This window comes from Argiope bruennichi, chromosome X2, assembly GCF_947563725.1.
Source record: "Argiope bruennichi chromosome X2, qqArgBrue1.1, whole genome shotgun sequence".
Lineage (NCBI taxonomy): Eukaryota > Metazoa > Arthropoda > Arachnida > Araneae > Araneidae > Argiope > Argiope bruennichi.
This window is the reverse complement of record NC_079163.1, coordinates 23,094,445-23,238,623: the sequence shown is the minus strand read 5'-3', so window position 1 is coordinate 23,238,623 and position 144,179 is coordinate 23,094,445. Positions and strand designations below refer to the sequence as shown.

At 29.6% G+C, this 144,179-nt stretch overlaps 3 protein-coding genes and 1 long non-coding RNA gene across 5 annotated transcripts; 1 reads left to right on the top strand and 3 right to left on the bottom strand.

Annotated features, from left to right (window-relative positions):
* Positions 1 to 10,420: 10,420 nt before the first annotated feature.
* On the bottom strand, positions 10,421 to 19,697 carry LOC129960838 (uncharacterized). The gene is made up of 3 exons (XM_056074508.1): positions 19,037 to 19,697; positions 14,727 to 14,764; positions 10,421 to 14,008 (listed from the first exon to the last, which is right to left on the bottom strand). The coding sequence occupies exons 1-3, from the start codon at positions 19,325 to 19,327 to the stop codon at positions 13,807 to 13,809; spliced, it is 531 nt and encodes a 176-aa protein (XP_055930483.1). The 5' UTR covers positions 19,328 to 19,697; the 3' UTR covers positions 10,421 to 13,806.
* Positions 19,698 to 33,626: 13,929 nt separating this feature from the next.
* On the bottom strand, positions 33,627 to 46,158 carry LOC129960958 (uncharacterized). Its single transcript, XR_008783730.1, has 3 exons — positions 45,999 to 46,158; positions 43,591 to 43,723; positions 33,627 to 35,561 (listed from the first exon to the last, which is right to left on the bottom strand). It is a non-coding gene; the product is annotated as an uncharacterized LOC129960958 (long non-coding RNA).
* Positions 46,159 to 52,567: 6,409 nt separating this feature from the next.
* LOC129960924 (uncharacterized) lies at positions 52,568 to 90,617 on the bottom strand. The gene is made up of 4 exons (XM_056074668.1): positions 90,505 to 90,617; positions 88,579 to 88,717; positions 70,428 to 70,706; positions 52,568 to 52,740 (listed from the first exon to the last, which is right to left on the bottom strand). The coding sequence occupies exons 1-4, from the start codon at positions 90,519 to 90,521 to the stop codon at positions 52,723 to 52,725; spliced, it is 453 nt and encodes a 150-aa protein (XP_055930643.1). The 5' UTR covers positions 90,522 to 90,617; the 3' UTR covers positions 52,568 to 52,722.
* A 9,004-nt stretch (positions 90,618 to 99,621) lies between these two features.
* Positions 99,622 to 134,225, top strand: LOC129960049 (epsin-2-like). Of its 2 annotated transcripts, none has more exons than XM_056073091.1 (9): positions 99,622 to 99,845; positions 101,895 to 102,275; positions 117,921 to 118,148; positions 118,455 to 118,515; positions 119,595 to 119,884; positions 121,963 to 122,053; positions 127,449 to 127,577; positions 131,090 to 131,284; positions 132,686 to 134,225. In XM_056073091.1, the coding sequence occupies exons 2-9, from the start codon at positions 101,991 to 101,993 to the stop codon at positions 132,919 to 132,921; spliced, it is 1,515 nt and encodes a 504-aa protein (XP_055929066.1). In that variant the 5' UTR covers positions 99,622 to 99,845; positions 101,895 to 101,990; the 3' UTR covers positions 132,922 to 134,225. The 2 variants fall into 2 exon arrangements, with proteins under 2 accessions (XP_055929066.1, XP_055929067.1); XM_056073092.1 differs by lacking the exon at positions 99,622 to 99,845 and adding an exon at positions 100,107 to 100,230.
* The last annotated feature ends 9,954 nt before the right edge of the window (positions 134,226 to 144,179 follow it).

The following is a 144,179-nucleotide window of genomic DNA, read 5'->3' as shown; positions in this document are numbered from 1 at the left end:
TTTATTAAATATTTTCTATTCTCTAGCTTTGTCCAAGTGGAAGGTAGAAAAAGATAATGTAAAAATCAATGAGTTAGTGCTTCTTAAAGATGAAAACCTACCCCCTCAAAAATGGGCATTAGGTAGAATTATTGAGTGTTATCTGGGTGAAGATAAAAGGGTTAGAGTTGTAAAAGTTAAAACTCAATCTGGAGTTTATAAAAGAGCCATTTCAAAAATTTGTATTTTACCTATTGATGTGTAATCTTATATTAGTGTTCTTTATTGTGTGATTAATGTTATTACCTTGTAATGTGTAGTGTTTAAAATCTGAATTTCTGTGTTTTTATTCAGCATTGTGCATTGAATTGTGATATTCCATAGTTTTTCCTTGTGTGTGTGTGTGTTGACAACATTATGTCAAGGCGGGCGGTATGTTCCGACCTGTCACTGTGCTGCCCTCTTGCGGCAAAGGGAAAAACACTTCAGTGTATCGTGTAGCGTTAGCGAGTGTGTGTGCGGTAGCAGGGCAGCGCCTGCTAAGTAAGCAATGATGACCAGAATAAAAGGAAAAGGAGTCCAAATTTATTCTTGTGTTGTGATTTTTTAATAATATGAGAGCTATCGACATAAATTTAGTGCTTGTGTAATCACTTTAGTTATTGTTCAATTGTAGTCAGCTCAGACTGCAATAAAAAAAGCTAACAAATATTTTAAGGATTATTTTCGACACAATGTAATTATTCTAAATTACCGGTCTTTATTTTATATTGTTTAGAATATCTTTGTAAACATGAATGAATGCGAATGACTGAATACAAATGAATGAATACGAATGTAAATACGAATGATTTAGTATGCAGGTAGTACAGCTTTTAGTATGTTCATTCATTAAAATATTAGGGAGGACCTGTTTACATAGGGCCATTACGTACCTACGGCCATCATTCTTTAATTGATTAATATTTAGTTTTATCACTGAGTTGCATGATTGGCAACACTGATAGCGACTTTGCCACCCATTTTGAAATCTTGTCAGAGAAAGCTGTGACAAGTTATAAATGAAAATCTTCTTTAGATAATCTGAAATAAAATCTACTACTGCATATCAAACAACGGTAAATCAAGTACTTTTCTTAGAATTCTAGTGCATAAGTTTATTTGTAACATTAAGTATTAATTGAAATGTTAAATAAGACCTTTCTCTTTTTTTGGCTTTCCAGAAGAACACATTTGGTATGAAATAACATAGTCTTGTACCTAGCTCCACAGGGTTTCCTCGTACCAAGGATCATGGAATTAGGAACAATAGCAATTACATTCTTTATGTTGTTATTTTTGAAAGTTTTTTCATAATAAATAGAGTAAAAGTCTTAATTACCTAAACCATTTTGAAATGATCAATTTTTTTGCTGCTCAATGCTTTTTTAATGGAAAGGGTGTCTATATTAAAGAAACTTTAATGTGCGTTACTTTTAAAAAGTACGTTTGTTATTAATATTATTGCACATTATTAATTTATTTAAATAAATGTGAGAATGTATTAAAAAAGTCTTTTTTTATATTTTTAAAAACAAATATATAATTTTAAATAAGGTTTCAACATTTTAATCAAATTTTCAACCTCTATCCTACTTTTGTGCCGCAATTTCATAATTTATCAGTATTCCTCTTTAATTACATATTCATAATTATATATTTTGACGTCTAGAAATCCTGATGGAATAAAGAGTTCAAATCCTAATGCAGATAATGCAAATGCGGCTGCAGGAGCAGTTTTGAAAAAATCCAATTCCAGTTTGGGGCTACAGCACACAGTTTGGAATAAACAGAATAATACTGCATTGACTTTTTTTTTTTGGAAGTCAAATTCCGAAAATATGGAATTTAACTGTTATTTTAACCGATGGAACGTTAGTCCCTAAAGACGAAGAGAATGATCTAGTTCAGTATAATGGCACTGCCTCGTTGCAGAAGCCGTCGAAAATCAGACAAATGTATATTCCTGACAGATACTCCAGAACAGAAAGAAATTGAAGAATAACTCGCAATTAGAATGGCCAAAAAAAATGAAAATTCCTGAAAACTTGTGTTTCAGACAGAGGAATCTGAAGAACTATCAGATGTCGTAAATTCTTCTGATTTCACAGAAGATTCTGTTATAAATGATTCTACTGAAAAAGAGGATTTTTGTTTAACAGAAGAAAAAATATATGTTGAATATCTAAAAACAGTGCACATTCAAAGAGGTTTGTATTATGTATAAAGATGTTTATGAAATACAGAACGAAAATATTTTGTTTAAATTGCTCAAAAAAATCTATAGGTGCTTCAAAAGGACAATATATCAGCTGACGTTTGGAATGGATTTTTCAAATTACAACGTTGAATAACCTATAAAAATACTTGTAATCTACTAATAATTTAGTACAGTGTAAATTAAATAGTTATAATATCATAAATAAATTAGTACCTTATATTGTTGTTTTATAAAATTCATATACTGGGTGTGGCATAAATTCGCGCAAACTTCAAAAAATCATAATGAAAAAGTAATACTCGAAAAAAATTGCGGTTTGCAGGAATATGTTCAGAGAGCCTTTGGATTTTGTTATTTCCATTTAAAAATGTATTTAAAAATGACCGATAGATGGCGCTCACTCGTAATACCGAGACGGTTTATGCAAATCAGCACAGCTATAAAACACAAAGCTGGAATTGGATCTGTCATTCGACGCTAGTAACATGCTATCGTTATCGGATCGAGCAATAGTGATTAAACTGTTCTATAAGAATGGTGAATCCGTAACTAAAGCATTGCGACAGTTACGGATGATGAAAGGAATTAAGGCGAAGAAAAACCCAATTTCATTGAATGGGATATGGAGTTTAGTTCGCCGTTTCGAGGAAACGGGAAGATTAGAAGATCGTCCACGAAGTGGCAGACCATCCGTCAGCTCTGACCGCGTCCCTGTTGTCCAAAGGGTCATGAGAAATATGGCAGCCGAGACTTCAACGGAGAGTTGCAGTGCACGTGAAGCAGGTAAAGCAACAGGAATTCCGGAAAGGCCGATCTGACGCATTCTGAACGAAATCTTGAAACTGCATCCGTACAAGATAGAGGCATTTCACCAGTTCTTTCAAGCAGATTGCGAGAAAAGACAAGCCTTTGCAACATGGGTGCTCGCACAAATGGAACGTGACCCACAATGGTTACTGAACATCATGTGGACAGATGAAGCCCACTTTTCATTGCATGGTGACGTCAATACGCAAAACAGTCTATCTGGGCGACATCAAACCCTTTTGCGTTCACGACCAAACTACTACATTCTCTGCATGTGACTATTTGGTGCGGTTTCACAGCGTCCTTCATTCTAGGCCCTTTCTTTTTTGAAGAGCGCTGTCCTGTATCCGGTTGCAAAACCTGTTCCGTCACTGCAGAACGCTATCTTAGGCTTTTGCGAGACCACGTTATGCCTGCTTTGCAGCAAAGACGCCCGTTATCTTTCGTCACCTTCATGCAGGATGGTGCCCCACCCCATGTTGCTAGTTCCTCTAAGACGTTCCTCCTAGGCACATTCACTGAAGACAGAGTGATAAGCCGAGGATATAAGAATGATTGGCCCTCACGATCACCAGATCTTACTCCAGCGGACTTTTGGTCGTGGAGATACCTGAAGTCTCGCGTCTACCGGGGATCTCCTGCCACTTTGAGGGAACTGAAAGATGCCATTCAATTTGTCGTTGGTGGCATCGATGCCGACATATTTGTTACACGCAGCTGTAATGGGCGTAGTTACGCGCCTCATTTGCTTAATAACCTGAGGTGGTGGTCTTATTGAGTACCTTTTGCTTTAAAATAAAATGTACTATAATGTTACTGTGCTCTGTTTTCATGATTTGCATAAACCCTCTCGGTATGACGTGTGAGCGCCATCTATCGGTCATTTTTAAATACATTTTTTAATGGAAATAACAAAATCAAAAGGCTCTCTGAACATATTCCCGCAAACCGCAATTTTTTTCGAGCATTACTTTTTTTATAATGATTTTTTGAAGTTTGCGCGAATTTATGCCGCACCCGGTATATATGTTAGTTTTCTATTTATTATTGGTAAAATCTGGTTTTCAGAGAGTGGCCCTATTTATATCAGTTACTAGCCCTTGATACGAAGCTTGTATCTAGGAATCTTTGTGGAGTTTCTTAAAAAACACCTTTTATTAGACTGCATTATTTTAAGTATTTATAATAATTCCAATAGAAGGGAATTAGTATAACTATGTGAGCATATCGATTTCACAATTTTAAACAGGTCAGGAACTCAATAATTGTACGTTACAAAAAGTGGCCCTAGGTACACAGGTCTCCCCTAATGCTTTCATCTTAGAGCAATTCCTCTAAGTATTTTCGCATGCATATAATGATATTTTACACTAATGCATCTATTAATTAAGTTTCTTTTATTTTTTTCTGTGATAAATATTCAGTAAAGACAAGTAAAATTTCTTTTGGGTTGCGACACTAGATTTTAAGGAAAATATTATTTCGCGCGTCATGAACTATCGCCTCACTTCTTAACTGCAAGAGCTGATGGAACACCTTGATTACACTGTATTTCATTTAAGTAAGTCATTGTTGTTATAATTCCAGATACAATAAGAAAAAAAAAAGAAATGCGGTGAACTGTTAAGTTTTCTTATTTGTATTTTTACCACTTTCCTGTAATAATAAAATTGTATTTTATACATGATGCTTTCATGAGAAACATTAAGCTCTTTCTTCTTTTTCTTTTAATTAAAAGGGAGAGCAAATAAATCGCATAAATTGTGCCTATTAATATCATATCTTGGTTAACTATGGCCCTAACTTCTTTAAATATGTTCTTTATAAACAAACTTGAAGCAATTCTTTCTTTAACATTCCATATCCCCCCCCCTCGAAAGGGCCACCTCGAATAGGATGATCAGAAATTGCCGGGTCTCGGCTCTTTTGGTAGTACATTAATTTTGGTATATTGTTAACGGCCCCATCCCTGATTTTTAAAAAAAGTCTTGCCATTTTGTAAGGATCTTATTCATTCTGCTGTCATAATGCGATTTAAATCGCATAACGCCAGCACCCATGTTCTAGCCGTTTATTTATGTTCACTTTGTGCTTTAAAGAGCGAGAAAGGGGGAATCTTTGTGAATAATATTCCACAATCAAGGCATTTAATCTTAAGTTTTAGCAAGATGAATATTAATAGATTATCAAATACTATCTTGGTGAATACTACATTTTTTTAAAAAAAAATTACTTCATTTTGTATATTCACATCTTGTAAGTTAAGAAAAGCAGAAAAGTAGTACTCGAAAAATAATTTCTTTATGACAAATGAGATCGAATATTTTCCGTATGATATTTTTGATGTATTCAATTTATTTTGTGGATATTAAAAAGAGTAAAAACAAATTTTATAAAATATATTTGCTTAAGATGCATTGAAAGGGCATTAGACTCTTAAATAGAGTTATTAAATGCTAAAACCTGACAACTTTTCACATCCTTACAAATCAGGCGTCAGATCCCTTAAGTATCTTTTAAGATGAGTTATAGATTCTATAAAACTCACATTTGAGGAATTTCTAACACTAACAACGGAAATGGTATTTGGTATACTAAAAAGTAGAAATATTTCACCCTTATCAACAGATCTACATGAATTACCTTAACTCTAAGCTATTTCTTATTTAGCTATCCAATAACTTTGATTGCAGATCTACAATTTATTGAAAAAGATGATAATTTGTCAAGATAGCAAAAAAAAAATAATAAAATTATTGCAACTGATTTGGAGAAACTGGAAATGTGATTAGTTAAATTATTTACATACAAGAAAAAACGACAATTTACGAAAAATAATGTAAATGTAAATTATATATTTCCATTCAAGGATATAGATCTATATCCACATAAATAGACAACGTATAGAACTCATAAAATTTTAAGATTCAAATAGTTATGTAAGAGTGACACTAGTCAAGAATTTCGAATGGCATTTTTTAAAAGACGAATTAACCAATTGCGCTCATTACCAATGAATTAATGAAATTAATTCGTATATAATTACGTAAATAATATTTATATAGAATATGAGTTGTCATTTTGTATCTAGTATAAATACTCCATGTCTATTTGTGTTAATCTGAATCTATATTTTTATCTCCTTCACATTTTATAATTTGAGACAAAATTGTTACTGCGGTAATTTAGAAATATAATAATGGGTTGAAATATTATATTTAAAGACGGAAATATGTTAAGTCTTCATGGTCCCCGCCTACGTGTTGTGCAGCCCTCAAGTGCACAAATGTAAGAAACTATTAGCTTTCAAGTAGAACTTTAAATTCGCAGTATTACCAACGGGTAATCCAATGCTCCCTGATAGCGTAGAAAGAAAAATATATTTTAGCATCGCAGCCAAAATGTAGTACAAAACGTTTTTAACTATTGACTGAAAGATTTTTGTTCATTTATTTAATTAATAAAATACACTCATGTCCTAAATTAAGGTCACAAACATGTTTTTTTAAATAATTCAAAATTGCTATCAGTAAAGTTGCTAGAATTTGTATTTTATATATTTTGAAAAACGGGTAACACATTTTCAAACTTTGGTTTTTAAAAAAAGAAGTTGTTTAGCATTCGATTTTGCAAAACGACTGGAATTAGACCGTTTAAGAATCTGCGATTTTTGCCTGCAGTTTTGTGAATATTGCATTAAAACAAACGAATTAGCCTATTTGCAGTAAAAATGAGTATTCATAATCGTTTGGATGATTTCTTGAGATGAGAACCGATGGCAGGCTTGAAACTGGCCAGTCTCAAGCAAAGTGGCTCGATGGTTACAAGTACCTCCGAAAGTAGCATCCAAGTTGTAAAATCAGTTCCAGACAAGCAGTACTGTCACCAGGAATTCCAGCTAAGGCCGCCAAAGAGAAAATAACACCTGCAGAAGATCGCTACTTGGCAGTAAGCGCATGACGACAACGGCTCTTCATCTTGGTCGTGACATTGCTGTTGCATCTGGAATAAGAATTTTCAGGCAAACAGTATATAAACATCTAGCAGAGAGGGCCCTTTACTTTCGGCGTCCAGTCGTATGTGTTCTTTTGACTGCATCCAACAGGAAAGCCCATTTGTCATGGAGCCAAACACATAAGTCTTGGATACAACAGGAAAGGGGGCGTGTTCTTTTCAGTGACGAGTCGAGATTCACCTCACAAAAGTGATTCTGGTCGATTCTTCATCTGGAGAGAACGAGGAGCTTGCTATCATCCCTTCTTCGAAAGGAAAAAAAACAGATTTGGTGGCAAATGAATCCTTGTCTGGAACGGTTTAATGTTGGGCAGTCATATACCATTGCACGTCTTTGATACGGGTACTGTCTCCGCACATCGCTTTAAAGATTTGGTCCTGGAAGCCTGTGTGAGGGTGTTCTGGGATGCTATTGTCCCGGACCATTTTTATGGACGATAATAAGCGACCACACAGAGCTCAGATCGTTGATGATTTTCTTGAAGAAGATAATATTCATCGTAAGAAATTGGCCCTTGAGGTCTCCGGTTTTCAATCCTACTGAACGTGGAATGGAACGGTGTAGGATGAGTTGTTGCACATCGTAACCCCCGTCCCAAGACCCTCTTGGAGTAAAAGATGTACTTTGGGAAGAATGGGCTTTGTTGCCACAAACTTGTATTGACACCCTCATAAATAGTATGAGAGCGTATTGTGAGGCTTATATAGCAGTGCTCTTTGGTCACACTCCATATTAGACAGATTTTTCTCAAGATAAATGCTTTATCTTCGATTCACAATTTAACACATTTTATATACTCTGTTTCATAATTCACATTTAAAATCTTTTCCGTATTATTTCTCTTATTGTAATATATCTCTGTGCCAAATTTCATGCAATACAGTGAATAGTTCATCAGTTTTCACAGATTTTATGCTTGCAACCTTAACTTTTGACACGAGTGTGTAGAATTCTACTTCAAAAGGGAAAACAAAATCCTCTAGTGTAAAACCAGGCATACAACTAAGCTTGAGTGATATGTCTAAGCAGAGTTATTTTAATACTATATGTAAGTACACTAAATATAAATAATATTGATTTTATAAGTATTAAATTAACACTTTATGAAGAAATTTTGTTTCTGTCCCCTCATATATAGTTTTTATTCGTCAATTATCAACATATTCCATTATCCAAATCTAATCTGATAAAAATTTATCACAATAATTGGAGATCTATTATACTTTAAATAAATCAGTTAAAATAGAATTTTTTTAAAGAAATCTTTCAAAGAATTTTTTTAAGATAAAAGGGAGTTTTTTTTTTTTTTAAGTTTTAGAGGTTTTGTAAATGAAGAGTTGGATTTTTGGCCAGCATTAGCAAATGTGGAAACCAATCGGGTCAGAAAAATTCTTAGTATCGAGTAATAAAATAAATAAGCAAAAAACAATTGGTTTCAATAAAATACAATCGAAACTAAAAAAACACATATTTTTAATTAAAAAAAGGGAAATTCAGAGCATTGGTAATGAGATATTACAGGTTAATTATAAATGAGTATCCCAATTTTTCAGGGCTGTTAAAAGAAAATAAAACGAAGTACAGCCTTCTTGTTCATCAGAAATTTCAAATAACAGTTGAAAATTTAACAGTTATAAGTGTTCATTATAAATACACCAAAAATACGAGAGATATCAAACATACCTGATGTGTTGAAAGTCTGCAGATATGCATGTCTTAAATTTATCAACATCAGTTGGTAGAGGGAGAACAAACACTTGCAATTTGATATTGCCCAAGAAAAAAAATCAAGTAACGTCATACACATATATCCTTTCAAAGCTTCACACCAGATATGCAAAAAAAGTGTGGGACGTGTTATCATACTGTTTTAATATCCTTTGTACTTCTAGAGGGGCTCACACTGTACACTTACAACTGTATTAAATTGAAACTTTCAACTGTTGTTTTTGATTTCCGACGAACAACAAGGCTGTTCTTTATTTTTCCTCTTTTAACAGACATGCGATATTGAGATATTCATTTATAATCACCCTGCATTTTATTACACCTACTAATAGGATATTCTGAGCATTATTATAAATTAGATCAAGTTTGGAAAAAGAGCCTTTTAAATCCAAATAATGTACTTAACAACTTCAATAATCAAATTTCAATTACACGTATATTTTAAATAAACATTTTTTCTTCCGAAATTATTCAAACTTGACTTGAAATGTTAAATAATAATCATAAAATACTTCATAGGTATGTATTTAAGACGTCACTGTAATATTTTATAAATTATAATATTCTGGCTATAAATATTGGTAATAGCAGTGTTTTATCTGTGTGCAAATTAATAAAAAGTAAGATAAACATCTATACTGTATAAAATAAATAATTCATTTTTCCCCTTTTAACACATGATGATTTTTAAGTCTAGTATTTAAATTTGCAAATCATATCATTAAAAACTCTTTTTTAGTTCTACCTTTTAATGGTAAACTACTGTAACTACATTTCATGGCCTTGGTTACCAGATTAAGGTTTCGAGGTCAGTAGGTCAGTCACGAAATAATGTTTTCAGTATCTTTATAAACTGGGATATTTAACTACTTATTTTTTCCCTTAAAACCAATTTTACAATAACATCAATTATTTTTAAAAAATTCTCTGATAACAGTCACAAATTTGGTCAAAAATGGCTTTAGTTTTTGAAATACTTTTGATTTCATTGCATATTATTAAAAATGTAGTTAGCACTGCCCGTTTCATAGAGCCTCCCTCAACTCCCAAAAATATTCAAAAGATACTTCATATAAACATTTAGAAGAGCCATTTTTTTGAAAATATAATTTACAGTTCAGTAAACAGTTCTTCAAAATTTGTCTAGATGTCAGAATAGCACTGAGAAAAAAATTTCAAACTTTGAATGACTTATGAAAAATGTAATTCTAAATTTCCAAGAAATTAAATGGTAAAAACCATAATGCCATTGTTACCAAATTCTGAAATAAATATAAGCTTTAAGGATTTCTCAAATTAAGTAATAGATAATCATTTTTACAAAAAAACAAAAGGCACTAATAATTATTCTACTAAAAGCAAATGTCTTGTATATTAAACACAACTGCAGTTACTGAACGGAAAGTATACCTAAAAACTTCTCAAAACTTTTCGCATACAGTGTGAAATAAAGCACAAATTTTTCAAAATACTTTTATTAGATTCATCAAATCTAAAAAATAAAATATATTTAAAAAATTTTCACTATTTAAGCAATAAGTATCACTAAATATTTTTACATGTTTCTTCACTGTGAAAATATAACAATAAAAATGCATGAGAATTTAATTTCAAGAATGAATATTAACAAAGAAAACCAGATCACTGAAATTATAATTTATAAAAATTTATAAAACACAAAACAATCCCTAATAAAATATCTCAAGAGAGTGAAAAAAGGTATAAATTGAATTATATTTACTCATGCATTTGCTATGAAAACTACATAACAATAATCTACAATTCAACTAAATATCACCAACAAAATTGAACCAATAAATGCAGAAAAAAATTGAACAGCAAATAAATTTGTAAATTGGTAATAAATTTTCAGCAGATGTAACAATTTAATAAGTTTCTTTTTAGAGTAAGAAATTAGCTTTCAGAAAAATGACATGTAATTTTTTTCAAAACAGATGGTAAATATCATTAGACTACTGTGATCAAATAAACAGGAAGCAAAATGTTGATATCTGACTTCTGCATATATTATTTAAATTTATAAAATAACAAACAAAATTTAAAATTCAGAAGATCACCCCAATATCACAAACTTCTAAAAATGTATTACTATTATAAGCTAGTATTTACAGAAAATGAAAATTCAAAATTAACAATAGTTAAGTGCAGACCAGAAAAATATTCACTCACAGCTGACATGGCTTACAATGGGATTCAAAAGAATAACTTAAAATAGTGCAATAAAATTTAGTAACAATAAATTATTTTTCACCTTATATAAAATATTCAATTTGAAATGAGATAAATATTTATTTTCCTTTAATTAAATATCCTTCTTTAACAGTAAATTATAATACAGTAATGCCACTTAGTGCAATCATATTCGAATCTGAATTCTAATAGCCTTAACCTAATGAAAACACTATGAGTGAAAAATGAAAACAAATTTCAGTTAAGGCAGTTTTTGAAAACTTGCTGTGTGTGAAAAATATGTTAATATTCGATTCAAAATTTTTGTCAATAAAATTTTCGAATTTATTATCTCAGGATAGCATTTTATATTCCTTTAATCCTCTCAACTTTATAGCATTCTTCACAAACAATGCATCAAGCAATTCTCAGTTCTTTAAGGAAAGTATTAAATGTTAAAGGATGGCCAGCCAGTTGATGTAAACATTTTGCATTCACCTCTAATCTTATAAATCTAAAAAACTTAAAGATTTTCTTGACATCAAATACTTAACAAGATCAGAAGTAAATTTGAAAGACTGTTATATATAAGAATATTAATGTGTCTGTGTTTCAATATTCAAAGTATGAATTAGTGCTTTAAAAAATAACAAATTTAAACAATTGTATGAACATTAGAAGTGACATATGGCACTTAAAATTCTCATCACTGCAGGATTTCAATAACATGAGTGGATATTGCAGTTGCATTAAGTGATAGATACTGTAATAGAAGTACTATACATTCCTCTTTTTCTCAACTTAAAAAAAACTTTTATAATCCCTATATTATATATATATATATATATATACACACACACATATGTGTGTGTGTGCATGCAAGGAAACAAAATTAACTATTGTAGTATCAATTATTAGGAAGAAAAAACAAAATTTAAATAATACAATGAAATGCTTTAAATCAAGGCACTAGTCAGAAAAACGTTTATTTTTAAAAAAAATTACATTGAACAATCTGAAGTACAGACTCCCTAAGTTATCATAACATATAAATCAACAGACCTTTTGCAATTTTTGCAAATTCTGTTCTGATACAGATACTGGCAGTGAAATCTAAAATATAAAGCACTTTAAGATATTTTTAAACTGAATGTACAGGTCATAATCTGCACTTAGTATTGATTTTCTATAGAGAAATAAAACGAAATTTAAAGAATATTCTGAGTTGGTGATTTTGTACTCAGTGAATAAGCTGTAACCACTAAGGCATCTTGCAACAAACCAAATACCTATTTTAGAATCAACAACATTTACCGTTACAGCAGGACGGAGTTTGTAAATAAATTGGATTTCTTTGCAAGGCTGAATCACACAATGTAACCAATAATCCACTGCTTTGATCAAATATAACAATTGATCTCTGAATAAGCACTGCAAAAAAGTTCAATTAAAATATATTTTGCTCAATTTGCTTACATTAATAGAAAAATAAAATATTTAAAAAATAATATTTTACTACATTCGGCTCAAAGATATTCTTTAATATACCTGTTATTTACCTGTTATGTTGAAAGATAGGATAAACGAATAAATTTCAATGAAAAACTAAAAATATTTGTACCAAATGTAAACAATAATAAAAGAGGTAACATGAACCTACACCAAATTCAAATTTAAGAAAATACATTTTAATTGCTTGTACATTTTATATTGTCTTTTTTTTATCTATAAATTTCAAAAATTTATTAGCATTCTAGTGAATAAGTAGATTCTATTTTACTTGAGACTGTTAGTGTAATGACTATTCATTCTTACTATTATTTCCCCACTAAAAAAATCTCATACAATGATAATAGCGTAATTTAACTGGGACTTCAGTCTGGTAAAGCTTACTATGTAGCAGTATCATAAACATTTTATAGGTATGTAGACTATTTATAAAAGCTACATGGAATTCGAAAATTCAGCAATATTCAAAAACATGGCATAAGCTATATATATATATATATATATATATCTTTTAATTATTTTTCTTAATATTTGCTGAACTTTTTTCACAAGCAATAAATGTGTGGGAAAATGAAGTATGCGATGGAGTTATGTATAACAAAAGCAATTTCATTTCATTAAATAAATATGATAAACTTTTGTACCAATGAAAATAAAATTGCAATACATATTTTGAGATAAGATGACTTAACTAGAACTATCCATAACAATTTCAAAAATAAAATGTATTATGACACTGGCAATCTATTTCAATTTCAAAATAGAAAAAACAAACTCCTATTTTCTAATTTTTACACAGAAAAAGAAAGGGATAAGAGGTTTTAATCAGAGAGTCTGACCAGCAGCTTTTAACTCTGATTTAAAAGAATGAAAGACAGAATTATACAGAATAAAACAAAACGAATGTAATTTCAAAAGAATAAACCTACAAATTACATATCCTTTACTTTAATAAATGCTCTATATATAATACACTTTTCTTCTGAAGCTTAACACCATTTATAATGTATATAAATATATATCATGTATATAACAGTAAAGGAACTGTGCACACCTAACATAGGTTATAACAAAAAAAAATCTATCACATAATTCTAAAATTATTTAAAAAATTTACATGCAGTAATTTTGATTCAAATAAAAATATATCATAAATGTAATACTGTTATCATTTGAAATAACAATGAACAGAGCAGATCTATAACAAATACATTATAAATAAAAAAAATAAAAAAAAAAACTATAAGCTGCCATTCCATGTGCCAAATGCAATCAAATAATTAAATGCAAAAAAATACTACAATATATATCAAGAAACTTAAGTTTCAATTATATGATCATTTTGCCTTTGATTAATGAGAAGAACAGCTTCTTCATATGAAGGCGGTGGATTTTCAACATTCAAAGATCTTCCATCAAGATTCATATTAATATCATGGTCTGAAACTAACTGAGAAGCTTGCTGATTTCCTCCAATTACTGTATCATAAGATGGTGGCCTTGTTAAATTGCTGCAACTCCTAGTGAATAATAAAAGATAACATTAGTTATCTAATAAAAAAAGAAATCACAATGAACTTTTTCTCAAGAAATGTCTTAGATTTCATTTAAATTACTTCAAATCCTTTGTAGAGCATGTACATTAAAATTTTCTTAATTTCAAGACAACCATGCTTTCAAGTTATTCTTAGTACTAAATAAGAAATATTTAAGACCATATATCAGAATGAAATTCAGCTCAAACATATTATCTAATAGGTAAAATAAATAAATAACAGACTTTGGCAATTCTCAAAAGCGACTCAACAAATTTTTACAAAATATACTTCCTGATGAACAAGATATAAAGAAAAGATTATTTTTCTTATTCTGATTTATTATTTACTCTATTTTAATATATATATATATATATAAATTTAAACTGGAAAAAATAAAAACAAGTTATACTATAATGTATTTATTGCAGGAGGGGAAATAAAAAACTAAAACTTTCATGAAATCAAATGCTTACTAACTCTAAGTTAGAGATGTATCCATTTGCTTTAATTAATAACCTTTTTCTTAACTTTTCAAACTAAAGAAACTGCTTCAATGAAAAGTAATAAGTTCTAAGCAACAAATTACAGCAATTTTTCTAATAATATAGCCGAGATTAGTCAATGATTCATTAACTGTAAAATGAGCATTATTAAATAATGATATGATTGAAGACAGCAAAGAGCACATAAACTATATTACCTTGAACATGCAATTTCCAAAGATGGGTATTGAAATTCCTAAAAGTTGAAGAGAAAGAGGTATTAATTAATGATACTCTTAATACATAGAAATACATGTTTACCACATCACATGCCGGTTGGTTTCAACAGCCAACAAGCATCCATTATTTTTTTTTAATATTTAAGAAGACAGGCATATAGAAAAATGTGTGAAAATCTCTTCAACATATTTAAGCAATATGTGATAACTGGAGATATCAATCAGTTACAAAGTTCATATTTAATTGTAATACTTACAAGTACATCATTATAAATCATTTGAGAGTAAAGAAGAAAAAAATCATAGAGATTGAAGAAGGTATCAAATTTTGAAATAATAGAATCTTTAAAAAATGCTTTCACCATTACTCAATCAATTCAGAATTACCATTACTCAAGAATTCAGACATGACATGCCACAATTTCTTCATTCTAAATAAATCAAATAAGTAACATCTGACATTTGATTAATCTAGTTATACTAAAGGAAAACAATGAGTCAGTAAAATTCTTTTGAGACACATAAATTTTTTTAACATGCTCAACTAACCTTACACAGCAGATACAAAAACATAGACTAAAATATTTTTTTTTAATTTCCCTCTAGAATACTGAAACAAAAATACAAAATTATATGCAAGTGCTCATCAAGTATTGAAACAAATTGGTAAGATTTTAAAAAAAAAATTAAATACAGAGATGTGGAGGGGAGGGAGCAAAAAGAAAAAAACTAATTACCAGGAAGCCAGTTTAGGACTGAATGCCTTGTGGCTTCACAATAAGACAAAAACATTATTCTTCAGAGTATACACATCAGTCAATTTAGAAGTCACTTAATCATTATTATCTGCAATTTCTACAAAACAAGAGCACAACCTTTTTCTTTCCTTATTTCTCCTTTACATTGATTAATGAAATGGTACACAATTTTCACATTCAAATTATGGCTAAATATACGATGGAACTTTTATTTAAATTAGATCAAACTTTCAGTATTGGGAATTTGATAAATGATATGAGAAAAGAAAATAAGGATAACAATAAATAATTCATTGATATAATCAGAGAGGCCCATAGCTCTAATGTACAAATCTACACTATTAATATATTGAAGCAGTGATTTTCTTTTAATTATTAAAATCCAAACTTAGCTTGAACCTCATGAAAAATATTAGGAACTGAGAATTTTATATAAATCAGATTGCATATCTTTAGAAGTAATATATCCTCGATTCAAACAGAAATTAAATAAGTAAAAATTATAATTTGAGTTGATTTCTAATATTTCATTCAGCAGTCAATAAGTATAATAATAGAATAAAATCATTATGAACAATAAGCTATGTCCTTTTTCCCAAACAGTTTCTGAAGACCTTACAAATTTAAATTTTAGATTTTTGTACAGTTAGAATACATTTTGAATTCATAGCATTGGAAAATAAGAACAGTAAAAATAATGCATATTTAATATCAGTGTTTCCATTAGCAGCAAATTTTCTCAAGACAATAACATCTAAACTATGGTTGCCAATAAGCAGTGTATCCTTACTTTCAGTTAAATAATCAGGTAAATTAAACAAAAGTTTAAAAAATGATTGAATTTAAACACTAATAAATCAGTATTCTATTGAACAACACTTTATTTTATATGATAGTCTTTCAAACTGAGAGAGATTTTTTGTACCCCTAAAAAGTACAAATCATGCATCACATTATTCATCAATAATGCAACAATATATATATATATTGCTAACTTATGATATTATCCATAATAAGTAACCTAATTTAACAATTTTTCCTCAAAAATAAGCAGTTTTTATGTCAGCTAAAAAGACAAAAGTTAATGATTAAAAGCATTGTATGAAAATAAAATATGAGAATGCATGAGAGGAAGACATAACTTATCAGTACTTTATTTTTGAAGAAATGATAAACTTAATGGTTGAATAAGGAAAATTTTTATTTAATCAACTAACCATATTATTAAACTATCACGTCTAAATATTGTAATACATTTAATCCATTTGAGACGACACAATTTTTCTTAGGGGGGGGGATAGTGAACTGGAATGACAATTTTTGCACATATAGTGTGCAAACTGTCTTATATGAGTTAATCCAAAAGCTCCACAAGTTTTATAAATCCCCTAGAAGGATTTTGATTAGATAGCCAAGTAGAGATGCATTGTATGTTCTATTCTGAAGAAAAGTAACATATAGGGATTTGTCTTTTGGGATGCAAAGAGATAAATAAAATGAGATTTAGTCAAGAGGAAGAGTGTTCAAGCACCTCCCCCCCCAAAAAAATTAATGTTTATAAGGGGGGGGGGATATTTTTGCACATGATTTTTAGAAGGGAGGTGGAAATGTCATCATGAAAATTTTATTACACTGATAAAGATTTTCTTAACAGCTATTCAATAATTATCTATCATCTCTTAGCTTCTTTAAAAACTTAATATTTTGAGGGTTTTCAAGGTTAGAAAATGTTTAAATAAAGAAAAAATTAAGGTTGCCATTGGGAAAATAAAAAGGAAATATAAGAATAAAAGGAAAATAAGACGAAGGTGGTCAGTCCTTAACACAAATATGATTAACATGTTTTCAAAGGCATTTTGCAAATTAAATGACATATTTTGTTTGATTTTAACAGCTGTAGACTGCAAGTAATAAGAAATATGAGGATACTTTTTGATATACTTTGTTTAACCTTCAATGGAATGAAGAGAAATTATATTATTGAGATTAAACATCAATCGTATGATTATAATATTAAAAGTTCTAAGCATACAATCTTAAGAGTCACCTTTTTCCTTAAAAACTATTTTTCAGGCTGAAGTAGAGATAACTGATGACTATATATACTAGTGTAATATCAGAACACTTCAATGTTAAGTATGCTATTAATTTCAACAATCATATATTGGAAATCTTTGATTTTGAATAAAGATAATTAATTTGAAGGTAAAATTAGGAAAATATAGTTGATTAAATAATTAATACAGTTCATTTCCCAACATTCATCATGATATGAAGTATGGACCAGTTCATGGTCCAAGAAAGAATTTCAAATCCTACGCAAGTAACTTTAAATAAAACAAACTGCGAAAACAGTTCCAATATGCTCATATGTAATACATAAGCTTTTAGTGATTACAAGTAATGAATTAGACTTACATTTCAATAGCATCCATGCATTTAAAAAGAAACCTAGTATTTATTTCATGAATACACTGGGGAATTCCATAAAAATATTTGACAATTAAAAAGTTAAAAATAAATTTATATCCTTAATTTATAATTATTTTTCAGAAATTTATATATATATTGAGTAGTAACTGAAAACTTTTTTAATTTTTAAAGATTATAACTTCAAGACCATAGAAAAAGAATCAGTTTGAATTACCCAATCAGGAAAATTTCAGCATTCTTTTTAAATGCATTAATATAGCTGAATCTATTAAAAGAAGACTTCTTATATTGAGTTTTAATCAGAATCTCATTAAAGTCGTGTTGGGCCAATTTTATTCCGATATTCATAACTTCTTTTAGTAAAATGTTCAAAAGAAACAAACATTATTTGTAAAACTGATTCATGACATCATGTTGTTAGGATGTTAAATATAAAAAGAAAATTTTGGTATTTTCGACCCAATATTATACATTTCATCAATTTATTTGATCTATATAAGACCTCTGTCATAAAAAAGCAATTAATAATTAATTATTAGTCATAATTAATTAACTATTAGTAACTATCAAATAATTAACTATTTAGACTCAAATACACAGGGGAAGCTTTATTTCTTACAATATAGAAATCAAAACAAAGATGAATATTCAAGATTTCAATGTGGAAAAAATCAAGCAGAGATAATTTTTTCATAGGAACATTATAAAATGGATTAATAAATTGAACCAAAACCAATTAAAAATTTACCAAATCAAAAATATCAGTTATCAAGTAGAGGTAAACAAAGGTATTAAAATACATAAAAGTAATGAATACTCAAGGCCACAAGCAGATCTCAGCAAGGCAATGAATGTGAATTACCATGCAACTTAAGAAACTTTCGTACCCTTATACCTTTCTTAGACATATAAACTATTTAGCTCTAACATTAGTTGAAAACTTTCAATTTAATACATTACTATGTAATCAATAATCATAATTCAAACTGTTACTTAAAAATTACCAAAAATTTATATATGCATCATTAGTTCCATAAAAAAATAATACAAACATACACATTCTTTTCAGCAGAATTTAAATACATAAGAATAACTTACTCTTAATAAAGTTCTCTGCCTAGTTAAAAACATAATCATAGTTTCTCTTCGCAAGTACATAATTGTTTTCACAGCGACCATCAAACCAGAACTAATGAAGAGTGGACCTACGAGCCACATATGAGTTAGACTCGAAAACACACCATCAGTTTCATCTAATGCTAAAATTGTAATTACAGTACCAATCGAAAATAACAAAATTGAAAGCGTGAAATAACAATATGAAGCACTGCTACAAATAACAACTCGATCACTATCGTCATCCAGATTACGTCGATTTCTGTGCTCCATGTTAAATGTATCATATCAGGATACCGAATATTCAAAATTCATACTTAAAATAACACAATCAATTCCAATCAATTAAACCAAAATTTTCCAAGTTTAGAGATGACAGACCAGCTGTATCATCGTCGGGTCACATTAGAATCTCCATGTTACGAAATGCCCTATTTCTTCAGGTTATTATTGACAAAAAGTCAGCAAAACAAAGACGCTCAAGAATAAAATACTTTGTAGGTACATCTCTCATAGCGTTTCCAAACTCAAGCATTAATATATTCAAATACGTCAGAAATAAAGCATAAACATATCTTCATGTTTACACGCGAACGTTACTTTTAAATGACAAAACAAAACAAAACTTGTCTTGCGCAGTGGATTTCAGGTATTACAGTCGGTAGTGACGTATCGGATATTCAAATTAAGGTTTTATTTGGCAACACACTGACGGAATAGAACTGATATGATATTCATGGTAAATTTTATAAGTATATGCTTTAGTTAAATATATAATAGTCAAGAGCCTGAAATCATCCTATCCTGAAGCCCAGAATCTACAACCAACTTTCAACGATTCCAATTAATTTTCAGAGCTTGCACAATTTATTGTGTTGGTAAAATATTGTACGGTATCGCCACTGTATTGCTTGATATTCAGAATGCCGTAATCATTAATATCTTTATAATACGGATATCATTATAATATTATTGGGCATTTTGTGCTAATAGGGAGAATTTCAGTCATTTCCTATCATACAGAAGATGAATAAAATAATATCATTTGCATGGATAAATATCCTTATAGAATAATGGAATAGAATCGTGCTTTTCTATTTTATTTTTACCAGAGTCAAAATTACTTTTTATACTTACCTAAATTGTAAAAAAAAAAAACTGTGATGCTTTCAAAATGCGGAAACACAATGAAGAGCTTTATTTGTCAGTGTGAAAGTTAAAGAAAGATTAAAATTGTTCTATTTGCACTGGCTGCAATTTTCTGATAAATCTAATCATTTTCTTATATTTTCTTTTTTTTTCTTTCTTTTTTTTACAACTACTGTTTTAAGAAAAAGTTAAATGCACAAAATTGTTTCAGGATAAAAAAATTTCGAAGATTCATACTTTTATATTAAAATATATAGTTCATATTTTTTAAAGTAAACTATAAAACAAATCTATCTTATCTTTGACGATGCATGTTATTATATTATCAAATCTTTAGATTTGATAGAATTTTTAGAGTCCATTTATAACTGTAACACAACTGTAATTTTAAACTTTGATTCATATAAAGATATACTAATAGGAATCAAATGCATTTTTATGTTTACAATAATATTTTCATTGAGGATAAAAATAATTATCCCTCATTTCAGGTTTCCTAGAAAAAAGAATTAAGCAGTTTTAAATGATTATATAATTTTAACCTGTAGCCATAAAATTAATTGAAAATAATTTGAAGCTGTCAAGTCAATTTTCTTCTTCTAAAAAATACGAAGTCAAAAGGTTTGTGCATTCTTATAAATTCATTCTTTTATCGTTTTGATAAAAGCCTTCTATATTTTATAATAATTACCAAAACATAAGTCTTTATTCACAAAATCTTTTCCTCAACTTGAAGTCAAAGTGATGGAATTGAAATCATTAATTTGCTTACATTAACCACAAAATGGGTTACGCGTAGTGAGTTAATTTCATTGTTCCTTTTTATTACTTTCATTATTACTTTTCTTTTTATTACTTTTATTATTTTCTTTAAATAATAAAATTGTGTAAGCATTGTTTTCTTAGTCACAGATATTATGTTTTGCCATTTTCGTGCTTCGTCGTCTTTTTTGTCAAAATTTTACTAAACAGTGTTATATAAAGCGTCGAATGCTGCTTCCATTTAGTACGGAAGAAATTAATGAATTTGTATGGTCAATGAAAAATATGCTGTATATATTTTTTGAGAGTATAAACTTAATTACTTATTATTTAAATTATTATTTATTGTACAAGCGGAGAGCTTGTACAATAAATTTTTTACTTATTGATTTCTTTTCAACCTCTTTTTTTTTTTTTTCATATTTCTATGCAGTACAATAACGCGATGTGATGCTATTTTCCGACGCGAATTTGACGGCTTCATACTGCGGTGGCTAGGGAATTACAGCCATGAAGGTATTGTAATTTCTAGAGATGCATTCCGCCATAACTTTAATTTTTTAAAATGATATTGAGCAGTTTTATTATTAATGAAAATAATAATTACATTGTTGGCTTGGTGTAGGTACGTTTTAACAATGAAGATGTAAGGAAGCAATTGCTATTTTTTAATAAGTTTTAGTTGAAATTTTTTTTATTATATTTTCTGCAGTCGTTACTCTCGTATGTATATATAAATTTATGCAATTGCCGTAGAACAATAAAAAATCATTAAAGTATGGGAATAAAATCATTCACTTAAAAGGATTTTTTTATTATTGTTAATAAGAAAAAATATTAAACCCTATTTTTAAAATTAATTTTTGTTTATAATTTATTGTCTTCATTTTATTTATTTTCGCTATGGAAATAACTTAAATGCCTTCCCCCTTCTAACATGTCTGATATCATATTTTCGACACCATCTTTTTCCTTTCAAAAATCGTGAAGTATAAACAAATTCGTTTTGTTATTGCGCATACCCAGCAGCAGGAAATAGGATCTGAGTTGAAAGACAATACTTTGAAAAGTTTTCTCTATCTACAAGAAGAGACATATCACTTTCCTTCAGATTTTTTCTTGACTTTGGAAGTTCTGAAAGAAGCAATGCCTTGAATCGTTGATAAACTTAAATAATATGTGCAAAATTAACCCTTTGCACTCGGAAAAGTAATTCGATGCATAATTATTCACCTAATACATATTTGCTTATTGCTCTGAAAAATAAATACACACAATTGTTTTAAATCGAATTTCTTTGAAAAATTAATCTACATTTTCTTACCATTCTGTGGGCGTTTTTAAAAATCAAAATTGAAAAGTAAATAAATAAAACGTCTAAACGATGCACCGTCTTGAATGATATGTTGGAGACACCTCTCTAGTGCAAAGGTTAAAAGCACTAATGATCATATTTATACTCTCAAAAAAGTTGAAACATCATCTGCAGCGTTAGGTTTGGAATTATTGAACTTTTCAGGACCCATAATTGTCCAATGTCTTCGCTGACAAAGCATACATTGAACATTAGCTTTAAATTTTCTAGAAACGTGTCCCACCTTTAAACAGGGAAAGCAGGCCTTATTCTTCTTTAAAATATCTTGTTTTTCTTCCAAAGACATTTTTTGTGCTTAGAAACAGTCTTGAGAATTATGGACTTTTCCACAAAATAGACAAGATTTCAAAGATTTTGCTTGATAAACCAAATCATTAGCCGTGGGAGTAGGAATTTCGAATTTTCGATATTTTTGTACTCTGCCTCCGAGTTTCTGTGGAATTGAACCCTCTCTTCCCCTTCAACTTCCGTTCGGAGAAATAATAGCAATTGCGACAGTTTATCGCCATAAGAATTTCTTTCATCTACTTTATTTACCACTGGATTTCGTAGCCATACTCTCAATAAATTTTCAGGTATGCAAGATTCCTCTAGCGGGAAAAGCATAGCAGCATATTTTTCGGTAGTTACTCCAATAGACTAGTAAATATGACTCTAATTTATCATACAGTTGCATTATATTCAATTTTGAATTCATATTAACAGCATTTTTTACTACTAATGAAAGTAGTTCTCTTACATAGTATTCAACAAGAAGTTTTTCACGGCCAAATCTAGCCTTCAGGCTATCAACAACTTTAGCATAATTTTTTGCAGTTGGCGGATAAGTATCAACTATTTCCCGCGCTCTACTGCCTATTATTGTATTCTGTATGAGATATTGAAATTTTACTTCATCGCCGATGGTAACGTCCTCGTGAATTCTGTCAAATTGGCTCCAAAAGCTAAGCCAATCTTTAACTTCACCGCTAAACTTAATTAATCCTATTTCGGTTAATTAATTCTATTCTCTACATTAACTGATTCCGGCGCTTCGGATATAAAAGAAAGTTTTTCTAAACATGTTTTTACACGAATCCATGCAGCTTCTTATTTTTCACGATATTCTTCTATTTTTTCATACTCTTCTTCATATTCTTCAGATTTAGAAGCTACTAATGCTTTACATACGCTGTGATCAAATTCTGCCAAATTAGTAGCAATTCTTTCTAAAGAACAAAGTTTTATTTGAATATCATCACGATTTAGATTTTCTTCATTCAACGCCATTATTACTGCATTATAAGTTTCGTAAGATTCGTCCTGACTGGACTACGTCTTTTCATCAGATCTTCCATAAGCGAAACTGAAAGCAACGGAAAACGAAAGTTTAGTTTATTGACCTTTTTCTTCAATCACATCCGGGTCACCACAATTTTGCATGCTTTCCAGAAAACTACCCGTTTTCTTAAGCTTCAAACTATAGCTTGCAGAGCATTTTAAATTCTTAAAACTAAAATAATACTCCAAGCAATTTAGAATTCCATCAGCTTGTTTATTCTTTCAACATAACAGCGCATATTACAAACATTGCCAGCTTCCAGAAGGTTTACAATTTATCATCAACTATTATACAAAAAATAAACGAAATAATATTATGTTTATCGTTTGCTGTTACTTTTTAATAATATTTTAACAAAATAAAAATAATAGCAGTTATAAAATGTCTGAAAAGGAATCACCTGCTAAATGTCTATTAAGAGATTTAGATTATGATATTTACAGAACACACCATGGCAAGAGGAATCTGTTGAACCTCATATCTAATTGCAACGTTCAAATTAGATACAGTTTGCAGATTAGGTGCTCACACCTTAGATTTTAAGCATCCCCATAGCCATAGATCCACTGGATTGGCATCAAGAGTCCATGGAGGTCATGGAAATGTAAAGGGCGTGAGATAACTCTGCCATCAAATTATTCTGCTTCGCAACGTTTGACCGAATATCCCACATGACTTCTGTCAAAGCGCCATCATTTTTTCTTCGTGAAAAGAAGTGAAAACATATCGTTGGGAATATTGCCTACCAAGTACAAGCAGTTCTTCGAATTAATTTTACAAAACAACCAACGAACTTTACAACCAACAAAAAACTGAGTCCCCTCCACTCACAGAATGCATAATGACCAGCTGTTATTACCATTCCTCCGGACGAAGAATTCATTAGCAAAATCTAAACACCGTAGTTATTTATCACCTTCTTACAAAATCTAGACGACTTGCAATAAATACTTAAACATGTGGAGAACAGAGCGCACAATCTTGTGGACCGTAGAATTCGACAAATGCATAAAGTGTGAAACACCGTTTTCAGTTGCAAGACGAAATTCATTTAACGTCTCATGGACTTCTATAACAGCTTCGAGAAGAATGAGAGATCTTCCAACCCGATACCGATCGCATATGTAACCAGTTTCTTGAAATCAAGTCTTGTGCAGCTCTTACACATGGTCCTCGGTGTAGTCCGAGGTTTCTACAGTAAACAAGCAAGGTCTCTGAGGCATTTTGTCCATTCACGCCATAAATCTTTACAAATCCACCACATTGTTTCCTTCTAAGCGGCATGTTATTCAGAATGCAAGTAAGCAACATATGCGGCACGTATTTCACTGTGCTTTTCTTTCTACCTATAGAGACGATGTCAATCACGACGGTGTTTTATGCTGAACCTGGAAATCAGCGTATCCTTGTCTCTTCTTCTCGCTTCGAAAAAGACTCAGTAGGCAGGGATCAGAGTCAAAGACACTGAGATATGCGACTTCATTAGAAAAGAAAGTTGTGCTCTGGTGAGAGCCACAGTTTTTTCATTTCTTCCTAGTCTACATAGCGCCGGGGATATTCTTGTCACAGGTGTAGCTCTAACACTGTTTAAGATTTTTCACAAGATCACATTTCAATTAAAAAATAGAAATTTCCATTTGAAATTTTCGAAATTTTGTCACCTTAGCAACAGCTGTAAGTGTTTAATTACTGTTTTTATTATTATTGAGTAAGTGCATCTCAAAAAACCTTGAATTAAAATTTTCTTCGATTTCTGTGATCAGTCTGATAGTTAAGGGCTCATACATTGGGATAGTTTCTTTTTAATTAGCCCCTTGTAAATACGCGAATAATTTCTCAATATGTATACTTTTATAACCTTATGAATTTTTGTCAGCTACTGCTAAATCTCCAAAATGAGAAATATGTAAGAAATGAAAATATGAAAACATCTGAAAAAATTTATTTGAACTGTTTTATGAATATTTATTAATTGAACTGTAATTACTTCTTTCAAATGTTTAATTAATATTTAACCACTTAAAGACTGTATATAAGAAGATATAGATGTAATTTAAATTGATTATCATAAGATACAAATTTTAAAAAAGACTAGAATAAAATTGATCAAAATCAGCATCACACTGCATTTTAGAATTAAAAGTTACTTCACTCCTATGATTTTAACGCATGACCTCCATTGCTTCTACATATTATTCGCTGCAACTATTACTAACGGAATAACAGTTCTGAGTTTTAGTATTATATAATCAATCAGTCACTGCAATCAGTCTAAAATAATAATTGAAACTTCTCAACAAAGTTAGATTCTCCTTTCAGATGAAGATATAAGCTTGTTTCATAATATAAAATAAATTTGTATCTTATTTTATTTATTTATTGTATATGCCTGAATTTCGAAATTGCCTAAAAGAATTTAAATTGAAAATACTTTTGCTTTTTCTTTTTCTATGCATTGCTTAAGAAATTTCAGATGAAATCTATCATGTGGTGCCCTCTGTAATACAGTAAGAAAAGTGCAATAAGGAAGTTAATACAAATCACGCTATAACGGATGGGGGAGGGTGGAAGTCTGGGAATCAAGGTCTTCCTGAAAATGTATCTCCATAATTAACCGGATTGTTTCGTTTACGGAGACTAGATTTATAAGCTTTCTTTTTTCATTAATGATATTTGACTACAATTGCATTGCACCTCGACAGATCACAGCTTAGAACAGAGACGGAAAGAATATTTTTAGTATTTAACAAAGCGTCATTAACAAATTTTAAAACCGAAGAGAAGGAATTACCAATAAAATTATGAATTTATCGTCCATATATACTTGACATATTTTTTTCTTTTTCAATGTAAATAAAAGGAATGAATATGTAGAAAAATTCATAAATATGTTTTACAGTGCACGGATCGTTTTGATACAAATTTATTCTCATTAACAATAATTGTTTTATTTTCTTTGAAATGCATTATTGCTTACAAAGTATACTTAAACCATGGCTAATTTAGGCACTTTGCAGCCTCAGCCAAGGCATACATGTGCCAGTGTTTTTTTTTTTTTTTTTTTTTTTCAAAAACTGGTCAATTTAATTTAACATTTTGGTCGACAGAAGCACTGGACGATTTAGTGTTAAGGATATCTGATATTACATGAATTATACAATCCGTCATGTTTTATTCTTCAAAGAATAGTGTAGAAAAACGAGTATGCATTTTGGAGGTATTTTCTTTGAACAATTGGATCCAAAGCTTTACATAGATTTACAGTTAAGAGGCAATGCCACATATCATTGTTCATTTATCCAAGTAGTTTTGCGTCTAAGCTATTTCGTTTATCCGCCCACCAAAAGAGGTTCTGAGAGATAGTCGATCCTTTGACATATGTGCTCCGAAATTTGTCGCAGATTTATAAAACTGGTGATAAAGTCATATAACAAATTTCACCCGTTTAGTTCTTTGCTTGTTTTAAGCATTATCTTTTCATGCACATGGAAAGGCAGACAATTAGACATTCTGTCGGAGGTTTTGTTTAAAATCTTATTGCGATCTAAGGATTACATACCGTATTTCATCTGTCTAGTTCATTGCGTTTTTGAGCTATCGTGTAAGAGACAGACAGACAGACAGAAATAATTCCAATATTAGGATTTTGCATTAAAGGAGGCTAAAATGCGAAGATTCATCCTAATCTCGAAATTACACATTTTAATGATTACAATATTTTCTTTTTGTACACGAGAAAATAAAACTATAATGATAGACAACAACAAAACTTAGCTAATAGCATGTTATATACAGCAGCTCAGAGATAAATACTATCCAAAAATGAGCTTCAAAACTTATTCAAATTAATATTAATTGTCGAATACATAAATGTATAACTATAAATCTGTATCCTTGGCAATTGGAGACACACCCTTCTATTGAGTATCTAAATTGCATTCGCACAAAAAGTTAATGTCAAACATAATTATTGAAATTGTGAACATTCTGAGACAGAAGAATAAATATAGTACATTGTTGCAAGAAAACCATAATTCATGTTTATTAATCTTTCCAATTAAGAGGCTACCTTTACATACTAGTTTGATAGCAAGTTATTTTAATTCATATTTGATTATAACTATATTAAATTATAAACCGAATATTGTAACCAAAACGAGAATTTTTTTATTCAAATGGTGAAAACATATTAGTAAATGAATGGAATCTTAACAATGATTAAAAAAATATTTATGAAGAAATACAAATTCAAACCTTTTTGAGGTTGCATCGTGTAAAGTTTGATACCAATTCAATATCTGGAGATTTTACATAGAAATTCTTAGAGGAATATTTGGCGGCGAGAGGGGAATGTTGAATGAAAGATTAGATGACGTGTCAGTTTGCAGTGTCGGTTAAAAGTTAGTTCCACCACGGAATAATTTTCTGTTCCATTTATTTTCAACAATTCCTTTACATCAAACAAAAATATTATCTCTTATACCAAGATCTGCCTGTTGTTCCACCCTAATACTAATTTTTTTTTTTTTTTTTTTTGTTAAATTTGGATATAAGAGATATTTTTTCTAATAAAATAATTCACTATTTTTTAAAATTATTTTTCTTTGCAAAATAAAAATATGTTTAAAAATAAAAAGAATAAAGAGAGCAGTTAATTGTTCTAATTTAAAAAAATCATCACAATTATGGTTTATAAAATATATTGTTAGATTTTTGATGTCTAGTAGTAATTGCTAGAGATTATATGAACTTGTACAAGGAAAAATATTAGTGAAAAAACATATTTTCTAGCGTATAAACAATATCTGTCAAATTTAGTTTTAAAAAAATCGAAAAAGTAACATTTAAAAAAAATTAGAAAGGATCTTTTATATGAAGAAAGCTTTTTAAAAACTATCGAAATAATTGTTAAATTGGTTAATCGACCGCTCAAAATACTCATGTTATTTCTTAGTAATATCTTAGTTAAATGTATATTGAACGTTTGCGAGGAAAGTAAAAAAGATGTATCGTTTATTAAATAAATTATAAGTCAGCGGATGACCTAGAGTAACAAGATATAACGGAAAGGAAATTGGAAATCCGACGTTTCAGTGGGAGAAAAAGGGAAATATTATATCTTTAATTAAATATGTGGAAATTGCAAGTTACTTTCATCTCATTGTTTCTCTTGATCTCATCAATTTACCAGCCTACATATGGGAGTGCTTTCGAGAGGAAGAAATAAGATCTCATTTTCTGAATTCGATTTGCAAAATGGAATGTGAAATTGGAGTCATCACTTCCTATCAGTTTACATGACGTATATGAAAAACACGGTTGGAGATTTCTTCCCGTTATTACAATACTGATTTTAATACAACTATTTCATAAAAAATACATTTCCGTTCAGTAAATAAGGTGCAAGGAAGGAAAAATTATGGATAAAGCAAGTCGCAGGAGTAAGAATAGTTAGCAAAATCAGATTTGTTCCCCATAAAAAAATATCGAGCAAAATGAATCTTGTCGGGTTTATATTTTATACTTTGATTCAGAACGGACTCAGCATAAAGATAAGAATTTTTGAATAAAATGAATCTTGCATTTCTGAAACTAATTATTCATTGGCGTTCAAAGTTAAATTGCAAAAAAAAAAAAAAAAAAAAAAAAAAAAACATATGATATACCAAATAATAATGGATTTATTGCAATGGAATTTTGTAAATATTCGCCCAATATTATTAAATAGTTATTAATAAAATAATAAAATATAAAGGAGTAAAATTTTATACAGATATTCAGATTAGTTTAAAAACAGCAGAGCATAACACTTGATCTTTTCAGAACCGTCAGGCTTATAAAGAGTGTGGACAACCCGATAATATTAAGAAGTTGTGTATTAGGGGAATCTATTCACTATTTAATATTTGTAGCAAAAATTTAAATACAAGAAACGATTTAGCTGTAAAAAACTCTAAATTATAGTTTGTTTTTTTTATGCGAAGTATAGAGAAAGTATGGTAATCGTCGTTTTGACGAATCTCCACGTTCAATCTTCACTATTTTCAATAAACACTTTTTTGATATTATGTCTCTCTGTGAACTCAAAAACTCAAATGAGCTAGATGGATGAAATTTGGCGCATAGATTTTAGACCAAATTTGGAGATTTCATACAAATTTTGAACGAAATCCATTGGGAGGAAATCTGTTTGTCCGGCTGTTCGAATACAAGTGAACTGAATATCTTAAAAATTTAAAGAATGGGTATATAAAAGTTCATGCACAAGTTTATCATCTAAAATTTAAATTCTTGTCAAATTTTGAATCAAATCGGTTAAAAGGGCTGCTCGTTAGTAGGTCTGTTCTTTCACATATTCTGTTGTTCTGTTTGTATTCTGTCTGTTCTTTCACATGTTCTTTAACGTAATAACTCATAAACGCAATGACATAAATCAATGAAATTCAGTGTGTGATCTTATGACTTCATTTGTAGTTCAATGTTAAATTTTATTTTCAATCGGTCGGAAACACAGCGTCCAAGATACATATTTGCACGATAGATTCAATGAAAATGTTAGATTCACTCCAAAGATGTATATTTCGTAATAATTGAGAGCCATTGTTATATAAGGCATTTAAGACCTTACCCAAGGTCCACTATTTTATGCAAGGGGGGGGGGATGAGAGATAAGACTTTTATTGGAGTGTATACGAGAAAGTTTCGGGGTGAGTACTCCCGCTGGTTTTATTTTGATATTTACTCTATTAACGCTAAATAATAATAAAATAATATTGCATGATGATATTTTTCTGTAACGGAACTTTATCTTTATGATGAAAACGCGAAATAAATAAATGTATAATAAAATGAGTGAATCTATATGAGTGTAATTCATAAGGCGAAAATAGATACCAAATATTTCAAGAAAATTGCATCGGGAAAAAAAAGGACACACTGCATTTAGATAATTTTTACTATGGATAAACATACATGCAGCGAAATAATCCGAATTATTGTATGTGTTGCAAGTTGATGTTGTATATTGGAATGGATAAACACATAAGCTAAGTGATAATTTAAACATATTCCAGAAAGAAAATTATCGCTTAGACACCCAGGATAATCAATTTCATTCATTTAAGTCAAGAACAACTTTTCTTTTTTGAAATAACTATTACGAAACGAAAATCAAACAAGGACGTATTGAAAAGTTAGCGTCCCACTCAAATTTGGATTTCATATCTTCATCTCGTCTTAAAATGAGTGGGAGGAATCATGAAGATTCAGGAAAAGAAGATGATGGGGAAAAGATCAAAGGTTTCAGGACTTTTGTGAAATTCTGAGAAAAAATTGGAGGCGTTAAAGAATAGAGAGCAATTTTAATTAAGTAAGGATATTAATTAAAAAATGTGAAATTCTGCGAAAAAAATTGGAGGCGTTAAAGAATAGAGAGCAATTTTAATTAAGTAAGGGTATTAATTAAAAACCAAAATATTTAATAATTGCAGTTAAATGTAAAACAATGTGATGGAATAAAACACAGAAATATAATTAGACGTGGGAAAGAAAAGAAAAACTGCTTAGTACCCTATTTGTGGGAGAAAAAAAAAACAAAAACAAAAAAAAAAACATTGGAATGTTAAGTCATCATGAGACCAAAAAATTCTCTTCGTTTTGGTTGTTTAATTTTGTTAAAGGAAGTTTGTATTTCAAAACTGAAAACTAAAATATGAAAAAGGCAATGTGTTGTGAAATGACTCTTTAACTCAATAGGCATTATTACGCTCAGTTTCATTACGCAAGAAACAAGTTAAAAAATCAAGATAGTAGGATTTACATTTTTATTCTTTAATTCACAAAGTAAATTAAATTTTAACAGATAACACTATTGACTAAGTTCATTATATTAACATCAGGTATAACAGCAACTCTAGGGTTATTTTAAGATGGACCTTGTAATTTTGAGCCTCGTTTAGATGACAAGAGTGATGGATGGGCTGGCTCTCTTCAAGTTTCTGCACTTCGGAGCCCCCACAGCGTCAGTTATAGCGTGAATCTGGTCTAATATTTTTATTTATTAATGCAATAAACCTGCAATCGGGAATTTGACTTTAGATCAGCAAAATCAAATCTCCGTTGTGTTTTTCTTTTCTTTTTTTTTAAAAAAATGTATTAAATAAATTTTTGAAATTAAATCTATAAGAGCCATTAAACTTGCTTCAGTTATTGACCCTATAAAGGAAACTTGACAAAATATTGATCATTAAATTTAATATTAATCATTTTATTATTTCTCAGCAATTCTAACCATGTGTAGACTAAATTAAAAAAATTACATCTATTGATATTCTTAGCTAAAAAAGCAATGAAAATGCAAACGAGAATTTTGATTAAGAAACTAATCGCTGATACGAAACTCGAGAGTTCCATAAATATAAATCTTTCTTGAAATTTACGTTAAAGTTTTTGAAATAATATTTTTTATATATTTTCTTTTTTTTTAATCAAAATTTTTTGATGATTTTGATAAAAGAAAAGTCAAAAGAGATTTTATTGATCGATATAAAAATTACCTTTCCATTAAATTCAAGACTATTTAGTAATGGAATTACTATTTCCTCATAAGAGGAATAATTTCAAACAAACCGACGCACAGTTTTGAATTTTGAGTTTCGCTGTAACGAAATGCTATTTGACTTGAAATCTTTGAGTAAAACAGAAAATTATATTAATATAAAATTTAATGTGTTACAAAATTTATCATAAAATAATATTGATGGAACGTTATTCTTTAAAATTAGTTTATTAAATCTCTAAATATAAATTCAAATCCTTTGTATTGTTTATTAAACTCTGTTGGTACATTCACAATTTTCGACGATTTTAATAAATCTCAGAACAAGATTAAATACTTTTTTTCCTTTTTATTTCGTGCACATGCGTGTAGGAACAATAGATTTCATCTCAAAAGAGTCTATAGAACATATTTTAAAATTTTTCTTTCTATCTCATATATATGCATGTATGAGCGATAGAAATCATCTCAAAACAGTCTAGAGAACTATTTTAAAAGTTTTCTTTCTATCTCATACATATGCACATATGAGCAATAGATTTTATCTCAAAAGAGTCTGCAGAATATATTTTAAAATTTTTCTTTCTATCTCATACATATGCATATATGTGCACTAGATTTTAACTCAAAAGAGTCTATAGAACATATTTTAAAATTTTTCTTTCTATCTCATACATATGCATATATGAAAGATAAATTTCGTCTCAGAAGAATCTATAGAACTTATTTCAAAATTTTTCTTCCCATTTCATAAATATGTATAAACTAACGACATCATAGGAGAGCCTATAGAGCATATTTTTTTTTTTTTTAATTTCGTTAATGCTACTTATTTATATTTATTCTACTAAGAGTTTCATATATTCTCTTTAAAATTAGGCTATGAAAAAATATTTGATAATGGATTTAAAAAAAGAATATTATTTTAATATAAGATCTCGAGAGTGTAATGTCAAAAAATGGCTTGAATGAAATAGTTTTCTTTAACTGGTTTCTCTCGACTTCTTTTAAATTGTGTACTAAAATGAGAGACTTTAACTATAATGTACTGTACTGTATCCAAAATAATAAATTGGATACGTATGTATTTGGATAATACGTTTTGAATATTTAAAATATATTTTCATGTGTTTACTTTTGTAGATATTTTATTGTAACTTTTTTGCATAATATAAGCTTCCATTTCATCTAAGATAATCATAAAATAGAAATATTCGTTACATTTTTATCAAAATATTGATCTGAAATAATCTTATTAAAATAATATGTGCTTAATGTGTGTTATTGGAACTTTGGAAAGTGCTTACAATATGACTCACTTTTTAATTCATTTATAGAAATGATCAAAAATTTTCCATTGTGTTCAAAATTTATAAATAAAATGTAGGGAAAAGAAAACAGAACTAAATGAATTTCATCATTTTAATGAATTTATTTTTCACATCTGAAGCTTACACATTCAACACCAGCAAAAGGGATATTTTCGAACACACATTTCAATAAAGATGAGAGAGAAAGTTTTATACAAAGCTAGGTTCACAAAAAAGTGTCGATTAAACGTTTATTTATTAAAACGCTTCTTAAAAGTTGCAATTATCATATTTACAATTTATTTATTACATTTTAATTTTTATTTCCCAATTAAAAAACTCTATTATTACGAAACGAAAAAATGAAAACGTTTTAAAAGAAATAAACGGCTATAGACTAAAGTGTCCTGATCATGATCATTCGCTAATCTTAGTTCCCATTTAAATTCTATTGATTCTAATGATAATATGACTTATATGATATAGAGAATATGAACTTTAGAAAAATGTTGTAAGGCTCTCGCTTTTAATTATTTGCCGTTATAACGACAAACGATAATATATCTATATTTAATTTTTCAAGAATATAGAAAGCTTTACCTAGACTTAGATGCTGTTAAATTAACTATACTTAAGAGCTGGATTTTTCTACTTTAATGGTAACTATATGCACAAGTGTTATAATTCCCACCTTTTTTTATCATTTGCCGTCACAACGGCATGCGATTTCTATATCTAACTTTTCAAGAATATAGAAAGCTTTATCTAGATTTAAATGCTGTTAAATTAACTATACTAAAGAGCTGGATTTTTCTACTCTGATGGGAATTATATACACAAGTGTCTTAATTGAAGCCATTTTTTTTATCATTTGCCGTCACAACGACATACGATATCTATATCTAACTTTTCAAGAATGTAGAAAGCTTTATCTAGATTCAGATATTATTAAATTAACTATACTAAGAAGCCGGAGTTTTCTGCACTAATAAAGACTAAATACACAAATCAACACTAATGAAACAACATTTTTTTCTTTTTATTTAATGTTCTGTAGTTTTTTTTATAATTCATAATTAAACAGAGAAACTAAAATGTCAGTGGAAATACACGACTACAACCTGATCATGATCATTCACTAATCAATATATTCTTAGTCCACATTTGAGTTCTATTGAATCTAATGATAATATGATTTGAATGAAGTAGAGAACATGAATCCTTAGAAAATGTTTTAGTCCTTACACTTTTAATCATCTGCTGTTGCAACGACAAACAATAATAGATCTGCATCTAATTTTTCGAGAATATAGAAAGCTTTATCTAAATTTAGATGTTGTTAAATTAACTACTCTAAGAAACTGGAGCTTTTCTGCTCTAATAAGAACTGTGTACACAAATAATTGCTAATAATATGATATTTCCCCCTTCATTAACATAAAATGGAATTTAATCTCGAATGCTTTGATTCTGGCGTCGTTTATATTTCTGTCATAAAATCGAAAATAAAAAAAAAACCCACATGAATATCAAACAACATTAAATGTTTGAAAAAAATCTTGCTTTAAAGAATTTTTTAAATTTTTGCAAAATTTAAAAAGTAATTTTTTGAAGGAGATTGTTAACTCAATCGGCTGCCAACATAGACACATAAACAAAGAAAACAACTTTAGGTCTTTAAGAAACAAGCAAGATTAAAAAAACAGAACATGAATGGAACTTTAGATGTTAATTTCAAACTTTTTGTTGAGTATCATGCTTCTGTTTTTATACATTTTTAACTTTTGTAAAATGAGCACGAAATTCATACAATTTGTGAAAGTCATTTGAATTTTCAGCAAAGGACGTTTCATATCAGTTCTTATGAAGATAAGAAAAAAATTTGTTTCAATATGAGCGAAAATGAGCAAAGAAGCGTTTCTTAAAGTTTATTGAACACAGTGCGATCAGAAGCAATGGTTGCTGGACAGATTAGTTTTCCGGCTGAAGGAACGATGCAATGGGTGGCAGACGGAGGATGATTCCAATGGGGTCTAAAATCAAAAAGCAAATGTTAAAACACTCTATTTTTTAAGTAAAAAATAATTTTAAAAAACTATAACATTATAGTACCGAATGGCATAAGACCTTTAAAAACTCTCATTTTGATCGTGTTTAAAGATCAATAGTTCACAAATCAATGAAGATGAAAAGATGCCACTTTCAGCAAAAGAATGGAAATGAATTTTTTGATCATCACGGTAACAGAATTTGAACACTTTTAAAAAGTCACGCTTTTTATCATGTTTAAAGATTAATAGTTCACAAATCAATGAAGGAGTCACTTTTAGCAAAAAAATAAAAATTAATTGTTTGGTAAAAAAAAACAGAATTTATTGGTTGCGTTATTTACAATTTATGCCACTAGATGGTACTACAGTCGTCGGAGTAATATAGCCTACAAATGCTGAATGGATCGTCCTTCATTCAGGAACTCGGCTGTCAGATGAGTAATTTTACTTTTTCATAGAATTTAGCAATAATTCTATGTTACTCATGTTCTGTCATTTTATCAAAAACTTTTTTTTTTTTTTTTTTCATTTTACCGTACATTTACATCCAAAGTGTGCAACAAATTATAATTTTTTTTTTTTTCTTTCTTAAACAATGTACCAATGTGCATGATATTTTCTACTAAAACGTAAGTTAGTTAATCTGTAACAATCAGATCTAAGATATTGTTAACAGATGGGACAATCTTCTAGTTGCTAATATTACAATAACACAATTCGTTCTACTAAGAACACATTTTTATAGCTATTTCTCATGATTATATTATATTCATCTTATATCCATGATTAATTCGTGCTTTGTACTCTTCCTATAAAGAGCACATCACAATCATTTGTTTAAATGAATAAAGGAATATGTTCCACACATGTGCTCTGTTCACAAGTGTAGTAATATTCATTAGATCCAAAACTAATTATTCAGATAGTCAAAGTAGAATGAACAAATACAACAGTATAAATAATTGAAAGGAGTAATGGAAGAAAAGCTTATGAAACATATGTTTATATTGTGAGATTAGCACGCAGCTTGTGCTGTGACGTGGCAATGTAATATAAACATTCATGATTGCAATGTGCACAATCAGTGTAATATAAACATCTAGAGTCTTCTTGTTTAGACAAACAAAGCAAATCTGTAATTGTTGCAAAAAGACTGCTATTTCGCAACATAAAAATGTTTGAAATAATTAGATGTTCAATTCCTAGGAACTATAAATTTTTCAGATTGCCCCTCCTTCCAATCACCTAAACAATTATTTATTATATTCAGTGCTAAAGTGGGTTTTTCTACCTTCTTTCTTAGATCTGAAACTCTTCTCGATCTTTAAAGAAACAAAATTCAAAGCAGAAGTTTTATTCATCAGTGGATAGAAAACAGTACAAACGATACCTATGCGTAATGTGTATGATTTTTCAACTTCCGATTAAAAAAAAATCACTTCCGCTATTTTTCTTTCTCAGATCTCTTTGACCTCTGCAGAAATTAAACCTTTACAAATAAAATACTACAATTTCACCAAAAGGAATTGTGAAAGAGAGAAGCAATACACTATAAAATTGAGCAAATAATGTTAGAAAGGCGTATTATAATGAGAAAATTAATTCTCGTAATTAAATTCTTCTAACATTAATTAATCAGTTTGATTTAATGCAATATTTTCTGTTTCTACGAAGTTTCAGAAACAGATTGATAAAGATCGATTCGGTGACCTTTAAATACTTGAATGCGTTACCTAGCCACTAGACCTCATTCTTTATGAGAAACCAGGAGAAAATAAATTAATTTGAACAATATGACGCGCCCTGCCCCTTGGGAGTATGCAAGAGAATAATTGATAGCACAGTATATTTTTCACGCCATTTTCTGTCAAAATATCGCACGATATACTTAGGTGTGTTTGTAAATTTTAAAAATAAAAGCAACTGTCTTTCTATTATTGGAATGATAGATTTAAAAGGCAACTATTCTTTGAGTAAATAAGTTCTTTAAAATGTTTAATAAAATGATCGGCAGCTTCGATTCGATTTTGTTGAAAGATAAACAGGCTTTTATTTAAAATGTTGCATGCTAAGTGCGAAACAGGATAATTCAGCAAGTATTCTGATTATTTTAAATAATTATTATTATAGCTGAAATGATTAGTACAAAATAGAAGCTAATCTCGAGGACATCAATTTGGTATCTAATTGCATTATATATTTTGTGGTAAATGCGAAATTACCCTCGAAGATGTTTTAAGTCGCCTATGATTAACCTTACAAATACTGTTTATACAATATTGCAGAACCGCGAAACCCATTATTCTTTCGAATTCCTTCTTATCTGCAAGTATTTAAGAAATTATCTTTTACTGAAATCATATCTTTTAAGTAATCAAAGAGTTTCTACACTTTCCATGGAACAAATTCCTTGTAAACATTCCAAAGTTTTATCTGCAAATCTAATGACCTGTAACCTACATACTATTGCATTTTACAAGCTATCAAACTTGTTCAAATCTTGTGGTTACTTACCCAGGGATAAAATAAATTACACGCATTCGCTATCTATATTTCTTTTCATACTTATTATAAGCACAGTGACGTGCCGACATTTAATGGCGCCCGGGCCATACACCGAATGAACGCCCCCTTCCTTTCGCTTTTTATTTCTCAGTGAACTTTTATACCAGAGAGATCTACCAACAAAGCTTAAATAATTGTAAGACATTTTATAACTAATATTACATGATGTCAAGAATTAGACGCCTTCGACGAACAGCTAGTCTCCCAACAAATTACTTATATTAATTGAATTATGTCAACCAAATTTGATTTAGTTATTGAATGTATTTAATTTTTGGTGCACTGAAAGCATTAACTACAATTGCTACAAATAACCAATCAATAAATTAGACATAAAAAAACACGGACGAAAATTGTATTATTATTTTAACTACATTTTGATTCATGAAAAGGTGAAGATATTTCTAGTTTTGTAGTGAAAGTTTTGTATCTCATATGACTATTATAAAAGTTATATCAAATGATTTTTGAAAAAAAAAAAACGAAAAATAATTAAGATTATCCTTGGTCAATCGTTAAATTAAGTTACAGTAATTGCGTATTACTTAGATAATTATATATGTGTATTGAAACGAATCGTAATACACAGTTGAATAGCAAATTAACTGTTAATTTGTAACTATTTGTAATGCTTTTACCCTGAAACTAAACCAAATTACTCTCTCATGAAAGGTACAACTAAATATAGCTAGAAAATTGAAAAAAGTGATAAGAACCATCTAAATCACTCATCTTCAAACTTAACTCATCACATACCAAATACAATTTTGAAATATGAATTATCACCTGCGCATAATAACAGTACCAAAAATCAATTATATACTGTAAAGTATTTCGTTATATAGCATGAAAGAATAAAAAAATGAATTGTTACAAATTCTTTAACACTCAATACAAAAAAAAAAAAAAAAAATGCCATTTTACTAATGAGATGTATATTAAAACATCTATATATTAGAAGTTTTGAAAAATCTTCTAAGCAATTCATGTACATTTAATAAGCATCATTTAATAAATCTAATCCAGGAATGAAAACTGTTTTTTTTTTTTTCTTAAAATCATACACAGAAAGAAACTTTGTGTAAGATTTTAAGAAACACTTGAAAAGAGTTATTAAAATTTTAAGAATCTAGAAAATGAAAGTTAAAGAAAAAAATATTTACTTTCTTTTCAATGCAATTGATTGACATCTGAATACACTGCCCAGAGCATCTTCCCACTCTTTTTATGCCACTGGTCAGATGATAAGGTTCGAGTCTCGACGAATGGTAAGTATTTAATTCAGTCTTATTCAATACTTTTAAAAAAATCAAAGAAATACACGAATTTCGAATTCTCTGTTTTTTACATGTCTGAAGGGCGAAAGTCCGTCGAACAAATGGCAGTTGCCTATGACAGACAAGCGTCTTCGATTTGTAGTGCCTTTAGGCAGTCGTCTAAATATAACTAACAGTAAAGTCGACCATGACAAGCTGTCAAACTATTCAAAAAATTATCTTTTAAATCATACACAAACCCTGGCATTTCTTTTTTTAGTGAAAATATGAAATTCTTTATGATTTAAACAGGACCTAAACTACTATCTTTATGAATGCTCTATGTTCTGTCATAATATCATCCATACAAGCGAAAATCCAGAAATTTTCACTAATCACCTACATTGGATTTGAAAGCTGAAAAATCTGGAATTCTACCTGTACCCGAACCACAGGAGTAGCAATTCGATATGTAAGACGAAGGTAAATTGCATAATTAAACAAATGATAATGCGATTTCATGCGATTTCATTAAATGATTTCATTGTTTCATTAAACGATTTCATTAAACAAATGAAATGCGATTTCATTAAATGATTGCTTTGTAATGGATTTATTAAAAAGCGTCCTGGTAGGAAAAATACCTGGTTAGGAAAACTAACATTTAGATGTCCTTATACATCTTATATGCCCTTATATGCCCTAACATTTAGATTTAGATTAGATTAGATTGTTTATAGCCGGTGACGAATCTACAAAAAGTAGCATTAAATGTTTCAATGGTAGGAATAAAATAATTTTTAAAAAATAGGAATTAGAATCAAGCAATATAAAAGAAAACATTTATAGCTCTAAAGTCAATAGTCCAACGTAGGTAAATTTTAAAAAAATTGCTCCGACATTCTAAGGGAAATTGGCACGTTTCAAATTGAGATTATAGTATTAAGATTGTATTATTCGGTTATTTATGTCATGGACTACTCACCGTTTTCTATTTGGATACTCAAGTGCAAAACAGAAAGCGATGAATTATCTACATTACTGACGAAATCTTGAAAAGAATTTTTTTTAGATAAAAGATATTATTGCAACACACGCTTTGAGGAATAAAAGGAATAATTTCTATTGAAAATTTTGTTTTTCAATTCTTTGGAAATCTATAAATATTTAAAAGCATTAATTAAGCCGAAACTTATTTGTTTATAATTATTATTTGTATATAAAGTAGTTATTAAAAAGTTATTAGAAACATTGAAATGTAAATTTAAATCTATAAATAAAGACAATTACGCGAAGTTTAATCCTTATCTAAACAACTTTTTTTGATAGATAATTATCGATACTTCGAATACGGAACGGTTGCTAAATAACCTTTATTCTCAGAAATAAGTTTTAAATATTAGTAATAGTTCTTAGAAGGAAGCAGTTTTATTTACGATAAATTAACTTTAATATTTTTTTTATTTCAATTTGCCTTGCGGCTTCACTTCAAAGCAATTTTGGCATTTAAATTTTTCTGATTGCTATCTTTGTCTTGAAAATTTTTATCATTTTATCTGGTGGCATTTCTCTTTAATTACAGATCCATGCTAAGAAATAATCTATAAATTTTACATATTTATCAAATAAAATATAACCCAGAGCATTTTTAGAAAGAATCACCATAGCGTTTCGGTCAAACAAAATTAAAATCTGTAGAACAAATTCGCAACAAACTATCAAACTAAAAAATTAATTTCATCAAAATTTGAGATATACATTTATTAGTGTGCTCAAAATTAGGATTTTTTTTTATTTTAATTATTTTCTAATTTTTATCTTTATTTATAATTAATTTTTATAAATATAATGGAATATTAAATTAATTTTTTGAAATTAACAACTAGGAACAACAAAAGAGATGAACTAACAAAACTAACAAAAAAGATGTAATTAGTACAAATAGATCTTAAAACAACGTGCACCCTTAAATGAATTTTTCAGGCTTATTAGACTGTATACCTTTTTTTAACAACAGCCTGGCATTTACGTTGATGAAATTCTAAAAGCGGCTATTTTCTTCTATTATCTGTTATAGTATTAATTACTGTATCAAAACTGACAAAGGCCACAGTCAAACAAATCTCAAATTCAAAAATACTTACTTTATTTCAAAAACTTTCATTCGCTGTACTGCAAATGTACTGCACATAATAGTGTAACATTTGATGGAAAATAATCTAGATTATTAAAGCAAGGTAAAATAAAAATAAAAGATACAATAATAAAAATGTTTTTAAAAAATCAATAATTAAGAAAAAGCAAGAAATTTTGAACTGGAAATAGGAATTAATTTAAGAAAGGAAAGATAATAATTCTGAGACTGATCGATAAAAATTTTGAGAAAAAAAAGTATTCATAAAAATATTTAAAGACAATTAAATACGTTTATATTACAGGATGCAAAAGTTCTAGATGAGCTAAAAACTGTAAAATGCTTCTTTTTCCCTTCAGAAAAAAATATAAGACATATGTGACATAATCGAATACACACACAGAGAGAGAGAGAAGTTATGCGTCTGAGCAATATATTTTTAATATAAATATAAAAAAAATAAAATGCTGCAGAAAGATTGAACATTGAATTATAATTATTTTATGCTAAATAATAAGCCAATGATTAATTGATTGATTGGGATAAATTAATTCAAATATTAATTGAATTGAATTAATTGATTCAGTGATTAATTAATTAATTGATCATCTCAGATAAATTTAATCTTTCTTTATGAATGCTGTAAGAATACCAAAATAATTGTCCACATAATTAGTTTTTGGAGTCGACGTATGTGAACAGTATGTTACAAAATTTTTCATACTAACGGCGCATTTAAAGGGAATAAGATTTTAAGGGATATAAGATTCTAAGCATGTTAGTATATGCACATATTCCTCCTCTTCAATCTGGTGCTCAACTTTACTTTCTTTGGATGGATAGAGGAACGGCTTGGGTGAATGATTTTATTGATTAATGCAATTATAGTTCTTTACACAGTTAGAAAAAAGTTATTGAAAATCTTAAAATTAATTTCAAAAAAATAATTTCGATAATTTCGAACGGTTAGTAGATTTTTTTTAATTATTATTTTGTTTGTTTTAATCAAATTTCATTAACCTATTTGTATGGAAAGTTGGAATGCCTTTAGTCTAATAACTTTATCAATCAAGTCAACTAAGATTGAAAATATGATAATTTTTTTAATCATACCAATCAATTATTTAAATTTAATATGATATAATATATATAATTATTTCTATGATTGTAAGTTCTTATTGGGCTTCGTTTATATTTCTAGAAGACTACTTATATCCTTTTGATAAAAAGTATAAGTCTTGCAATATCCAGAATATAGATTTTCTTTGATAATTTCAAAAGTAACCAATTCCATCAAAATTTTCTCGAAATTATAGATATGCAACTTCATTGTATTATGATATGTAACTGTAAAATATATGTAACTACATTGTGTGTACAGAGGATAAGAAATGCCAAATATCAGGGAAAAAACGTTATATCAACATTGTGCTTATTACACATTTTTATCGAACTGGACTTGGCGCATACTTGTGAAGATGGAATTTTGTAGTCCATTTTTGACTCATTTCTTGATGTGCTAGAGGTATAAAATTTTGTATATTTATATGTTCTCGAAGACAATACACTATTTTAATAATTTTAGAACTAATTTATCAGTTAATGGATTAATTAAACTGATTTTGTACTAATGTTATACTTAATATTGAATTTGAAAAAGATTTATTTCAAGATTATAATTTATAATAAAAAAACATTATGTAATGTATAAAAGTATGAATTAATAAAAATAAATTTACTTTTAAGTATAGTATAAAAGTGTTTATATAAAACAGTTTTTATTCTTTTACACTTTGATCGATTTAAAACAGTCTAATTTTTCTTTAGATGTTAAAAGTCTTTCTTGTGCATTTAATGCAAACTCAGTAGCAGCTTGTTTGTCCCGCGATAACCTCTGAGTTCAATAAATCGTTTCAACCGTTCTATAAAATCATATTTTTTGGAAATAATTTTAGCCTACACATCAACTAAGAACATCGCTTTTAAAACAATTGTATGGGGCTTTCTTTTTCTCAAAAAAAAAAGGGGGGGGACGGGGCTCACGGAGAATATTTACCTGACACTGCAAAGGATTGATATCTATTTTTTCTTCGTGCCTTCCTGTTTTGCTTTCTCCTCCAATTGAGTCTTCGACTGAGTGTGCTTCAAGTGTGGAGGACGCATGTTGGGATATATGCCTGCAGTTCGTCCTTTAAAAAACAGAAAGGTTAAAACAATATCACATTTAGAAAATTGAGAAATAATGATTATTTGCGTTGAGGGTATCGTTGTTTTCTTGTACAAAATGAGAGAAAATATCAATTCAATACAATTATAAAATTGTATTGTACTGTTAAAATTGATTGTATTGATGAATAAAAAATTGTTTTTGAAAGAAGTTTTTTTTTAAATAATAATAATGTTATTTGATTTGTGAAGTGACTGTTTCACATATAATTCAAAAATGTTTGCAGAATAATATGAGTGAGATGCACCTATATTATGTTCCTCCCGAAATTTTTAAATGATCGAGAGATTTGAGTAGTTTCTCATTTGGTGTGAAAAGAGATATAGATGACACCTATTTTTAAAAAAATTCTACCATATAATCAGTTTCTAAAAGAATGATTAAAATAACGAATATTTTTTCATTTATCACTCATGGTAATTCAACTTTTCTGTTTCAGGCATAATGTGAACCAGGTTTCGCTGCAATAAATATTCAATCTATCAATTACCAATTTGGCCTATCAGTTACCTAACCGTTCATAATAAAGCTTCTAACGTATAAACAGCTTTAGAATGGTTAAAAAAACAAATATTGTCTTAGTGAATTCCGCAGGAGAATCCAACTTTTCTGTTGAATGTGAACCAATTTTCGCTGCAATAAATATCCAGCCTCTCAATGCATGAACTCCGATAAGGAAACTTCTGCTAAAGTTTAAACACAAGACTCTCATTCTGAACTTGCTCCACCAAGACATCCAGAACTCCTCAGGCAGTGTTTAAACCAATTCGTTCAATATTCGTTTCAATTTCCGCTTGTATTCAATATAGATTCAGCATCTGATGCCGAAAATCTATTTTCTGATGATATCTATTTTAAGAAAATTACGAATGCTATATTTTACGATGCACTCTCATACACAAGTTTAAATTATTTTTGTGCTGATGACTGCTTATGTTCTGGTTCAAAATTAGTGATATTTTTACAGCAGAACCCCCTTCTACTAAATATTTATTCAATTTTCATTTAATTTAATTAAAATTAAATTTTAATGAATATTTATAAGTTTTAATTTCCAATCATTATTTGTATTGAACCAAATGCCTAAAACTGTTAACATTTGTTAAACAAATTGTCTGTCATAACTTGATTGTAAAAATTATAGATTGTGCTGAATTAAATCGCATCAGTTTTATTTTAAACAACTTTATTACTTCGAATTTTTCTCAATGAGATATTCAAATTCTTCACTTTTTTAAAGAATTGTTAATAAATATTTAATAAACGAAACACAAAGATTTAAAAGTTAGCTATTAAATATTGGAGCTTATACGAAATCTTTCATTAAAGATACCATTCAGGAAATAAATTTGGGAACATGTAATGCGAGTACTTCATTTTTTTATATAAAATCTCTATCCTCATACGAACAAAATATTTCGATTTTAATTGCGAAAATGTTTCTTTTTAGAAGTAACTACACTGAAGAAATTAAATAAACATATTAAATTGCTGATAATATTAAGATCTTAAAGAAGAAATAACAAAATGTAAAAAAGTTTTTTTTAAAAGCCAGAAAAATTTATAGATATTCATTCTTTTTATGAATACAGTGTATAGATATTTCTCACAAGATAATGTTTAGTTTTTATAATAAACAGCACCAGTGCTTTACCAGAACAATATAATACTTAATTATTGATTAGGACTGACAGACAGATTTTCAAAACGTAAGATCCTACTTTGACCATATTGCGCCAAAATAAAAAGTATAAATTAATAAGTGAGCTAAATGTAATTACTATCAGTTAAAAGTACGTCACTAAAACGTCATTAGATGTCATCTATTAATTCAGCTAATCGAGACATTTTGCTTCCGCACTTAAAATGACATCCGCCAAATAATGGATACCCAGTTCACAAACAACTACTTCCTACACCTGTTGCAGGAAACGTGGTCGAAACGCCTGGCTTTTATCAGGAAACGATTGCCCCACACAACCTGTTAGCAAATATCCTGGATGGAACTTAATGTCGTGCTTGATGAAAACATTTTTGTAATGTATCAGGTATCTACCATATGTGGCGTCGTGGAATTGGTAACATGTACCGTCGTGGTGTTGGGCAATGTGGCTTCTCAGTGCGCAGCATAGCTGGCTGTATTGATCGATTTGTTTAGATAGAGATCTGGGGAGATTTCCGTATACAAACCGTGGATTATGAAAATAAACGTTTTTAATGAAGTAAATGAAACTTACCTCCTCCCAGCATGGGCTGTGCTGGTCGGGGGACGCCCTGAACGGCGGCACTCATTCCAAAGACAAACACGATGAAGCCGTATGAAAAACCGGATTTCGAGAGAAATGGGAGCTTGTCTGAGCTTTTCCAGGTTTCGGAACAGAATGATGCGCGGTTGCTCGTTTTTAGCAAGAGGTGAGAGGGTTTCCGAAAATCGATCGATAAGAATCGACTCAGGTGGCGCACTTTTCTTCAGCGATATGTATATATATATATATATATATATATATATATATATATATATCGATGATTTTTGAGGCTGAAATTCTCAAAATATTTACAAGATAGAGGACTGAATCCCAAAGTAAAAGACAATCTTTGATGTATCGCCTTCTATGAAATGAATGATGTGTTTATAGTATTTCTGTTTTTTGGAAAGTAGTCAATAATGAACATCAGAAGTGATGTGGAAGATATCCAAATCAATCAAGTTAAATCTTTTAAATATAAATTTCATATTCAAATGTGTTCTGGAATGATGATTTATGATCAGTTTATGATTGCTGGAAGAATACTGAAACTTTAATACATATCTGAATTAAATTAAATTTAGTTTAATTTGCAATAAAATATTTAAAATTGATGCAACTATATTTAATCTGAGGATTCTAGTGATGCGAGTAAAATCTTTGATTCCCAGGAATGGAAGAACATTTCACAGAGAGAAAAAAACATACACCTCTGACCTAAAACTTGTTATAAAATCTAACTTAATTAACAACCTATTAACAAATCTGTCATTCACAATAAATTATGGATTTGTCAAAATAAATCTTTAATTTAAGGATACTTGCAAGAATAATGAGATTATTAGTGAAATTGGATATGATTTAAATCTAGTTTGTTTAATATAAAGTATTATTTATATAAAGAATTAAAAAAGATATTTTTGACAGACGAGGATTCCAACAAATAGAATGGATCGTAATTCTGTGAAGTGGAGGAATTAATACTATATTCAACAAAAGAGTAAATACACAAAAAAACACATTGCTTTTAAGATATAACAGACGCCTATGAAATCAGCTCTTGAAGTGATACTTGATGAATTTTTCTGTTACTTGATTATTCAATTAATGACAGTATATTTTGTATAAAGATTTTTTCCTATAAATTTTAATGTACAGTCCTTCCCTTAGCAATCTGAAAAAATTAAATATATAAATAAAATCTGCACAATTTTTATGCACATTCAATGAATCAGTACAAGAAAAAGAATATTAAATTTTGTCTGTTTTAATTCAGGATATCTGGAGTAAGTAGACATATATTATTCAGGTTTTCTTTCAATAACCGTGAGGAAATATAAATCAATTATTTAAATATTCACCAATTCCGAAAAATTCATTAATAAATCTTAATTTACTACACCTAGATGAATTTTGACTTCTCCGTTGAAGTTTATAAAAACAATTTAAATTTTGTTTATAGATTCAGGTTGAAAGTTTCAGATCATTATTTCGTGGTCTAACTATCTTTCATATGCTTCGAGCCATAAAACATGCCAGTATCAAAATTGATTGGTTTTGCTATGTGACGCATGAACCAAACGGCTATGCTAAGCCAGAATCGGAGCTGAAATTTAGTATTTTCAAGTATTAGTCAATTGTAATCTCAAAATTTTATTTTATTTTATTTCAAAGAAAAGTCAAATCTTCGGTTGATTCTTTCGCATGTTTATGTGAAAGAACATGTGAAAATAACTGATGTTGTTATATTCATATTCAATATAACTAATGTTCAAAATGTTCGACGTTCAAATAACTAATAAGTTCTGTAGATACAATACTAAGATTTTGAGCAAAACACACTGTTGAAATTTCCATTGCAAAAAGTAATGAATATATAAAGTATAAATGGTAATTTAATATACAATATTACGGCTAACGGTTATTTTTCTTATGATTAAAAGTTACTTTCAATAGAAAACGTTATTTTTAAAAAATATTTCAATGAACTCTAATGAAAAAAAAAAAGCATTAGTGTTTTATAAATGTTATTAGTTCATTCAGAAAAATTCTTAAGTTAGAAACAAAGCTGCGTTACTATAGTCAATTGTAATGTTATTAAATTAGTTGACATGTTGCCTAATATTGTAAAAAATTAATAGCGCATAATCAGGAAGTAGCATCAAGTTTATGCAGAATTTATTAAGAAACCTGCAATAATCATAAGTTACGGATTCCCATCGTCTCTACACGATAGAATTGGACAAAAATCCGTTCGCATTTACAGTACACCAACTATTAAATTATCAACTCCCTAACAATAGATAAACCCGAATACATATATCAATACTCGCCATTTTAAATATGATTTGCAAAATTGCGAAATTTATTTTAAAAGACATACCGTAAGGATATTTTTCCAAGATTTCACACATTCCTATTTTAAATAGTTGATAGCAAATATGAAAGATAAGAGTTTAAGGTAACGAAAAAAGTTTATTAATTTTACTGTCTATCCTATCTGAAGAAAATAAGTTATTACATCCAGAATTACATTATGGACTGCTCTTCCAGTGCGTGAGCTGGAGATCAAATTGACTGGATTCCGCATTAGTCACACTGGCTTAACGCACTATCTTTTATTAGGTGATTGAGTTCCTTTTTGCTTCAGATGCCAAATGATTTTAACGGTTCGTCACCTTTTAATTGCATGCCCTGATTTTAATCATCATCGTTTACTATTTTTTAATGTTCCAACAAGGACATGCAAATGCTTGTGGGGGAACGTCCCCACAAAAATATCTTTAAATCTTTAAAAGCAATTGATATTTATTATCTTATTTAATGTTTCATCTTGTTGCCATTTTTTACATCTGGTTTATATAATTAAGAGACACTTCCATGTAATTTTTTTAATCAGTTTCTACTTTTACAGAAAGATATTTTTTATATTATAACCATATGTCTGGCGCAGTATAGTTAGATCTGGTTCTTGCGCCATTAAATCCCACAATCCATTCATCCATCCTGAAGAAGATAAGTAAATCTGCTTTCTTATGGTATGATTATAAATCATGTTATAAGCAAATCATTCAGTTAACCCATTCGTGCAGAATAACGAGCTACACTCGTGATGCATTACTGATACCAAAATACGTAATAAAGAGTCAGATTCTTGGCTGTGGCGCAATAGCAAAGTGATATTCGCGTGATGTGTGTGTGGCGATTGATTTTATACGCTTCTGTTTTTCTATATAATTATATAATTATAGAATAATTTATCTTATGCCAGGTGTGAATAAATGCATCAATAATTTAGAAGATTATAATGATACAAATGCTTTATAACTTATCACATTCAAATAAATTATTAGGTAAAAATGGTCATTTAAAAAAACTAATTAAGATCTATTGATATACATACTTCTGTTTGTTTCCTAAAGAAGTTTTTTGTGTTTATGTGCAATGTGAATTAACAGTTAATTAATAAATATTATTTTCCTTATAATACATAGAAAAAATGAGAAATATATATCTCCATCTATATACATTCTTCTAATTAGGTTTCAAGTTTTTTTTTTTGTTGTTGTTGTTGTTGTTGTTGTTTTACTACTTCGCTATACTGTCATAAAATTATTCAACATATCTTGTCCATATTTATATAAAATGAATACCGCGCGAATGAGTTAAAGATCAGAAAATATTCCTATGCTAAAATTGCAATCCATCTCGATTCACACTCTTTCTATATCTTTTAGGATGTAAAATTTGTAAATTTTAATTTAAAATTATTATATAATGATTTGCAAATCCTACAGCTGGATGACCAGAGCTGAATTTCCATTCTAACTCGTCTTAAATTCGAACCTTAACAAAAGGTTTTTTAATCCAAACTTTATATTTTAACAGAACCTCGCATCTAAATGGTTTCTTAAAGTCATAGTTCAAAAGTATTTAAAACCCTAAAATACGAAATTATAAACATTCTTTACCCTAGAATGCTAGACAGGCGCTTTAACCAACTAAGCCTCGGCGCTTCAAAATAACCCCCGGGGGGCACCTCGAAATGAGGATGAGATGTTTCCGGTATGGTGGTTGGATCTCGTCACCCTGATGGGTACATAAATAGTTGGGGGATCTGGTTCCTCCCATCGATGACGAAAAGGGTTGTACCGTGGCCGGTGATGGCCCTTTAGGATTCAACCACAGTTCCCGCCAATGTTGCTGTTGCGGCGGTCCGGTCATTCAATATTCTTTATCCGTGTGCCTTCGGACGGGTCGGAGAATCAATGATATGACTTACCCTAGAATTCTAATTAACTCTAGAATGAAAACGTTTGTAAAATGGATTTCAAAAGCTCTAAAAATAGTTTTTAAACCTTTTTATGCTTAAAATCGAGACTGCAGAATTTCTGTTCCTGTCAAAGTGATGCACATTCTGTAAAAAGATCTATCAAGCAAAATTACGTTCGATTTTAAACTAGTTTTCAATCCTATTCAAAAGAAGTGGACCTTAGAAGTACTCTGAGATTAATATTAAAGTACAGATATTAATCGAATTCACGATCTGGACTAAGAATTAAGAATTTTGTTACATATCAAATTCGAGGATAATTTGTCTAAGATGTCAATTGATGCAAAGATTCAGTGAAATCTCTATCCATTCTCCAATTTTTTTCTTGGTTATTTTAATAAGGAATAAAAAACATTAATTCATTATGATCATATATTTATTTCTATCCTTTAAACACTTAACTGTTTTATTTTCTTTATTATCTAATAAGATGACACCTTCTATTTTGGGAATATTCTCTTATTTTGACTCAAATGGAAATCCATTGAATACTTGATTTATCTATATATTCGAAGTAATTTTGATATTGAATTATAATCCTTATGAATGGTTTATTTTTTGCTTACAATCATCAAAATTCGATAAATCGATGCAGGTATGGCATACGAGCAAAACAGTTAAGCGGTTAAGCTTCTTTTTCTCTTTAGATTTTTCATTATCACACTTTGATGAATAATGCGATTGGTTTGAAAAATAATGATATTGAAAATATTTCATTGTTTCTTGAAGGTTCTTTTTGTTTATAACTGAATATAACTAATACTTTAATTTTTCATAAGCAAAATAAAACACTAAGGCGTTATTGACGGTTAAGAAAGGCGTTGTGTAAAATCAACACCAATACATCGAAGAACTTATGCATTCACACCAAGTTTAGAAAGCCATTTCCTCGTTTCAAAATATGCCGCTTAATTCCTATAAAGGGTATGCATTTGGGAGTTTCAGCATTTTAAACAATTATGAATTTGCCTTGAGATGAAAAATAAACACGATTCGAAGGTTTTTCACCATGGACAATTAAAAATTACGAAACAGGATCACTCACTGCCTAAAATCCGAAAGAACTAAATCTTTTATAATTAGAGTTTTTTAACTTGCACATGGAGGGCGCAGAATTCGATGGGAGGGATTTAGCTTCATAGAATCGCTCTGAAACTTTAATATTTTAAATTCCAAATATTTGGCTAAAATTAAAATAGACGATTTATATTCATCTTTTCTATAAAGCTACAAATATTTTTTAGCATATTTTTGTAACTAAGAAAACAAGCAATTTATTTTTCATTGCTACATTTTTTTTTTCTTTTTTAAATTTTTAGCATATATAGCAAAAGAAGATCGTAATGATAATTTCTACATTTAAACATTTCCAGAAATGGAAAAAACTGCACAGCATATTCAAATTTATTATTTCGTATATTATTTTCAAATGAAAATTTTCATTGTAGGCAGCATTCATAAGTAAAGGATTATAAAAACGAAACATTCAAGCCATCTCCACATAATAGAGCCGTTAAATATGCAATGATGAGCTTTTATTATAAAAATATATTCATATCAATCATCAGCTTTCCCTGACAATAGCTTTGAAGAGTCAAGGAAATTCTGGTGAAAGCTTATAAGCCAGTTAACAGCGACGCTACACGAGCAATTGCTTTTGTATTGTGGTCATGTTACTCGGCTGCGAACCACAAGGTCCCAAATTCTATCCTCGCCCATACCAATTCGCCACAAAATTACATCTTTACAATGTTAGGGTTGAAACTAATCATTTATTGGTAATTAGTTCATTATTAATAATTTCAGAATTCCTTTCTTCAGCTATGAGAAAAAAAAAGACACTTCTTGCTTTTCTATCAAAATAGAAATTAGTAACCAAATACCATAGGAGTACTAAATTATTTACAATGATAATTTAAATCATAACAGTCGGGAAATAAAAAATTGAATAATTCTCATATTTCGTGACTTAATACAGTTTTATTTAGGATGTCAAGGTTTTATTTCTTCAAATATAAAATAGCAGTAATTAAAAAATTAAAAACTATTGTTGAAGTAAGAAATTTACTATATGTATCCTCAAATTTAAATGTAAAATAATTCAGAAATTTTTGTCATATATTTAAATAAGTATTTTGTACATCAGTTTTTTTTTTTTTTTCAGAACAATGTATTTAAGGAATTATTTTTAAAAAATCTGTTTTTCAGAATGAGATTATTTGATAAATCATTTTTATTGCAAAATAATTCGAAACAAAATATATTAAAACATCAAAACTTGAATATTGCAATTTAAATCCCGTTAAAAAAAACATTTGCAAACATAAAATTGAGTTAATGACTTATTGTTCATGATGACTCACTTTGTTGCCTCATTTTCCATCAATGACGTCGAAGTTCCTAAATTGAAAAAGAAAGAAGAAATTTATTATAATGTAAGAAAAATATTCTTCCTTGACGGATATATGTAAATTGCAGTCAAGAGATTAAAGAATAGAAATGTATAAAGAAAAAAACTTGTAACACCGGTGATAACTTTCGGAAGTTGAAATATTATTTTCAACATACGGAATTACACCTTTATATAAAGAAATGTGTTACATAATGAAAATTATACAAAAGCAAATCGGGAAGAAAACATGTTCATTATACCATTTTTTAAAAACATTATTAGAAACAATGAGGATTTTTAAAATTAGAATGAAATCACTAGGAAAGTATTTCACGAAACAATCTTTTTTTTATTATTAATTTCTATTTGTTTTACCGTTTCTTTTAAATCTTTATTTATTTCTGCAATTATTAACATTAATACTCTATCGAAATTCCCACTAAAAGAAAATAGATTTTATTGTAATTCTCCATGCAGCACAGTTGTAATAACAATAACATTAGCAATTTAAAAAGAATTAATTTTAATCTTTTAAAGTTCTACTATTGGTTATTTTTATGTTGAGCAGTGCTAGTACAAAATAAATCTTGACTGCAGCTAGATGTATTTTCTAAAAATAGGTGTAATTCTAGATCTATATTCTTCATAAATTATTCAAGAATAACGGTTACTAAACATGTGGCTGCAATCGATTCGCAAGTGCTACTAAAATAAAACTTCACACACATTACTGAATTATTTAGTAAGTATTTGTAACTACTACGCAAATTTACCTAATTCTTCCAAATACATATTTGATTAATACTTATATTTTTATTAGTTTTTGTCTCATAGACTTAATGGATGGTATCAAATTTGTGTATGATCTCCGGTTTTTATGACTCACTGAAACTTCACAGGAAACTTTTGGGGATAGCTTTCAGTTATGTTCTTACACATCATTTCTTTTTTGAATTTGTTTAGTACTATCAACAATTTTCTTCAAATATAATCGAATATTAATCATATTATAACATAAATATTAAATCTTATATATTTAGCAAATTGAAAGCATGAATATATAAAGCATGATTATCAAGCTTATAAATTAAGCAAATTGAAAACATGAATATTAAGCAAATTTGTGTATATACATGCTTTAATGTGAATCACAATAAAGCATGTAAATAATGCAATTCAGAAAAGGGGGTTAAGAATATTTTAAAAAGAAAAGTTTTTTATAAACAGGAAGTTAGTAGCTTTCGAAAAAAAAAGTGTAATAATTAATCAATTTGTTCACGAAGTTTCAAAATCGAACGCATTTATCATTCCTTATTTTTAGAACCATTTGTGAGAATAGCAATATTAAACAACGATTTCACAATATTTATCGATTTTAATTTGTTTTGAGAAATTGCAATTTAAACTCAATTTGATTCGAGACGCATATTTTTAATTAAATGAAAGACAATGAGCTAAAATCGTGCAAAAAAAAAAAAAAAATGAAAAGAAACTTTTACATTAGTTACAATTTTTACAATTATGTAAGCGGAATTACAAAATAATTTTCTATTGTTTCTATTGTTTTCTATAGAAAATAATTGCTAAATTTCTATTGTTAGATATTTTGAATTTTATATGCTTATTTTAATGTTTGGAATTCATGTGACACATGAAAGGCGGCATTATTGAAGTTTATTTTCAAAATAATTCTTTCTCCATAACTGTTCTAAAGAATTTTAAGAATATCCGCTTTCTTGCAGTCAAGACTCTTATAATACCTCCCATTTTACCCTCAACCAATCATAGAAGCTAATCCTTCTAATTGACAAAGAAGACAAAGGTTAACAGGAATGAAAAGAGAAGTTATAAAAAGAACTGGCAGAAGATAAGAAAACGGCCAACGTTTATTCGTAAATAATTAATCGCACAAATAGCTTAATGTTGATCTTTTATAAGATACAGTTATATATTATGCAGACTGATTGGCAAAAGGATTGCTTGCTGTATAATAAACGAAATGTTTTGATGTAGAGAAGAAGCGACAGTTAGCGATATGTTGCACTAGAACTTTTCACAACATATCGGTGAACAACAAGAAAAGATTTTAAGAAAAGAAATGGAGTAATAAAAGATTAAGTTATTATTATTATTATTGATATTGCTGATCTCCTTGGGAAATAATTTGATTCCGATTTTTATTTTCTATCTTTCTTGTAGATAAGATTATTTGCATATATTTTTGCTATAATTTGTATCTTCTGTACAGATATAGTAGTACCGTTATTACATAAATAAAATATTAAATAAAGCTTGACATTGGATTGAATTATTTGCAATGCCAAATTAATTTTAAGCAATTGTCTGAATCGCATCACAAAACAATTGTTCGTATTATATATATGTAAAACGTGCTTTGAAAGAAAGAAGAATTTTAAGGGAATCGTCCAGTTTTTGTATTTTATCAAGAATTTTATATATTTTTGACTATATAACTTTTCTATATATATCTATAGCACAGGGACTATATATCTTTTGTTAAAATATTTAACTGGTAAGATCTAAATGTAATATATCATGTTAACACTTTTTCTCTAATTTCAAAGATGCAGCGGTTGCTTTAAAAATGATTCCATAATATACATTTGTAGAGATGCAACGTATTTTTCCTATTTTACTGTCCAATTATTTAAAAGAATTGGCGATTCTGTCCAGTTTAATGACGCTCAAATTCGGCAATTCTCCGTTATATAGATGAATTAGCCTAAAAAAAAGATCTTCATTAACTTGATCTTTTTTTTTTTTTTTTAATAATTGGCTGTTTCCTAGTATATGGTTTTTCATTTACTTTATTCATCTCCATATTATTTGGATTTTTTTTCTTATACATACGCCAATCCCAACCAAAGTTCCGGTTTGAAGCACAGAAAATTAGTAACTAAATTTTTAATCATTGCTGCTTCCAATGTGTTTTAAAATTTTAAATAATCAATATTTAAGTATTTTGTGTGCTTCTTCTAATAATACATTTTAAACTGTTATACCTGCTTATCGACATAATGTATTGATTCTTAATCTGTTTTCGATTATCAATTTTTTTCCCAATTTATCTTCCCTTCCTCCATATTCTTGCTCCCCACTGGCTCAGAACCATTGTCGTATGTCCTTAATGGATTTTTAAAAGTCAGAATCAGATGGAGTAAGTAATTATTCAAAAATTCCTCCCATAATATCTTTTTCTTATACACAAACTAATAAATGAATTGAACTGAATATTTTTTAAAAATTAAATTGGAGTGTTCTCCTTTCTATTTTATAATATATTTTCTTAGTCCATGCGTTTTGTAATTCATGTAAAGATAAGAATCGAAGAAGCAATTGGATCTGTTGCCTTTGACCGATTCACTCCAAAATCTGACACAGATCTACAGATTTAATGATAAGATCGTGTAATAAATTTCACTCTAATTTGTTACATTTCTGATTTATCCTAATCATACTGATTGGAAAAACTAACTTGCCACTGACGCCCGAAACTTGACTGAAATATAGGATTGTGGCATAACGATAATAAAACAAACATCATCTGGCTGATTTATTGGATTTTTGAGCTATATGTATATTCACAAATAGACATAACGCCATAGATTCTTGTTTTAGATACGGAGAGGACTAAACCGGGGAGATTTTTCAAAATCTCGAAGCCAAATTATTTTTATAATTGCAGTATTATTTTTCCTTTAAATTCTTGAAATTTTAAAAATTATCTAAAATGAAAGACATTATAAGCACATCCTGACTAATTCAAAGGTTAAAATGGAATTCTAGATGACATCGCCACAAAGCAAGCATATCGAAAATGAAAAACATTGTGGTGAAAGCTTATAAAGCTAGTTAACAACTACGCTACACGAACAATTGCTTTTGTATTGTGGTCATGTTACTGGGATTGCGAACCACTAGGTCCCAGGTTCTATCCTGGCTCATTCCGATCCACCACAACAAATTTATTTTAACCTAAAGTTGCAAAGTTTAAAGAATAGATACCTATGGTAGATCGCTGTTATATCAAAATGCAGTAAGTCAGAAACCGTGATACGTCATTTTGTCATAGCAAGCAGCACTCGTATACCACTTACAACAATTTGGAGCATACGTAGTTAACCTCTCAAGGACCGAATTATTTTTTTATTTGTCAAGTGTCAATACAAGTGTAGGACGAATTAATTCTGGTTATGTCCTTAAGAGGTTAACCATTACAAGCAACATTAATAAAATGTTCATCAAATTTGACGTACGATATTTTGATATTTATTACAATAATGATGAAATTCTTTTTGTATTTTCAGAAAAACTTACATTTATTTGATACTGTTAAAACTACATGCAATCAAAAAAATCATCAAAATATAGACATTTTATTACCTCATATCAATCTAAATATATCCAGCAAAATTCCAGAACTATATATGTAGTTTTTTTTTATTATTATTATTGAATTATTTAACAACTTTAGATACATGATTGCAGATTAAACAACGCTGCAACACCCACTCTTCAGATTCTCTACTAGAAAAGAACCTGATAAATATTGAATTTTACGACACAATTGATATTCAAATCTCTTAAGGTATTTATTTAAATAAATTTATGGATGCAATCCTTCAATTTGTGGCAAATTTTATTAATGAAGTATTCTTATAAATAAGAATGAAGGTTTTATATAAAAGGTACTTTTTATGTTTTATACCTGTACAATTTAAATCTTTTAAAATAACGGAAATAAAAGTGTGAATATTTTTGTACGTGTTGTAAATTTATGTTAGTGGCAGTATTGTGCATGGACTAAACTGTGATACATTTAACATTTTTTTATTGTTTAGATTAAAATTTATAAAATATTGATGTTCGTTTGCTCGTCTTTTATACACTCATTATGCAAGTATAATATTTTGTTCCTCAAAATTTTTGACAAGCAGTTAAAAAAAAAATCAACATTTTGAAAAACTGCAGACTGTTCTATGAATTTTAAATCATACTATTGGAGGAATAAAAATGTTAAATTGATATCTCCCGAAGTTGAATTTTTGTTTATAAATCATTTTTCGAAAACCTGAAGTGTTTTTAACAATCTAAATAGGAATGCGAAATTTTTTTATGAATGTTCAGAAATACATTCTAAAGTATGGAATAAATTCTAAATTGAAAAGTAATTTTAAAAAAATTTTCAATGTCTAAATTAATGTATTTTTCAGAATTTTTTCAACATTATAAAATAATAAATATCAGAAAAAGAAGGAAATCCATATTCATTTTATGTAGTTTTATTATGAGTTAACTGAGAAAAAAAATTGTAAAGAAATATGAATTTTTAAAAATCCTTAGGGATTGAAAAAAATTAAATTAAAAATTTCAATGTTAAAAACATTTTTAAAATCTATTCCATTTTTTTGTGGGATACTTATAAAGTATAAACTCACACAAAATGCAATTAAAATTAATTCTAAATATAGAAATAAATTGTTTAGATAATACTCTATCTCCTTACTAAACTCTTCTTAAACACTCATTAGTACATTATAAATAACTGTAATTCTATCGATCGTATAATTTACTTTCGTTCGATTCATAACAGAAGATGGAATAGAAATTTAAACATCTTCTTCAGAAAAAAAGATCTATACAAAAAGCAGATAAATTTAGATTGCCGTAACAGCAAATCCACAAACATACGCTAGCAACACACTCTATCTAGTCGATAATTATCCAAACGAGTATGTCAGCAACAAGATGGCGATCATTTATCTAAATGACTAATCCAATTTCATTGACGTAGCCTTTCCGGGAACGAAAGACTTGCAGGGGGAAAAGAGGGAGAAAAATGAGCCACCCACGCAATTCCACGAAATCGCCCACTCATGCTTCCACTCGGCACGTGACGGTTTTGATAGGCGGTTTTTCAGTGGTTGTGGGTTGGCTGGCGCTATTCATTCAAGATTTTTGCTGTAAAAAAGGAAGTGGTTTTAGCTAAGCCCCAAGCTGACATATTTTAAGTGCGTAAGAAATAGTTTTGTAGTGAAATAGGATAAGACGATAACATATGTTTGGTATTTCTAACATGGACTTACGTTTCAAAAATAAAAGGATTAAAAATGGATTTGATTGATTTGTGAGAATTTTTTGGCGCAAGAGCCACATTTGGCTAAGCTGCGCCATGCAAATGGTAGATTAAAAATGGAATAAAATAAGATAAAACCAAGTGTTATTCAGATTAAAAATTTTCATTCTTAATTTTCTTAAATTTAAATATGATTTTATTTATTTATTTATTTTATCTTAGCTGTGTATGAGACAATAAATTTGTATTGGCGGCAAGGCAAAATTGCGTTTTGTGAAACTATGTATTTTAATGATTTCAAAACATTTTTTTTTGTGTGTGTGTGTTTAAGAACAAAACATCAAATCAGAAAAATGATAAAATATTTTCAGAATTATACGTTGAATTTTGTGAAGAAAGAAAATCTGAAAATAACTTATGAAAATGTAAAAAATAACTACACATTCATTTTTATTAATTGTAATGGTTATTGATATTTGGTGGAGCTTTTAATGTTAATAATGTGTTAATTTTCCTCTTTGTTAGAAAAATCGCTGCATTTGTGAATCAAAAATGAAAGATAATTACTAAATCAAGGCTATTTGAACTCAATTATCTTTTATTATAATTATTATTATTATCCAGAAATTGCAGCTCGAAATTAATATTTGCAAATCCAACAAATCAAGTTTTGTATTTTTTTATTTGTTCGATTTATAATTTATTTATATTTGTTTCTCATATTTATTTATTATTTCAGAATTACCTTTTATTCAGTTTTAATGCCACAAGTGATATTTTAAACTCTTAGCACATGCCTGGAAAGTTTGAATTATCAACAGATTTCAGTAAAATATAATTCTACTACCCAATATAAATTCTGTCTGTGAGAAACAAGTTACGATAGGCAATTTGTAATATAAGATACAAAAATCAAATTAGAAGTCTAATATTAAAAAATAAATCCCTTCATACACCCTGCTGAAACTGATTCGTGCATTCACTCACAGAATTCTTTAATGTTATAATTAACCCTTAAAAGGGCCATTTTTTTAAGTCATATTATGTAAAAATATTTTTAGGCTTGAAATTAGAATAAGAAAAAGGATTCATTTAGCTTATTAGATAAATTTAATTTGATTAATTAATAATTAAGTATCAAATCAAGACACATCATTTTGTGTAAAATAAAGAACTAAAGCATCTAAGTTTCTGTCTTTCTAAAAAAAATTGTCAGAACTTATGTCAAGCTACATAAATTCATACGAAGATTGATAAATTTGATGGGAAGCATACTTCCCACGGCCCTAGAAAGGGTTAAATCTTTAATAACTGTTAATTTAAAGTTTTATTTAAAAGATAAAAATCACGAGATACACTTGAATACGTAACGCGTCATTCAGGTCCTATATTGATATCGAATCAGGAAACAAACTATGCCATCAAATTAGGAAATAAAAGAAATTTCTACAACCCGCTGAGTTAATTTTTAATAAATTAATGAAGATATTTATAAAAATTCAGGTTACTTCTTTGATATTTGACTGGAAGACTTACTGCACATTTAGATTTGTAAGATGTACAAGTAAAAATATTCTTAATAAATAGTTTGAGCAGATAAATTTTTCAAACTATAAATTTATTTTTAGTTAGTGTTTGAGTTTTTTTTTTATAATGTAACATCTCATTCGATGTAAAAATTATAAAATACCGTCTTCTTATAATTATAAGAAATTCAGAATTTCTATCTTTGCACATCTCCCACAGGAATCATACCAAATATGGAGGATAAGAAACTTCCTGTATTGTCGATGGTTCTCGTTTCCCTGGTGGGCAAAATAATGTTGTGTACTTGAGCTATCTGCAGCCCGAAAACAATACATACCTCCTACGGGAAGGGCTGTACCGTGATCGATGATGACCATCAGGACTTTAGTTCCCACCTCATTGCTATCATGATCACAGTCATTCAATTTTTTCCAAATATCTTTAGGTAGGTTGGATGTAATACCGGTGAGGTATTTAAGTACATATCCTCAGGATGGCACCTCAGATAGAGGGAGGGCAAGTCATCGGATAAGTAAGCGAGTTATCACTTCTTGGAAGGTATAGTATTGGTGTTGGCAACATTCCTATGACGAGTCATACCTTTTACATAAGGGTTTGGTGCATCAACCGATGACGGTTATTTTGTAATGGACCTTAATATCAGTGTTACTATTCGCAGTGGCCTGTCATTGAGATATACTGGATAGTCAAGATCTAATGCAGAGTGAATACTTTTATATTATCTTCATCTTTTTAATGATATACTTTTTTTTTTAATTCGAGGCCAGAATTTAAATACCTATGTCTTAGCAAACATTAAAATTTTTAACATGGTTACTGCTACTACTCCCGCCTGATATTCTGACAGTTCATCTAAGAAAATGACCGCTTCTTTGCAGTTCCTTAACTATAGTAGAAAAGAAGTCGTCTAATTAGATAGATGGTTAGGTACAATTAAACAGTAGATATAGACCTCACGCGAATTACGAAGTCGGCAACGTGTTAAAAGAGACAAAGTTTTTATATACTTTTGTAAATCTCTTGACAACGAAGTTATTAATTATTATTTACGCAGAAAAATATTAAAACACTTATTAAAATGTACCCTACATAAATAATTAAATTAATCCTGGGAATCCGAATTCTAGGAAGAATTCTTTTTTCCAAATTTATTAAATTTAGTCGCAAGTAGGATTAAAAATTTTTCTTATGTGCATATTTTTCAGCAGACAGCATTTTAAATTGGATTAACTTGAGCGCGAATTTAACATTTACTTGCGACTCAGGAAAGTAGGTTAATCTACTTAGCGAAATATTTCACAAAGGGGTCACATCTCATTATTTAATTAACATTTAAAAGCTTTTCCCGTCACACAGAAAGAAATTTAATATTCTAGAATATATGCTTTCGGCCATATAATAGAGAATTACTCTTAAAGTAATTAGTTTCAACGTAAGTTCTTAATTATGAATTCCTTTTAGTTACTCATAATTATGTTTCAGAACTGAGTTTTCTAAATGCAGATAATTATTTCTGATAAAACATTATTTCTAATCATTTAACAGAAGGCATGAAAAAAAATATATAACTCTCTAAAACTGATATAAGAAAGCTTTTAACATATTAAATTATTTATTTTTCATAGTGTTCTTAAAAATATTTTTTCATAAATGTTTATTTAAAAAATAAAAAATCAACATTTTAAACAGAAAAATGCCCCTCACAGGGTATTATTATCAAGATGAGACATTTTTCAAATATATTTGAAATTTGATTTGTTTTCAAAGAAAGTAGAATGTTTTACCTTTCTACAATAACACTGGAATACATTTATTTCTATTTAAAAACGTAATTTTTATTAGTTTAGAGGTGCTTTAGCTATTGTATTTACTGTTCATGTAGATTAAAATTTAATTCTTAATTTATGTTCATTAGATTTTGTTAAGTATTGATTCCTTTGTGAAAGCAAATGAATATCACTTCAGAAAAATGAAAATTTTTCTCGAATCGAACAAATTCAGTCAAAATATGAATTTTTTCTTTTTAAGTGGTATATGAAGAGATTCTATCATAAGAATTCGTTATTCTATTTAAATTCAAAGCTATTTTTCTTTCTTCCTTTTTTCTATTATGAATTTATTTAACAAACATCAACGAATAGCATTTTCTTTTGCTAGCTAAAGGAAATATAGTTTCAAATACATTATGTAAATGTGCAAATAAATAACTCTCTCAAGATAAGCCTATTTGACTTCACAAATCGATTTTACAAATAACTAAAGATTATACCTACACCTGAAGAAAGAAATATTTGATTAAATAAATTTGTTCGATAAGATAGGCTCATTGGATTCTTCATTCTCAAATTACTGAAATGGTCAAAATAGCACTTAAAATTTTTTTAAACACTTCCTCTATTAAAATCGCATGAATCGCTGGTCATTTCAAATTAATAGCGAAAATGCCCTGCCTTCACGGTTCTCTTACACTTACATAATATTGTACTGGCAATTTTTGAATTGGCGATATTAGCAAATTTTGGTGTCAGATGCGTCCTTTGAAATGCGATGCCACAAGGGTTGGCGAAACTTGGCTACGGAGTTTGCGGAAATTTCAATCCATCACTTCGCCAAATTACAGGGTGCGGCAAAAAAACTCGGACAAATTTATCAAATAATAGAATAGAAGTTAATTAATTTCTTTTTGATTTTTGTTCACTTCTTTTTGTCTACCCCTTCAATTATAACATATTTAATAATACATCTTTTAATTTATGTATTGTTTTTTGGCTTTTTTACAATGCGAAGCGAAAGATACGCTATTTTAGAGTCGTTTAAGCAAGGAAAACGACAGTGTGAAGTCGTTCATTTGCATAATATGCCTCAGCAAACAGTGTCTGATGCAAGCTATCGTTTCAAAGAGCTTGGCAATGATGGTCAAAGTCAAGGAAGGGAACAAAAATGCATGGTGAACACTTTCAATAGCCGTAAGGTTGTCAAAAAGCGAGTTCAATGAAATTCGAGAGTTTCCATGAGAAAGATCGCTCGTAAACTGGGAATAAGGGACTGATCAGTGCAACGAATGGCAGAAACAGAGCTTGGACTAAAACCTTACAAGTTCCAAAAAGTTCAGCTTCTCACTGAAGAAAACAAACTCGTGCGGCTCCAAAGATGCCGAAAACTTTTGAAACGGGCAGCATGTCAGAACCAAGAGAGATTCCGTTTCACTAATGAAAAGCTCTTTACCGTCAAAAGTTCGTAACTCTTAGAATTATAGGATCTGGTCTATAGACGCAGCAAGCACTTCAGCAACTGGTGAACATCGCAAAAATTCAAAGTCGGTCATGGTCTGAAGCGGAATTTGCGAAAGCTGCAAAACATCTCTGGTTTTTGTGGAGAGGGAGTTAAAAGAAATCAAAAAGTGTATCAACGGGACATTCTAAAAGCTGTTGTATTTCCGTGGGCCAAAACACACTTCCGCAATGTAAAATGGAAATTTCAACAGATTCCGCACCAGCTCACAAGGCTAAAAAGACAGAAGAGTGGTGCAAGACGCAATTTTCTGACGTGATATCATCTGGAAAATGCGCACAATACTCGCCGAATCTCAATCTCGTGAATACAGTGTATGGTCCATTTTAAAGTCTAGAGCTTGTACTAAAAGGCATAAAAGTTTGGACTCTCTAAAACAATGCTTCTGTGGGACTGGGATAGATTAAAGGAAGAAGACTTGCTGTCCATTGCTGAAAATTTCAATAAACGTTCGCGCCTCTGCATCACTGCCAAAGGCGGCCACTTTGAAACAAATTAAATTTATTTATTGTTAAAAATCTAATCTTATTATTATTTGTTATATTTTGTTGATTTATTTATTTTTAAGCAAGTTATATTAAAAATCGTTTGTCCGGGTTTTTCTGCCACACCTTGTACTAGTTTCAGAGATAACTGAGCTATCAAACTCGGCAAAACTTAGTGAACTCTGTGATATCTTAAATCCCTGCTATTATATAGTTAAAATTCCTGTTTTATTGTGATTGAATTTTAGATTATATATTCTTCTCACATTTGGATTTGTAAGTTTTTAATGTAAATTAAATTATTTTAATGAAAAAAATTGCATCATAATTTTCATCTCCTTTAACAAAAGAAAGACGGTACCCCGTGCTGCAATATTGAGTATTTTGTGTAAATTTTATCAACGTAGTGAAAAAAAAATCATGTATGCATTTTGTACATTTTCTCTTTAACAGATTTCGTCTAAAATTTGATACAAATCTATCATATAGTGTCAAAACTACATACCGAAATTTATGTATATTACTTATTGCATTTTTGAGTTATCACCACATACAAACAGACCAACCGAAAGCAGCCTTTACGGGGTCTAAATTTTTACACAGGTTTACAAGGCAAGAAATAAAATCCATATCGAATTGTAATCTTTTGGCTGGCTTCGCTTTTGAGTTAAAAGTGTTTGCTTTCACACGGACAGATAGACTTCATGTAGACGGAAATCTGTCAAAAAGTCGATAGAAATATACAATGTCGATGCAAACATCCATACTAAATTCCATCCATCAAGCATGCTGCATTTTTAATTCGTCATGTTCACTGAGAAAATTCCAAAAATAATTTTTTCGGAATCAGGGATGGGTGAAACGTAAAGATTCATCAAAATTTGAAGTCGAATTTTTTTTACGATTAAAATATTTTCCCTTCTACGTATATAGGAAAGTAAAAAAATTGCCTGTCAGTAATTTTTTTCCCAAATATGCAGAAAAATACAATGAAGCAAAATTTAACGGGAAGCAAAGGCATCGTCTGTGACATTAGCGAAGAAACGCATCAGGAAAGGTCTTTTTGTTTTGTTTTGTTTATTACATTATCGATCCTACCATACATGTAGTGTAAGAATTTAAACTTTTTCTAAACAAAGAATGTAATATATTGAAAATTAATTCGCTTTTTAGAAAATGCGATTTCGATTTTTAATCTTTCTGAAGTAAGATGCTTATTAGAGTCATCCAAATGTTTAAAATAGAAACTAATTATATCATACAGAATTTTTTATGCGTTTGTAAACAAAACACACTTTTGGTGACATTTTTTGGTGAAGAAAACGAGATAGCATTGATTTTCAAATGATCAAAAATGCTCAGAGGAAATAATTCAAATTATTCAACATCAGGCAAAAAAAAAAAAAAAAAGAAGTTTGACAAATCATGCATGAAATTATTCTGCTGCCCTTGATTTCACAAAAAATTCACGCAACTGTATTAAATTTCAGTCAATGTTCTAAATACTTTATCAAATGAAATTGAAAAAGAGTAATTTTAAGAGGTTTTGTTCATGAAACTCACTGATTTTGATATCCAAGGAATTGTACTAGAATAAACAGATACATCTCGGGCTTTACAGGGTTATTCAAAAAGGAGCAGATTTAAGAATTTATTTTTAACACTAAATTCAGATGCATACTATATATCAACAGACGATAATAATGTTTTAATTTTTGTATTCAGGTAATCCCAATAAAAGAGGTGTAGTTAAGTGCACAAGGAAATGCCAGTGTCTCAGGAAAAGTTTTGAGTGTTGCAATATGCAAAAACTAAATCCATTATTGCATTACTGCGTGCATTTAATTGTAAGTTCAACAAAGAGCCGCATTATCAGAAATAGATTTACAGTTCGTGCAAGATATTCAAAGAAAATTATTATATATGCAAACGGAAAAGCGCTGGTCGTCCACGCACGTTAGATGAAAATATTAAGCATATTCGAGAGGCCAGTATTGCATTGCAGAGTGCATTTAATTGTAAATTCGAAAAGCAGCCGCATTGTCAGAAATAGATTTACAATTCGCACAAGAAATTCAAAAACGATATACATATGCAAAGGGAATATCATTGGTCGTCCACGCACGTTAGATGAAAATACTGAGCGTATTCGAGAGGCTTTCGGGCATAACCATAAAAAAAAATGCAAGCAGAAGAGGCAAACAGCTTAGAATTTCGCAACCAGTGGTATAATGTAGGTTTAAAACCTATGCTTGATACTATAATGTAGGTTTAAAACCTATGCTTGATACTATAATGTAGGTTTAAAACCTATGCGTGATACTATAATGTAGGTTTAAAACCTATGCTTGATACTATAATGTAGGTTTAAAACCTATGCTTGATACTTTTCAAGATCTGAAGCCATTGTGTGTCATTCTGATCTTGCAATAAGTATTGATCAGTTATATCACGTGTGGCTAAAAATGGACTTCCGATCTGACGTTTGTCACATAACAAAACGAACTGAATCCAAAGAAACGTTGAATGGGGGGGGGGAATCCTCAATAATCATCGCATGTGTCTTTATCCATTGCCATTCATAAGAAATGAAATTTTAAGTTTGTTCCTCTTTTTTGAATAACAGTGTATTTTATTTCTGAGCAGATTAAAAACAGGTTTCATCTAATTCATTAGCTTAACGTTCTTATAGAAGAAGAGATAATAAAGCACGCTTCGATAAAATTCTTCACAAAATAATCATCTTCTGAATTTAATCCATCTTTTTTTTCTAGTTTAACTCAAAATAAAAGTAATAAAAAAATCAGGGAAATTTAAATCTTATGACTGATGACCAACAGCCAATTTAATAAAAAATGCCTCACTCATATAAACAAAATCGAGGACAATTTAATAAATGGTTCATTTATTGTTAAATGCGTGTATATGTTTTATGTAAAAAGAATGGCATGGGATTGTTCAAACTGAATGCATGTAGTTTTCCACTTCCATGTTCATCTCGAATCCAAATGATGGTAAACCTACAAAACATAATTGCTTTTTTTTACGAACGAAAAGGAAATGATCGATTTGCTTATTTAAGTATTTACAACATAGTCGTCTCGTGTAACGCTATATCCTTCTTACATTTATCAAAGGTTTCGAGAGTTCATAAAAATTGTGCAATATCGGGAATTGTGAATTAATATTATTCTTTTTTTACTCCAAATGGTCAAAAACGGATACATAAAAAAAACTTTTTTTTTTTTTTTTTTGCTTATTGGCGTTTTGTACATTTTGAAACTCCTAATCATTTCTAATGTATTCACATACAAATTCACGAAACTATTTGATGAGAATCATTAATCATTGTAATTCTGTTAAATTATTCTAGAAAATTAAAAGATATCAAGTCGACAAGGAAGAATATATGACCGACAGAAATGCAACATAGAAGTTGATAAAACGACGAACTTTACTATGCAGCTTCATTTAGAAAATTATTACCTCATCACTGAGAAATATGACGACTCAAAATTGAACAACTGCTCTTCCTAACAGCATATCCTAAGGACATAACCTTTAATCTGGCAAAGATGTAGATTAATTATTATAAAGCATTCAACTAAAGCGGTGGAAAAAGAGCTTTAGTAAGTAATATTTTCTGTTTGAAGCAGTCTAGTTATGCATTGCATTTCTTTTCTCTCAAAAATTTTCAAATCCTATCATAATTCAATGAACTATGATATGAACGGAATCGTAATTCAGTGAATTATGATATGAACGGAATCATAATTCAGTGAATTATGATATGAACGGAATCATACTTCAATGAATTATGATATGAACGGAATCATACTTCAATGAATTATGATATGAACGGAATCATACTTCAATGAATTATGATATGAACGGAATCATACTTCAATGAATTATGATATGAACGGAATCATACTTCAATGAATTATGATATGAACGTAATCATAATTCAATGAATTATGATATGAACGTAATCATAATTCAATGAATTATGATATGAACGGAATCATAATTCAATGAATTATGATATGAACGGAATCATAATTCAATGAATTATGATTCCGTTTTCTTAGTCGCTAGGTACAACTTGCCTCTCTTATTGTGTGAGAGGGCAGTAAGAGGATAGGATAAAGTAGTGTGGTAGAACGGCTCTAATATTGAATAATTTTTCACTTCAGTATTTCTGGTTTTCTAGGCGATCCTAGGTGTAATATCAAAAATAGTTATCCAATACGTTGGCTGCCACCATTGTCTTTTATCTCACGCTTGCAGTTCACGCTTGGTACCTAATTAGATAATCTCTTCTCAACAATGGTAAAGAGATCGAAGAGAAGGGGATCATCTAATTAGACAGAAGATCCATATCGCAGGTGTAACTCAAAACAGCGAATGTGTTAAAGTAAACAAGCGATTCGTTCTTCATCTCGTTGTCGATAATTATTTACTATTCTTTTACCTTACATCTGCCGCGTGTCATTGCGAAGCCAACCTAGAGTACGCTCCTTTTCGTTCAGAAGGGAAACTTACGAAATGATTCTTAATCCATTTTATTACTCACTAGCCGCCTTTGGCGACCAGCCGGTTCGCCAATCTTAATGTTCGTTAAAATTTTAATAATTAAATATTTTATGCAATTTCTACTTTAATAGCTTCTTCATCAAAATATTTTAAAACTTCAAATTTTGATTATCATATAATTCATTCATAATATTATAAAGGCCTTCAGTCATAACGTAATATGTATCTTTCTCATTTTCTGTTAGCACCCGTAGAATTTATGCTTTAAATTAAAGTGGAAAGAATTTATCTTCAATTAATATAATAATATTTTTTACTGAAACAAAGCATTTTTTTATAATCTGATTACTGAAAATAGAGTCACTTAGCGTTTAAACTTTATGGGCACTAAAGAATATCTTTTTTAATTTATGTAATATCTCAAGAGTTGGTCAACAAAATTTTCTTAGATTCATTATGAGCAGATCGATTAATTAACAATGTTTAAATTTAAATGCATCAAACACTAAGAAAATAAAACGAATCGTTTAAAATAAACGGTTGAAAACGGTAGAATTTATGCTTTAAATTAAAGTGGAAAGAAGTTATCTTCAATTAATATAATAATATTTTTTACTGAAACAAAGCATTTTTTTATAATCTGATTACTGAAAATAGAGTCACTCAGCGTTTAAACTTTATGGGCACTAAAGAATATCTTTTTTAATTTATGTAATATCTCAAGAGTTGGTCAACAAAATTTTCTTAGATTTATTATGAGCAGATCGATTCATTAACAGTGTTTAAATTTAAATGCATCGAACACTAAGAAAATAAAACGAATCGTTTAAAATAAACGGTTGAAAACAGGTTTTAAAAAAACTACTTAAAAAACGATGTACTTAAAACTGCAAGCATATACAAAAAAATATATAACTAACATAAATACAATTTACTTACAAAAGCATGCAACTAACCCAAAAATAATTTAAATCATCCATTGATAACGTTATCATAGCAACAATCAGAACAGAATGCGCATGCGTGAATTTTCTTCGCCGGTTACGTAACGGAAATACGTGATTTTTTCTACGCCAGTTGGGGTAACGCTATGCGGATTCGAAATTTTTAATTTCCTTTATTCTGTTTTATTTTAATTCAAAAGTACTTCAGAATGAATCTGAAAGATTGATTCATTAACAATGTTTAATTTTAAATGCATCAAACATTAAGAAAATAAACAGAACCGATTGAAATAATCCGCCGAAAAATTTTAACCCTAGCCTCATTACTGTTGGGAGAAAAAAAAACTGAAGCCTTTCTCGTTTGGCGCTGGGGATAATGGAAGATTTTTTTGGCGGAAAAGTTGGCGGTGGGGAAAATGGAAGATTTTTTTGGCGGGAAAGTTAGTTTTTAATTAATAATTAAAATTCTAATTAAAAATTCGAAAAAAGAAACCCCAGGTGCACATTCCCAACATCCAAGGTATACATGTACCAAATTTGGTAGCTGTATGTCAAACAGTCTGGCCTGTAGAGCGCCAACACACACACACACACACATTGAGCTTTATTATAAGTATAGATTTGCAATCGCAAATATGTAACATTATATATTTGTGTACATATACTATGGGTTCTATTATTTAATTAAGCTTTAGAATTTCACTCTCCGCTTCAATAAGGTAGCAATCCCATATTTAGCAATAACAATTATAATTTAGCAAAATTTCAAATGTAAAAAATAATCTGCAACTTACATTCAAAAGCTTCAATGAACACATCAGTCCTAAAAGACGATTCTTAGTAATTTTATCCTCATCGAAACAAGGGTTCTCATTTTTTCCTTGAAGAGCTCCTTTTAGCTGTTTTCCATCATTTGACAAAATTTCTTGAGGATCATATTTTTCAGCAAGTTCAGAAATATCGCTTTCACTTAAATGAAGTATAGACTCGTATGTAACAGAATGAAGTTTCTCGTCGTCGTCTTTAAAAATTTGCTTATACTTCTCCTCATAAAAACCTCCTTCTGGTCGAATCTAAAAGGTTAAAAAGATAAAACAGCAAATTCATAACATAAATGGAATTTTCAAAATTGTATTAAATACCCAAGTGTTTTTAGTTAATCACGTGGCATACATTAGTTTGTCAAACTATCAGTGGGATAATCTTTCTACTTACTATTTAGCAAGACCCTTCAAATAAAATGTAATAATTATTGAATAGTTTTACTTTCGTTTTTTTAAAATAAATTTAATACACTCCGATTTTAAAATAGTTTAGTTATTTAGTTTCAATAATATAGTTTAGTAAATAATAATTTTCTAATAATTTACTTATATATGTTTATTTAATTTTAATAGACAATTTATAATTTAGTGTTATAAATATTATAGGATATAGGAATATCTTTCCTCAAATTAACTGCTAGATGGCAGCACTGATACTGAATCAAAATTTAATTGATAATTAACTGTTAATTAAGTTCTAAAAATATCGAAAACACAGAAGAGCCCAAAATTCAAAACTAACACATCAGGAAATGAATGAAATATTAATTACAAAATTCCATCTTTAGAACAAATACGAAACAAATTAAATCAAAATATATAAAAATATTGATAGCCCTCTTTGGAGAAGATGAACAAAATTTGTTTTTTAAAAGCCTTCTTCTATGTTTCTATGAGATTTATATATATACTAGCCGCCTTTGGCGACCAGCCGGTTCGCCAATCTTAATGCTCGTTAATATTTTAATAATTAAATATTTTATGTAACTCCTATTTTAATAGCTTCTTCATCAAAATATTTTAAGGCTTCAAATTTTGATAGTCATTCATAATATTATAAAGGCCTTCAGCCATAACGTAATATGTATCTTTCTAATTTTCTGTTAGCTCCCATAAAATTTATACTTTAAGTTAAAGTGGAAATGGTTAAATTGCAATCAATATAAGAACATTTTTTACTGAAATGAAGCATTTTTTTTTAAAATATGAGTACTGAAAATAGAGTCGCTGAGTATTTAAACCTTATGGGCACTAAAGAATATCTTTCTTAATTTATGTAATATCTCAAGAAGTTTTCTACAAATTTTTCTCAGATTCATCATGAACAGATCAATTAATTAACAATGTTTAGTTTTAAATGCATGCAACTCTATGAAAACAAACAGAATCGTTTGAAATAATCGGTCGGAAACGTATTAAGGCTTCAAAACCAAGTCCGTATCCGTTGAAAATAAAGTTGTCAACAATCAGAACACAATGCGCATGCGTAAATTTTCAACGCCAATTATGGTAACGCAAATGCGTGAATTTTCTACGTCAGTTGGGGTAACGCTACGCAGATTAGAAATTTTTAATTTCCTTTATTCTGTTTTATTTTAGTTCAAAAGTACTTCAGAATGAATCTGAAAGATCTATTAATTAACAATGCTTAATTTTAAATGCATCAAACACTAAGAAAATAATCAGAATCGTTTGAAATAATCGGCCGAAAATATGTTAAGCCTATCCTCATTAGCGTGGGAGAAAAAAACTGAAGCTTACTCATTTGGCGGTGGGGAAATGAAGATTTTTTGGCGGGAAAGTTAGTTTTTAATGAATAATTAAAATTCTAATTCAAAAAAGGAACCCCAGGTGCACATTCCCGACCTCCAAGGTATGCATGTGCCAAATTTGGTAGCTGTAGATCGAACGCATGTAGAGCGCCAACACACACACACACACACACATTGAGCTTTATATAAGTATAGATATTTGGTTTGTCTTATATGTGTTTTCACCTCCGTTGTACAATTATTAATTTTTTTACATAAATTAAGGGTTTCAATTATATGAAATTATGATATGAAGCAGAAAAACTATGTTTTCTTCATTGTTACATGGAGCCTTTTAATAGCAATCTTTCATCGTGCTAAAATACCACTAGATATCACAGATAATTTCTTTGAATCAGAAAATTCAATAAAATCAAATGTTTTTCACAGAGCTTTAAAGGCAAACAATTGTAAATGGATGAACAGGGAATGCAGTGAAGGATTTAAACAAGAAAAGGTTGAAGCGACATTTATGGTGAAAGAAAATATTACGGAAGTTTAGAAATTCATTCTAAAATATAAATTCTGCTATTTCAGACGGTCAACACTTTTGGAAATCAATTTCAAATTGTTTTCTAGTTGGTTATTGCTTTCAATGACTCTGAATCATTCAAAAGCATACCGTTACGAATTTGTAATACCATTTTCTAGCCACGTTTGTCTCATCACTGCAAAGAAAGATTTACAAAGATTCTTAATGGATATCAGAACAATGATCCCGCCATTGGCAACATCTGGTGACATGGTGACATATTCCGCAACTTCGGTGGCATAAAAAATAGAGGTTTTGGAAAATGCAAGAATTATGGCCATTTCTCTATTAGGAACCGAGATCTGAAGATCCTCTTTGAGAATTCCATGTGACGTCATTCCTTAATAATTCCTGATGTCACCTATATAAACATGAGAGGCCGAAGCAATGACATTCTCTCTTCGGAACAAAGTTTGTAAAGTTGCTAGACGTCTGTCGTTGAGCTCTATAGCTGCAATTTAATGAGCGGTTTGATGTCTGATTTTAAGTGTCTACAACAGCGTTTTGTATTTATATCACTATTGTGCTTTTGTTATTTTTGTTTCGTGTTTCCTATATTATTCATGGAATAAAGTATCGTTTCCTATTAACAGTACAACGGACTTTTCTCACAGCACACCAACAGGACGATTTTTGCAAAAACAATATTTTTAAAAAGACAGATTAAAATAATCTAAAGATTAAATAAAGATTTTAGCAGCAATATAAATCCAAAATACGCCCATATAAATTCGAACATTCGGTCGGAAGCGATAGGACAAACCAGTGTAATAAAACTTGGGATGCGTTCAGTTGGATCCGCTACAACACCGGGGAAATTAAATATTAGGATTTATGAACAATATTACTTTTAATAGTTTTATTCATTTATTTATATTTTAATTATTTGAATTCAACATTGATTATATCGATGCGTGTGACAATAAAAATCCAAGAAATGTTGTATATGAGAATATAACATTCATTTTCGTTTAAAAGTTTTACAAAATACTGGAATGTATCAATTCAAGTTCGGTTTCAATTTGAGTTTAGTTTGATTTAGTTTACATGAGTTACATTAACCCTTGAATGATATTCGATGCCATTTATCAAATTGCTGAAAATTTGATATTTAAATCTGCACTGACGTTACAATTATTTAAAAGATAAAAATCATTTGGGTTCGCTCGTGAATCTAATATATGTTCTTTCTATTTTTATATGAATAAAAATAGTAATAAACGTCCAAAAGAAAATGTAGCGTTAATTAAGAGTTTAAATAAATTCGCAATTGAAATTAATGTCCAGGTTATAAGCAATGCGAATGAACTTGGGAATGTATCTCATAAGCTTTAACTGTAGGCAGATAATAAATACTACGCCCGAAGTAGAAACCCTAATTCCAAACTTCCATACCAGAGGGAGAATGTATAACCCTAGTCATTCCATTTAAGTGAGTTAAGTGGGGGGAAAAAACCATGCGATTACTTTTAATGATGATGATGATGTACGATGATTTTCATAACGAATCGTCTTTAGTTGAAAACCCGAGATTCGACTTTTAAGTTTTTGTCTACCTGTCACTAATAATGTAAAAACCATAATAATAAGTTTCATTAATTCCATTATTATTATTATTACTAATGATGCAAATAAATATACTTTCGATGGTAGTTTTTAAAATTATACCTTTTATTATCTATAAATTTACATTATAATCTACATTTTCAGCTTTAAACAATTTAAGAACTGCCATTGAAATTAATTCAAAAGTGTTTTTTTTAAAATCAGGATAATTTTTTTTTCTTTTCATTTTATTTTTTTATATATACAAGAGGGAAAAACATTATATCCTTCTAAAGTCTTATCAATTTGAACAATGCCATCATCTTCTCTTCAGTATATAGATAAAAATCTTGCAACTTAAACAAAAGAATCGCTGAAATGAAATAAAATGAGACACTCTTGAGATGTATAGGGCCGTAGAAAAATTTATCTTCAGATAAAACATTCCATTTTTAGATAGCGGTTAAATTACTTGAAAATCGTTTCGAAATGCCAGCCCACTGTATTAGTCTTACACTGCATTAAACACGAATACTTTCCGTCAGGTTTCACGATTTCTTCGTTTGTAAAGGGCAAATAAATTAGGCGCTTTTCATCATTTCCTTTTCTGAATAAGTTTCAAACCGAAAGAAAGTAAAAAGGAACTTCGAGAATAAATATTGCTACTCTCGGGATGAAATACGTTTAATTTACGCAATATTTATTGATACCAGAATTTCTTAAACATTTTAATCGGATGAAACTGGAATACAAATTCTTTTAAGTTCAAATCGCATTAAAGAATCCAATTTCAGGTAAATCCTACATTTAATACTTAAGTGGGCGAATTCATTTACTATATTTGATTTTAAATCGCTAGAAATATGTCCATTTCTATTTCACTGATTTAAAGTTTCGACTTACAGATTCATTCGAAAATTGTATTAAGTATATCTAACGCATTAATTTTAGGTTGAAATAAATGAATATGTTAAGGAAATATATTTACATTCAAAAAGTATTTTCATTTAATGACTAATTCACTTTCAGAGTTGCAGTAATTGATTTTTATTGCAGAACAAAATGGTTTAGTATAATATGCGTTAATCCCATGACCTATGAATTTACTTAACTTCCTAATTAGATGACGGATTAAATTATTTTAATTATTGTAATAACAAAGGACATTTGAGATATTTACTTCTGCTGATGGAATGAAGTAACTTTTGCATTTTAAATTACTAAATATTTTCTGTTAATTGGAAATTAAAAATTCAATAATTCGACGCGCGAGTCGGACTCGTCATTATATGCGGAGGGAATAACGATATTTATATACCTTCTATTTTGGTGCAAAAGAAGCTATTTTTGGGACAAAATAGCCTTTTTGCTTCAAACTTTGAAACTTGGTCAGATGACGAGGTCGAAACCCGGGGCAATCCCCTGCTTTTAACATTCCATTAGCAAGAAAACGTTTGACTCTCGACATTAGATTTAACTCTCTCACATACTCTGGATTCTTCCTTGGAATCGCACCTCGAGTCTTCGATCTCCCGGTAATGAAGCCAGGATTACCACAAAAGCATCATTGCCAGAAAAGTAGATAGAACAGTTAAATTTGAAAGAATATATTTTTTTAAATTATAATAATGTTGCGGAAAATCGTAAGGTAGGTTTTGGTGAATGAAATTCGACAAGCTGGATAAGGAAAAAATGGCGCTTTATGTCACCAGAAAATATGAAACACCGATAACAAAACACAGCCAAATACAAAATAAAGTGCTTACACAAAGATAAACACGTTTAGAAACATCACAAGTAGATAGCAAATCGCTGATTAGAAAACAGTAATAACGATCAGAATGCACAGCTAGAGAGCTCGTTCTGAGAATGTAAACTCTAGAGAGAGTTTTAGTCTTCGAGTGAATACTCTTTTTATATATTCTTCTGATAGGACGTGACATCGCATGGAATTCTCCAAAATAATCTCCGGATCTCTCTTAATAGAGATAGGACCATGATTCGTGAATTTTCCAGAGTCTCCTAATTCATCGCCAAGGTTGGAGGAGCACTGAATCATCTATTCGGCATCCATTAAAAATCCCTGTATATTTTTTCCAATGAAATTATCGGAGCAGGGAATCGATAATGCAGATTCTAAACAATATAAAAATAATTTGAATCCTTGAAAAAAAAACAGTACGAATCAAAATTCCACTTTTTATTATTTTTTAAATGAATCAGTTCGATAATGTAGATTTAAATATTGAATATAAGAGTAGTACTACATTCAGTGGTACCAGGCATGTTTTGAATTTGAGTATAAAATAATTGTATCTATCAAAATTTAAAATTCTATTATTTGAACTGGAGAACAGATAATTTAAAGAAGGAATTTTAGGATAATACTGTTATTCTCATCAATTCATTTATATTCAAAGGTCAAAATATTTTTATCAGTCCTCAGAGATCTTAGATGATTTCTAGTAGATAGCTAACAGGTTTTCTGTGTCAATTTATAGGAATGCAAGCATAAATTGTAAGTTCATGGTAACTCTTAAATTGATAAAAGGAAATTACTTTATTTCAAAACTTCCTTATTTAAAAAAAAAACAAAAAAAACAAGAAGAACATATTTTATATATTTTACCAACTATATAAGAACTACAGAATGCAGTGAGCTGCGTCTTTTCTGTTAACAGCGACACAAAAGAATTATTATGCTCAATGCCAACAAGTGTCGTTTTTGCTTATGATAATCTTTCAGATGAATACAGTAAGAAAAAATTACGTCCATCTACATGTATAAGGAGCACTTTAGGGATGCGAAATCACCTCAATTCCAAGCCTCTGTCATGTGGACGTAATACTGAAAGTCATAATTTTTTAAGGAAAATGAATAATTTCAATAAACACATATTAAATCTTTTATCAATATACTAAAACATACTATTATTATACATTTATAGAAGACTACTATGAATTTTTCCTCTACCAAACAGGGTCATTCTTTTGAGATGGAAATTTAATTAAATTTGAATATATTAAATTAGTATATTATCATCTAGAATATACACGAGTAGAAAATTTTAGATATTTAGTTTATCAGAAAATCAGTGAAAAATCTATCACAAATTATGTCTTTACAAAAATGAAACAGGCTAAATAAAAAGGTTTAAATAAAACTAAAAACAACCTTTTAAATTATTGGAAATGTCTCATCAACATTCTGCTTCTCTTATTGAAAGAATAACTGAGGGAAATCACATTTTTCTTCACTCCTGCACTCAGGATGCTTCCATATTACTCTTACCGGAAATTGTGCTGTTAATAGCATCCTGCTGATCGCCTATATTTGGCAAAGGATCCTATCGTTATTTGTACTTCCACCCACTGGAACTAGACACGGAAGGTCCCTTATCAGCTAGGGTGAAAATTGTTATTGCATTCAAAGAATAAAGTAGTTTCTCTCTCTTTCCTTTAAATAAACCAATTTCCGTTTCTTTAATTCACGCGGTAGTATGATTTTATTCAGATTCCAAACATGAAAAGCAGACGAAGAAGAATATTGAAAAAGAAATTGATTTGGGAATACACTGCGAGTAAATTATATGTATTCTGAAAGTAAAATACCTTTTCTAAAGAGCCTAGTTTTTTTTATGTTTATGCTATTTACTGAAGATTCTAATTTCTAAATCAGCCTGAATTAATTATTTCTGAAACTTTTTTTAGTAAAATATTATAAATTCTGTTTCTCATAAAACTGTGTCATTTCGTTTTTAAATATATACAGTATTCATATAAAATGAGAGATTTATAGTTAGATTTTAATTTCCAAATTCTTGAAAAAATAAACCAGATCTTCAAAATTAATAAATAAACAACGCGAGTATAGAAAGTGAAAACCCATATAGTAATTTTTGAGACAAAGGAAACGTAGTTAAAAAAATTCAGACTAATTTGATGAATCGGATAATTCCCTATCAGAAATAAGTTGAATGTTAGCTTCTTCATTTCGTTATACTATTTTTTTTCCAAACTTATTAAAGACAAATACTTAAAGAGTTTCAAAGTTTTAAGTGAAACTGTTGATTCGTCTTGAAACAGATTAATTTGAAATAGAAATACATACAATAAAAGATACGCATTGACAAAAATAAATAAAGACTGATATACTCATAAAACTTCTGTTGAATAACTTTCTCCATGTAGAATGGATAGGCAAACCGTATCGAGAAGATACGGTCTCCAATACTTTTTTTTATATAATGACAAAATGTTAATACAAAAAGTATGCACTTCCGTTGTTGAAGGCTTATGTTTATAACCTTTATATTAGCAGATTTACTGCGGGTTGTTATCGATCTTTGTATGCGAATCCATAATCTTTATACTATTAAATTATATTTAACTTTTATAAAAACTGATGATCGACAAAAAATAATGATTTGCTCATTTTTCTTGCAGTTAATTACGAAATGCGTTTAAATAGGCACCGTTTTGAAATTAAAAATACACTACTGTACTTTATCAATTTTATTGTTAAATGAAAGCCTGTACTTCAATGTACTTTTCAACTTAATTTCTACCAACATTAAGGAATTTATTGTATCACTTAGCATTTGGATTCTGTTCTCATAGAAATCTGCTGTGTGATTTGATAATTACTACAAGACAGCCGCTTTCAGGTCACCGTCGTCGAGGCGCTGGCTATCAAAATGCTTTTTTTTAAATGCAGAAACAAGTAGCAGTCACTTGACATTAGATCAGGACTGTACGGAGAATGATCAAGCTGTTTCCAGCCAAATGACGTAAGGGAAGTCGGTTATGATGAACAACGGGTGGACGGGCATTGCCATGTAACAAAATAATCCTCTTACTCTGCCAATGAATTTCAGCCGTTTTTGCATCTTTTACCTTCTGAAAACGAATAGCAGACCGTATTTCACAATCGAGTATTTTTCAAGTGACTGGGGCCTTTTAAAAGTCACAAGCAGACGTAAACACGGAACTCTTCCATAATGGTCCATATGGCTAACCAACAGATGCAGGTATTCAAAGCGCATGCGCAGAATGGCAACCGAATTTTAAAACAATATTTACTTAAAAAACTCGCTTCATGACTTGCATCTAGGAGCACACAAATGAGAAACACAAATCAAGAGGGTGTGGAATACAAAAATCTATTTTAAGCACTTTTTTCAGTATCGTCAATAGACCGATAATCTCTCGCCTATCTTTGCATATTTAACTTTATAATTTTTACTTAAAAAGGTTTATTGCATCTTTACTTGAGTATCTATAATTTGTGTAATCTGCATCTTTAAAAGTTTATTATAGGAAGTTATTGAGTTTCAGAAGTTTTCAGAAAGATAAAACTAAATAAGTGCTTCGAAATAAGATTTAGATTGGGAATATTTATATTCTATAAATGGATAAAATTCTAAAAATTGCCGACATTTATAATATGTTTTCTGTGCTATACTTCTTTTGCTAAAACTTATTTCAATATTATGACAAAACTTTGCGATGCGTTTTTATATTTAAAATGTACTTGTTGACCCACTACTGTCAGTTTATGTCAATCCATCTTGAACAAGATTAACAAGTTCATAAATATAATAGCAAAGTTGTTTGTTATAAAAATCCACATACATTATGTTTATAAATTTGAAATGTTGATATACAATATGATTTTTATCATTAACCTTCGTCATTCTGACCGCTAAAGTATATAGTTAGTGAACTGGTATTCTAAGGATGTTCTGATTAGAGGATTGAATAAAAATGGTGTCATAAACTTGGATTTTTTCCAGTATATTTGTTATGAGCTTAGTTTAGTTACATTAACATTTTGTTTTGAAGCAACGTGAGCACTATTTTGGGACAAATCGTGTAATTTTCAGAAATTTAGGACAACACCTGAGCTAGCAATGCCTCTACAAATTTCCACTTTACACCAGGGGAAAAATAGCCCAAGACTAAGCACACAAGACGCGCTTATACGGTAATTCTTCAGTAGAATCAGGTTTCGATCTTAGAACCCTCCATCGCCGAACCGAAACTTTACTCCCATGTCTCAGCGGCTTTGTGTTTGTTAAGAAAGTATTGCTATAAAAATTAAATTGCAAGATTTTACAACGAATGAATCTTTTAAAAGTTTTAGCCCCTAAAGTTTTTCAAACTAGTTTTAGAATTGTGACCATTAAATTAATATTCAATAAAATCACATTAAGGCAAAGGATACATTATCTATTAATTGCCATCACATTTGCCATGAATGAACAATCGATTTAAAAATATATTTCAAAATGGCACTTAAAAATTAAATGAAGGGAAAATTTTCCTCCTTAACTGGCGATTAAAAAAATACTTAAAAATTACTACATCTCTCTGTCGCTCTATAATTGACATTACAAGAGTATACATAATAAATAATAATGAACACGAAACAGTGCCACTTCAATTTGATCTATTTCAATCTAAATTTGGCATAAATTTACAATTATATTGTAAAAATGTCATACTAAGATTCGTTATTAAAGCTTGTTACGTTTTCCCGTTACTGCTTTTGCATGAATGCACATGAAAATATGTACAACAGATTTTCGTTCAAAATTTGATAGAAATCTACAAATTTGGGGGGAAAATCTATACACCAGAATATACCCATATATTCATCTTTTTCCATTTCTAAATAATCAACATTCACCAATTTAGAGATATTGTTTTTTAAAAAAAAATTTCAAAGTCAATAAGGTTTAAAACGTAAAAATTCATAAAATCCTCTATATCTATTTTGTTTTTTTAATATAACAGTTTTTGCTCATTGTATGCATCATATACGATGAAAACACTTACGAGAATTCAACAGAGAACTTACACTAAGTAAATTTGATTTTCATTTAGCTTTTCTGATTAAGTGATTCCTTATTAGATATGACTGTCGACACATGTTTTCCTCTCCAGCGCTAATAAATGCTTACATAATAAATTTCTCATTTCATTTCTTTTACGTCATTCTGTTGGCTATTTTTAACGCAATTTATCCTGGAATTCTAGATTCTAGACTCGGAGCTATTATCAGGAGTCACAGCGTCCGTTCAAAAGCTCATCAATCAAATCTGTGTCAGACGTGTCGAGATCTTAAATTCGCACCGTCAGAAGCCATATATTTCCATCTCGGGTTCGTAAAAATCTTCGCTGCATACCTATGGATTCTTAAACATATCAACGAGACGTTTGAATGTCGAACATTTTTCTTATCGCCAGAAAACAATTTGATTCTGCCTCAGCGTAATCTCTGAAGCATTTTAAGTGCCGGTTGCAACAAAATCAAATATTAATAAACACATATGAAGTAATCTCTTATGTACGATAAATATTTACCCCGCTAGATTAAAAGAAGTTATCTCTCCTGCAGGAACCCCAGGTTGAAATATTCTAGCTGACGTTATCTTTATCTCCAGGGAGTATATGAAAGATTTGTTTCTTTCTGAAATAACAAAGCTCTGAAAAACAACTTTAACGGCTATAGAACTTATGAAAAGTTTTATCGTTCAAATCAAAGAGCTGCGTTTTTGTTTTTTTCCGACAACAAATTAGGAAATAATTTAATACTTTTCTTATTTCTCGGAAATTTGCCATAATCAAATTATTTTCCTTTTGAGAATAAAATAGCGTAGTTTTAAGTTATATAATTTTAGAATTCCTTTAATTAACCGCTTTCATGTAGTATTTTATCTAAAATCCAAATTTCCTTTCGTCATTTTATTATTTTTATTTATAAACACTTTCCTTCATACTTACTTTAACCCAGAAATTGGAAATGGAGACTCACTTTCATACCTGCTCTATAACAAGACAGTTTTGAAAGCGTTGGCATATTTTATGAATGCAGAAATTAAACAAGAATTATCAACGTGATGACTAGAAACTTGCGTTAGAACTATTTTTGAACATGAAATCTCTATTCTTAACTGCTTGCGAAGGCAAGAAATTCCCAGATGCACGTGCAAAAAAAGTCATTGTAATTCGTACCGAGGCCACACAAAATATCCTATACCTTATAAAAATCGGAAAAAAGTTTTTATCTTCTAAAGGAATTAATTTTTGACCTAAGACTGTGTTCCGGCAAACAATCTCTGTCCAAGAGTGGAGGACATTTTTACTTCTATGACAATTGCCTGCTAACGTGTGCAGCACGTCTTTAGCGATTCTGTGACCAAAGAATTTCGCCATGTGTGGCACTGTGTTTTAAAAGCGCGCGCAAAATAAAGCGTAAGTGTTTTTAAAACACAAATCCTCTGAAAAACTAGTTACTACCTTCTTGATAAATATTTCTTGGCGGTAAAATAAAAAGCTATCAATATATATAAATTATATATATTACATACATATAATTAATATCTTTCGATTAAAGAAAGAAATCTAAAGATAACTGAAAGAATGATCAGTCTGCTTTAGAGGAAATTCACCTGAATGAATTATGAAGATCATAAAATCTATTGAACAATACTCTAAATTAATAATTATCTGTGTAACTTTCTGTAGCATCTTTAGCAACACTAATTCACCTGAGATTCTTTAATTTCACCACAGCATTACATATAAAACACGCATAAATTGCATGAAGAGCACGCACCATTGGATAATCAAGAGTTGAATAACATGTGTGTCGTACTATTCTTAAAATATTAATCATCCGTTAGTTACAATAATTTTCATTCTTAAATTATCAATATGTATCTTGCGGATAAAAAAAATTCCATATATGTTCATCTGGTTTTGAGATTTTTCCTTTTGTTGTTATAATATTTATTCCTAATGAAAATGTAACCAAATATTTTGTAAAAAAAAAAATCCAATTAGATGAAACTAAATGCGTTAAACTAATCTGGCGTTCACATCAATATTGTACTTAAACTCAGATTTCAGTAATCAATCAAAAAAAGTCAAAACCTTTCCTTACTCATCCTTTATGAACCGTCAATTATTCGATATGTAAAAAATTTCCACTCTCGGTCTATGTAAAAATAAAAAAATAAAAAATAAAAAAGACGTATAAAAGATCATCTGCATACTAATTATTTTTTTTACTATCTTTTAATTTTTTTAACTAGCCTCTGTATCCGCGGCTGCACCAAATTTTTTTTTGTTGTAAATATATATTATATATAAATAAAACGCTAAATAATGCAATTTTACGTTGTATTATTTTTAAATTCTTATATTCAACCCCTTAAGATGTTTTAGAATTCTCAACCCTAATTCGAATAATATCATTCCACAAACATTTTGGAAAATTGATTAAAACGTGTACAGAAATAAAATTTATCAATTAAACAGCTTTTTTTTTAGTATTAATATGGTGTAAAATTCCTTTTTGAACAATTATATAATCCAAGATTATGACAGAAAGGCATAAAATAATTGTGCTCCCATTTCATTCCCTTTAGGGGGCTGCAAAAATGTTTTAGAGCAGTTAATTCATCGCATTGCAAGGTACATGTGTTCGATTCTGACAAGATATGTGGAATTGTATAGCTATGATTCAAACAAGCAAACGGACATTTAATTTTATGTAAATAGATTCAGCATTTACTATTAATAATTAGAAACCTCATCACTCTCAATTTAGTAACTGAAACCTCTTTACTACGAGAGAAATGAAGAACGTGATAATTCTCTTCGAAAAGATAAAGCAAATCCTCCTTATCTGGAACATTGTGAGCTCGTGGCTCTGCTAAGCAGCAAGGTAAAAACAACCCCATTGATAAAGCTCTCGCTCTGGATAAAGCTATGTAAGGAAGCTTGCAGATGCCAGTAAATAAACTACGGATACACTTATCTCAGCATCTACCACAACCATAATCTTAAGACGTCCGTTCGTTGATAATGGAGATAAACAACCTTCCATCTCTTTCCGGAGGATAACAACCTATGTTGCTATACTGTATATCCCATTATTCAGCTTTTCAAGTAATCTCTTTCCGGTCATTACCTCAAGCTCTTGTAATCGATTGTTCAGCACCGTGAGCTTCTAGTTTGAAATGAATAATTAAATTTTTCAAAGTGAAAATAAATTAATATTTTTATCTAATAATTATTTAAATGGTAATTTATTATCACATAACTGATTTTTAAAGCATAATAAAAAGATATAATCTAATTTAGACGAATTTTTACTGTTTCATTACTTTACCCTTAGTAGTTAGCTATGTTCTTGCAAATTAAAAAAAAATATTAGAATCTATAAACTCAAAAAACGCTAGGGCAAATTCTTTATATATATCTTTTAATCAATTTTGTAAAATAATCGGAAAGTATTCATGAAATCATAATTAGAAATATGACAAAATATAAATGGATTCTTTTACTGCATATACCCGCACAAAATATACGTGTTTTTTAGAGAAAAAAATTTTATGTACTTTTATAGTAAAAAACTATTAGCCTTTTCATTGTATTTTATTTTTGTCATATGATTAAATAAATCAAAATAAACAATTCGAATAAGATTAGATATTTTCTATAAAAATTTTATCTCATACCGTAGGGAATGACAAGAAAAAACTAGCAATTATTTTGAAAGCATTGTTTTTAGCTGTCCTTTATGTATATACTTCTACCGAACGACTGTAGCATTTACGCATTTATATGATTTATATGACGAACACACGCATTTACATGATTTGCCTAGAAAAAAGGGTTGATTTTGAAATTCTAAAACTGATTTTGATTATTGTTATTAAAATCTTTTTGATTTTTAAGAAAGTTCTACCTTAAAGTCAAGGTGATCTCTCCCCACCGGGAAGGGCAACTCGAAATGAGGATGAGAAGCTTCCGACATGGTAGTTGGTTCTCGCCACCCTGGTAGCTACACGAAAAGGTAGAGGTCTGGCTCCTCCCATCGATGACGGGCGTACTTTCTTAGGAGAGGGTTGTACCGTGGCCAGTGATGGCTCTTAGGACTCAACCACAGTTACCGCCAGTGTTGCTATAGCGGCGATCCGGTTATTCAGGTGTTTTTTTTTTTTTTTTTTTTTTTTTTTTTTTTTATCCGTGTGTTTTTGAGGCGGGTCGGAGAGTCAGTGATACGACTTAAAGCCAACGTGAATTTTGATAGGTTATTTAATCATATAGGCAAATCCATAGATTAAATTATACGTCATTTAATCATTAAAGATACGTAATAATTTAAATTCATTTTCTTTTCTTGTTAGATTAATTACAAATTCATTTTTACACTCCTTTACTAGCAATAATTAGTTAGATTTAAAATTACAGCACACTCTCGTTTACAGGGTTGCGAAACATTCTCCAATCGTTAAAATGCTCGACAAACGGGGGAGGGGGACGAAATTCGCTGGAGAAATATTCAATTTTTATTTTGTAGGATTTCGTAAATTATTACCTTTTGCGCTTTATCGAGAGTTATCGGATGAAAAAAAAATTATACCTAGTGCGTTATATATTATTTATAGTGGATAAAGAAAAGTTAATATGGTATTCAAAGGCATTTTTATAGTAAATTTTCACATAAAAATTATTTTTATAATTATTCATAGAATTTTAATTTCGAAGAATTTTCGAAGCCCAAATGATTAAATAATATTGAAAAATTTGAGCCTGATGAATTTTGGTGTATATATTAATAACCAATTTAGAGAAAACAATGAAAATTTGTGCCTATTGATAAATTTTAGCATGTACATAAAATATTTAATAATTTATCATTTTAAATTTGAGAAAAGTGACAAATCATTTTTGAGTAGCTAAATATTTTAACATAAATAACTCATTCGTCATTTTGAAATCATCTAAAAATACAGAACATTTATTTATCTTAAGAAGAGCCAAAATTTAACACTTTATGACTCACTAAATTTACTCATATTACTTAAATTGTATGCGTTCTAGGCTTAATGTGATTTCAGAATTTTATAATTTGTGTTTGAAATTAAGAATCATCTTTAAAAATGAAAACTCAGAACTAATTTTAATATTTAAATTACCTCTGATAAAAATGAGCATTACTATAAATCTCAGTGGTCATTATTTTCTACCCCCGCCCATTTTTGTTGCGTTCGACGTTTACGCGAGTTACGTGTTTCGAGTCACCGCTTGTCTTTAAAAAGGGTAAAGAAGGGGAAGGAAATTAAAAAGAGAAGATAAGAAGGATTTTTGAGAAATTTAATTAAAAAAAATTCCATAGTTAATTGGTTAAGCAGACTGTGTAAGCTCGATTCAGCCTTGATATTCTGTGGTGCCAATATTTTGGCATTTCCTTGTCAATCCTGCATTATTTGCAAATCCACCAAATCTTGCTGTTACCTCAGCATCCATTAATCAATCAGATTAATCCAAAGCGTCCATCAACTGAGACGCAAGCTCAATGAATCATTAGTGAGTTGAGATCACAGAGGAAAAAATCTTTGAGTCAAGAAGAAAAGAAAAACATTGTAGGATCATCAAATATTCAAAACTGAGAGCAAAGAAGAAATTGATCAAAGATAAATGGAACGCATTCGCTTTTGGAAGCAGTAGAATTGTTTATATAGCTCTAACGTTATTTATCTTTAAAAGATATGAAAAGAATTTTCTAAAATTATTCTGATAAATAATTGAATTTCTTTCTCTAAGTGAAATACTTATGATATTTTAAAAGATTTTTTAACTTAAATTTTAATTTTTCTGCATTAATTTATGCTCAGTTTAAATATTTCTTATTTCTGAAATATAAACGAAAAATAACTTATTATGGAGCATATTTTATTTATTTAATAACTAATGTAATCATTATAAAAGATCTAATAGATCAGCTAAATTGATAAAACTCCTAATAAGTCAGCGGCAGCACCTTCCGTTCGAAACCATTTCAAAATTTTTTAAGATAAATGTTAAACAATGAAATCAAATTTTTGAGTCCCTTTTAAAAGACCATTTTTTCTTCTGCTTTTGATTCTATAATAAAGCATTTTGTTTGGAAGACTTCAATGGAGAAATTAAATAATTTATAATTTGAATAAATTGAATATGAGGCTATTTAAACAATTTAAACTGAATGTGAATCCACCATTTTGAAATATTGCCTTATGATAATATTTTAGTCAGTTGATTACAGATCAACATTAACTACCTTTCTTAACCTTTTCAACCCTAATGGTCATATACGTCCAGGAGATCAGACTTCACTCCCTAATGGATAAATAAATTTTACTTTTACACGAGTTATAGTAGAAAGAACCATTTTTGCATGGGTTTTAAAATTTTAACTATGCAAAAGTCGGGTCGAAAGGGTTAATAAGTGTAAAATTCTATTGACTATGTCAGTTCACATATGAACGTTACAGGGTTCTACTGCCGCAGTAAAAGGGCAGCGTTCTACAGTTCCTTTTAAATATTAAATTTTTATTACTCGCGATTCTAGTATCCTATAATAAAGCTTTTTCAGTAAATATTGATTGAATTTTGAATTAATAAAGCTTTTACAAAAACGTTCATTGAAATTTGGAATAATAAAGCTTTTAAACCAAACATTGATTGAATTCTGAATTATTGCTGTTACTGATTTGTGTTATTTAATGGCGCAAAACCCAGATTGAATTCTGTAAAAATAACGCTTATGCAACATATTGATTGATTGGATGAATATCAATGAAAACCGAAACAAAAATCAGTAACGCAATTAGGGAAAGCAGCACCTGTTGAATAAAATGACATTTCCCTTATAATAATCAATAACAACAGAAAGAAACAATATCCCTAGAATGATATTTCTTTTCACCCCATCGTCTCATCTTTTTTAAAAGTAACAAATGCGGTCTAATAGTTTACTTTCCTGATGCCATCCTTTTATCTTACATTCTTTTCACGTACACACCCTTTCATTACGCCATTCATAAGCATATGAGGGGGGGGGGATAATAACTTATTCGCTTACAAAGAAACATTTCATCGAAAATCCCCACTAGAGGAGCACCCCAATGAAATGAAAGATTTCCAGTATGGTGGTTGGTTCTAGCTTTTCTAATGAGTAAAGTTTAGACATGGAATCTTGTTACCTCCACTCCAATTACGGGACGTACTCCCTATGGTAAGGGTTGAACTTTTGTCGGTGATACGGTTAATCTAACGGAACATCGTTTATACCAGTGCTCAGGAAAACTATCAGAAAGATTTAAATGAAAATTCCATCAAGTGTCAAACAAATATTTTTCTAATATTCTCCTAATGATATTTATTATCTTACCTGCATAGTTAGCAATCCCTGAAGCATGCCACCAATAGCTAAAGGAGAAATCGCTATTCTATTTTCTGGAGAGACATCTTGGGCAAGGATATTCACATAGCATTCCAAAGCAATAAATATGCATATGAGAAAACTGAACCTGTTATAAACATTATTTGTTGAATTTCAGAGGATAGGACAGAACTATAATAACAAGTCATTCACAAAAAACAAATTTATCATGTTCAGTTTTAAAACTTTTTAATTTTATTGTTAAGAATTTTAATTGGGAAAAAATAGAGATATAAAAAGCATATCGAAAACTTTTATAATGCTTAAAAATCTTAATTACATATTAGAATTTGAAAAGAATTGAAATGTCGATATCCTATCTATTACTTTGTTCAAATTCGCTCACTAAAAATGCATTTATTCACTAAGATGATAATGAGCATTAATTAAGTTCATAGCTTCATTAATGTTAATTTAACTGCGACAATATCTTTAAAGGTACAGGAAACATAACATTCTCTGTATGTTCAATCTAAATTACCAGGGTTTAGACTCAGTTTTGTATTTTTAACATTTTGTGATGGAGAAAGACTTCTTGCATATTCTCGTTCAGTGAAAACTGTGATTCCATCTAATAAAGGATTAAATAAATGTGCTTTTAATGTAATTTTTTTTTCGTTTATAGATATAATCTACTGAATAATTAGAGTGGTGAGAAATCTATGAGACAAGGATTCGTGATAAAAGAATAGTCTGCCATTTCCTGTTCATCAAAGCGATCTTGGTACATCTATATAGCAATCATAAGAAGTCCGATAATTTCAATATATGTTGATAGGTAACCTGTTAGGAGATTCCAGGAGGAAAATGATCCAACGCTTCTTAGTTCAGAGGAAAATCCAAAAAGATTTCTAGCAGCCAGCGAGTAATCCGTTGCTAAGACGTAGATTGATCTACTAAAGCCCATAAACTTCTTCTCTTTATTTATATTACTAAATATTGATTCCTTATATTCTATGAAGTTACAATTATTTCCCAAATTAAATCAACATAAATAAGGTTAAAACAATATTTCACTGCCGTATTTATCCTCTGATCGACAAACAGAGGTCGGTGTTTCAGTGTTTAGGTTTTCTTCCAAAAAAAAAAGTGTCTTAAAAAAAAGGGGCTTGTTAACCACTTTCATTGGCAAAATATTTAGAGATATGTGTGCCAAAACAATCAACTATAACTCGCAAAGAGGCCACGCAAAGTATCCGATATTTTACATAAATCGTAAACAGATTTATATATCTTCCAAATGAATTAATTTTCGATCTAAGACTGTGATCCTTTAAACTATGCTCTGATTAACAATCTCAGTCGACAGGTCACGAAAACATTAATTACTTCAGTGATAATTGCCTGCCGATGTATTGAGCTCATAGTTGGCGATTTTGTGACCAAAGTATTTCGGCATGCGTGGCACGTCTTTCCATGGCGAGTGATTAAAGGAATATGCTTTATTTGACATTTCACTCTTCCAATTTCCACTTAATACCGCTGCAACTATCCCTATACCGATTAAGCCAAGCGCTTCATGGAACCTATTTTGCAATTAGAACAGAATCCGCGGTAGCTGATCAATCAATCTACCGAAAAGGCAATAGCTCAGAACATGATCTTTTATGGATACTTCCATTATATTTATGATAGTATACTGCTATTGCTCACCCAGCGAATATCACAAATAATGCTAATGCCCACTCAGATATTTAAAAATCAATGAATATTTTCATAATAATACTAATAATGTAAAAACGTTTATACTGTAATCCAAAAGACGTAATGCAGAATCTCTATTTCTGTTATTTTGAGGTTTTTAAAGTTTAAGAAAATATATAATGCTACGATAGGCAAAGTATTGATCTAAAATATTATAAATATAAAACTTACTGCTTTTTTAATTCCATATTTCGTATAATGCTTCACCCTTCTTAGAAGTCGAGTAATGATGTAAGAGACACAAAAGTAACTCCGTGTTTACTATTATGTTCATTGCAATTTTCAATAGATTGTATTTTTATTGAATTAAAGTCATACTAGAGCTTCATTACTGCTATTTATATTTTTTGGGGATGATAGCATGTATTGCTGTAAATCCCAAACGTTCAAGGTTCTAACTATTTCTAAATGGAAGTCCTAAGAAATCATTGCACTATATTATATATTCCATGCTAAAGCTTGATATAGTTAACATCATTAGATTGTATCGTAATAATATTAGTTACCTAGAATTATTTTCTTCTTAGTAAAAATAAAAACCATAAGGAATACCGCTATATGATATAAGAAACTGCTATAGAATTTTGTAAACATGAATGTCACTAACCCTCTAATTTTTTTTTTTCAAAATCAATCAAAATGATAATTTATTTTAATTAAGCATTACGTAAGAAAATTTCACATATTTTTTTTTATTTCAAATGCTGTTCTATTAAAGAGGATTTTCTAATCAACAGCAACTCTATGATTGAAATCGGAATTCATTATTATTACTTTGGAAAAACTCCGTTTATTAATTTTTGATTCGCAACCCACCAAAGTTTAAAAGAGTACCAAAAGAAAAGATCATGAATCAATTGTTTAATATTGTTGCACACAAATACCCAACCTTTGTTTATATTCGTGCATCTTCGCAACATTTGAAAACGGATCATAAATGTTAAAAAATACATATAATTCATTCCAGCTTTTATGTTTATAAAAATGAAAAGAAAGATCAACAGATAATAACATGTAGTAATAAACATTTGAACTTCTGCAAAAAATTTTTTAAATCTCTTACTTCCTGTTATCTTTTTGAAGCTCCTTACTATATCCGGGAAGTAATTCTGGATGTGAACTAATATCAGCCTTAGGTTTCGTAATGCTGACAGAATTTGTGATTCAATCAAATTCCGACGAGTGCATCCTTTTATAAAAGATTGTGGGATAACTCAATGTCATTGTAGTTTAGGAGGAGTAAATAGTATTCATACGTGTAATAAGCGTCAGAACCAAACTGATTCTAAATCATCATAATCACTCAGCATGCAAACTGAGTCATACATAAATTAAAATAAATTAATATTGAATATTAGTTACTAATAATAACAGAAATGTAAGTTTGGAATAATATTCAAAGCTCTCATTTCTTTCTTGCGAAACACACTTAGTATTACTTTTTCTGGAAATATTTACAAAGTATGAACGATAATTCAACTTTATTACGACCTTTTACTGTTGTTAAAAACCTTGTATTTTATGTAATTAATCTGGATATATCTTGATACATTTTTTTGCTCGTATTATCGATTGCGACTGAAGGGAAGCAATATATAATTTCATCAATTTACTACATTATCAAACATTGTTATCATAAATTGTTATTTATGTTTTACTGTCCACTTTACATGTGCAGTCATTTTGTACGAGACCCTTGAAATCGTTTGACAAGCAAGGCATAATCATCATATTTTTAAATTTCTGAAATAAAGCTGAATTATTTATCACCGTTATAAATGAAACAAACCACTTAGGATACTTAAGTATCTACTGTATATACTATACTGATTCTTAGGTGAAGCAAGATAACACTACATTTTCAACATAGATTATAGTAATCATCAAAGTAATTGTCATCTAATTAGAGAAAATTTCGACCCCAGTTAGCAAACTGTTCTTTATCAGTGTGCTTATACAACGTCATGATGTCCATTAGTTTCTTCTCTCTAGACAAAATTATATCTCTTATATAAACAATGAATAGATCTGTTTAAATAGATAGTATCATTAAATTAGAATCAGTGACTGTGACAAAACTATTTGACTAATAAAGATGCAAATGGAGATCAAACGTCTTCACTCTCTTCTTCGAAAAAAATACCCTTTGTTCAAAAGAAAAATTTTACAATAAGTAGATAATACAATAATTCTATCAAGTGCTCTTAATTCATATTCATTATATGTTGAAGAATACTTTAATAAAGGTAGGAAAGTGGTAAAATTAATATGCACTTTAGACTTTAATGTAAAGTCTAAAGTGCATAATTTCAAATGTAAAGAGAAAGAAACTGAGAGATAGTACTATTATGAAAATACACAAAGAAAGTATGATGTTCTCATAAAGTGTACATTAACCTAATATAAATAGTGAAGTTTTTGCAGATTTATTATTTTCATATTGTTTAATATGAAAATTTAATACCACTGACGATATTTACATATTAAATAATATTTTCTTTTTGGCTTTAAATGGATTACATAATATTACTTTTAGCTTTCCTTAGCTTTTCTTTGAGATAGATTATGTATGAAAATTCAATATGCAATTTGTACAGTTATATAATAAATCTGATGACTGTAACCATTCTTATATCAATCAAACAAAAGCGATAAAATGCATTCATTATGGATGTGATATTGAATTCCATAAGAATTTATTTTATTTCGGCAATACATATTATTATATGTCAAACCTCTAACCAAAATATTAATCAGTAGCAGTGACATGAGGAATGCGCAATAATATATAATAAGGCTATGAAATTGAAGTAGAAATATAATAAAGAATTTTGACGTTTATTTCTTTTCTGGTAATGATACCGCCTAGTGAATTACAAATGCAAAAAATCGAAATAAATAGCTGTAAAAAAGAAGACGCATTAAAAAAGCAGAGAGAAGTAAAATTAGAAAGTTTGCTGCAAACTTTGCAATAAGAATTTAAATTTTATAAAAATAATTCTCTTGATTCTTGATTTCTTAATTTGATTACTTGCCAAATCAAAGAAGTAAAGCTTCTCTCCGCGGATCCGACATTTCTGCTGTGGATCATGTAAGAAAATCTTTGAATTCACCAGGAAAATAATGAATTAAGAATCAATGAAAGAGAAGTATTGAAAGAGATAGCCGAATTAAATGTTGGATGCAGTTTTAATTAATTTTTATTTTAATTCGTAAAATTTTTCGTGAAAAATGACTATTTTTAAACATTTCTCAGAATTCAGTACATTAAGTCAGAAAGCAAAATAATTTCTTCAGAACGGCAATCGATTGTTCTCTTCGTTCTTCTTTCTTTTTTGCAATCATTAGGAACGATACTATGGGCAAATACGTCCGAAAAATCATCCAAGATAAAATTAAATATTTCAAAATTGAATTAATTTTTTGAATTTGGACTTCGAGGTCCATTTATTCACCATTGCGACTTCCTGAGTACCGAAATTCATGGCCGTAAGTATGATAGCCCTAGATACGCATATAAATATTTCCTTTCATTATGTGAATTGTGATCACTTGAGTGCACCTAAGTAAACGGGTATTCAAAAAATATTCCTGCTATAAAGATTATCTAAATTATTAAAATTTTCGCATAGTTCATTAAATTTAATATTCAAGGTAAATTTCAAAATTAACTTCCATCTTTATCAATGTTTCAGTTTGAATATTTCAATAATATTCAAAATACCAAACAGCGTCAACTTTGAAATGTTTTATCCACCTCATTGCCCACATTCGTCTTTTTATTTTTACTCTCTCGCACAAGTTCTGCTTGTTTCAGTATCCTGAGACGACCACTTTTCGACGATTCTATCTTACTAAGAGGTGAGACGCGGAAGGAGTTGCGTATTTCTGCAATCTACTTCATTGTTAAATGTAGAAATCTCTTCCTTTCATATTTCCTTTCACCCCCATTTTGTCGATTTTAAACAGTCCTTACGCAGGCGCAAAAGCTTGGAGGGTTTTAGAGTACGTTGGCAAACAAAACTAAATAAGAAGAAAGTATTGTCATCTTCATCATATTTGACCTTAAGAATTTAATGAATGTGCACGTTTCATTCTTCCTTGATTACAAAAAAATAAGAAGTCAATACATATGCTTAAGAACAAAATAACTCAAAAATCCATCAAGTTAGATAAATGAAATTTGGTAGACAGGTTTTATTTTCCAATATTTTTTATTTTTATTTTGCTCTGCAAAAATTTTATGCGTCTATGGGAACACCATTTGTCTTTTCGTACCTTTGTAGGTGAACAATTTAAAAGCACATAGAGATCGATTAATGAAAATATGTATATGGTTTAAGATCATAATTATAGATCGATATTAAATTTATACCAATACATCAAAAGTTTGTAAGTCTGTAGATCTGTAAATTCGACTGTAAGCGAATATAACAAAAAAAAAAAAAAAAAAAAAAAAAAAAACACGCAACAGCCTTTATAAATAAAATTTGGCCCCCAAATCGTAAATCTGTATCAAATTCTGGACCAATCGGTCAAAAGGAAGACTTCCGAAATGCATAAATGATTTTCTTCACTGTTCTATGAGACACAAAACAAGCCATGTTGTGAAAATATACGAGAGTGTCAAATTTATAGATTTCTATCAAATTTAGGAGGAAATCCATTCAAAGTCTACCTGGCTAGCTGTTCGAATACGAATGAACTCGATCACTAAAAAACGTAAAAAGATATGTAGATAATATTTAGTACATGGATTTAGTATCTTAAATGTAAATTATAATCAAATTTTGTACTAAATTTCTCAAAGGGTTGATTGTCTGTAGGTTTGTTCTTTCGCATGTATGTAATTGCAGTAACTCATAATCGCAATGAAATTCGGTATACATTCTTGTGACTATAACTGTAATTTCGGGTCGAATTTTGGTTTCAATCGGTCAGTAAAAAGCTTCCAAAATACAGGGTGGTCAAAAAAAAAAAAAAAACTTCCCCTATATATGAAACCTTAGCGGCCTATCCGCTCACTCAATCGAACCAAAATTTCACACATGGTTGTTTGAAGGTATGCGCTGGAGATTGTGATGATTCTAAGCAACGCAGAGCTCACGGTTACGGTTATAGTGAGAGAATTTCGAAATTTTCGAATGGCAACACCCACTTTTCCCTTGCGCAAATTGATCAGCGTATTGAAAAACTACAAATGGCGTTGGAACGATTAGCGTGTGACGAAAATTGCTGGCGTAAAGCATTTACAAAGAGCATTATAAAGGACTAATGACAACACAGAGGAGGAGTTCTGACGCACTTTGCATAATTCACAGGGTTAGACAGTAGAAGCACCACTCGCAGAACACCACGTGCAAAGCAGTGTGGGAAAAGTGTTTCGTCAGTCAGATGTTCGATTGTGCCAACAAGATGACGCTTACAAAGAACCAACGACGTGAATTGATAAAGCTGTTTTGGGAAAATGCTGCCGAAACAATGCGAATTTATCGGCGAAATCACAAGCTAAGACGAGGCCCATTTTCCGTAAGAAGTGTACGTGATGTGGTAAGAAAATTTGAAGAAACTAGATGAACTTACGATCGACCTCGATCCAGGCGACCATCTGTTCCAGTTGAAATTGTTGCGAAAGTGCATAACACGATTACTGCAGGTCCATCGCATACTGCAAAAAGTGTTGCTCGCAATTTGGATTTTCCGAAAACCACAGTTCTCGGGTTTCTGCGCTCTGTTCTGCGGATGTTTCCTTATCTGTTTCAGCGCGTTCAGGTGTTGAAGTCTGGAGATGAGGAACTGCGTGTGCACTTCGCAAATTTTTTCCTCGTTGGATATGATAATGAAAGATGGCCGCTGTGGATAATATGGACGGATGAGGCAGGCTTTTCATTAACTGGAAACGTTAACACCAAGAACCGTTTTCACTGGGCTGACAAAAACCCTCACGATGTAGCACCAGTGCCTTTACATCAAGCCAAAGTGACTGTGTTGTGCGGCATCGCTAGCACATTTGTTCTCTGTCCGTACTTCTTCGAAGAGGTCACTACCACAGGTTTGAAATCGTGATCTGTCGCAAGTGCTCGGTATAAATCAATGTTGCAGAATTACGTTATTCCTGAATTGCAGCAACGAAATGTCATTAGTGACATTGTATGGATGAAAGATGGGGCTTCTCCACACGTCGTCCAATGTGTTCGACCAGTGCTGCAACAACACTTTGGTGATAGTCATCTCTCGTAACTTTGCAGTTACGTGGCCACCGCAATCCCCCGACCTTACTCCTATGGATTTCTGCTTCTGGGGTTATCTGAAATCTAAGGTGTACACACCTGGTCCACAAGACATGTCAGAATTGTAAGATGCCAAAACACGTGAAGTTATGCAGATTCCTCCTTTCATGTTACGTTCGGCATTGTTGTCCACAATCTCCCGAATGCAATGCGTTATCGCCTGTGAAGGTGAACACGTTGAAGATTTGTAATTATAACTTTCCATTCGAATAAAATCTTTTTTCTCTTTCCTCTGTGTTGTCATTAGTCTTTTATAATGCTCTTCTTTGCAAATGCTTTACGCCAGCAATTTTCGTCACACACGCTAATTCCATTTGTGGTATTTCAATACGCTGATCAATTTGCGCAAGGAAAAGTGGGTGTTGCCATTCGAAAATTTCGAAATTCTCTCACTGTAACCGTAACCGTGAGCTCTGCGTTGCTTAGAATCATCACAATATCCAGCGCATACCTTCAAACAACCATGTGTGAAATTTTGGTTCGATTGAGTGAGCGGATAGGCCGCTAGGGTTTCATATATAGAAGTTTTTTTTACCACCTTGTACATAAGAAAGCAATAGATTCAGCAAAAATGCGATATTCATGCCGTAGATCAATATTTCACTAATAATTTTTCGAAAGTCAATCAAGGTATTCGTGGCTTTACCCAATATCCGCAATTTTATACAGAGGAAGCTGGATAAGACTTTTATTGTAGAGTATGAGAGAAACTTTCTGAAAGAACCATTCCCGCTGATTATATTTTAGATTCGGCATATGTTAGTAAAATGGTTAATTTCTTTAATTGTTTCTTTCACTAGGTATAAAAGTTGACACATGACGATATTAATCATTGCCAATCACTCATCGATTTCGCTGATGTAGTACGGAAATTTAGAGAGGAGATGCCAGCTCAGGTATCGCCTTCGTTTTCTGACCGTGGTTCAAAATTTCAACATCCGTCTCAAAATAGCCCAAATGTTGCTTTAAATCATGCTCAACCAAACCACCCAATCAGCTGCTCTTTTAAGAAAAGATGTTAGAAAGTGGCATGGTTATCCCGACAATAAAATGCGAAGAACGTGAAATCGAAAACTCAAATAAAGCTAGAAATTGATTCCAGGATTAAAAAATAAAAAATACAGGCAGAATGAATAAATAAACATATGTGAACTCCAAACATTAGCCATGAAATTGAGTTTTTATAGACACTCATTTTAATTTGCTAGAAAAAAGATTATGGTAGTTAAAAGTTCAAAACAATTCTTTGGAATTCATTTTAAAGTAAGCTAGGTGAACATGGAATTTATGTGGAAAACCCGAAAAATTTCGAGATAAATTTTAATAACTAATCTTTTTAATTCTTCAACCAAATTATAAATTTTGATTAGCAGTTAAATTATTACATACAGACACTCGAACATATGTGGCAGAAATTCTATTTTGTGTTCGTAGATACTTTCCAACCTTTTTTTGTTGGTTGATTGGTTTTCTTTGTAATTTTTCTAATTTTAACTTTAGCAGGAAACTTTATGTAATTATTTCCGAAAATTTCTCAGAACGAAAACTTACTCATTTCAAATAATTTTAAAATACTTACACTATCTTTAGACTAACCATGCTTCATGACAGAAAAAAATAAAACAACATAATAACAGCGAGCTCACTAGTAAGCTATCATACTCGTTTGAGATGGAATGAATATGATGATTAAAACTATTTCAACAGTTTATTTTCCGACTTCATTTATACAAGATATCCCTACGACGTTTGTTATTCTTAATATTGCTGGGTATCTTGTGCTATTAGAGAAATATCCGTATTCCTCTCAAAGGTAATCCCATATCAAGAATTAGAGTCTGAAAATAATAAGTAAAAAAGGATTTTTGTGAGAATCTCTTTCTTAACACTCTCTGACTGAAAAGGTTATTATTTATTTATTCTTAAGAATAAATAACTTATTTTATTTTCTTGCAAATTCTGTCTTGTAAAGATGCACTAATCTGCCTTTAGATGTCTTGTAAAGATCTAATAACGACTGAAGTAATAACTACTAATAACGAAACAGCATCTCCTTTGAACTGGATTCTAATTTTAGAAAGAAATTCATCATAAAAGGGATTTTATATCCCCTCTGGGAAACTGCATCGCAATGTTAACCTAAATCGCAAAAGATTCTCTTCAGTAATATTGTACAATATCTATATGCTACGAGAAAGTTCAAACAACTGAAATTAAAGAATAAACTTAAAAATAAAGAGCATGCTGTCCAAACGTGAAATTCACCATAAGATTGGCACAGCATGGTTCAGAGTTGGCTCTTGTGCCACTATATCCCTTCTTCTTCACATCCAAACTTGAATTCAAATGTAAGAAGAAAAACAGGTTCCTAAATTTATAGATAAATAAGCACAATTCAGTTGACTTAACAGAGTTTGAAGAGCAGCTCAGTAACAAAAATTTTACTTAAAAATTTATAATTTTATATTAAAGAATACTTAATTGATAATTTTTCAGACTTAAGTATTTCGTGTGTGTGTTTTGCTTCCTTGTACTTAGACAACGGAAATGACGAGGTTTCAAAGCAAGTCTTTGAAAAAGTTGCCGATGCTATCTTTATGGTGCTAATTTTTTTAAATATTGTACATCTAGCGAGAATTCAGAGCCTTCGAAGTGGATATGATCATTTAATTAACAATATGTCTGCAGAGAGGCATTATCATCCTTCTTCAGATATAGATTTAAAATTATATAGCAACTTTTTGAGCTTAGTTACTGAAAAACTATCGAAGCCTCTTTGTGAATGTGGTGTTTGTTAAACGATGTTTGAAATAATTTTTGAAAATTACATTAAAAAGAATTTTTACCTTCTCTATCATGTTTTCATTCTACATTTTATACCATTTAGCCACATTTTTTCTTTGTGTTGTGTAATTAATCTTTCAAGTCTCAGCTGTTTCGGATGTCAAACCTTTCTTCCAACATAACGATCTTGGTATTGGCAACACATCTAAGCTTCCAGCACTGCTGATATCTAATATCCAGCAATTGCTTCTCTACTGCGTGATTTTACGTTACGTATTTTTTCTTTATTTGTTTTTAATATAAGTTGTCTGGGTTGCCGCCTTAAATTATAAAGTGTAGGCCGGAAATGACTTTTTCATGATCTTCTAAATAGTGATATTTAACTTCAAATTTTATAATTAGAAACGATGAATTTGTATCCTACTACATAAATGTGAGGTGAGTGTCCTTAATGGTATGAACTTCGTTACGCATAATAGATTTTCATTCATGCCCTAATAGTTAACAATTATTCATCCTTCAGAAGGACTTTTTGAGCATACAGATCTTAATTTCTTTGCAATCTGCAATAAAGACGTTGAGGATTTTCCCAATTTCTTTTGACGTAATCGTTGTGTACTTTGTTATTGTCTTTCCTTGTTCATGTGTCAAAGTTGGATCGATCGTGCAATTTTTGTTTTGTTAGAATCGATGTATTTCGTGGTCATCTTTAAACGCTGTTGATATAGATAGAACGCTACGAGTCGATCAACAACAAAAATATTGGAATGCAAGCTGTTAGTTGCAAAATTTATTTTTAGAAGTGTTGACTGAACAAAGACAGGTAGATCGTAGTTTCATTTAATGGATTTGAATATAACAGTGAGCTTGATTTTTGGTATCCTTGAAAAATGTGATAATCTAAAAGAATTCTAGACTGACAACTTCTGACACATTGAATTGGCCTTCTTATTGTTTTTCTTTGAGTTGTCAATTGCAAGGTGCCTTATATTTAAAGTTATTTTGTAAAGAATTTATTTAGTTGCATTGTTATTCAGAATTCCTCTTTATAAGACTGTAAGACTTTGCATTTGTTGGATGAAAATACATTTTAATTTTTTTTTTTTTTCAATATCATAGAAAGCAATGCTGATATATATTTTTAATGTCTGCAAAAATCTTTAGATGTAAAAAATGTATCTTTAAAACATTTAAGCATGGAATGATTATAGTTTCAATGTTTTACAAATCCATGGCTTGTATATTTGTAATGTTGATTTAGAAAAGACAAATTTAACTTTATGTAACCTATTATGAATATATTGTCATAAAGGTATTTGGGCATTTTCATGTTTCTACAATTGCATATTGTTTGAATTCTAGGATTTTATAACTAGATGTTTAGGAGTTAATAAGATTTTATGCTTTTGAATAGCATTGCTAAAAATGTAAAACTCGCTGTCATTTGATTATAATTCAAGTTTGCATGAATCTTGATTTTTTTTTAATTACAAAATCTAAGTTTAAATATTTATACTTATAAAATTATATTATATAGCTTGTATACTTCTGTTTGAAAAGCAAAGCTATGCATAAGAAGTTATTAAATATTTGAACAGGAAAAAATTATTAGTTTACTTTTTAATATTGAAAACAACAATTTGCATAAATACTTCATATTTAAAGAAATCATTTAGAAATGTTTTTCTTTCATAAAATTATTAGATGCATTTTATTGTCATTTAGAACAATGCAACAATTTTGATTCACTTTTGCATTGTGCTTTTAAGTGTTTTTATTTAGATAATTTTTAGAAAATGGAATACTGTTTTGAAATTCATTCTTTATTTTCATAATTTATGTTTGTGACTATTGATGCTTTTATTGTAAGATTCTGTGAATAGTTTGTAAACTTGAATTTAACATGTATATTTCTTATTTACTTTAAAAGTAATATATTAATGAAAATACTTATCAGTTTTAATTAAGGTCATTAGATAACTTTTATTCATGTAAAAAATACTTTATTTAAAAAGTAAATAAGTATTCTTTATGGTTGTGTTAAAATTATGAACCATCCTGAAAGTTTAAGGTTCAACTATATTTAATTATTTACTATTAATTTATTTTCCTTGTTTATTCTGTTCTAAATAGTACATACTTTTGGCAAATTTATAATTCAGTACTGTCTATTTTAGTTTCAGAATTCTCTTTGTGCTTATATATTTTATATAATTTTTATAAAGTTTGCCTAACATTCATATTTTTCTATACCTTTATTTTTTACTAATTATGTATGCATGCCACATAATATTGAAGATGCTAATAAATTGGTTGACTATCCAGTTTCAATTGTTAGAAATAATGGAAGTAAATTTTAAAAATGTTTGTTTTTAATAATTTTGATGTACCTATATCATGGAAGAATTTCAAGTTTGTTACGTATATTTAGCTGATATTTAGTTAATGAGACTTGTATAATTAATTCTGTTCTTTTTTTTATTTTAGGTGCTGCTCATTTCTGTTGTTAACAACACCAGGAAGTGATGATTTTGTTCCTTTAAAAAATAATAAGGTGATATATAGCCTGCAATAATAATCTGAATGACCACCATGTTAAATGTTCAAGGATTACGGCGGAATGTCAAAAATGTTGTTCGAAATTATACAGATGCTCAGGTCAAAGTGAGAGAGGCAACATCTAATGACCCATGGGGACCATCTAGTACTCTCATGAGTGAGATAGCAGATTTGACTTATAATGTTGTTGCCTTCTCAGAAATAATGCAAATGATATGGAAACGGTTGAATGATCATGGTAAAAACTGGAGACATGTATATAAGGCTCTAGTCCTTCTGGAGTATCTAATTAAAACAGGGTCAGAAAAGGTAAGCTGTTTTTAGTACTTTATAAATATAATTCTGCTTCTCAGTTGAAGAAACTTATTTTGATAGCTATATAATTGTAAGTATCCAGTAATCATATGAATACTTTATGAATTGCATTTAATTAGCTATTCTTTTTTGGTTGTATATTCAAGGGCTGTTTATTATCTTCCAGATATTATATTTCAGATCTATTAAAATGATTATCTTTTACAATTTTTTGACATATTAAATGTTTTATTTGGTTTATGCTTGTGATTCACATTTGCTACTTAATGAGGTGCCACCTTCTCTATTAAAAAGAGAGTAGAGAAGGAGTCATGTAGTTGAAGTTCTGAACCACAGATATGAGGTAGGGAATGTATATATGAAACATATTCAAATAAATAGTCCCTAATTAAATGAAAAACCTTGAAGCTATTTTAAAAGCAACAAGCATGAATTATAACTTAAAAGAGGAATTTGTATATTGTAGAATTTCTGTGTTTCTACAATATAGTAATTGTATTATAACATTTCAGATTTCTTTTTATCATTACAGATAATCCTCATTTTTGAATCATTTAATGTAGATATATATTATGAATGCTGCCTTGGATAATACTTATTATGTTAGTCTTTCTAGTTATATTTATTTCATTTTGGAAAGAATATGCATATAACTTTTCCCCTCTTCAACGATTTTTTTAAACTTATTTCTCCGAATTGAAATTTTCTTGTAATTTAACATTTTACTATAATTATTATATATTTTAAACTAACTAGTTGCAATGATTGAATGACTAGGCCTAATGATTGAAAATCTTGCTAATTTTATATTTTGAGAAGTGCATTTGTTATACTTCTATGATGATAGATGTTTAATATAAGCATGCAGATGTAATTCTCTATTTCTTTAATTATTGATAATGAGACCATTTTTATTTTCTGTCAACAATTCTAATTATTTTACATTTGTATTCTTTCTTACCTTTGTACTTTAGATATCTAACAGTTCTTTAAAGATTTTATTCTCTACTAAAAGTTTAATCATTCTGTAACTAAATGAGTTTAGTCCTTTCTTTCTTACTTTGAGACAAAAGTTAGCTAGAAGGATTTATTAGGTTCATTTAAAAATAGATTTGAATTTTTTTAGCTTAAGAAAAATCTGCAAATACATAAAAATAGTCTAGTACCTTTAGTAAAAAAAGTTTCTTCTAGGAGGGGGGGAGATGAGTTTTTTTCTCTTCCTCAAAGATGATATCTGAAAAGTCCCTTGCGTTCCCCATTTGCATGTTTCCCCATTTTGGGGGGGGGGTAAAATATTGTATTTCAACAATCTGATGATAAATTAATAGTGGAAGATATTAAATCAGGAGAAAACTATAGCTAAAGTTTTATTCTTTTAATCACTTTAGCACGGATAGTATGACTTCTGAAGTTTTCCTCCTACTGAGATGTGAACTCTTGCTTCTAAGTGGGGAAAGTGAAGTCAAATAGAAGATTTTTTCATTTTTTCCTAAATTACTCAAAAACTGTTGTATTAAATCTCGTGAATGGTTACTCAAAAAGTTGTAGAGTATTTAAATCTTTGTAAAGTAAATACCAACTTTATTTTGTTACAAAAGCAGGAATACTAGCTGTTATTAAAATACAGATGATTTTTCAGTTTTCTGAAATATTGTCTCTTTATCATGTAAAAAGACAGTCAAATAAGTTGTTTAATTAAAGATTCTATCCAAAAATATATACCTTTATGTGTGTATATATACATGTGTGTGTGTGTGTGTGTGTGTAATGATATTTTGATTCTAATTTCAATTTCATTAATTTCCAAGGTTTTATCTTAATTTAGCCCATAGTAACTGCATTCTAAAATATTCTCTTATTTCGTGATCCAATTCCACTGTCTCTACTTAATTAATTCAAGAGAAGCTTTATAAAATTGCTGAATCGACTAAACGCCGACACTTTCACACGCTCGGCGCGAAGGGGTAAAAAACTGTCCAGTAAGCACATTCTTTTTAAAAGATCCCTGTGTTTCCCTTACTTGTGATTGACATGCGTCAGAAATCCCTATCAGAATCTTATTAATATATTAGCACTACGAAGAAATATTTTCCCTATCAAAATCTCAGGTTATATAAGACGAGGGATAATTTATATCCCCCTTCTTCCCCACTTCAGCTTTTGTGCTGTGCTGTGGCAGATGTTTTGTCCGCGTCTCTGCTTGTAAATAAATATGCTTTCCGGATGGATTAAAAAGAATTTAAAAATGTAAAAAGTCTCATCTATGTCTTCAAAACTGCATCCTGCTTCACATAAAATAATGTTATATATTGATGTACTAGAACACTAATGTGGTGTGGAACTTTGTAGTGGAAGTTCTTGATAGTTTGCACCATATTTAATTTAAAATTATTCAAAATTGTGTAATTAATATTAAACTAGTTGAAATCTAGCTTGTTAATGGAACTTTGAACTATCTTAAACCATTTCCATTCAGTTACAACAGTTTAATTTATGTAGAAAGGGGAAAGGGCAAATGTATAAAATTTCCACACAGCACTAATTTTTATAACATGAAGGATATTTCTAACAGTTTGTATGGTAACTGTTCCTGAAATTAAAGTAACATCAGCTGCCTATTCTTGGGTATTTACAAAGTGATTTCAGTAGATTCCTTTATGGTAGTCTATCTTTGTCTTGTATTCTGCTTTCTTGGAAGTCTAGTTCGCAGCTTATTTGTAGTTATGTCACTCTTCTTTTCTTCTTTATGACATAGTAAACACTAGAAAAGTCAATAACTTAATCCGAAATCTTGAATTATCTTTTCATGGATAGCTACAGAATGTTCATGTTTTCAGTGTCACAGTAACAAACAGATCGATTCCAAGTTTGATTTATTGTATATTGTGACTTCAAATTACGACTATTGTAGTGTAGACTGTTGTGCTAATATTTGCTTCAAATTAGTCTTTAATTACTACTTAATCAGTCAGTATTCGATGTGCAAATATGTTTTTAACTTGAAAAAATGCTGTTTTATTTATTATTTTAAAGTAAAATAGTAGTTATTGTTTATGTTTATCATTTAAATAAAATTATAGTTACAATGATTCGGATGCATTTGTTTTCTAGGGTTATTTATGTAAAATATTGCATGAAAGAAAATATTTTTTCCGCTCCCTATACTTATAAGACAGCTAAAATCATATGGCTAAACTTAATTGGTCATGTCATATCAATTTCTGATCTGCTATATTATATCCATAAAATTTATGTAATCGTATCATCATAAATAGTTGGCAAAACAAATCAATGGTTCAATTTAATACTTTCAAATCAAAACTAACAATGCATATTATTGTATTGAAATTTGTAAATAAAGTTTAATGAAGACACCAAAAATGCCTTTTTTTCTTGACTTAAGATATAAAGTCATGTCTTAAAAAATTTTTGTTATAATATTTCTGTAATTTTTCTTACCTGCTACATATTGTGAATCAAGTTCTTCAGCATCTAATTTTTCTTTACATTTTTAAAATAACATGTAGCACTTTATCATAAAAATATTTTAGATTTCATTGCAGGCAATTTTAAAAATATAGCACCATTTATTATTCTATTTAACCAAATAATTTCTTTCACAGTTTCTAAAAAAGTTGTATATTTAGCTTCTATGCCTGAAAAGACTGCGCATTATTGCTATGAACTAGATCTATGATGCATTTTATCGGTTTCCCAGCTGATATCGGTATATACTGTTAAAGCAGAACTTTTAGATTTACTTTAGTCTTGCATGTTCGGAAGCATTTATTCGTATTGAAATATTTGATGCAGGTGACTCTGCTCGGTATTTGATGGATTATTATTAAATTAAGACAAAAAGTTCAGAACAAATATAATATCTGGCATTGTTCTGGAAATTAAAAGCGATAAACTTCCCATGAAGTTTCTATAAGGTATATCAATATAAATTATTATTAAATTTACTGTGCTATTTTCTTCCTACTTGGTATATAAAGCTTTCTTCTATTTAACAGCATAATTCTTTTCATTATGAATTATTAAATTAGATGGGTTATTCTCTCAGGTTTTGTCTTGAAGTAGAATATAATCACTTTCCACATCCAAGTAATTACATAACCAACTTTTTATATCTACTAACATAACAATCTAACCAAAAGTAAAATAATTAGAGAAAAAGTTTTGGAAGTAATTGATACCTTTAGTTTGAAACCGTCAACTATTAATAGATAGCCCTGTATCTTTTAGTGTTTCCCATAATATCAAGTATAAATACCCATCTGTTTCCTAATACATTTTTGTTTTTGCATGTTGGAACTATCTTATAAACTTCATAGCTTTTTAAAGTTTCAAGCTAATTTTTTATCGCATTGCACCAATTTTTCTTTTCCAGTAAATTTTGATAATATTATTTGGGATTATGGTTGCTTCTAAATTAGCTTCACTTTTTATGTGTTCTCAATATCTGTTGAAAAATCATCCAGTTCAGTTTCAGTCACATTTGTTTCATTATCTTATGAAATTAATATGGGTGAAAGTTCAAAACCATTAGTAATGTAGAAAATACCTTTACTTTCACAATAGTTTCTAATGTCATTCTTTTTTATCCTTACTTTTGGCTCAAGATAGTTATAAACATCTGTCTTTTCTGGGATTTTACATTTCTGTCTGTTAACCTTACTCGTATCTACTTGCATTCAGATTTGTCTGAAAATTTAGGTATTGGAGTTTCATGATTAGAAAACTCCAAATCAGAAAAGGAATTGTTTATCTTAAATTTGTTTACTTAATTTTTCATTTGATAGCAGAATCTGCTCTCAATATATGTTAATTAAATTTATCAGTCTCTTTATAGAAACTCCTACTCCAGTTCAAGGCTGTTTTACCATGACCTGTAGTAAAAAAGTGCCTCTCTCGTTCCACTTTAAAATCTTCTTGAGGAAAGCAGAAGTGCTTTTGTTTTTATATTGGGCAGCAGATCTGTCTGAAAAATTAAATATTTTTGGGAGAATTTCAAATTTGACTATCAAGAAAAGTTTTAAGTATCTTTTGAAAGTGTACAAGCAACTGTATTGTTATTTAAGAAATAATTATGTGACTGACATGTTCAGCTTTGTTTTCCTGTTTGAAATACATAACAGAGGAATGGATTGTGACCTGCTGGCTTGCCTGTGATGACTCTGTGATTCATCTTGTAGGATTATGTTGTAATTTTCAGAAAAATCACAATGAACTTTTCTTTCAGATTTTCTTATGTTTAGATAAGAAAAAATCTCTGCTTCTTGGCAGTGAAATGATTCTGAACTAAAGAGAAAACTTGCTGCAGAACAAACCAATAAATTTTTCTGAATCTTTCTCTAAAATCTGTGTGTTACAATGTTCAACTGTAGCCCATTAGTGGGATTGTACTTTTTTGATTGAATTTTAAGTAAAGGATTCTTTCAAAATTGTATGTGTCTCAGTTCTATCTGGATTGTAAGTCTGTTTCCCCATGTTGCAACTCGTAGATGATGGATTACGAAGCATTTTTAGAAGGCACTGCTTGTAATTTTGCATTTTACCTTTTTTATATATATATATATATATTGAATTTAGTTTTTTCTGTCATTAGTTCCATGTTTTGGTGAGTAGCGCACAAATCAAGTGTACGCCACTTTGACCAGCTTGCTTGTTTAGGTCTCAAAAGGTTGCACAGTATAAGTCTGAAATTTTTGATTTACTTCCATCTTCTTCATTTAACTGTCATGAAATTTTTAATGTCCAAAATTGGCCTATTAATTTCATCATGCTCATAAAATAAACATAACAATTTCTACTATTTTCAATTGACAAGCTTTTCCCTGGTTTTATGTTTGGACCTTCCAAAAAGTATTTTTCTTTAAAAATTCTTTTTGATTGCCTGGCCATGTAGTTAGATGCATTAAATTCATGCTTTATCTTACTAATACTCCAATTTTCTGGTAAACATCTTAGAAGCATTAACTTTTTTATCCTACTTGTACAACTAGAAAACTTAATTTTCAAATTTTTAACACCTTCAAATTTCTCAGTATCATTATCACTTTCTGATGAACTCTTAGCAGCAGCAATAATTTATATTTCATACTTGAGATAATTTTGATGTGCTCTACTTCTTGCTTTTTTTTTTTTTTTTTTTTTTTTTTTAGCAACGGGAGATTTACCCATCTGTTCAAGAGATATATTAAATTGCTGAATTTGAAGTTTTTATCATTGTCCAAGATTTTTTTTCGAGTCAGATTGACCATCTTCAACATTTTCATTACTTAATAACTGTGCATTTTTTAATACAGTAATTTCCATCCAACATTTATCAAAATTTTGTGAGCCATTAGCTATTTGGGATACAATTCAGGCACCCATACTGTGACATTTCTCAGCTTTTCCTTGTCCCTAACATACCTATTTTCTTTAATGGATTACAACACTGAATTCTCAATGTATCAGTTTCCATATTTGAGAAAAACACACACAGTGTTAAACTATTGATCACTTGTTAAAAAATTAACCAGTAACATTAAACATGAATTTAAAAGATTTTTGCATTCACTTAATTGATCTTAGTCACTTTAAAACTTCGAAGAACATTTTCACTTACTGAAACACTAAAATAATAACAGTATTAAATAATAAGTAATTTTTATGTACTAATACATTAACGTATTGTAAGCAATCAACTTTGATTATATCCAATCAGGAATGGCTGTACTCGCTTCATATTACTGTGTTACAAGCATCAGTGAAACCAGCAAGGTGCCTACAACTTGTAACAAGTTTAAACAGACTGATATCTCTAACATAATTCTTGAAAATTGATATTATATTTATTTTGCCATTATAGCAATTTATTATAAATTATACATTATAATTAGAGTAATTGTTCTTATTATTAATTTATTAATTTAAATTTCATTAAAATCCTTATATCATGAAAAGGAAGTCCAATTTTCATTTTCTTGAACAATGAAGCCATTATCATTCCTAATTTATGTTTTGTCATGTGATTTACAGTATTCAACTTATTCATGGAATTAATTTGAAAATTTTAAAATATGTACTTTCTGAAAAAATGATTTTTTAAATTTAATTTTGTGAATTTTTTTCTTATCTGAACATATGTAGTGTTGCATATCATAGAAAAGAGCATGTAAAATTTTTCCAAGTCTATACTATTAGTATGCCTATGTTAAATTTCAAGAAAATCTGAGATAGTGAGGAAAAAAATGGTCTTTTTCTGTGTTGAATTGTTGTGGAATGACCCTGAGATAATTCTGAGCATTTGCAAGTTCAATCCAGTAAATTTTCAAAAATTTACTTTACAAAAAAGAGTTCAAACCCCTTGTGGACTAAATATTAGTGTATGTACTCAAATAACCCTCCTTCATTAAATATTTTTAAAAGTAATCTGCATAAAATTCAGAGCCATTTTCCATTCCTTTTAATTAACCTATTAGTTAATAGCTTCATTTTTATTCTTAAAAATATACAACTGCATATTGAGATTAGCCATCAATTATACTAGAAAAAAATTCTTCACTGTCTAAAGATTTAATGAGAGTTGTACCCAATATATCCACATGTGCAACTTCTAAGACATTTAAAATAATTTTATTAATATTATGAAATAACTTATTACTTTTAGCAAATACTGCAATTATTAATGTCAACCTTTCAATTTTCAAGTCTTTAAGCATTATTAAATTTTGAAAAAAAAATTAAGGCTTGTATATTTAAATGATTAAATCTGGTATACCATGTTTCAATGTGAACTTTTTCAAAAATATAAGCAGCATTGTTCTTCAGCATCTATATTACATTAGCACTTATTACTCAATGGAAGAGTTTTAAAATGTCAATTCTCAGGACTATAATAATTTAAAAAAATTATAATGATATAAAAACAATTTTACTTAAAGAAATTAAATTTCTCATCATTTCAGATGCATACAATAAATCCTTAAAAAATCTTAATTGAATTCTCAAAGATTATCACCTTTACAAAGGGTTTTGAAGTCCTTTCTGCAATGCTTAAACTAGCTGTCAATTGCTGAAAATTTGTAAATGAATTTAAGATCATTAACAAAATGATCGGTTACAACCAAATCAATAACAATGTCCAAAGATAAAATCCAGTATTTTGCTGTGTATAGAGCTGCTGGATTAGTATGTTCAGCTTGCATGTAAGTAAGCAGATTGCAATTGTTGATGGGGGAGTATCTTAGTGTTCTTGAAATTCCAACAGTTCCTTTGGATGTGTCCAAAAGTACCACTGGAAAAGCACTTCCTTCTTTTGCAGAATTTTTCCATTTCCAAACATCATTTTCAGCGGAGAAAAGGCCACTTTGTTGGGTTATGCTTCAGATTTTTTTCAAGCTAGGATTTTGTTGTAGGAAGTTAGAAACAATTTTTCTATATTGAGAGAAATGAAGCCTTTTTCTTCTATTTTGTATAATTACATGACATTGTTATCATAACTTGTTGGCACATTAGCGTACATTTGATATTTTATAAGAATAACTTTTCCATCGTTTTTAAGATCTTTTACAATTTGAGAAACTTTTCCTATGTGATTTCTCACTATGTCCAGTAGAAAATTAATACTCAAAAATGTGTTGCTAGAGCTCCAATTCTCGTTGTACTTCTAGGTTCAAACACATTTGTTTCTTGCAAAACTGTTGCAGAAGAATCTATATTACAAAAAATACTTTTCAAATTTCCCTCTATTCTTAAGCAGTAGTGGAGATAGCATTTGCCTTCCTTCAATTTAAGCTTCTGTTACTCAGTTTTTGTATCAATATCTGAAATAGGATCTTTCTTACTCACAGAGTCCTAAGTTGATGAGCTGCATCTTGATATTGAACTTCTATTCTTTGTAGTTGTTAAAATTCAATTTTTCGAAGTTCTGATGTTCAGTATACACCATACTAATTTTTCAGTGAAAAGAAAATGGCAGAATTCTTTTACAGCAATAACCACACTCGGCTACTACTTAGTGGAAATAGGCTAAATGGTGAGTCACTATTGCTGCAAAATAACTATTCCATCTGCGATTAAAAATAATTTATTTCAATTTGAAATGAGCAAGTTATGATATAAAAATAACATACTTAACTCTCTCCATTTATTCTTCTTAACTTAAACTTAATAACTTAACTTAAGATTGCAAGAATTAAAGATCATAGCCATAGCATAGCCATAGCTTCTAAAAACGAAACATTCCTTATATATTTATAAGACATCTAAATTCTTATGGCTGAACATAATTGGTCACGATGTCATAGTCAGACCTGATGGATGGAATCCTAATTGAACTGTGTAAATCATATGGTTATAGAATCTTAGCCATAAGATTTACAGTTATGTAATCATAAATAGTAAACAAAAGCAAATCAATTTGACAGTTCAATTTAATGTTTCCAAATAAAAAACTAACAATGCATTTCATTCAATTGAAATATATAATAAATGATTTTAACTCTTGAAAAAAAACTTATAACAAGGTTGCCACGTCACCGGGAGAATCTGGAAAATCGGAAAAGCATAGGGAATTTAAAAATCGCCCAAAAAATGCAAGGAAATTTGAAAATTTTTATAAAAACCGGGAAAATACAGGGAATTTTAGTTTTCTTAGTTACTTTTTTCCATATCTAAAACATGCCGATCTCTAAAGATTGCAAGAATTAAAGATCATAGCCATAGCTTCTAAAAACGAAACAATACCATTCGCGATTGTGTTATGCGGAAACTCACCCCTTTCCTACTTCCCCTCCCTTTGTATAGACCAGTTCAGTTTCGATTTGGAGACAGTTTTTTTTTTTTTTTTTTTTTTTTTATCTATGAGATTCTCGAATTGCATCTAATGAGCATGCACGAGACTTCTGTAACTGCGTGAAAGATTAGAATATATTTCTCTGGCGGGATTAGCAACATTCAATCTGCGGAAGCAATGTGGTGGTTAATCTACCGTACTTAAGTTTATTGAATAGTTTGTTTATTATTTGTGAAACTGTTAGCTTTTTCAAAGTAGATAAGAATTTTTAAAAAAAACAATGAACTGCTCAAAATGCGTATTAAATACGAATTGGAAAATTACATTCGTTGCTTGCTGCTCACTTTTAACGAAGATAATAATACTTAAATAATATAGGGAAACAGGCACTTACTAGTAATGCCAAAAGAATAAAACATATAAGAATACCTACCAGTTCATAAGAGTCATCATTGATGTTGTAAGTATCTAAAAAGGGTACAGGGAAAGATGTCATATTAAATCCGAAAACGTCAGATTTCGAACTTTTTAGTTAAAGAACAATAATTTAAAGCTGAATTCTTATGGGCATTAAAACTTGTTGCATCACATTCTTTCTTTAATACTTTCAATGATATAGCGGAAATATCTTCGCATATGTTTGCTGAAAGTGAAATAATTTTAAAATATACGTTAGGCTGTACAGAAATGTCATACCTTATTTGTTAATGATTAGCTCCATGAAACTGATAGCTGAAAAATCTGCTCAGAGTAATGATGCTCAAGTACATGAATTGGCAAAAATGAATAAATTTAAAAAAAAAAAGCAATATTGCTTTGTAATGTTTTTTGTTAATCATTAAACAATTTATATCATAACAAAAAAGTTTTGTATTTTATTTGACCTGAGTCTTTAATTTTGTGTGAGTTCAGTTAAAGAACATGAGAGGTAATATATCACCCCCCCCCCTTAATATATAAATTTTTTGTTAAATTCTAGATAATAAGTAAAGAGAATTTTTTTTTAATGTAAATATAAACCTTCTTTTAATATGCTATTATTTCGAATAATGTAAATTTGTTGCTTCCTTTCTTTACTTTTTCCATTCCTTAAAATCATATTGCATTATAACTAGCACATGAGTGCTATTCGCGCATCTTGAATGTATGTACAGGGAAAACACAGGGAATTTTTATTTATTTATTTTTTTCCCTAGATTTCAGTGGCAATCCTGTATAAAGACAATACTCAAAATGCGTATTTCTAATATTTTTCTGACCAGGCTTTATATCAAAATCATCAATTATATCTTATATTTCAGAAAGGTACAATTGATAGTCATCGTTATTCTCAATGTAGGAAGGAAAAAAAAAACTTAGTTCATGGTATGAACTGTGCATTTATCAAAAGGGCTACATATTGTCTCAGGAAATTTTGCTGCAAATTTAACATAATATGCATCATGATACTAGCCATGAAAGGAGATATTCAGTTTCATCACTCATATTCAGCCTCACAAGTTTTGCCTAAATATCTTTTTTTTTTTTTTTTTTTTTTTCTTTCTTTCTTTCCTTTTTCTATCTGTATTATAGTATCTTCAAACAAAGTCTTCAGTTGGAGAAGCAGTTTTATTTTTCCCCTCACTGTACTTGTTCCCCCTCCCCTTTTCTATACAGCTTCATTGTTTTCCTATATTTGCTCAATTTTTTTGTCTTATTTTTATCATATTTTTTTTACTAACTTTATACATGCTTGGTAAAAAGATAATGAATGTTAGCAAAATAATAAAATTAATGGCTGGCAGTAACCTCAAAAATGCCATTTAGAATGTTGTAACAAAGATATGTGTGACATAAGGCCTTATGTTATAAACATTTATAATGATTAGTGAACACAAAGTGCCATATGAGGAACATTCATGCATTGCTTTTTTCTTTTTTTTTTTCTGTTCAAGTTATAAAATAAAAACAGTAGTAAATTTGTAAGTTTGTTTGTTAATGATTTAAAATAATTAGATTAAAATTCCATTTAGAAGTTATTTTAGTTTGAACCATTTAAATTTGAACAGTTTTTACTTAAGCATGGCACAAACTACCTGTAATTTCCTAACCTAAGTTCCACACAATAAGAAAGCTCTCGTTTTGATATACCAAGATATATACATAAAAAATATGCTTTTGCGTAAAATCTCAATTATGAAATTTATTAAACTGTATGCATCATCTTTCAGAATGAAGAAATTATTTCAAAAAAATTGAAGAATCAGCAGAATTTTCATTAAACTACGTCTTCATACTTCTGTAGCAAAATAAAGTTGTCATTCATTTTGCATAGTTTTTAAGGCTCTTGAACTTTTCATATAACCCATTTTTTGGGATTTAATTAAAGAAATTTAATTTAGAAAATTGGAGATAATTTCATGAAAAAATGAGAAAAAATAAAGCTTCTGTTTCACTTTATTTTTTCCGCCGAGAAGCAAAAGTTCATGAATTCATACTGGGTCATATTGAAGTGATGAAAGCAATAAAAACTAGCCATAATTTTTCCCTGATTTAAAATCTGCCATTACTAACCTATCTTCAGATTATTGAAATACTATATTCTTATCCTTCTAAAAATGGAAAAATATACAGCAAAATGTTGGCGACCTTTGAAATATCATTTAAAATGGCGGGGGGGGGAGAAAGAAGAAAATCTTTGTGCACAAATTCTTTGGCATAAAATTTTTCTGAAGAAAAATGCTAAGTTACAGGATTAAAAAGAAATTAAATTTCACTATATTTTAGTTTCAGCCTAATCCAGGTAGATAAGAATTTTAAAAAAAATGATTAGTACTTATATGCATATGTAAAATTCAAATAAGAGCTGATGTGTAAATGTAGTAAACATTTTCCTACAAAATTGTTAGTTATTTAAATTAAGCCTGTTTTAATTTTGTTACTTAATTCTCCATCAGAATTAAGAAATTCTTACGAGTTGAATTTTATAATAAATCATCAAATGAGTTTCAGTAATACATTCCATCCAAATTTTCCTTACAAAATATGATTATAATTCCCCCTCCTCCCTTTTTGCTGTATTCCTGCTATGAATGAATCATGTCTTCTTGCTGCTCTATATGGTGGTCATAACTTTTGGGTTTAAATAGTGACTTTAACTGATATAGGGTGTGCTCAAATAGACTGACGATTTTCAAATGCGCGTAACAGGAAAACGGTTAGGGTTAAAAAAACTCCCAGTTTTTAGTTTTAAATCAAAAAGTTGTAGATAGATGGCACTGCAGACAGTAAATATGTAAATAAAGAAATAATTGAAAATCACAGTGCGATATTTTCGAAATGTCCATCAGCTTCAATGACATGTCGTTATCGGTAGGCATTTTCTGGAAAGTAGCCTATGGAATGGCTATACATGCATCGCTGATTATTTCTTCAAGTTCCTCAAGTTTTCGGGGGATTTGTCTGATGCACTGCATCCTTCAAGTGACCGCAAAGAAAGAAATCGCAAGGATTTAAGTCTTGGGAATATTTGGGCCCATTTTTGTGAAGCATGGGTAATTTAAAGCAATTACATGGTAATCAAAATATTCCTCTGACTAATGGAAAATGTCAGCAGTATGACGAGATCTTTCGCTATATTGCATATACCAGGATATCACGGATGGTTCGACAAAAGCATTTTCAGTAGCTACAAAATCATACAGAATTTGTATATATCGTTTTGAAGTCATTGTATCATGTGGAAAAACAAAGGTCCAGTTACACGTCTAGTGGAAAAAAAGCTGCTCATACAATCTTTTTTAGAATAGAGTGATTTTGGAACATACGCATGAGAGTTCTCGGTTCCCTAATTTTGCTTTTTGACGAATTTATCCAGATGGAAATGTGCTTAATCTAAAAACCATAGAGTTCACATCAATATTGCCACCGTCAATCATGCCCAGAAATTCATTCCCAAACATGTTCCTTTTCTCTACAGATATGGTATGAAACTGTTGCTGTGTTTGAATTTTGTACAGGAACAAGGAAGGTTAAACACCATCTTATGCGTCGCTATTTTACTCTCTTGACATGCTGCTGCAATTTTTCGGACTGATTTTGTAGGGGAGAGTACAATTGTTTCCTCAACTGCCTGTACATTTGCTTTTGTAATAACCGAATTGTGTCGTCCAATAGTTCCGGCTTTCTAATCCGTAATACTGCCCGTTTGTTTGAATATCTCGCACAGTTGCTTTATTGTATTCGGCTGCAGACTCTTAGCGACTTTGAATTTACACTGAAACTTCTTGTTGCAGTAATATCCTACCCCAGGCGGGTGAATTCCAATACAAGAAAATCCTTTCCTGCAACGTAACATAATTTTCAAAACTTTGCTACAGAAACTGCTGTTCAGTTCTCTACTGCTTGTCGATTCACAGAACACTCCTTTTAAAGTCAAAACAATAACCCTTTCTGAGACTGCTTATTTTACTGATTTGCAAGCGAGAAGAATGGTAAAAATGACTTGTAGTGCCATCTATCGCCAACTTTTTGAACTAAAACCAAAAAATTTGTCGCATAAATTTGCTGCAAGAATATTTTTTTTTAAAAAAAAATCTTAACCGTATTCCTGTTATGTATGTTTGAAAACCATCTGTCTGTTTCAGGATACCCTGTATATGAAGCCTATTTCATGTAAAAGTATTAGAAACTAAAAATGAATTTTAAATAAATTAGAAATTGAGACTAAAATTCACCTAACACACATTAATACATGCTTATTAAAGGAAATACTTACATGTAGGGACATAAAATAACTTTGATTATATTATTTCTACACAGAGAATGATCAGCAATATTAAAATTTGTTTTTAGCCTCCTTTAATACTTTCTAGGGCCGTGGGGAGTATGCTTCCCACCAAATGTATCAATATTTGTATGAAATTATGTAGGTTGGCATAAGTTCTGACAATTTTTTTTACAAAGACATAAACGTAGATGCTTCAGTTCTTTATCTTACACAAAATGATATTTCTTGATTTGTTACTTAATTATCAAATAACCAAATTAATTAATCAAATTAAATTTATCTAATAAGTTAAATGAATCTCTTTTCTTATTCTAATTTCAAGCCTAAAAATATTTTAACATAATATGACTAGGAAAAAAAATGACCCTTTAAAGGGTTAAATTGATTTTCTTAATATTAACCCATGCAAAAAAAAAAAAAAAAAAAAAAAAAACACATTAAATTAGGCAGAAACAGGCATTTATTTATCAATTTTTGTTCTGTTCTTTTATTTATTTATTTTGAGGTTTCTTCAAGAAAATGAATTAAATTTGAAAATCTATCAAAAAGACAAACATATATGAAATTGACACGAATAACAGTCAATTTGTGTTTATTCAATATAATTTAAATGCACTGTACCTGTTTAATTTTAAAATTAGTTGTGTATATTTTATTTGTTACTTGTTATTTTATATCTCGTTGTTTAAGAATATCTACAATTAGATATGTTCTCACATTTATCTTTGTCCTGTGACTTTGGTTTAATAAGTTAACTTCTGAGAACTTAAAATGATGATTAAGTTCTGTAACTGTGGGTTACTATTGAATTGCAAGTTAAATCATAAAATTAGTTGGATTGTGTTATTTTCTTTTAATGATTTAAGAGTTGAATAACTCCCTCCCTCCCCCCTGCCTCTCTCTCTGTGTGTGTGTGATTTAAGGACTTGTGAATTTCCATTTAGTGTTGTCAATTGTGTTTGTGAATTTCCATTTAGATTTATTTGCTTGCATACAAGGCATGATTTTAATGTTTTGAGTTATAGAACTGTGTAATCAATTTAAGGGTTTCTTAAAATATTAATCGAAGTATTTTTCTTTCTAGGTGGCTCAACAGTGTAAGGAAAATATTTTTGCTATTCAAACTCTTAAAGATTTCCAATATGTAGAAGAAAATAAAGACCAGGGAATGAATGTAAGAGAAAAATCTCGTCAATTGGTATCTCTCTTAAAAGATGATGAACGTTTAAAAAGTGAACGATCCAGAGCTTTAAAAGCTAAAGAGCGCTTAGCTCAAGCAATATCACGCTCTGGCCGTGAAGCTGCTGGTGGGGTATGTAATCATGTCTTACTCTCTTTTTCTTTATTACTGCCTTTTTAAAAAATAATGAAACGTATAATTCTGTTACATTTATAGTTGTATTTGTCAGGATTGTTTTTTAGCTTTAAAAGTCAATTGTTTATGAATGTTTAAACTTTTTCTAAAGTTTGCAATTTTTATAGCTTATTTTATGTGCTTTCTGTTTTTTTTTTTAATTTTATTAATTTTAAATTTTTTCATTTTAAATTATTTCTTGATTTTTTTATTACTAATTATATTCTAAGATGTTTGCTATCAGTTTTCATTCATATTTTTTAGTCATCGCCTGGGGGAAAAGATTCAGCAGAATCTTCACCGGATGGATTATCATCGAGTAGAGGTAATTCATACACAGAAAAAATGAATAATGGCCATTTTTGTACATTTTTTACTTGTTCTTTTTGTATACAGTTTTATTGAACAATTTTGTTTCAGGGGAAATAACTATAACTGATTGCATAGGCTTGGCCTGTATCTAAATATTATTTCTGAACTGAAATGTGGTAATCTTAATATTTTAATTTTTAAAAAAATCAAAGAAATTTCTTATGATGTATATTTTGTATTGTCAAAAATTTATTAATTTCTCAATTTAAAAAAAAATGGTTTAGAGTGTAAACATTCCTAAGAATTTTTTGTATGCATCCTGACAAATCTGCCTAACATGCTTTTAATATATAGATTATCTTTGCTTGCTACTAATTCATTTAATATAGATTATTTTCATTATAAGATTTTATTAATTATTAGTTTGAAAATTTATAAACTAAAAAGATAATTTCTAGAGTACTTGCTTAGTATCCTAAGATGTGCATTATCTCTTCTTCTATTAAATGAATTTATACTGAAACCTATATCCTTCAGACTGATTTAATAATTTTTATTATCATTGTTTTACCCTTTTATATATGTATAAATTTCATATAAGTTCAATAGTCTCTGTAGTTTAAAAACTGTCTACATTTAATTTCTGTTGAAAAGTATTTTTATTGACTGTAAATCTTAAGGAACAGGGTCTTTCACTGTGAAGTCACTAATTTACAGTTTTATCTTCTTTTATTATTAAGTTGTGTCTAACCTATTCCCATCTTTATCTGATTTAAATTCAGTATTGTGCTGACTATAATTATATGTATTCTCATTTTTTCTGGTGTGAATATTTTGATCTAGCACTTAGGATAAATAATTTGCAATAGAATTAAATGACTTGTCTTTTTTTTTTTTTTAATGCAAAAAAGAAGGTAAATTTCCTAAATGATTGGATAATTTAAGATTTTCACTTGGTTAGAAAAAAGGCTCTCATTTGAGTTTGTAAGTAGAAAAGGAATTTTTGGGGGCTACATTATACTTTATATGTCATATGAATGTATTTACTATTTGTGTCGACTATTTTAGAATATATATATTCTGCTGTTTTAGGAGCTGTTTGCACTGAGCTGGAAAATGCTCGCCCCCAGACTGCTGGCGAAGAGGAATTGCAACTTCAATTAGCTTTAGCTATGAGTAAAGAAGAAGCAGAACAAGAAGAGAGATTACGCCGGAATGATGATTTACGTCTTCAAATGGCACTTACTGAAAGCCAAGAAAATTATCAAAAGAAAGGCTCAGACGACACTCCTAGTGCTTCTGCTGATCTTTTGGCTTTGTGTTCATCACCTACTAATTCAACAAAACAAAATACAGATCCTTGGGGAATGCCTATTGCTAATGTATGTGAAGTTCTATTTATTAGCAATTCTTTATTTTGTGACTATAATTCTAATATTGTCTTATTTGTTTTGCATGTAACAAAGAATGTTTATTTTTTTATTATTATGTGTACCTTTGAAACTAAATTGCACATATTATATAGAAGTGATTAGACATTTATACCAGTAAGAAATTTTCAGTAGTAGAGGTAAACTATATATAAGTCTAAAATTTGAGCCTTAAAAAGATGGCAAGAAAAATGCTTGACTGTGTCATATTGCTGAATGAACTAAAATATAGACAACTTATAGACCTCTTGATAGTATGATCTATTGGTATGTTTATTATAATTTGTATTGCTTGTAAAAAACAGCAATAGATGGCTGAGTCTGAACTATATTTGCTTAATTGTATTAATGTTTTGTATTTTTCATTTTTGCGAATTGAAGAAATTCATATTTTATATTAATCATAATTTTCATGATCCGTGGATCAGCAAGATCAATTTCACTGATAAATATAAGGTATATCTTGTTAAATCATAATTAGAGATTTGATTTTTTTTAAACATTCATTTTGTGGCATTTTTTTTTAATTTATACTTATAAAGTTTATTATCAATTACTCAATTTTTGATAAGTTTTTATCTATTTTCTTGTTAATAACTTTTGAAACTATTTTTACACAAAGGTACATTTTTTGTTGGTTTTACATATGCAAGAGAAGTATTTTTGGGGAATATTCTTTAGACTGCTCTATGAATTTTTTTCAGTATTGGTGGAGAACGGGACTAGGTGACACCAACTTTGGTTGTGATTTTGTTTGGTAATGATTAGATTGCTGATATATGTTAAACACATTCCCACATTCTTTGGCTAGTATAAAGCAGTTACAATTTGATTAAAAATAAGCAAATAGGATTCAGTAGAATGAGCTAACTTGACAGGACTTCATTTTAAGCTCTTTATTTAATGGGTTAAAACTTTTGTTTGACAAGTACTGATGTATAATTGCATTTTATTTCCTCTTCTATTAATGTTAAATTTTTATTCAGCCACAGAAAAGGCTGAAAGTGATACTTAGAATTTAAACTTTTTCATTATTGTTCAATATGCATTTTAACGATAATTTTATTTGATATTCTCATTTAAAATGTTTTGATGCATTTTAAATCATTTAAAATTTTACTTAACTTATGTGTTTTATATGGCCCAAATATTTCATTTGGAAATTGTCAGTGGAACATTTAAAATAATAAATGTTTGAAACACCTTTCTAATTTAAAATCTGATCTGATTTGTGGATACCAGTATGGAGAGTATATTTGTGGAACTCAAAGGTAACTAGTTTTATGTAATTCTTCACTGTTAAAAATTATTTTTCGTTTTTATATATATATATTCAACTTGCAGGTTTTCTAAGAAAAGTTTAAAAAGCTATTAGTTTTCTCTGGAATCTTAATTTCTAGGAATCTATTTCGGAATTATCTATTAGTCTTGATATTATCATTTATTATGGGAAAATACTTTTTTATTTTCAAAACATTAAAAACCTTTTCATTTTTTTTTTTTTGTAATTAATTGTGGATTAACTAAATGCTTTAATGTAGAGGTTTTAAAAATTCATAAATGTTTTATATTAAAGTATTTTCTTTTATTGAAATTATTTCGTAAATGTAATTAATAATAAGAGCAAGAGCTTACCATATTGCATTTGCACAAAACATGTTAGCATGAAGGATAATATTGACATTATCGCAAATTATTTTCTTTCATATTTTTGTTTAGTGGAAATTGCTGCCTGAAGTAAATTATTGAAATATGAAAATAGATGTCGTTTGTTACTATAGCCTTTTAATAGTGAAGATTTCTGCAACAACTCATCTGGTCATCTTAGCATATAATGCCAAAAGCTCTAAACATATGTTAAATCAATTGAATGTGTCAGTAATATTGACCTTATAGCTTAAGAGGCATGTCATTCAGAATGAATAGATAAAGGTGAAAATCGCTTTTTATTTAAGAAATAAGCAGTGTTGGAAATGTTTCATGTTCATATGGATTTTTTTTTTTTTTTTTTTTTTTTTTTTCTTCCCAAGGTACCGTCTGATCCTTGGCAGTCTGCCAGTCCTGTAACTGTTAATGAAAATGATCCTTGGGGTGGCACAACTTCTCCTGCAGTTACAACGGGTATGTGAATTTTGCAGCTAGTCATGAATCTAAATTTTTTTTAAAAAGTTCAATCTGTTAAGCTTCCAGTATATTTTACCTTACCGTTAAATTTGCAGATCTTTATGCTTCAGAATGTTTCATTATTAACATATTTTGATTGTTAAGACTATTTTGTAGCATATAAATTTCCCTTACTCTTTTTTCAGTTGCTACTCTATTCTGAATACATAATAATGAACACAGAAAAAAAATACTAAGTTAGTGATAGGAAATGCAAAGATTTAATGCTTCTTTTTTATTTTATTCTTTTCTTTTAGTTAAAAATTTTACTTTTGCATAAATTCAACATTTAGATCTCTTATTATGCTGCTGCTGTAAATTTCCATGTACATACATTTTGAGGTAATTAAATGGGCTTCTTGTATGTTAAAGAGCCTTAAGCATTACTATTCGAAGGAGAGTCCTTGCATGAAATAATGCTGATAATTTTCCAGTGGGCTTCTAAGGTCAAAAGGGCCTTGTACTGATATTGCAGCGATTGGGCTAAGTTTGGAACCAATTTCCAACCTGTATATGTTAAATCTTGATTCAGTTGTTGGACACCTCTTAGAGGTATAGGATGACAGTTGGAGATGTGACAGCTCAAGTGCTGACCTTATCATCTGATTCAAAAGTAAAGTTCTACCTAAAACATTCTCCATGCTGCTTCTAAACAAGACATTAATACAACAAACCAATGCAAGGCTTTCAGGTGTTGCTGCATAAAGGAGTACACGGTTGGGTTTTGATTTTGTTTGGAAGATACTGTGTTTTAGCCATCATGTGTGAAGCTGCTACACACTTATCCAGGGTGTGTAGCATCATGAAAAGTGCTTAAATTTTAAAACCATTTTTAAGCACCTAAAAGTTCTTAGTTTTAAAAAAATGACCTTAAAAAGTGTTTAATTTTCCCGAGAAGTGCAAAGGCAGCATTTTATCCGTTTTTGTTTTCCTTCACTTTCAATACGATAATTTGAAAGCATAATCGTAAAGGCTTGTTTATCAGATGTATCAAAGAAGAAAACCAAGAAAAGGGTAGAATTCGGAGAAAGAGTCTAGGGTGCCAACACACAATTTTTTTGTGCTCCCTCTTTCTTCAGCAATGCGCATTGCCGTTTATTGAAATACCGGAATAGTTATTCGGAAGGGGCAGTACGAAATATATAATGTACCATATTTGTTGCAGCTCGAAAAACGTTCGAAAAAACATTTTTAAATTTCTCAAACGCTTAAAAAAATCTTCAACGTCTCAAACAGTTAAATGTTATACCTAGTAAGTGTGTGTTTAACATTTTATATGTTGTTGCAGAAGAATACGCAGATTGACCCGATCAACGGAAAACAAAAATACAGCAGGATGAATTTTTTGTGCGCCAAAGAGATATATCGAACATGGTAGAAGCTGCTGTAAAAACACTTGCAGTGAAGCCACTTTAGTACATTACGCATTTTATCATCATTCTCTTTGTTTTTTGTTCATGTGTTGTTTTGGAGCAATCCGTTGAACGACTTCTAGTATGCTGAGATCTTAAGTTGAAGCCATAAGTTTTAAATGATCGTGAAACAGTGTACTCTTTAAATTGAAATTGGGGAAATTCACGTGTACTGTTTAAATGATCCCATCCATTTGAAAATTATTATTTGTTAAATTAATCTCACCAAATTTTGGTTTTTACCACGGGGAAATAAACTACTAGTTCTGGTACTTAAATTTTTGAACCAAGTAAAAAAAAGTTCTTTAAAACTTTTATTTTTCAGGGTTTAGGTAATATAATTTTATAATGATTTTTCTCTTTATAGTTTTTATAGAAATTTTCCTTTCCTTAAATAGTTTTTATGGAAAGTTGCATTTGGGGTATTATTAAGTCAATTAGAACGGATATTTCAAAATTTTAGAAGATTATTGTTAAAAATAAAAACAATTTTAATGCTTTGTCGCCGTAACATCGGAGCATCATCGCACGAAAATTATTTTTACATTATTTTAAAAGTTAAAAAATAGCTTTACTATTATACCAATTTTGTTTGAATGAATGCATTTTCCCTCTTCAGTTTTAGTCATTTTTTTAACAATTAGTTTTGGACATAATTTATAACAGTGATTTTTATTATAATGAAATTCAAAACAATATCATTGCTTCTTTCATTCATTGAGTCAAATTATTTTTCCGATGTTAAAATCGTTATAAGAGGGGGAAATGCTTTCTTTTGCATTAACTAAAAACTTAAATTTTTTGTTAATTAAGTTTAAATTAAAGCAGTTTATTGAATAATTTAATTCAATTTTATATCGAAAACTTTTATTTTTTTAAGTTTCAGATTCTATCATTTTATAACGGTTATTGCTTTTTCTCTCTTCTTTTTATAACTTATAGAAATTTTGTTCCCCATGGAATCTCTCTTTACATATAAAGGTTTGTCTAGATTGACAAAGCAATACGCAGTATAAACCATTGAAGTTACGAGCATGAAATTTCGGAAGTTATTTATGTGTTTTTACCATAGCATCAAAATATATCATTCCACAAAAATTATTTTAACACTGTTTTAAAAACTTAAAAATAACTTTTCAATTAGGAAAAATTTGTATGAATGAATACCTTTTTTCTTTTGTTTTACTAATTTTTGAAAAAATAGTTTTGGACACAATTTATATAAATGATTCTTATTATTATGAAATTCAAAATAATATCATTGCTTCTTTGAATCGTAATGTCATGTTATTTTACCGCTTTAAAGTCATAATGAAAGAAAAAAAAAAGTTTTCTTTGTTTTTATTTAAACTTTTTTTTTTAATTTAAAGCAGTTCATTGAATGAGATTCTTTATTTGATGTAGAATGTTTATAATTTTTTTTCTAAAAATTCGTAGCATGTGGGAATGTTTTTTTTTTTTTTTTTTTTTTTTTTATTTCACCCTTTAAAAGAAACTTGAAAACAATTTTTTGATATTTCCAAAAACAATTGAATTGTTAATAAAATATGTGGCAGTTGATTTTTTTTTATTAAAGTATGTAAACAAAAAAAAAAAGATATGTTTCAAACTAGTGAAAAAATATTTTTTGATACAAATATTTGGTGGTGTTAGCATATGCTGGATTTACAACTGTGCCCAAAGTATCCTTAATCATGTAGACTGTCGGAAGACAAAGTTTATTAATATAACTGTTTGATACCAGTGACTTTATTATTTTATAGATTTGATTGTTTATTCATGATTGGAGAATTGAAGCACATTTTAGCTTGAGAATATGCTGTAATTGATTAAATTGTTTTACTAAGAATTTATTAAATTTTTGTAAGCATTTTGAAATTTTATTTTATTTCAGAATTATGTAAAAAATGCAGCTATCTTCTGAGAAAATAAACCTTTTCATTGTAAATAATACCAATCCAATTTTTGCAGTTTTAAGTAGATTTGATCTCTAGAGGTATGAGAAAGTAGGAAATTATTGAATTTTCTTTTTTCTTTGCAAATAAACACAATACTTTTTCCTTTCAATCTAGGATAAAATTCATAACCAAAAGCCTAAAATAAAATTGACAGATTTCCCCCACCCTTTTCTTTTTTCTGTATAGAATATTTTTTCCATGCTTTAAAACGACACCTGTAACTTTGCACCACATTAAATGTTTTAATAAGATAACATGAAATTTTTCAAGAAGTTAAACTTTTTTGAAGAACACATTTTATAAATTTGATTTGCCTAGCCTTTTAATGATATCTTTTAAACAAGCAGCACTCTTCCATAATAATACCAAATACTTATTTATGGGGATTTTCGAAGCAGCTGTTATTCAAAACATACTGAATTTAGTTTGTCAGTATTTTAAAATACTTTTTATACAGTAACAAATCATAGTAACGCTAAAATTTAAAATGTATTTTGCATCCGATTTCAAAATAATAAAATGATGTGCAATTAAAACTTCGCAAATCAATTAAAATGCAATCAAATTTTAATTGTCAAAATGTTTAAATCAGTAGATTTCATCAATTTTAAAAATCAAAATGTTACTTAATGATATCAAATATATAAAAAATATTTTTGGCATCTCTGCTCAGCTGCAGATTTTTCGATGTTGATTTTATACACATTTGCATATTTTTATGAAGATTTTACACAATGGAGTTTTAAAAACTTTTTTTTTGTTCGTAAAATATATTACAATTTAAATTTTAAAAAAACACCTGTTGGAATAGAACATCACTCGTTTCAAGAATGTTGAAGAAACTATTTGATTGATGCAAACTTTTTATTCTTGATATCGATACGTTTTTATTTGGTATCTGAAATAAGATTACTGAATAAGAAATAGGGAAGAGAGATCATGAGAAAGTTGTAAGAGCTTGTATACTTTCAGAAAAGAATTTATCAACTCCATGGATTAATTAGAAATTATATATATAATATAGTATATTAGGTAAGTGGTTGTTGTGCTGTAGAGGCTTGAAAAAAATTCCAGTCGTTGAAAAAAATCAGAACTTCATTTATTGTTGAATGATTCCAAAAGAAATTTAAAAGCAGTTTTCGATACCGTCAGCAAGTTCGAATTATGACCATTTGAGAGAAATGCGGTGCAGCTCTTCCGCTTAGAATATGATTCTAAAAGAGGATCGGATGAGTAGACTTTGCGATGTTTCAATAGTTAAAAGGAACTTCTCTTTTTTTTTTTGAGAGTGACGCTGGAACCGAAAATAAAGAATTGTTGGGGCTGCAGTTCAAAACAGCGAAAGACCGTTATTACATTTCCATAGTAAGTAGGAAACTATTTCAACTTAGAAGTTAAAGCGCTTTTAAAGTTTGATTTTAACTGGGTATAAGTTATGTGAATGTGTTTAAGATGAAATATATAAAATGCTTTCACTGTTTTTATAAGCTTGCCTTTACTTGAAAGTTCAGTTTTAAAATGAGCATGAAGTTATCCTGTACATGACTAATAATATGCCATAAAATTCTTTAAGGACATTGTTTATAATTATTGTTGATGTAAATTTTCTCTTGCATTAAAAGCTTTTGAAAATTTAAAAATGTTGTTTGCTTGAATATATTGTATTGAATTTTGTGAGAACTTTTAAAAGGCTTGATGAAAATTTAGAAATTGTTTTTATATCCTATTAGAAATATAATTAATGAAATACATAATTATGTATTTTTTTTTTTTTCGTTTGCCCTTTTTGCATACAAATCAAGTTGCCATTTCAATAAATATTTAATTCATTCAAGTATCTCATTTTAATTAGTGTTTTAATGATTGATTATTTTTTATAATGTTCCCTATTTTGTTCAGTTTATAAGAGTTCATATTCAGTTTTTAATATTAAATTTTTACTGATTTTTCTTGTTTTTATTTTAATGTATTTGTTTATTTCAGCTGGAAGTGCTTGGGTCCCTCGTATGTCTACTTCTGCAAGTGTATCTTTTGAAGCTCTTGGAGGACGATCAAATGGAGAATTAGACGAATATGATTTGCTTAGTAAAAGATCGGCCATGAGTTCTCCAGGTAAACTTTTGATATTATTATGCAAGTTAAATTCGTCTTCATTTGTATTTTATAATTGTTGTATTTAGTAGATATATTTTCAATTGAATTTAAGCTTTCGTTGATTCTCATTGCAGAATTAAAAGAATAAGTGCTGATAATTCGTGAAAGTTGTTTAATTTTGTATAATTGTTTTACCTGGAACATACTTATTCATTGTAATGAGGTGCGGTGGAAATCAAATGACGCTAAACTGTGGTAATTGCAAGTATAGTAGTACTTAAAATCTTGGATAATGGGCCTTAAAGTCTTTAACAGAAATCTTATTCTATTTGTAAATATTTTGTAATTTTAGATCTTAATTAGCCCTTTTCAATTCTTATAGATTTTCTTATAATAATTCTAATGGAGAGATTTACAGATACTTTTAATGGATGGTGAATGGGTGATTTAGTGACACCCCCGCCCCTGGCTACAGTTGGTGAAAAAAACGAAAGTTCTGGTAAATGCAAGAATTTTGGTCCTGTCTCTATTAAGAACCGAGAACTGGAGATTCTTCTGGAGAATTCTTTGTAACGTCACTCCCAATTAGCAGACGATATAAGTAGAGATGCTCACATGAGGAAGTAATTGTCTTTTTGTAGTGTGAATCGCAGAGCAAACTCTATATTTGTATTTGTGAGGCTATTATTATTCCCAAGTTGTCGATTTGCTCTCTGCTTTTGTTCGTGTTTACAAGCGCTGTTCTTTGTGAACATATTGACTGTTTTTGTCACCTGTGCTCCATTATTGAAAGAAAAATATTGTGATTGCCATAGTTGCCTGATGCATGAATTTTTCTTGAAATAAAAATAATTATCCATTATTCATTAATATAAAAATGTGATTGCTGTGGCTGTCTGATGCATGAATTTAATGTTTGTTATTCATTATTACTTTGAATTATTTTGCAAATGATGCCATTATATTTCTTCCTAAATCCATAAATAGGGCGTAAGTAATTGTGTAAGAAAATTTGTAGTGTTAATGAACCTGAACAATTTTGAAGCAAATTTTCCCTTTCAGTATATAGCTTTAGAACATTTTAACTCCTTTAGAGGGGTTACAGTTTGGTAAATCATGATAGTGGCTTAATTATTCATAATCATTTGATAATGAAATGATCAATTATATTGATGTGGTCGGGATGGAAATTAAATGCAGGGTGGTCATAAAATAACTTTCCCTGTTTAGCGGCATCTACAGCTGAAATTAATGAACGAAATAAAACCACATTTCATATATAGGCTGTAAAAGGCATGGGAAAATGAATTCCTTCTGAAGAAAAAAAATTAGTGCCAAAAGGTGCTGATTTAAGAAATATTGGTGGTGCTGTTGACACGTACGGAGGAGAATGTTTCCATATCGAGAAATTAAAAATTTCCTAGTGCATGCGTGACAGCAGCGCCATGAGTTCCTGGTAAAAAGGGAAGAGCGGTCAACCTTTTACTATTCGTTCTTGACTGCTGGTGCGTGCTTAATCTGGGCCTTACCTTACCTCAGCATGTTGTGCTAGTAAACCTGTTCTGCACTAGACAATGTAATGCAATGCAACCCTTTATAACCTGAGGTAAAGGTCCAGTGTTTGCTTTAGCACTAAGAGCAATGAGGGAAAAAAAATTCGAGGAAATTTGGTTTGATAGGACTTAAAGCCGACAGAGGATGAAAAGCAGTAACAGATGTTGCTACATTGGTGTTTGACAGCACAGAAACTAGCAATAGTCCAAGTGCTCATGCAGTTACTCGCGAAACAGATATGCCCAATGCTACTGTATGGAAAATCTAACGCAGAATGCTGCGTTTCTATCTGTGTAAGATCAATCGTGTGCAATCATTACAAATCGCAGATCATGAAAAGCTTCTGATTTTCGCTTTAATGTTTCTTGTCGAATGGAGTTCGACATTGACTGACTTTGGAAACTATTGTGGTGAGATGAAACTCATTTTTATTTAAATGGGTCTGTCTATACTCAGAACTGCCGTATTTGGGCACGTAAACGTCCCATAGTGATTCAAGAAATACCATTGCATTCCCCTAAGATGACCGTGTGGCGCGGTTTCACGGCCAATTTCATAATCGAACCGTACTTTTTTGAGAATCTCGCTCAAACAGGACCTGTTACCTACATCAATAATGGCGAAAACTATGGGTCAATGCTGCAAACTTTTGTTATTCCGCATTGCAGTAAAGACAGTGCTTGGACTCAATAATTTATATACAAGATGGAGCACGTGCATATATTCATCGTTCAGTGCATTTCGGTGCTGAGAGAATTATCAGTCAATATTTTTATATGAAATGTCCCGTGTTCCCAGACATCACCCTCACGTGACTCGGCAGTGGGTGTGCCTAAATTCCGTAGTACCGTTCCAAACCTACATGTCTTGAAACAGACCCGAAGACGGACTGTTATGAACATCGAAACTGACAGTTTATATGCAACAGTAGAGAACGTCATACACCGCATGCAGTATGTTGTACACAGGGAAGGTCAGCATATTGAAAATGTTGCATGGCGTCCAGGGGACCCTAATGTTTATAAATAAAAGGTTATTTTCTGTGAGTTTCATGAATTCATCCATAACTGTACTCCCACAGAGCCAATATTTCCCATATCTCTTTTTTTTTTTTTTCCCCTTTTTCGGAATTTGTCTTTTTGTGCTTTCCACAGTGTGTATATGAAATGTGGTTTCATTTCGTTTTAGCTGCAGATGCTGCTAAAAAGTTTTTGACTAATGGGAAAAAAGTTTTTGACTAATGGGAAACGGAACCCAATTTCATAAAAAATAAAAATATAGTAAAAATCTTTTTCAAGATTGTTATTAAATTTTGTTAATATAATAATTTATAACAAATTTCAATTATAATTCAAGCATTTCATTCCTATTCCTCCATGTGCCAATTGAATAAAGTTTACTCTTATAATTTGATAGGTAAAATGTAAATATATTGTTCCAGGGTTAAATTTCAGATTTTCTGTAAATGGTAAATTGAACTAAAAGTTCCTCAATTAGTGTCATCTAATAATATTTGTGTAATTTTTTTATTATTCTTGTTATTAGTATTTTCTTATGTGTACTGTTTAAATGACTAAAGTTTTAAGTCTGTGTCCATTACAGTGGTTGCAAGCAAGTTTAATATTGGAATACCAAGTCTTTCATGTATAGCCAAATGGGTTTTTAGAGTTTTAAGAGGTATAAAATAACCAATGTGCGATTTCTTTCCCTGTGATTGTCAGTCAAATGAATGTGATGGTGTAAATTTGAAATATCTGTGGAGGAACTTATTATTTGTCTTGAATAAAAAGTTGTTACACTTTATTCCTGTAATTTTGCAGAATTTAAAATATAGTTATCTGTGATTTAGATTTAGATTTTATTTTTATATGTATTCTATTTAATTGCATCCATGCAAGTAGCTATAAGAATCGTAAGTTTTTAAATCAAAAAATGTGTATTAATTTAGATATCTTTTTTAATCTTTATTAATTTAGATACTAGCACAAATAGAGGAACTCCAAATCCTTTTGATATGAGTGAATGGAAGGAGTCCTTAAATGCAAGTTCCTTTCATGCTAGAGAAAATGGTCAAAATATCAATGTAAGAAAAACACCAGAGACATTTTTAGGACCAAATTCTAATTTGGTGAACCTAGATGCTTTAGTTAGTTCACAAGGATCTGAAAGAGGTATGACTCATTTCAAAATTTGTTTGTTGAATAATTATTCTTAAGATACTAATTTTTTTAAAGTAATTTATATGGAAAGAATTTCTCTAAACTACCATTTTACACATTAATAGAATGTTTTTGCTGATGGTGGAGTTAATATTAAGAAGGAAATTCCATGTTTCTTAAAGTCATCGTTTTGCCAGTAGATGGTTCTGTCTGGATTAAAGCAACTTTTATCTCTCCAAGATACATTTCTAAGGAAAGAAAGCATTGATTCTGTCTGAAATGGACTTCAGTTGTGAAGCTCTAGACATTGACCATTATCTGATTATACAAGGTGTTTATAAATGCTGTAATTTTCTTTAAATGGTCTCTGCATTGTTGTTTTGGAATTATGAGTTCTGAAGAGACTTATTTGTTCTCAAGGATGTGGAATGAATCCATTTGCTATCCCCCCACCTTTTAGTAGTAATCCATTTCAAGCAATAAAGCCATCCCCTCCATCTATCTACTAGAATAAACCAAAAAGTACATTTCTGTATTACTTGTATCGCACCTGATCATCTCCGAAAAAGTAAGGATTATGTAGTTGGCAGTCTCCAAACCATTCTGAATTTGGAAAACGTTTGATTTCTACTTCAATTTGTCTGGAATTACAATTACTGTTCAAAGCATTCCTCGTTATTGAAATATGCTATTTTTGAAAACATAATATTGCTCGTAGAATTTGTTTTTGCTGTTGCTCCATATTCCCCTTCTTCTCTAAAATAAATGTTCAATCAAAATGAACAACAATCTGCATTTTAGCATGAATAGCAAATTTATTTTAAATCTTGATCATTGGATAATGTTCTACTTGCTAGATATTTGCATGTGATGGTTTTTCTGTATTGAATGAATTTGCATTTCTGAAGTAAATATTTCTGTCTGAATTTTGGATAGGGTCATACAAAGCAATAAGCATATCTACAAATTTTGTGGATAAAAGTGTGAAACTGCATGTATATAGATAAATGTAATTGAAACATTTTACTACATTACATTTTTCATGCTATGTTGCCCATATAGAAATTAGTTTGTTTGTTTTTATCTGCCCCCTCTGAAAACAATATTTTCATGCTGTTGTCTACCTTATTTATTGAATCTCTATTTCAAAGCATATGTGTAGCTACAATATTTAGGGCAGTAAATGTTTGTTCACTTTGGGAGAAAGAAATGTTTGCTTTCAGAATATTTTAGTACTTGTTCTTTTAGAAAAAAGAAAAGAAACTATAAATATGTCTTGATGCTTAATGAATATGAATGAGTTTTTAGAACGATTTGTCAATAATCTTCTGTATCTTATACTCGCTTAAATGTAATCACTTTGTTAAAATTGTGCTGTGCTTTAATTTAGTGAAGCTCTCTTTTATGTTTTAGAACTTGGATCTGGAAATCCATTTGGTGTCCCACCACCTGTTAGTAATCCATTTCAAGCGATGAGGCCGCCGCCTCCAACTATCAATCAACTGCGAGCTCAAATGCAGATACCACCTATATCTGCAGGAATAGTTGTTCCACCTGTTCCTGTTATGCCTGCTCCTGGAATAGCAATGGGAATACCAACAGCTACACCTTTTTCATCGAGCCCTCAGACTAATAATCCCTTTCTTTAGGACTCCATTGTTTTAGGTTAGAATGCTTTAAATATATGGCGTGCCTCATTTGTCAAATTATTGGTCATGTATTGATACTGGGAAAGGATGTGGAGCTAATTTGATCTGCACATTCTTTACTTTGCATGAGAAATTATTCACTGGTGTATTGTATAATTATTTCCGAAATTGATATTAAATTATATATTAATTGATAGCAGATGTAGATAAGAACAAAACATTTTATTTAATTTTTTAGGAAATAATTTCTATTTCCTTAGATTCTGAAATGTTGGAGCAGTTTATTTTTGGAATATAATGATCGGATATAATCTCATATTATTTTATTTATGTTTTATAGATATTATGCATGTGTGTTCGAAGGTTCTCTACTGTATAATAATGTGCAGTTTCTATGGGGGGGGGGATGATAATAGAAGGTTTTAAAAAAAATGAGTTTTGTAATGTTATTTACTGTTTTGATTGTTTTAATTTTTCTCTTTCATGAAAAACAAGCATGATTTGCGCAATTTCTTTTAATATCTTGTCGTTTGTTGATTCAGTTAAAGAAAGTATTAGAATGCCTCTTCAGAGCAAAAATTGTATGAAAACCCAATTTTTTATTCAAACATGTGGTTTGTGTGCTGATGACCAGCACATCATTGCTATTTATTGTACATCCAGTGCTTCAGTATTCAATGAGTGTTGTATTTGACTGTGTCTTAAACAAGTTCTGGAAATTTCCTTTTTAAATAAATAAACAATATAAGTGTTAATATGTAATAACAAAGCGCCATCTTAAATGTAAGATTAGGTGACGGTTTTCTGACTTGTATAAAATATGGGTAAAAGTGCTTTTCAAAACAAAGATCACTGTAGACTGCAAAAAAAAAAAAATATTTTAGTATTTGTAAATAATCATCTTTAAAGCTTATATTGCAAAGATTGTGAAATATTATCCTTGGTCTGACTGCTGTCATTTCAATAGAGCATTTAATAGTTTTGAAGGAGTTGAGCACACCAAAGTTACTTTTAGAATCACATGAAATTCCTCTTGTGGTGATGATATAAACTCCTTGGGGAAAAAAAAAAAACGAACTTTTTTTTAGAAAACTGCTTTATATTAATAGATTGAAGGCATTTTCTGTGCTGGATATCTTTACTCATCTGTTATTATTTATGTGATGCAAAAATATCAAATACAATGCTTCTAATCATGTTACATTTTCAAACTGTATATTTATTATGTATGTTGACATTTTTAATAAGTTATTTTTATTGTATGTGTGAAAATCGTTCTTCAATAAATTGATATTTTACTTGAATTTTCACTGTGTTCCAATTTTTTTTAACTAAATTATATTATTAATTCATTACTTCAAATTATTTTTGTTAACAATTTTATTTTTTAAATTAGTATATGGTTTCTGTGTTTGAATTCAGTATTAAATACTATCTTGATATTTTAGCTCTGACTTTTTATCTTTGACAAATCCTACAGAATTAATTGTTGAAAAGTGATAACTTCATTGTATTTCAAAATTCATCACAAATTACATATCTCTGTGCTTTGTTTTGGATTTGCATTCATTAGAAATACATAAAATAATTGTTTAGCATTTTGATGGAACATGCATAGTACCAAAATATCGTGTTTTTACATCTTTTCCATAATATAATAGTCAAATGAAACATATTTTTAAAAAAACATAGTATCTTAAAAGTGAAAATGTTTAGTAGTAAATTCTTTGGATATCGCCATGCCAAAAATTACCTTGAATTGAAACTATTAGGACTAATATTTTCTTGAAAGCTCAGTTGAATGGCATTCAAAACTTCTTAATTTAATATTATTGTTTGTTGTAACTGCTTTTTTTTTAAAGCTTAGGATAATTAATTGGCAGTATATAACCTTGCTTCTGATGTTAGGCTAATTTTTATCCACTCTTTACAGATGGTCATAATCTTAAGCAATATTATTTATTATTGTAGATTTCATGAAATTTGATTTCAAAATATCTTTAACATATATGAACTTTCTGATGCTGTCCTATGCTCTATTTTAGCTAACTACATTTATTGCTTACCCTTCATGGTTTTTCAATTTGTTGTTGTTTCAAAATTATTCTGCTTGCATTTCTTTCTTTCTTTTTTTTTGTCCACACTAATAATGTAATGAATTATATAAACATGTTTATAGGACTCTATAGAAACGTTTCAATTATATCGTATTTCATAAACCTTTTTAATTTATTTAAAAAGTCATTTTGCAATTTTATTTGTATTGCTAATATTGACTGACAAACAAAAAAAAAATGAACGCGACAAAAGCTTCATTTTAATATAGATTCTTTCATAGCATTATGCTTGAGATTTGATAGATTGAGATATAAAATGTGTAATAATCCATATAATATTGCGAGGAAGGTTTTAAGTCCTTGCCTTATATTTAATCCTTTTTGAGTCTTTGATCCCATTTGGCAACACTGAAGTATCATGCATTTTTGTGCTTAATTTAAGCCAGAAAAAGGTAATAGTTACTTTTTATGCTGTACTTAATATTTCCTGTGACTAGAATTTTACTTGAAAAGGCATGCATTGATACAGATACAAGATTGGATTTGCAGATTCCAGGTTCTCTGCTAGAAAAAAATGATAAAAATCTAATTTCTGGACACAGTTATTGTTAAAATATTTGAAGTATTTACTTAAACAAATTTATGGTTGCAATTCATCAATTTTAACAAATTTTGCTTGAGTAAAGTTCTTTATAAGAGTGAAAGTTTTAAAGTAAAGGTTTATGCGCGCTGTAATCATCGTCAGTCTAAGTTAAAAAATAAAGGAACTTGTAAATATCTTAGTGCTTGATATGAATTTATGTTAATAGCAGAACTGTGAGTGAAGTCACTGTTGTTATATGCACACTGAAGTGACGAAAGTCATGGGATACCTCCTAATAAGATTTTGGACCTTCTTTTACCCACGGAAGCAATTCGATATGGCATGGACCCAACAAGCCTCAAACCTCAATAATCTGCCTCTATAGACGCCGATAATTACAGAAGTGTTACCGTTGCAGGAATTTGTGCACAAACTGACCATTATGTTCCATAAATGTTCGATGGTATTCATGTTGGGAAATCTGGATGGCCAAATCATTCGCTGGAATTGTCTAGAATGTTCTTCAAACCAATCGTGAACAGTTACGGCCTAGTGACAAGGTGTATTGTTATCTATAAAAATTCTATAGTTCTCTGGGTACATGAAATCTAAGAATGGCTACATGGTCTACAAGTAACTGAAGATAATCATTTCCAGTCAATGATTGGTTCATTTGGGCCAGAGATTAGAGTCCATTTCATGTAAAAATAGCCCACACCATCAGGGAGCCTTCACCATCAGCTTGCACTGTGCCTGTTGACAACATGAGTCCATGGCTTCGAGGAATCTGCGCTATACTCGAATCCTACCAACTGAAATCGTGACTCATCTGACCAAGCTATGGTTTTCCAGTCATCTAGGATCCAACCAATATTTTAACGAGCCCAAGAGACAATGTCGTGAGGTTAGTAAAGGTACTCGAGTCGGCCTTCTGCTGCCATAACCCATTAAAGCTAAATCGAAACGGTCACGTCCATCGCACATGCCATATCGATTCCTGCGGTTATTTCGTGTAGTGTTGCTTGTCTCTAAACACTGACAATTCTACGCATACTTCGCTGGTCTCTTTCATTAATTGCGGGTTGTCGGCCACTGCGTTGCCCATGGTAGAAGTTATGCTTGAAATCGAGTATTCTCGGCACACTCTTGACACTGTGGATCTTGGATTGTTGATTTTCCTGGAGATTTTCGAAATCGAATGTCCTGCCATTTCCCGTTCAAAGTTTCATAATTCCCGTCATGTGGCTGTAATCGCGTCAGAAACTTTTTCGCAGAATGCAACAATTTCACAGCATGGTTGAATACAAATGAAAGCCCTGCCAATGCACTCACTACTAGGGATTGCATTACCGGACCAAAATTTCAATACCGGTATTCAGTATTTTTTAAATCTTAATACCGGTATTAGAAATTTTAGAAAAAGAAAGAAAACACAGGTGTTTCTTTGTTTTATTTGCCAGTTTTGTTAGAGAGTGTAAATATCACAAAAAATAATTTGTAATTTATAAATTATAACAGTATATAGTCACAAAAAAGTAAAGAAACATCTTATTTATTTAAATCACAAAAAAAGTGTAAATATCACTATTCAATCTGTGATATTATTACAAATTTTTGAAATGTGATCTTTAAAAACATAATGCGTCAGTTGTACTGTCATTAAGCCTGAAAAGTAATTTTGTGTAAAAATGACCAGCTGTCGAAAACGCTCTTTCGGCATCTACGCTAGTGTGTGGTACTGTTAGCAATGCTCGATATACTTTTTCCAAGTATTTACCTCTAAATCCCTCATCTTCAAATAAATCAATTTCTCGTCGGATGGTTTTGGATATAGCTGATTTCTGTATTGTATTTTGGTTCGTTGAAATTTTTTTATTTATCGCTAATCCTAACTTTTGTTCAAGAGACAATTCCTTTTCACTATCGACAGTAGTGACATCATAATCTTCGATAATTGAACCGAATTCTTCTGAATGTGGATATGTTTGTGGGTAAAAAATTTTAAGAAACTTCTCTCTAAACTTAATCAGATTTGAATTGGTTATTTTCTTTTCTTCTTTTTCATTTTCATTTTTAAAATCATTATAATTATGTAAATACCATAAGACATTTCTCATTTCGGTATACCTTTCGTCTGTGCGATTTTTCAATGTAATATATAATTCTTGAGATAGTGATGTGTGTTGTTCTTTCAGTGACTGCAACATGAAATTTATTGTTGCATTAGCTGTTAATAAATTAGAATCTCCGACATAATGCCTCAATAGTCAGTTTTATTGGAAGTAGAGCTGATAGAGTTCTGGATACTAAGTCGGAATTCATTATCTGAAAAATTAATTTACAGGTTTAAGTCGATTATTGCTTTTTGGATTGGATTTCTCAGTTTCAAAAATCGCTCCATCATTAGGAGTAGATTGTTTCAACGTGTTTTAGAATTTAATATTAACATATATTCTGCTTTATTTTCAGTTAGTATATATTTTAGTAATATATCCTTTTTATAGGGGAACGTTTAAATATCTTAACAATTTTTCGAACTTTATAAATTATAGGAAGCAATTCTTGATAGGTTAATATTTCATCCTCATTAGCAATATCTTCTTCAACAATTACATTTTCATTATCTTCATTGTCAATATCACTCTCACTCTTACTCTTTTCAAAGTTGGAATCCGAAGTTTCTATATCCACAGTATTTGGATTCTTCTGTTCTTTATTTTTTGGTATAATGCATCTATTACTCCTAATTGAATTCCATGTGCATAGCATAACTGCTGATTTGCACCAATCAACTTTCCAACTTTTTTCATAATTGTTGCTCCATCAGGCTTTATGGATACAATATTTTCTTTCAGGGATAATCCATGTTTCGCTAATTTAGATTTAAGCAATTAATTAGATAATTAATTTCGCCCTTAGGGAGACATAAAAACAAAAATGTATACTATTTTGCTATGTTCGCGATACCTGAACATATAGTGGAGACAATTTAAAAATTTCTAGTAAATACCGAAAAACCGGTATTTAAACTTGTGAATACCGGTATTACCAAATTGTACAAATCGCTCAAAATATCGGTATACCGGTATTGCAATGCCTACTCACTGCCCATTTATATATTTTTTATGCAATACTGTTGCTATCTTTATATTTGCTATCCCATGACTTTTGTCACCTCAATGTATATTATAATTGTTAAGATTTAGGAAATTTTGATCTCTTTATTTTATGCATTCATTATACAAGTATAATATTTTATTTCGCCAAATTTTTTGCATTTTTTTATGTTAAGCAGTTTAATAGCATATAATAAGAGTTATAAATCATTTTACATAATGTTATTCGAGGAACGAAAACTTTTATCTTATTTCTCCATGATTTGTGTTAGTTCATGTCCTTTTTTGTAATCCTAAAGCTTTTTAACAATTGAAATGGGGTGTGGAATTTTTTTGAATGTTCCGAAGTGCGTGTTTTGTAGAACTGGGTATGGAATTAGCTTTAAGGTATAATAATTTTTTTAAAAAAATTTTTACAATCAAAATTAATGAATTTTTGAGAACTTATAATCTATCTAATGATTAAAAAAATAAATATTAGTAGCAGAAAGGAACCCATACCCAGTTTTAGGTAGTATATTATGAGGTACTTGAAAGAAAATTCGTAAAAAAAAAAAAAAAAAAAAAAAAAATGCATATTTAAGAAAACAGATTTTTAAAAAGTTATAGATTTTAGAAACACTTTATAATAAATCCAGATATTTTTGCGGGTGGTTGTTTTAGAATTTTAACTTACTTAAAATACTTATATAATCTAATTTTAAAATTGTACCTTATCGCTTTAAACATCCAATTTTTAAATTATAAACATGGTTTCAGTTGAATAGCATCCTCTGAAGAGGTCTATTTTTTCAAGTACCTCATAATATACGACCTAAAACTGGTCTGTCTGATGGATCATGAATTTTTTTTAATTAAAAATTCTTTCAAAGTAGCAAACTGGTATTTAAAAAATGCGTTTTGTAGGAATGGGATCAGAAGGAAGTAATTTTTTGAACTCCATAATAAGTCTCAGATAGAGAGGGGTGATGGAACTTTAAAGCAATTTTTCAATTTATAATTACTGGTAATTTTTGGTCGGCCAAGTAAAAATTCAATGCGATGAATGCCGATGACGTTAAAGTCCGCCGAGTTTCAGATATCCGATTCAATTGTCGTTCATTCAGTTTATAAATTGCACTCTATTTAGCAGAATAACCGACAAGGTGTCAAGTGAATAAGATGTCGCATTTTTGGCGATTGTTCTTTTGGCTAGATATCATCCTAGTTTATGAAAATTAAGTTTTCATTTCCATCCACTGTTTCTATTATCTGTAAGTAAGTAAAAGTTATTAGGAAAACTTTAACCTTTCTATTATACTTGAATAGGGCTGTTTTTCCCGATTCAGAATTCACTGAATAGTTCGGAAACGCATCGTCATTTTATTCATTCAATTCTTACTTCCTCGGTATGTACAATATATGTAAATATTTCTAATCTATTGTCTTAATTTTACTGTGATAATTCTCTGACTAAAATCAAATTAATGGTTAAATTTAATAAAACATTGGATACTATTAACTATCTCTTTTGCAATATGCATGCTAAGAACAGTTGCTTTGCTGTATCCAAATTGTGTGAATCCATTCTAAATCACTGGAGTAAGTAAATTGTGTATTATGTAAATAACTTTATAATATCTATTTTTCGTTGTCTTAATTTATTAGTCTACAGTTACTTACTTCACTAATGAAATATTGCCGACGAGGAAAACTAAATATATCAGGGTTGTCACGCCTCTGGGAGAAGAGGGAATTTAAAAATTATCTTTAAAAAAACTAGAAAATGGAGGAGAATATGAAAATTTTCATAAAAACATGGAATTTTAAGTTTCTTAGTTATTTTCCCCCATCTAAAAAATGCCGATCTCTAAAGATTGCAAGAATAAAACATCGTAGTCATAGCGTCTATAAACGAAACAATACCATTTGCGATTGTGTAATGCGGAAACTCACCCTTTCACTTTCCCCTTTGTTTCTGCATAGATCATTCCAATTTCGGTTTGTAAGAGTTGTTCGGTTTCCATGAGATTCCTGAATTGCAGCTAATGAGCATGCGCGAGACTTCTGTAACTGCGTGAAAGAATAGAATACATTTCTCCGGCGAGATTAACAACATTCAATCTACGAAAGCAGCGCGATCATGTTTAGTCCACCATCCTCGAGTTTACTGAATCGCTTGTTTATTTGAGAAACTGTGAACTTATTAGTAGAGAATTTAAAGCAGATTAGAGAATTTTGTTAAAACAATGAGCATCTCAAAATCCGTTTTACGAATTGGACGGATAAAAAATTCAAACCTGATTTTGCTGAATGTATTCAAGATGTTCTACAAAATCCATTTATTTACTGTTCGATTTGTAAGAAGGTATTAAGCCTAGGAAATATGAAAAAACAAGCACTTATTAGTTGCATCAAAAAAGGGGGAAACGTACAAAAAAAAATCATGATTATAGGATCTAAATTTAGCTCACTGAATCTTTTCAATGGAGTTTGTTCTAGTCTATCTGCATTAACTTTAATAAACCCTACAAATGACTCATTTACAGTTTTTTCTTCAAAATTTACATACCTAATAGTTTGTTCCTCATGAGAAATATCTGATGTATAATCCATTTGGATACTGATGTATCATCTTTAATTTTGTTAAGGACTTCATTTCATAGCGCATGAATAATTTGTTCTTGTGATCTATGCGCTAAAAAGATGCACAATTCTATTTTTCGAATTTTTTTATTCTGTTTATATAATCCATTAACACAGAATCGTATTTACTAAATAATTCAATTAAACTTCAAAAAATTCCATTATTATGAGTTCCTATTATTTTAATGGTTTCCACGAAATGGAACATTCTTACATGATAGAATCTCATCTACAGTTTTAAAAAAAAGTCATTTGAGTTGTTCCTTTTCCTTATTTCTATTGACTTGTTTTATCAATAGTCGAACATAACTTTAGTTGTTTTAATAATTCATTCCATCCAATAAAGCAATTAAAGTGATAAACAAAACGCTCATGATCTTCAATTATAATTGACAACTTTCTCCAGCTATTATAGCTACCGTGTGGATTGTTCATTTCCTCTTTTTTTGGGAAAATAGTATACAACAAAAACAAAACACCCAAATTGCGTTTTTAAATAAATTCACCAACTGCGAAGCTGGGTTTCACCATTTGGCATTTTATCTACTCAACTATACATACACTTCAGGCATTCTACTTTCGATGCAAATAAGGGGGGGGGGGAATGAAGAGACGTGTCTCCGGGAATACTCAAGTGCCTTGTAGGGTAGAAGGACATGCATTATCGCATCCCTTTGTGAGAAAGTTAAAGACAAAAAAAATTATTCAGATGTAAATTGTTTTATTTTAAGAACACAGAACTTCAATCATGCATTTTTCAATAGTAAAATATATATATATATATGTAATGATATTTTAAACTTTAATTTCAATTTAATTAATTTCCAAGATTTTATCTTAATTTAACCCATAGTAACTTTATTCTAAAATATTCTCTTATTTCTTGATCCAATTCCACTGTCTCTACTTAATTAAAGAGAAGCTATGTAAAATTCCTGAATCGACTAAAAGCCTAACTTTCCCACACTCCGCGTGAAGGAACAAAATACCGCTGACGAGATGAATTCTTTTTTGAAACCTCCCTGTGTTTCCCTTACCTCTTCAACGCGTGTAACGAAAATCCCTATCGAAATCTCATTATATATTAGCACTATGAAGAAATATTTTCCCTAACAATTTCTCGGGTTATATAAAACCACGTATAAAATGTCCAAGAACTTTTTCTTCACTCCTCTCTGTGTCGTTCTGTATTGTGTGTTGCTCGTTGCTTGTATATATGCCTGCTTCTTCAAAATGAAATAAAACGACGTCACAAAAATGAAAGTTTCTTCACTGTCTTCGAAACTACATTCTGCTTTACATAAAATAATGCTTACATATATATATAGTGACTCTCAAAAGGTTAGAGCAAAAGTAATTCATTCTTGAAACTAAAAAAAAAAAAAATGCCTATTTTTTCTCATTGCCTTTTTATTTTAAGGAATACAAATTTCGTAATGTCTTTCATTTTTCACTTAAAAAGTTAATGTCTTTAACTGGGAATATTTCGATTAATGGTGTATGTAATTCTCTACAGATAATTACTCATTTCCTTCTGGTGAACACCAATTTATTTTCGGACACGTTTTTTGTACCACTTCATGTAGACTATTACAGATTAGGACATATCTCACAATCGGGTGCCACGTCTAGGTTATAGAATCGTTCTTACACACTCTACCTTCAGATACAAAAAGGAATTAACAGAACTTTGTACTCGACAGATACGCCATCTATCGGCGTGAAGCTGTAACATACTCCCCACCTTGAAACCCCAGGGTTTCAAGAGATTACAATGTTCAATAACATAAACAATATTACAACTTTTACACAAATCTAGTAAAAAACACACAATATACATAATAATCAACATCTTTAAGAAATAACAATCAAAACTTACAAATTTCAACATTAAATATTACAAATTAATTATGTTCCATAGGCGATACACAAATTTTAGAAATGGCTCTTTTACAAGTACTAGACTGCGTTTTAATCTTAACAACACGAATTTTCTTATCATCACCATAATAAATTTTAATTATCCTACCCATAGCCCATTTATAACAAGGCAAATTATCTTCGATTAATAACACTAAATCTCCTAATTTTACATTATTTTTGTCAAACATCCATTTAGATCTCTGTTGTAATTGACTTAAATAATTACGATGCCAAAATTTCTAAATATTTTGTACAAGTCTAGTTACCTTTTGCCATCTCTTGAAATGACTCTTTTAAATTTGTCAAATCAGAAACAGTTTCTATATAAACAGCTTTAAAACAAAAACATACAAAAATACAAACATAAATTTTTTGTAAAGCACCTTTACGCTGAGCCTTATTCTTAATATAAAACGGCCCACAGAAATCGGCACCACCACAATTAAAAGCAAAATCTGAAGACACTCTTTCCTTGGGCAAATTGCCCATGATTTGAGAAGGTGCGATTGGTTGGGCTTTGAAACAAATGATACATTGATGAACGATTTTTCTGCAGATATTACGTCCATTTAGAGGCCAAAATTTTTCTCTAACAAGATTGAGTAAAGAAGAAGCACCAACATGTAAATATTTATTATGAAAATGTTCTATTATAATTAGAGTTAACCTATGGCCTTTTGGCAAAATTATTTGATGCTTTTTATTAAAATTAAAATTACCCAACCGTCCTCCGACTCTTAACAATCCTTTAGAATCCAAGAAAGGATTCAAAGTTTTTAATTTACTACCAGGAGGCACACAGTGGTGTTTTTGGAGACTACTGAACTCTTTAGAAAACTCTTGTATTTGGACATTTTTAATTAAAAATGTCTCTGCATAGTTGAACTCCTCAGCATTCAGTGGACCTGTTGTCTTCACTGCTCCCTTTAGGTTCTTGACAAACCTGAAAACATA

What these genes read in the sequence shown, in the direction of transcription:
- LOC129960838 (XM_056074508.1), bottom strand. Translation starts at nt 19,327, where the DNA reads ATGGAGCACAGAAATCGACGTAATCTGGATGACGATAGTGATCGAGTT. An exon ending in GGCAGAGAACTTTATTAAGA is followed by an intron (nt 14,765 to 19,036) that starts GTAAGTTATTCT and finishes TTCAACTTTTAG; the next exon opens with GAATTTCAATACCCATCTTT. An exon ending in TTGGAAATTGCATGTTCAAG is followed by an intron (nt 14,009 to 14,726) that starts GTAATATAGTTT and finishes ATTATTCACTAG; the next exon opens with GAGTTGCAGCAATTTAACAA.
- LOC129960924 (XM_056074668.1), bottom strand. An exon ending in AGGGATTGCTAACTATGCAG is followed by an intron (nt 70,707 to 88,578) that starts GTAAGATAATAA and finishes TTAACCTTTTAG; the next exon opens with ATTCGACCAGAAGGAGGTTT.
- LOC129960049 (XM_056073091.1), top strand. Translation starts at nt 101,991, where the DNA reads ATGACCACCATGTTAAATGTTCAAGGATTACGGCGGAATGTCAAAAAT. An exon ending in TTCTCCTGCAGTTACAACGG is followed by an intron (nt 122,054 to 127,448) that starts GTATGTGAATTT and finishes TGTTTATTTCAG; the next exon opens with CTGGAAGTGCTTGGGTCCCT. An exon ending in TTCACAAGGATCTGAAAGAG is followed by an intron (nt 131,285 to 132,685) that starts GTATGACTCATT and finishes TTTATGTTTTAG; the next exon opens with AACTTGGATCTGGAAATCCA.